A 144179-nucleotide genomic window follows, 5' to 3' on the forward strand; every position below is an offset into this window, starting at 1 on the left:
CAGCAAGGACTCCTCCGACCCTGTGTGATCACTCTCCTGGTCACACCAGGACTCTTTCATCCAAAAACCCAGGAAGGGCAGCAATCATGCCGATGGCATTTTTTTTGCACAGCAGAGGAACCTTTCCACAAGGGTCTGGTGCTTTGTCCCAGTAAAAGACAACTTACGCACCGAGCTGTGCTATTACCGTGCTCTGGTAAGCACAGCACAGACATCAGAAAGATAATATAGGAAAATTTATATACAGATGTAGAATACTGGCAAGTATACATCTCAGAACAGTCTTGTTTGTTTTGAGCACGTAGAGAACAATCAAAGTTTACTACAAATAATAAGAACTGGAACAAGACTGAGATAAGAAACAAATACAAAAACTGTTTGCTTACAACACCTTTAAGAAAATCCCTACTTTTCCAGCCATGCCAGCTGTGTGACAGAGTTCAGGGTGCCTTTACTGGTAGAAGTGTTTGTGAGGTCACACTGGAACGGGATCTCTGAGATAACCCAGTGTAAAAAAGTAATAACTTTTTTTCTTTTCAATTCAGGTCTCCTTATAGGTCTACAAATCTCTGCACTGGCAATATGTCAGAGACACACAAATGGAGGCCGGAACGGTGCGAAGAGATGAAGTAGGGAGAAGGAGGAGGACTGTAAATAAGCTCCGCCACTGAAGAAATATTTGCAAAACAGTCTCTGAAATAGGTAACCGGTCTCTTCCACCAACTGTGTATATATATATATAATTTTAAAGATGTCATTGCTTAACCAAAGCATTCTCTTCCTGCAGGCTCATCCTGAAGGGTTTATTTCAGGAAGACAAAGAGTAAATCCTACACTGCACCATCACTCCTGCCTTTGCTGGGATGTACCACCCTCTTTGCCATCTAAACAATCCGTCCTCATGTTCGGGAAAAGGTAAGACCTTTCTGAAAAGCCTAAGTTTTCTCTGAGATCATTTCTGGAGATTAAGTTTATATCTGTAATAAACTAGTATAATATTAAAAGTTTGTTATTCTTTGGGCACATTTTGGTTTTATGACACTTGACCATGGCCTAACTGTACTCTTCACTATATGTAATATAACTTGCAATTTAAGATTTTATTAAATGTATCAGGTTCACAATTCCCAGTAACAACTGCTTGCATTTCCCTGCCCCTACCCCCCTTTAAAGCATATCATAAAAGAAAATAGAATTGAAATTAAAACAATACAGAAGTTATAAAAACCTCTATAAATATAGTCTGTATTTCTATGGCTATTACCTCATTTTACACTTCAGACTTATCTTTGGTTGACAGGAAGCCGAAATCCTGAAATGGTTTAGTTAGGCTGAAAATCTTATTTAATAAAGTTCTACTGAAGAAATATAAGCAAACGTTATTAACTTCCAAAAGAATCAGATCTATGAAGTCAGTGGTGAATTTTACTTTGCAAATTACAACCATATGTAGGAATGTAAGTGACAGATGGAAGAATAACTATGACCATTTTTTGCATCATTTCTGAGATTGCCCTGAAAGTCCCTCCATCCCCAAAATGTACTTTTGCAAAATAAATCTATATATTCACCCGCTCCAGACTGAGTATAATGAACGACAGCCATTGCCTGGACCATGTGCACACCACCCAGACACGCTCTGGGAAAACAGACCCCACTGATGAAAGGCACAGAAAGCTCTAATTTGAAGAGTCTGCCAGCACCAGGGTTTGTGCATAGCATGTAAAAGGGGACAATGGTGGAGTTTAAAGGAATTCCTCACATGAGCATTACACAGCACTGGAGCAGAAGGGGATGGGGCTGCCAGCCTGAAGGAAAACAGGTTTTTTGCTCCTCCTGGGGTGGCCAAAGCTGTACATACCAGCGTGGTGCCAGAGAAGGACCAAAGACAATGGTAGGTAGACAGGGGAAACTTTTCTTTTGTTGTGGTAGTATAACCACATAGAGAATATATTGAAAATGATTTTGTAACTTACGAAACAGAAAGATATGATGATCTCTGCAGGAGCTCATTTGCCACCCTCTTTCCCTCACACTGGGCTTGGGGAGGTCCTTCTGGGGTTCCTTGCCATTGGTGCAGCATCCAAGTACCCCAAAAGAGCTCAGTCTCATCTGTAAACTCAGCAAAACCCAGATGAGGTGGCCTCAAAATAGAACAAAATGAAGACACCAGGAACAGAATCCCATCGGTCAGTGTAGCAAAGGTAAGGGAAGTTCAGATGCCATTAGAGTCAACCCCATGCCTGCAGCACAACAGGCTATGAAGAAGGTGCAAAATTTATGGGGACTGTTGAATTATGCAGAAACATTTGTCTCTTGTCTGCCAGTCCCCTAGAAACCATTCCTGGGCAGACGCAGAACACAGCAGCCTTTGGGCACTCCCAGCACAGATGTATGAGGACAAGCTGTCACTGGCCAACTTGAGGGCCTCCCGTGGTGAAAAGGCTCTGCGGGCGATGGGAGAGCAGCAGGTTGTCACTGCCTCCAAGGTTAGCAAGGCTTTGGGGACAATCTCATGGCAGGATTATAAGTGAATCTGGTGAGATATGGGCTGGAGGGGAGGGTGGGGATGGGTGAAACACCAGGGTCACGGGGCAGTGGTGTGAAGTCTTCAGAGCTGAACAAGGAGAAACGCAGTTTTACACCTGAGATGGAATAACCCCATGCAACAGGACAGGAGAAGAGAAGGAGAAGGAGTGATTTAATTCCTGTCTTCAGTTACCTGAAGGGTAGTTTTGGAGAAGACAGAGCCAGACCCTTGTCAGGTGTGCTCTGCACAGGCTAACAAGGCGGTGGACACAAGCTGCAAGAGGGGAAGCTTGGACTAGGTATAAGGAAACCAATGCTCTGCCGTGGGAGTAGTTAAGTTACCCAGACAGGGACCCTCAAGGGTGAGGATTTGTGTGCCACAATGGCATACAAACCAGGTAAGTTGGATTTAATTCAGAATAAAGATTTTCCTGGGTTTTTCAGGAAAAATCTTTCAGCAGTGCAGTCAGTTAGATGGAAGGTTAGGCAGGACATGCAGAAGACTGAAGTTTTCATGGGTTTGAAAGGAGATTGCACTGAAGGCTCCACAGCTTTTCATGGACCTTCCCAAATTGTCCGGGGGACAGAGCTGGATCTACTAATGCCTCTGTTTCTCTGTACTGTCCTCTGAAAACTCCATCATTTATTCATGATCTTGTCTATCCATGTGTATTAAAGTCATTATCTGCAATATCTGGTTAATGAACCACCACGTTTTTCTAAAGCATTCCTTCCGTCTTTTTTTTTTTTTTTCACACCTAAGTAAACGTCTTTGCTTGTTTAAGTCTGTCCTCTCAAGAAATCCCTCGTGCCTACCATGCTTGGGCCTGCCGTGCTCTCAACACTTTCATGGGAGCTGAGGCTTCTGTTATTTTCCATCGTTTCTGAGGCCAGCATTCAAGGTGAGATTGTCAGTCCCGGTGCTGGAGGAACAATGACAGCACAGAGCTGGAGCTGGAGATATGGGCTTCTCCTAAAACTATTTTTGGAATTTGATGACCTGTATCTTTTGTAGAGTAAACACATTCAGAAAGCTGGAGCGTGAAGGCCCTACGCATATTTTTTTAATCATAAAATGAGATAGAGATACCAGTGTCCGTCCCAGCTTTTGCTGCTGTCAATGTTGACTTGAGAGCTCTCTCATTTCCTCGGAGCAGGGAACCAGCTCCGCTCGGCAAACCTCCAGCCTCCGTGTGCAAATAGCACAGGGCTTAAGTTAATAACTCTGTTCACTTTTATTTGTAGATCTCCCTTCTAAGAGAATAAGTAGCCACATTTGCTTCATAAGGAGGGTGGAGAAAGAGCACCGAGCAAGCTAAAAGAACTGAAAATAGTGGTGGGTGGCTCAGCTTTAGCTGCAGTTCTTGTTAGTGATAAGTATGTCTTTGATTTAAAGAGCTGTTCCTCTGATCCCCAGGGATGAGATGAATGAAAGTGATGATAGAAAGGCAAAAAAAAAAATACCCTGCTGTGTATAATCACACTGGGGATCACCAGAGATGCTGACCTTAAGGGAAAACCATGCACAGGAGGTGAATAGTGCCCATGGGGGACTGCGGAGAGCCCTGCCAAGAGAAGGGCCCAGAGACAGCGAGGGTGAGTCATTCACATGTGTATGTATAGTTGCATACATATCTTTGCATATACATATATATTCACATGCCACACCGTAAAAACTATACAAAATACAACCCTAAAGGGCAGTTCTGGAGGTCTGATCTGGAGGATTGGGAACCTGCACAAGCTGCAGGGATGCGGCCGTAGGGTGTGTGGTATTGTGCAAGCAAAACATCTCTCCGAGAACAAACAGATGCAAACTGGCCAGGAAAAAGTACAGGCTGGGAATTAAAAGAGAACTTTAATCCTTGGAGTAGTGAGGATATGAGTTCACCTGAAACGGCTTCGGAAATTGCTCAGGGCATGATTTGACAACCGGACAGTTGCTGATGGCTCCTCACCGCTGCACCCTGTACCCGCACCCAGAAAAATCTGCAAATATTTGTGAGCCCCAAATGCAAATAATGCGAGCCCCAGTGTTCCTTCTGAAAAGATGTCCTGAAGTCTACAGGTCCGACAGCACCTTCGTCTGGTGAAACGTCCTGGGGACTGCTCCTCTGAACGTCCTCACTGCAGGGGCCACCTATGTGGGGCGGGGGTTGTGGGGGTCTCCATGAGTCAATTGGACCAAGAAGATCCGGAATGCGAGGCAAGAAAACTTCAAAGCCAAGAATGCAAATGCACCTGTTTTTCAGAATTAAAACATTTTGGAATTTGGGTGAAATGATAACCAGTTTTCTGATAACAAAATAAAAATTCCCCACTAAACCAGATGTTTAAAAAAATAAGTTTAGTCAAAAGGCAAGTTTTCTGTTTAAAGGCACTTTTGCTGGATCCCTCCTGGCGAAGCACACTCTGAAGGTGTTCATCCACCAACAAGGCAGTGAAAGACACTGGAGGCTTTGACTGGGGACTACCAGAGGAGAGAAATACTGAGGAGTTGGCTACCCCTCAGGGAATCGCAGCATTAGCTAGAAAAATCCTATAATTTTTGCAGTGTATTTTGAATACAAAGTAGTTCACTGGCTTTTGTGGATGATGCTTGTGCTTACAGATATATTTTCTTCCCACTCTATTATTTCTCCATTACAACCCAAAAACTACTGCTGAAAGTGGAGAATATATCTCAGGCAAAGTCAAGCCCCAAATATGAAAAAAAAAGAAACATCCCAAAAATACCTAGGCTAGAAATGAAGCAGAGAAGAGTTTTTCTTTTGCTTTTTTTTCTCAGGATGCATTAGGTGTGAATTGTGAATGGCATTTAATTGCAGTGCTGTGTATGAGTTTGGGAAATGCTGTGCAGAACATTATCAATTCCATGGGAAACAGATGGAAATAGGCTGTGAAAAAATATTGTGCAGAGCAGTCAAATGGCCTACAAAGTGTGAAAAAAAAATCCCCTTACAAATGTGCTATTTCTAAGTTCTTCGTATTGTTTGATTTATTTACTCCACAGTTTATACACTATAATGCTAGATATGGCTATAAGAGCTGTTGATGGCTCCTGACAACATTGAAATAATTGACTGATATCAGACTTAGTGCTGAAGGAAGCAGCAGTTTGGCCATACTGCATAGTTGATAGCAACTAGAATTACATAGCTACTCATTATGTTTTTTCACCTCTTTAATTTCAGTATTTTTTTTTTGTGGATGAAGTCCACAAAGTTCTTTTCCCCAGTAGTGTGTAGCTGTGCAGCTCATGTTAGCACAGAAGATCTTGTTCTGTTGATGCATACTCATCAGAAAAGGATATAGTCCCCATCCAAGGAACTAAAAATTAGACAAACCAAACCAAGTGGCATAGGGCAGCAGGAGAGAAGGACCAGCAAGCACTAAAAGAGTGATCTGAGCACAACAACAAATTGTCAAAATCTCTTGCAAAGCCAGAAATAAGGAAGACAGTTATATACAGAAGTTGGTGCCAGGAGCAGGACTGTTGTATCGATATTCTAAGCCTCTTTCCAATGAAGGCAGAGAGGAAAAATGACAGTGTAATTGCTCTCACATTTTAATTTTAGTGGTGTCTTATCTGTTTCATCGCAAACTCAAGGAGAATAAATCAGCTTTGTCTTTCCTCATGAATGCTCTGTGCCGGTTGAGCCATGGGCTCTGTCACTCCCGGTCCCTGACTGAGGGCACCCACCGCCACACGTGGTCCCTGGGGCCCGCCACAAGAAGTGACCCCTCTTCAGCCAGCCCCACCTTGGGGAGGAATGCCCAAAAACTGATAGCAATTAGAAATGCTTTTGGCTCACACTAAGCTACCAAGATGCTGGAAGCTGCCGTTTTATTTCTCCTTGGCTTTTATTAATGCAGAGTATTTATCCGTCCCTGCAGCAGTAGCAAAAGTTCAAAAACCTATATATATTTTATGAGCAATATTTTTAATGCTTTTTAATAAAACAAGAAAACAAGACTTCAGTCTAAAATTTCCTTCATTGAGAATCAATGTAAATGGGCAGAAGGTTTCACTGTAACGCAAAGAATTTCCCATTAGGACTGAAATAAACTAATAAGTTGCTTTTGGCTGGGTTGCTAAAACGCACCATTCTCTGAAATAAATACAGCAATACAATGTCAGCAGAGAAAAAGATTGATTGATTTCCCAGGTAATAAACAGAAATGTGCCACTAGATGCCTAATTGCACTAATCCACTGGTCACCACCAGCACAAATGCCTACATGGGTGAAAAGCACAACCAGACCAGGCACAGGTTTGGCTGCACCCTGGCCACAGACCAGCAGCTAAAGTTACCCCTTGCTGGGTCAGAAAACATCACCCCAGCTGAGGAGCAGCTGCTTTCCAGTAGTCTCCTCGTCGCAGGCACTGGTCATACTGGTGGGCTGAGGAGCACTGCCTCCAACCAGCAGAGCGTGGAAAAGCCTTCAGGTGGCTCATACTCACGCAGAAGCCTATGCCAGATTGCGAGGGCTCCAGGCACTGCGAGACCATAAAGAAAGCATATGGCCAGCTTTTTATCTGTTTCACAGTCCTGCTCTTGATATAGCTCAGCACATGTGCACAAGATTAAAAAAAAAAAAAAAAAAAAAGAATTTTGCATGAAAAACACTCTTTCTTTACAGGAAAACGCCTGTGAGCTGAGAAAGTACATAAAAAAACATTCCTTCAGCACTGTTATTGATAGTGCTAAGCATGATAGATCATTATGGATTGCAAATGCTGACAAAAATAAGCTCCAAATAACTCTTCAATGCAGTAATACTGACAGTAGAGTCAATAGCATCAACCATCTCCCAGTAGTGCCCTTCTGCAGCTGAGACAAAGCCCTGACCCATGTGTTTCCTCTTCCAACCCATCTGATGCCCCTGCCAGGCTGGACCACAGGGTCAGCTGAGCTCCAGGCTGGGGCCACGTTTGGCCAAGGAAAGACACTTGTTCCTCCTCAGCCAAGAAGGAAAAAGAAAAGGTAGCGCACAGAATTGCTGTGACTGAGGCACAAGTCTAACACTGGGGTGCAAAAAGAAATATGTCCCTTCAGCCTGAAGAAGAGAAAGCAAAGGGAGACCTTAGAGAAGGTGGAGACAGACTCTTTTTGAAGAATCATGGTGGCAGGACAAGAGGCAATAGGCATGAGTTGGAACATGGGAAGCTCCATTAGATGTAAGGAAAGACTTTTTAAAAACAGAAGGGGTCAAATGTTAACAAGACTTGAGAAAAAACAGAAAAGTTGTGGAAACTCTGTCCTTGGAGACATTAAAAAACTGACTGGACAAGGCTCTGAGCAACCTGCTCTGAGGGCTCCTGCTTTGAGCAGTAGGTTGGAACAGACACTCCAACAGACACTTTCCACTTGAATTATTTTGTGACTCTGATTTTGCTGGGGTCTCAGAACCAGAGAAAAAACTAGGGGTGGAAGATACCTCTGGATATCTCTGATCCACACCCTGACATCTCCAAGGACAGAGATCTTAAGGATGTGTTTTTCAGCCCCAATCTGTTCCCTTTTCTTCTCCCTTCTCCTGCTGCTGGGTCCATCTTTCTCCTTTTCCTGCACCTTCCTCTCCTGGATGATAAGGTTCACCAGAAGAAAAACCTCCCTTGTCCTGAACTGGCCAGGCACTGCTTAATTTTTCAATAATTGCAAAAAGATGACTCGCATAACACTAAACCAATGTCGTTGTTCACTACTGAGTTAATGAGGACAGTGAAGCAAGCAGCTGCTGGGGTCTGCTCTAAAGCTGAAGGGATTTAATTATTTTCTCCAGTCAATGCAATTAAAATGGTTCCAAATACTGGACTCTATTATTCCAGGGCAAGTCTGGGGAGTGAGCTCTCTGCTGCTTTATCCAAAGTGTTTTCAAATTGTCTCCTGGAGCACTTCAGCCACCCTCTCCCCTGTCTCCACGAGCATCCTTCACTGGGGGTGTCCACGCTCCTCTCACCTGGGGAGAACAGGGCTGCCGGGAGGGGGACCGGGCGCATCAGAGGCATGAGAAGGTGCCCACCCCATGCCAAACCCCACTCCTGTCAAGCCCCTGGAAGAGACCACAGCTCATGGCCCCAGCAAGCGATGAGGGGGTTCGACACTTCTCCAGCATCCACGCTGCCACAAAGGAATTCCTTTAATCTGCATTCAGAACCAATCTCTGGAAACAAGAAGTCAGTTGTTTTACTTTGATTCTGTTGCCTTAGTAGCAATTTTGACATTAAAACTACAGGATGATTAGTGTTTTCTATACAGTGTACAGGTGGTGTGATGTGATCTCTTGGTGCAGCACCATGCAACAAGAAATAAGCTGGAAGAAAGGAGAGAGGAAGCAAAAGTATGAAAATATCTCAAATGGATGAGTGGGAGGGATGAATCCTTCTACTTAGAACCAAGTTGTTTTCTTAGTTTTATTATTATAAATACAAAGTAGCTGTTCACTCCATAAAACACTGCCTGTTAAGTAACTTTGGGGAAAAAAACCATAGTCCATGTACGCTGAGGAGGGATTTTAGTTCCTACAAAATAATGCTGTTTTTCTGCTAGAAGGAGTGAGCAACAAAGTGAATATTTTAATGGAGAAGAATGAATTAATAGAAGACTATTTATTACCAGTCTCATTAATGAAGTTAATTAAAACAGTTATTCACTCAAAAACAGCGATCACCTTTAGTGCGGTATTTCATATACCCAGGGGCACTGTCAGGTATCTGCGGGCACTCAATAAACCTTGCAAGTCTCTCAGTGCTCAACTGACCTGTTGGACTTTGACTGTCTCCACGGTTGGAGACCCCGAAACTTCTCTGGGCAACCTGCTGCAATGTTTGGCCACCCTCACAGTGAAAGAGTCTATCATGTGTGACTGGAATTTCCTGCATTTCAGTTTGTGCCCATCGCCTCTTACCCTGTCCATGGGCACTACTGGGAAGAGCCTGGCCCTATCTTCTTCACATCCTCCCACCAGGTATTTCTAGATGGATGAGATCCCCCTGAGCCTGCTTTTCTCCAGGCTGAGCAGTCCCAGCTCTCTCAGCCTCTCCTCATGCGAGAGATCCTCCTGTCCCTTCATCTTTGTGGCCCCTCATTGGGCTCTCTCCAGTAAGCCCATGTCCTGGGAAGCCCAGCACTGGACTCAGCACCCCAGCTGGATTCCCACATCAACCTGCTGGCCACAGTCAGCCTAGTGCAGCCCAGAAGGCTGGTGGTTGTCCTTACTATCACAGCATTTTAAATGCTTCGGTCTTATTGTCTATACAACGTTCACCACACTCTCCCAGGTCACCGCTCTTCATCATCATGATATTTCATAGGTAATCTCACCATACTGTTATTCTTTATGGAGAGGACTTTTATGTTTGGCATCCAAATGCCTTCTATGTGCGTGTTCCTGCCTGCAAGTTCTGGAAATTAATGTTGTATATAATATACTGCGCAATAGGCTTGTGACCTTTGCTATGAAAGTGCACTTTGATTACTTGGCTTTTCCAACTGTCCTGTGTTTACACACCACATCCCACTAACCTTTGGGGACTGGACAAAGTGGCTGCTCAAACAAAATGCAGAATATTGAAAAGGTCACAAGTGCAGCATGGTCTACCCTCGTCTGAATATATAAAATAACCACTCTTAGTTAGAAAGAGTACATTCTCACGGCAGAGTGAAACAGTGAGGAATTGCAGACACACTCACACGGCAAAGCCTGTGTGTGAGGAGAGAGCATGAGGAAATTCCCTTCCGTTCATCTCATCTTTAGGAATGGAGTCCCATCAAACTCCCTAAGATCAATGCAGGGCAACGGGCACCCAGTGACAGCGGAGAGAGGAATGAATATCACAGTCATAAAGCCCAGATCCGTGCAGCGAGCTGTGTGCCATCACATTTCACGGGAAAGCTCTTTGCACTGAATCTTCCCCTGAATAGCAGCCACATGGAGGATGCATCTTTTAACTACCTGAATGCGAGCTGAATAGAGGGTAATTTGAGCTGTTCAGAAGTCCTCTGTCAAACTGCAGGTGACAAGATGTGCTCACAAATTACATTCCCATATGAGGAGGCTGCTCCCCAACATACCAGAAAATACAGCCAAGAGCCAGAGACACAGCACGGTGTGGTTTACAGCTACTGAAGCTTTTACAGCCGCAGCTTTGTGGTATTACATTACTCACATGTCCCTTTTCTTTATGCCTTGTATTTTATAAAGGAGCCTCAAACAACCAAACGATTCCTCTTACAACTTGTCTTTTAGAAGTATTTAATGTTCTAAAATGGTTGGGTCTATTCCAGGTGTCCCTAGGCTGGGTTGCTGGGCACATCTGAGCATGGCATCACAAAGCAGCCGACCTTGGAGACAGTCAAAGCCACCTGGAGATGATCCTGGGCAACTGGACCTGGGTGGTCCAGTTTGAGCAGGGAGGTTGTTGCAGATGGCCTCCAGAGGTCCCTTCCCACCTCAACATTTGGCCATTGCCTATTTTTCACTCATATGCGATGTCCACATGGGCAAAGTCCGGCAGCTGCCAGTGTGTCCTCAGGGTGGCAAATAGGAAGGGAACTGAAGACACTGAGCACCTGACACGTTCTTCCACCCCATTGTGCCAGTCTTATGGAAGGAAGAAAGTACAACAACAAATGCATGCCATGAGAAAAACCAAGAAACTCTAGCATGCAATATTCTGAAAAAAATTAATGACGATACCTGGTATTTACTAGAGGCAGAAAGTCTCCTCAGAGAGCAGGGCGGGTTTGTCAGCCTAATGTTACTGGCACTTTGCACAGGAAGAAGCTTTTAGGTTCAGAGCCCTGGTTTCTCTCTGCAGGCTGCCGTGGGAAACAGCAACGTGGCTGAAAGCGTGTAATTAATGCAATTAATCTGTGTGTCTGAAAACTCTGTTTGAATGGAACTAGTTGAGAAATGGGATTTTTTCCCCTATAGCCAAGTTCTCTCCTACAGGAACGATATGATGTATTATTATTTTCCTTGACAAAAAAAGTCAGCACACATTATACAATCAGAAATGGCAATAGCTCCCACTTTCTCTTTCACCCTTCTTACTGAAGCTTTCTTCCAGTTTTAACAGTAATTAAAAATTACAGGCTTGTTTTCTCATATTTAAAAAAAAACATACTATATAAACAATGTCCACTTTTCTCCATCCTTTTCAATTCAAAATAATACAAATGGGAAAAAACAGTGTTCTCCCACCAAATTTTGCCTTATATTTTTCAAAAAAATGAGGAAAAAGTAATGAAAAACAAAAACTCATAAATCACAACTTTTCCATTAAAAACATTTTGACAGATCTACTCATCACCTCCGAGTTCTTCAGAACTGGAGGTAAAGGTGGATATTCAGGCTACATTTTATTACTTCAGCCTCTATTGGCCTTTTTCAATATATCTTGTTCTTTTTTCATCTTTTTCGCACAAAAGGATGGTTTGCTGTTGTACCTTTAATGTAGTTTCTCTCAGTGCCCACACTGCTTTCCCTCCTGGCGCTTGTTCCCAAGGTTTTACACCCTCATGCTCCCCAAGCATGCTGAAAACAGAGGGTTTTTGCTTTCTTTTAGCTTATAATCTCTTTTCTGGCACTCTCATTACATCCCTTCATTAGAACATTAAACTCCACCACCTGATACACGTGTGTCACTCCCTTGTCTGTGATAGTCTGAAGGGTGGAAGGTATCTCCTCACCCTCCTGTAAGACCCAGGCACGAAGCTACAGCTGCCTCTGCTCCTGTTAAACCTCCCTCCTCCTGAATGAAAACCATCATCCTCGGCATTTCTCAAGGACACGATGAACTGAAGTCCTATCGTCTTCTGTTTAGAGGTGCAGCTTGGCATTACCCACAGGTTACGTGAATGTTCCTATTCATTGCTTAGCAAATGAAAAAGCAACTCCTGTCCCAGTACCAGAGCCTCTATATAAACACACTTGTCTTCTTTCCTCTTTTCTTTATCCACAAACATTCATCAATTTGCCACACCACCACTTTCCAGACTATCAGAACAAAGAGACATTCGTCCTCCTCTTTTTTCTTCCATGTCTATATAAGGACAGGTAATAACCTTTCACATCCAAAATTATCTCTAGTGGCTCCATCTCAGGTGGTATGAGGCTTCCCAAGCCCTCTCTGACTGGGTAATGAGACCCTCTGCATCCTCCCTGCCTGCTCCCAGCGGATGCTCCTCACAGCTGGTACTCTGTGCTCCTCCTTTTCATCTTTCCTACAAATATAACAATTTCCCTTTCTCAGTCTAGACTGAAATTTAGCAGAAGAGTTAGTGTGTGAAAAGAGCCAAACCCATCACCCTCAGTGATTTTTCAATGATGATTATCTGTGCAAACAGGATCAGCAGCAAGAGCCACCACTTCACGTTTATCGTGCTTTCAACTTTTTCACTCCTCTTACCATGATGTGCTCAGATGCCTGACGGCAAATAGGCCATTCTGCCTCTCCTCATCAGGCTTATTAGTGTTATTGTTCCATAGTCTTGCAATTTCTAGTTTCTTGAAGACTGAGACCAGTTCTGCATTAAACCCCGTTTCCCAGACCACATCTTTCAGGTGCCACAACAGAGTACTCTGATGGCAGTGTTTCTGCTGGTGTACCTCCCTCACACTTCTCTGGGTATGGAATCATAGATTCGGTTTGGTTGGAAGGGACCTTGAAGACCACTGAGTCCAGCCATCAACCCAGCACTACCAAGTTACCACTGACCCATGTCCCTCAGCACTCGGCTTTTAAATACCTCCAGGGATGGTGACTCCACCACTGCCCTGGACAGCCTGTTCCGATGCTTGATAACCCTTTTGGTGAAGAAATTGTTCCCAATATCCACCCTAAACATCCCCCGGAGCAACCTGAGGCCATTTCCTAATGTCCCATCACCTGTTCCTTGGGAGAAGGGACCGACCCCCCCCGGCTACACCCTCCTTTCAGGGAGTTGTAGAGAGCGAGAAGGTCTCCCCTCAGCCTCCTTTTCTCCAGGCTGATCACCCCCAGCTCCCTCAGCCGCTCCTCACAAGACTTGTGCTCCAGACCCCTCACCAGCTCCATTGCCCTTCTCTGGACCCACTCCAGCACCTCAATGTCTTTCCTGTTGGAAAGTAGACCCAGCACTCAAGGTGGGGCCTCACCAGTGCCCAGTACAGGGGGACCATCACTGCCCTAGTCCTGCTGAGGCAGGACTGTTCCTGACACAGGCCAGGGTGCTGTTGGCATCATCGCTGCCATCAGATTTACCCTCAGAGGTACCCAACACAACAACGCACAGTTCATTAACGGAGTTTGATACTCCCTTCCCATCTCAAGAACGGCTATGGATTAAGGGGGCTATTTGTGTGGATTTAGAGCTTTTTTCAATCAGAAGTTTTTACATTCAGCATATCAGACATATATTTTCTCTCATTTCAGACCAGTTGTACCTCTCTAAAGTTTGCTTTCTTTACAGACATGTTCAAATTTACCTAGGTGGAATATAAACACACATACATTACATTCATATACACATGGGCACAGATTTATTTTCTGTATAATGGATGCACACATATGGATATTTTGTGTATAATATGTACTCTTGATTAAAATATTTGGGCACCATAATTCTGTAAAATTATTTTTTAAATGACATCTGACACAGAAGCATAGATAAATGATCCTCTCAAACATCTTTTTATCTTGGCTTAGTTGCAGAAAGGTAACCCCAGAGCAAAATCCCTTTAAAGCCCCTCTCAACAGTGCAAAATGAGATTAACTTGTTGCATGCAGTTCCAGTACATCAACCTATACACACTGAGCATGGAATACACAAGAAGCAAACATAAGTAGTAGAACAGGATAAAGGAGGAATTAGGCTGCTGTATATTGATTTCTTCTTTTAGGGAGATTTTTTAGATGTTAAAACTCTGATTTTTTTTTACATAGTTATTCTGACTTTTGTGTCAAATCAGAGTATGACACTTTTTGCCTAAGGTTGTCTGCGCTTTTAGTTTAACAGAGAGTCCAAGCATTGTAATAAATATCCAGTGTAATCTTTCTTAGGTACCACAGCCTGATGCTTTCACTGTTAAATTCCAAAGAAACCTCAGGTAACAGCTCAAAGAAATACCCAACACTCCTTAATGTAAAAACCAACAGTCCTATGCTCTATTAGGAAATCTTTCTCAGTTCGATGACAGAAAACAGTGCCCTGGCCTCATAATAAAGTGTTATTCTGCCAGAATATGGATTCATTTAAGCCGGAAAAGGTACAGCATCATCCTGCATAACTCAGTGGCACCTCTCGGCACCCAGGCAGATCTCTCTGTCAAGGGGACTTGTGTCCTGCTCCCACTGTGATTTCCTGCACAGGAGATAAATCAAGCTGGCACAATGAGTCTTTTACTGTGCTTCAGAAATGCAGGCAGAAGCTGGGAAATTTACTTTTTTAGCTTGAAGCACATCAGCTCTTTTCTCCTTTTCTAACCTGACTAGAGACTGTTGCTTCTGAAAATTGTGTGATCTGAAAATGACAGACTACTGACGTTTGTTAATTCTGTTAAACTATGATGGAAGCTCTATTTCTGACAATACTAATCAGCTTACACCATCTAGACTTGCTTGCAAATGAACTAAGTCCATTAAAATGAGGTTCAACAGATACATTGATAAAAATAAATCAGATACAAAGCTGTCAAGGGGCAATCACTACCCCAAAGCTGAAGAAATTTAGTAGAAGACAGGAAAGGTACATTTCTCTTAGACTTCGCAGACTAAGGAAACCACATGAAAATCAGAGAATCAAATAACTCATAGGAGAAAATACTGGTAACAAAGGTAACGAGAAATACAGCATCAAGCAAGATGACCCCCAGTAGCGCTGGTTCAGTATCCAATGGAAGAAGGAAGCTCCCAGCAGAAAGTAACTGGTAAATGAATCATTAACAACAGCAAAAGCCACCGATTGGGTGGCTAGTACAATTAATAGAACAAAGAAATGGTCACATCTCCGCCCCTTTTTAAAATAGAGGGAATAATGGACAGCAACTAAAAAACTGGAGAAATCTGAGAATTATTATTAGTGATTATAATTAATAATCACTAATTTCTGCTTCGCACCAGTGGGGTGCAAAGTACTATAAGACAAGGAAAGGGTCAATGTTATACAGACCCTCAGCAAAAGAAACAACCAGGAGGTAAAGAGCCATGAAGTTAGTTTTACTTCACAGAAAAACCATGAAGGAAGTCAGCATGATAAACTAGAAACAGCTTGGTTTTAATGAATCACATCAAATCAGTCTAGGTTTTTCTCCATAGGACAGTAACGATCTCATGATTTCTAATGAAGAGCCAGCTGATACAGATTCAAAAGCTTTACAACAGTCAAAATAGCTCAGACAGTATTCTCCTAGGGAAATGAGAGAATCATGCTCTAAAATAAATCATTACAATTTTTAGAGGTATACAGTATACTTTAGTTTGTAAAACAATAGTAATATATGAGAGTGCAAGCCTGCTTGGAAACTATCCTTGTAGAAAGATTATTAACATTTATTGCCAAGAAGAAGGGATACATCTGCACAGGTTGGCCAAACCAAGTATTTCAACAGTCTGGATGACACCTCCTAAAGATCACTGCGCCAACACGAGATGGATAGCAGATGTACTGGAGAACAGTCCAAGTCAGGAATAGCTTTGCCATACTGGGTGGACTGGAAGTGCAGGAAGCTCTCAGCTGATAAGTGCTGCAGGTGGGATATGTGGGCAGGAGCAATCTACATTTATATACAGTGCAGAAGAGAACACGGGGCTTGACGGAAACAGACCAAATCAACAACGTGCAGCTGTGAAAAATGGTCTCCAAGAGGAGCATTACCTGTGAGATGCATGAAGTAAATCCTCCAGCTCCAGTCAGCGTTGGGAAGGTATCAGCTTGGCACATTGTGACCAGGTTTTGGTGCTGCACTTCAAGGAAAAGGTGGATAAAACACAGCCTGTGAGAGAACAAAAAGCCTTCTCAAAAAAATTGAAAAAACTGGAAAAATCTTACCTTCAAGGAGAGATTTGGAATGATGAGCACAAAGAAGTTTCAAGGGATGTGGTTAATGATCTTCAACTGCATGAAAGGCTGGCAAGAAACATTAAATAACCAGTTTTCTATGTTCATCACAGATATGGCAAGCATAACGAAGGTAAACTCAGGCAAGAAATGTTCAGAGAAAGTTTCCGATGCTGGGATGAAGCAGGGATGGAGCAGGTTGCCTCGGGAGGTCTGCAGAGCTGTCTTCACTGCAGCCAAGAACAAGCTCTGCCCCAGGAACATACAACTGGAGCTGATCCTGGCCCGGGGCAAGGGGTGTCCTACACACTTCTCCGTCTTTAGTGGTGCATATCAAAGTGCCAAATAGATTGAAATTCCTGCTGACAGCTCAGGATTAGAGAGAACAATGGGTTTGCTTTCTCGGTATAACTGCTTGCAGCAGTCAAAGCGGCCACCACAGAAGGCTTCCTTAGCCAAGTTAACATTCAAACTTACCATTTTCAGTTTTCCACCAGTGAAGTATAGAAAACTCTTCAAAGACTGACACGCTATTATCTCATAGGGTGAAGCAGCCATGGACAGCTTTCAAACCTGATCCCTACTGACAGCACCTTGTCTGTGCTGACCAGGGGCAGCTGCTCCCAAACGGCAATGTGCCAGTGGCCCAGGGCAGGGAGTCCCTCACCAACCCACACACGTCCTCACAGAGCCCAACCACAGCTGGTGAGAGGGTCCATCAACAGCCCCAAGCACGACAAGGCAGGAAACGTGTCCAGGGTCCAGCCAGAAGCAAAAGAAGATGGAGGTGGAGAGAGGACTAGAGACAAGGCTGTGATACGGATCCAAAGACTACTCTTGAGACAGGACCACACCCAGCACAGCCCAGGAGAGGTCTGAATGCCCAGACCCAGCCTTAAATAGAGCTCCCAGCCCAGGGGCAGAGGGTGTGGGTGACCAGGTGAGGCTCATGAGGGCAATCAAGGTCAATGAGTGCCCTCAAAGCCCTGGCACAGAGGAGCAGTTCTGAACCCTGAGCTGCTGGGAGCAGGGATTTTCTGTGACATGCACTTGGAGGACTTGGGTCCTCTAGACACCACTGCAATAGCATGTAGCTACCCTCCTGTTTATTTCCTGAGAAATTCCAACAGCTGTGGCTTTGGTGATGACAGCTACAGCAAAAATGGATTTGCTGTGGTGATCTGAAGGGTTTCTAATGCTCAGCTCACAGCGGTGGACTCACAACTGCCCTGTGGTGCCACAGTTTCTGTGATCCTGTTGCTGCGCAGGAGTTTATTAAAATCCTTGATCTTTAGAGCACATTTCTGTTGTGGGATTAACAAGACCTCTGGTATCCATAGGAAAACATAATTGATAATTCCTGAAGTCCGGAAACTTCTCCAGCATCTCTTCAATCTGCTGAGCCCTTTGCTACGGTGTTCACACGCTGGCTCTGAGGAGTTGGAAACACAAGGCAGGTCAAACGTGTCCAAGCCACTGACTCACGGAGAGATAGCCAAGGTGAAGCCACAAAGTTGGTTAGACCACTAGCCCTATCCATGCAGCAGTGTACCGACACCCTGAAATCTGCAGTTTATTTAATGTTTGGCATTTAAAAAAACATCTATGAATAGCTCATTAGTCTCTTATGTTCAGCAGACATAAGATGGATGTCTGTCGGTATGCATAAAGGAAAGCAGTGAAATAAAATATGCTCTCTCTGATGGGCAAATAATCTTGCAGATACAGGAAGGAACTGATTTATTTCGCTATGGTATCTGTACCAGATAACACACAAAGAATAAGTTCGCATGTCTATTTGTCTGTATTTGTGGAAGCAGATGGAGATACCTGCCTTGGTCCTAGGAGCTACCAAACTGAGACTGGACTTTGGCGATGGGACACTGTCCCTGTTGAGACTGTGATTAAAGACTAAATCTGGAAGCAGAAAATTCCTTTTTTCTTTGACTTTGCCAACACCTTTGTCTTCCTCGATTAAAAGTATAAAAGCTGCCTCCATGGTTGTGCTTAATTTAGACGGTGATGCAGTCCGTGGGGTCAAGATTTTTTTACCTTAAAGTACTATGGATATATTAAGTAATTAAGTCATGACATGACAAGGGGAGGTGAAAACACAAATCAAGGGGTTTTTTTCTGAGTTGTCTCTTTGAGAAACTGAATGCGAGTAAATCTTTGTGAGACCACAAACCACGCAACACAGCCCAGCTGCAAGGTTGAAGGAGCTGGAATTGCCCAATCCACTGAATTGCTGGAGAAGGATCACTCAAATCTATTGATGTGAGTTACATTATTCTCTCAAGGGGAAGTCCATTTATTATCTATAACTGAAGAAAACCACTGTAGGATGTGGCATCTGGCCATATTTTCACATTTCATGGAATAAACTGGGATGTCACTGGAGAGAAGCAAAATTCTGAGTCCAGTGGTTGTTGCTGCACCAGGTTGACTGTGCTGGGCTGGCCATATTAAAGGGATGTGAAAGAATACATTCTGACAGGATTTATCACGGTATTTGGGGATTTTTTTACTTATTTTAAGTAAAGTGAAAATTTGTTTAGCGATATTTCCTTCCATCAGCATCTGAATCTTTTAAACTTTAGTGCCTCAGATTAGGGACCTGAGTGAAGCAACTTCCCTACAAGCACTGGATGAATCACACCTTTGTAAAGGAAGGAACTCAAATTTAAAGACGTTTAACATGAGATTTCTTCCTTATGAGTGGAAGCACCACCCCTGGGAGGAACCTCTATGTCTGGTCCTTCATGGGAAACAGTAACTTCAGTTTGCATCTTAATACAGATGCAAAAGGACTACCAGCCTAGTGGGTGCCACCCTACAGCTGATGGTATTTCCATAACGACACACTGTGGTTGGGGCACCTTCTACAGGACAGACAGTTGTGACTCCATCAGGGCAGTTTGCAATGACAGAGAATTTATCCTGTTGCAGATCAGGCAGTTCCTAGTGTTAATTGTCCTCATCACTGGAAATGCCCTGGATGGACTTGTGCCTTGAGACAGATCCTTTCCTGCTTGAAGCCTCCACACCCTGCATCGTCCTACCCATTTAAATACTCCTTTGCAAAATTGCCTCCTACTGCTAATCTTCCTCAGATTATATGTGCCTAGACTTAGATCTGAGTTCCTTCCCTTCCTCCTCTGTGTTAGGTTAATAAACTTGTAGAGTTTTCTAAAATGGTGTCATAGTTTTGGTTGTCTTTCCAAAACCTTTTCCGTTTTCCGCCATTCTTACTGGAGACAGGACACAACATTTTCCACAGTACTTCAGTAACCGTCTCAGACAGTCCCCATGAATTGGTCTTGGCTTTTACTTAATATATTTTTTCTCCAACATCCTTTTTTCTCTGTGCACTTTGGGACACTGTTTTCCAAAAGACAGGGTGGAAAAATGAAGCTGTTCCCTCCATGCAAGGCTCTCAGATTTGTGGCTTTCCACTCAGCTGAATTAAAAAGAACACTTCCAAACACTTCTGTATAATTCTGTATAATTTTTAATTGGAGAGTGCCCTATGTAAAGATTATTTTCAGAAAAAAAAAAGTTAGGAATGCAATTAAACATATTCAAATAAAAATTCTGTGCCAGGCCCTGAGGTCCTTTACTTTAATTTATTAATGTAACTCTGCTCCACCACTGAATATGGTTGAACAGCACTTTGTTGAAACAATTACTGTTTAATAATGAGCAACTTCTGGCCTTGCATGAGCTTCCCCTTCATTGGGAATTGCCTGCGCGCTCCTCCCAAGGCTGAACTTGGCCCCGAGTATATGGGACACAAACAAAATCGAATATGCCTTCCTAAGCATGAGAAAAGTTCTCTAAAGAAATAACAGTCTTCTTCCTTCAGCAGTATTGCTTTAGTGAAGGGCTTTTTACTAGCAAGATGAATCTGCCTTTTTTTTTTCTCCTCTTCTTTTAAAACAAGTACTTGGAAGAATTTCTGAAACCCATTGTCACACTGTTTAATTTCTTCACTTTCTTAAATTAAAGTGTGTAACTGAAACAAATCAGGTGACATGTACAGCTGCCAAAATGCTATTGTTAAAAATAAGAAAGCTTTCCAGGTATGGGAAATGGCTATTATTGTCTGTAGAGACAATAACACAGTCCATAAGGCAGCTTTTTTCCTTTTGCCAACCATTGTGGTAAACATTTTCTAATCAGTGAACAAGTCTGTATGAATATTTCCACTGCCATATTAATGATCCTTGGTGGGTGATTCTGTGGAAGGTTTATTATCAAGTTCCTGCCTACGTTAAAGTTGATGACAGTTATTGAGTTTTCTGTAAGTATCTCCTGTGTCCTGGGATATATTCTCCTGTGCACAATTTCCACACGGATTTTTCCTCATATCAAATTGAGAAAGAAAATGCACGAAATGAGAGCTTACATTAATTGGGTGAAGAGTTTACTCAAATCACTCGGTGGTATCTTTTATCTTTCAGGCACTGAAAATGGGTGAATGGAAGGTTATTACTTTTTTTTTTTTTATTTATTAAATCAATGCACATTTAAAAACTTTGCTTGTCATTGGAATACTTGTATGGAAGTAGCAGACAGTGCTATAGCACAATGTGCAAATGCCGCATTGACTCTATTTACAATGCCAGTGTTCGTGCCCATTAAGAAAACTCATCATGTGTCCTTATGGGATATGTATATCATAAAAGCCAGGCCTGTGAGTGTTTCTGTGCACAGTGTGCAGAAGCAGCAGGCACTGTGTGCGACACATGCCATAGGCGATGAAAACCCACCCAAACTTTGGCCAGCAGCTTTCCCTGCCACCAGTCACGGCCAGCTCTGAGGAGACATGGACATCTCTTAGAATCACAGAATGGTTTGGGTTGGAAGGTTGGAAAGTTCCAACCCCCCTGCCCTGGGCAGGGACACCTCCCACCAACACCAGGTTGCTCAAAGTCCCATCCAACCTGGCCTTGAACCCCTCCAGGGATGGGGCAGCCACAGCTGCTCTGAGATATGTGGACCAGGGTCTCACCACCCTCACAGCAAAGAAGTTCTTCCCCAGATCTCATCCCAATCTGGGGTAAAAATCCTTCCCCCTCATCCTATGGCTCCCCTCCCTGATCAAGGGTCCCTCCCCAGCTTTCCTGGAGCCTCTTGAGGGACTGGAAGGGGCTCTAAGGTCTCCCCGGAGCCTTCTCTTCTCCAGGCTGAACCCCCCCCCAACTCTCTCAGCTTGTCCTCACAGCAGAGGGGCTCCAGCCCTCCCAGCATCTCCGTGGCCTCCTCTGGCCCTACTCCAACAGGTCCATGTCCTTCTTGTGCTGAGGTCTCACCATGGGTTTGGTGCACACCATGGCATTTGCACTCACAGGTCAGTGGTTTGTTCAAGCACATGATGCTTAAGCCAATGCAGAAGGGCAGGTCTGAAGCGTGGAGGTGCAGCGCAATGGGCAAAGGTGGGGGTGGAATCTGAAGACGATGACCTCCACAGAGCCAAGTGCCAGCATCTCGTCTGTCTTCCCCTTCTCTTGCAATCCTCTGACAGCTCCTTCTTGCTGCTCAGGGCTCCTTTGGGACCACAGCTGAGCACTTCTGCAGGGGGTCTGGGGACATTTTCCCCTGTTTCAGATGCCACTGGACTATGCCATGGTTGACCCTTGGCTGCAATGGTGTGTTTGCTAATTCAGATAAATGCTGTATATTACACAGGGGTGCCAGGAGGACCTGGGCTTGTCTGTGCGTACACTGCACCACAGCATTAATAATCTCAGCCACAGCAACACTGAAATGAGTTAAATTCTCTTCTGATCTGGCACCTCTGACCTGCTAAAATAACTGTTGAAAGCTCTGCATCCCAATGAGGACACTGCTGCTGTCGTTGCCTCTGGCCATTATTGGCACAAAGAAAAAGTGGCATTTCATGCTCTTCAACTGAGGCTCTGGTTTTGGGAATGGCAAGCCTGTTCTCTCACCCAAAAACTGAAAAAGGATCTGCCAGCCTGTCCGCTGTCCTATGTGCCCACACAGTCCGAGGGGCACTCTCCCAGGACCACTGATAGCCCGGAGCTCAGCAACTTGTTGCCCCCCTGCCTCCAGATGCTGTGGTCCATGGTCCCAGAACTCTGCCCAGTTTGTCATCTGACCCAGTAGAAAATGTGAGCCATGAAATCCATTCTTCAGCTCCCTTCAAACATGCGGAAGCTGCTGAGTTTCACGGGGACATTCTGAACCAGCGCTCTGACCAGGGTGGTTTCTTAGCTCTGACAGAGAAGGAAATTTCCAAACACAGAGCCAAGAGCAGATGCAATGTGTTGACATCCACGTCAAATGCACTGCAGAAGATTATGGTGATGGTGACAAGTAACAGCATCACCCTAGAATTGCCATTTCACTAAGGACTTCCAGCGAGTGAAGCTGCAGGAGCAAGAGGCAGGGCTGGTTCAGCCATTGGAAAGCTGAACAGAAGATCGCTGTTCCCATGCGAGGCTGGAAAAAGGAAAAGAGAAAATGTGGTTTGCATTTGAAAATCCAAATAGAAATAGTCTGAAGCTGAGTTGCTGGCAGAGTTACAAATTCTACCGCTTGAGGGGTTAAAAGCATTTGAAGCAGATCTCTAATGGAAAAGCACAAAAACCTTGGAAAGGAATCTGTAACTCATGGCACAATGAAGAGAGAAAGCAAAAAGGAAAGTAAAAAAGCATCAGGACTTCAGTGAACAAAAGAAGAGAAGAACACTAACGAATAAACTCATCTCACTGCTAAATGCATGCTCTCTTCTAATTTCTTAAAGCTAAACATTTTATAAAGCCCTTCAATATTTCCATAGTCTTTACAGTGCCAAACTCTTCTTAGATAATTTACCTCAAGAGACATGGACAAGCTGTTGTACTGATTTCCCTCTAACTTGCTATCAATAGCTGAAGTTTTTGCAATTAACTAATTATATAGAAAATTAACCTGCTCACCTGAAAAGAACAGAAGACTTCAGATTTGACTCATTAAGATCATCGTGTTTTCTGAAGGAAATTGTGCTGTGAAGATTAAATGAAATTCATAAGGGAAGAACCAGTTCCATTGAATAATTAACTTAATAAGTATCAAGCTCCTATCACTTGTAGTCCCACTGCAAGCTAATCTTTCATAAGCCTTATGCATCTTCTCTGCAGTGTACAGCAAACATTGGCAGCAGATGTTGAAGAACAGGTACAGCGCTTGAGCGTGGTAATGCAATAAAAGTAGTTTAAAAGTACTTGAAAAAACTAAGATGAGTATTTGTGAAGACATACTTTGTTCATCCCCTGGGTGCTGTAATCAGAAGTCAGAGAAAAATAGGGCTACGGCAAAACAAATTGCTGGCGGTGACCTTTTTTTTTGCAGGAATGAATCCAAAGGTCTATTTTTAGCTTGAAACGAGCAGCTGCTCTTGCGTGGCTGCACTGTGTGTCTACCGCCGCTGCTGCCAGAGAAGGCCTGGACGGTTGTCACGGCTGTTGTTCCTGAACCAAGAGAAAAATCCACCACGGTCCCATGTTCAGGGATGCTTCAGCTCTGTAGGTGGGTGCCGTGACACTTTTGCAGGGGAGAAGACGCAATGGGAGAGCAGCCACCAATCCCCCTCTCTGCTGGAGGGGCGTCTTCCAGCTCAGGCTGCTGCAGCATCTCCCCGACCTCCCCGTGCCAGCATCCCAGCTTCCCGCTGCTCCTGACAGCAGAATGCCTTTGCAAAATAGAACCCAGCCATGCAATTCACATGCGTTAATAGCAGCTGTCCTGCACTTCCTGAAGTGACACATGCAAAGTCCTTGAAAACCGTCTATTACTGGTTTTATCCCTTATTTACCTCTGGCATTTGAGCAAGACTCCAGGAGGCGTTGCTCAGAAGGCAGGTGGGTTCTCCAGCCATTCCCTGACTGCTCTGTAGGGACTTCCAGATGACCTGCAGAACTATTACCGTCCCAGCCCTTGAGGAGACCCATCAGCCCACCACCAACAACATTCCTGCGCTTCGTCAGGCTCAAACCAATGCTAAATTTCAAAAAAGCTCTCCAACCAAATCAAAGTAAAGAGTATCTAAACCTCAGGAGCTCCTGCCCTTCTGCATGGCTCCTTTCCTGCTCACTGGGCTTCCTCTGATGTGTAACGAATATGATTTTTAAACAATTCAAAAACCTAAAATATTAAGATAATGATGGAGTAACAAAAAACAGAGATTCACTTTTAACAGAGCGAATGAGTGAAAGGAAGGGATGTTTCCAACCACTGAAGTTGGTTGCTGCATGAAGGACACATAAGAGAGAACTTGGGTGTCCACAGTGCAGATTTCATTTTATTTTCTCCCATGTTATATTCATGCAATACAATATCGGGATTTGAGAATTAATTTAAAAAAAACCAAGCGGTTGACGCTCCAAACCTGACAGGGTTCTAAGAAAGATTAAAATAGAAATACTCTACTTGAGAATTTAACTGCAGTCTAGGGCACAATTAGTGAGCAAATACACCATTAATTGAAAGGATCAAGGGCATAGCAGGGCTATTATAAAAGGACTGACTGGAGTAATATCACTGAGTGACTATTTGCCTGCACTTGAATAGAGAGCAGAACTAGTAATTAATTACTTGTATTTCCATTTTCCTCTGGAGCTATGCCATTTCCCAACTGCACTGATCGCCATATAAAATACAGTATTTCTTGTATCTGGACTGCTGGAAATGGTGTCTCAGCAGTAGAATTTCTGATTCATTGTCGCCAGTATTACATCCCCTTCTCTGAAAGACAGTCTGGCGGATAGAATGAGAACCTGTGGAGAGAAACAGGAAGAATATTCATCTCCAGGATGTCTCTGAGTAAGAGGTAGATTCGAGAAGCTTCTTTGGTATATACGAAGAAATGTTTTGCTTCCTTTCTAGCAGATTTAGGGAGCTATGTTGTATCTCATTACTGCTAAATACATTTCAGTGCACATCCTCCACATCCCCTGACATTGATACGTCACGTATCCCCCACTCCAGCCACCCCTTCCACTCACTTCAGTCCAAGGGGGAAAAAAAAAAAAAGAAAAAAGCTGCTTCCTTCTGGGTTCTACCAAAACAGTTCAGTATTTTCAAGGTCCTTTCAAGTAATGTTTGTTTTATAAACAAGATGTCTCTGCATATAGTAGTTTTCTTTCTTGCTTGGAGAAATTCTATGAGGAAAATGTTTTAGTAAGTGATGAGCTTGACACTGTGGTGCTGGGGATCTCCAAGGCAGTTTTGAGGAGCTGCTCAAGCAAAGAACAGGAAGATATATTCATTTTAACCTCCAAGAACAAATGGTTTCCAAAAAGGTCACATTGCTGCAAGTCCTGACATTATGAGCCTGATCTCATGAAGCTGGTACAAACTGGCCTGCGGTCACATTTGTTCCTCTCTTAAATCAAGATGGAATTTCCTTCGCAGCCACAGCTTTATGGAGTAGTGTCTGGGTGAGGCTCCCGTGCCCTGTGTTATGTCCAAAAGGAGACATGGTGATCACCAGCACCTCTTCCAGTAAGAAAAAGAATAAGAACTTAAATGGATGGCAGTCAACTGCTTATCTCTCTCCTGGTCTGTTCTCCTTACGGCTCCCGTTGTCGCTGTCTCTCAGCTTCTACAGCTCCATCCTCCCTGCATTGGGGCCTGTAAACACGTAGCTCCCCGACGAGCAGCCCTGGTGACTTCCACCATTTCATTATCCATCTTCAGGGAAGTACCTCCTTCCAATTTTTCTTGAGCCTCCCACCTGCTGTACTGGGGACTGCATTCAAAACCCACCTCCCGCACTGCTCAGCGCAGAGAATGAGCACCAATACCTTGTTTAAAAAGGAGGAGGCGGGAGAGATGTTGGTGGACACATCTCAGCCAAGTACACAGTACCTTTGACAGAAGAGCAAACAGCAGACTTCTAGACATCTGAGTAAGTTTTGGGGAAAAACCCTTCCACGTCAATAAACTTTTGGCATGTGTTCAGTTAGAAGAGCTTTTGTTGGCTTTTTTGAGAGTAGGCGTCTGTGTCTCAGGTTCTGCTTGCATCTTCTGCAAGAAAGCACTGCACAATTCACTAATCCAGTGTTTCTGTTACCGGTGCTTTTCCTTTTTAGAAATAAAACTTCTACTCTATTTCCTTTATGCATTCCAAGCATTTTTTTTACCTCTGGCAGCCAATTAAGAGCCAATGCTGAGCCAGTTGTGACTTGGCACTCTGACCTTTCCAGCATCCGTGCCATATTCCATCTGTTCATCAGGCCTGTACGGTGGCTACATGCTCGTCTCTATTAACATATCATTTGTTTGCCATCAGTTCCACCTGACAATCCATACAATCTAATTTTAACTTCTGTCAGTGTTTGTCATATTCATACTTTTTGGGGAATATCTATATATTCACTGTCAAAGCAGAGAATAGTGTCTGTCCCTATAATTTTTCCTAAGTAATCCTATTAAAACACCTTCCTTTGGTGATCTCCTCTTAGTAAAAACCCTGAGATAAAGTCCAATAGCTTATGAGTATGGCACAGTTACCTCTATCTGGCAAATCTGTAGTCTCTGCTAAGAGTAAAACCAGACCAGGTCACTTTGACACCTGCTTTCTACAGTCCGTGCTGGCTGGACTTGGACTGGCCCGACCTCGTTGCTCTCTCTTTAGCCTGCATCAACTCCTCTTTTAATTAAAGAGGGATGACCTCATGTCACCTGGCATGTGGCTCCTTGGTTCCTCCTCTCTGCCTAATGAAATGTTGCTGGCTATGGAATTTCCCTGATATGCCCAACATAAATAAAGGTCAGTGCCCGAGGGACAGAGCTCTCCCGGCCCAGCCCATTCAGGGGTCCGGTGGACTTCAAAATTTTGGGAGAATTCTTTTTAAAGTGTACTCCTTGAGAAGACAGGATTGGAGAACACTTCACCATCCTGTTTAGCATAGAGTTTTCTTCCTGATTTTTTTCAGGTGTGGAAAATAAATATTTATAGCTCCTGCCGGTCTGAGCCGTGGCTAACAGAGTCCTATTTCAGTGCAGTAATTTGTCCACGGTGCTTCCAGGATTTTATCACTAATGTGGTGCACGAAATCATAGTGACTTAAATATTTCCTTCTCATGGTTTGTAGCTCTGCTAGCCCTGCATCGTTTGCAAGGTCTTCACCTTCCTCTGCTAATTTCCCCTGTGAGGCGGTTGCTCACTCATCGCTGGCATTTCTTCCCCTTCCCCAGATGCCAAACCATGCTGCAGGTCCCGGCTCAGCGCTCCCAAACTGTGGGGCTTGGGGCAGGTCACTCTGCCAGCTCTTGTCTGTAAAACAAAAATAGACCCATGTTGCATGGACATCTCACAGATCCATTGCAGGTTACAAAATGCTCTGAGTCTGAAGTGGCAAGAAGAGTTAGGAAAGTGAGGAAGCAGTGATTTTATCGGTACAGCAAAGAACCTCTGCTTTAATGGCACATCCTGCCCGCTTTCTTCCCAAATCATCTCTGTGCAGTGCAGGAGATGTGGATGGGAACCGTGTCTTGGTTTCTTTTAGTACTAGAAGAAAAACTAGAATGAACTAGCAAGAAGCTGAGTGGGTAAGGAAAGGAGTGGGAGGAGGGGATTGTGAAAGACAGAGAGGGAGGGAGGGAGAGGGGATAAACTAGTAGCTATTAATCTATGAAAACTTCTTTTTTAACTACACAGCTTCCCTCTGCTGCTGGCTGCAATTTCTACTAACAGATTATTAATTTCCCAGGCACGTTCTGTATTTCCCCAGGTTGCATTTTGCCTGCTAAGAGAAGATATTCATATTTTGACACTGTATAAACCAATTCAGATTTGCTTGAGATTATGATTCCTTATTAAGGTCAGAAGTCTTTTTTGCATAATTAAATTAGAATTGTTTTGTGCATGCTAGGATTTGTGATATTGGTTTTGGATACAAAATATTCTTTTATTTCCTTTCTTGCCTGGGTATGCCGATCTGTTTTAATGCTGTGGACATGGAGAAAATATGGCATGAAAATATTGGGACAGTAAGAGACTAGATTATTTCTGGTCTGGCATGAATATATTTATTTATCACGTGGTCATTCTTTGCACTAAGCTTGAACCCATACTAATACCTAGGAAAGGGAGATTAAAAAAAAACAGGTTAAATTAACAAAATACAAAAATCCACGTGGCTATTTGGACACGTAACAACATTGTGTTTTCTTTCTTTTGCAATGGAAACCAGAAAATATTTAAAATGTACACAGTCAGACTGGAATTACATCATCCAATCAACTGTAAGGGAGGGTTGCATATTAGAGTTCTCTTCACGTCTTTATAAGAAAGAATTTCCAAAATATTCTGTGTCTTTCAAATTTCTTTTCTAAGCCCCCCTGAGTTTATTGCACAAAATAATGCCTGCTCTGCTCTTCTCTCCTCACAGGCGTTTTTCAGCCCATGGAGCCTGAGCCAGTGCTGTTGGTCAGTACCAAACTAGTTTCCAAGATTAATGAAAATTATTAGCAAGAGCTTGATTAATTTTTTGGCAGTAATGTGAAAATCCAAGCGGATGGTAGATGTTCCACGCAGTGCTCGTTTGCAGGGAGGCGCAGCGGTAGAACTGAAGGAGCCAGAAGATCAACACAGCTCTTGTCACACAGATTGAGCTGAAGTTGGATTTTTTTAATTGTCATTTCTGTTATCTTAAATATGCCCTTTGGAAAGCAACCTGGATATTCTCCTCTTAATAACACTTTCATTTTTACAGCCTGATTGTTATAAAAGGACTCTCGTGGTTTTCAGGAAATGGAAAACTCCTGGGGGAGTTTTCCTGAACGATTAGACCAGTTTGGCAAAGCTGTTGTGGTGTTGAGTGGCTGCTGGCACCAGGGGATGAAAGCAGTATGCTTAGAGAGTGCTACGGACTTAATTTATCACAAATAAGAATGCCCTCTGGTTACACAGGATATGCCCTCTAGACTGCATTTATTTTTCCGCACTTCATTCCTAACATTCCCAGAATCTCTTGGTTTTTACGGTACTAAAATCATTGGTACAACCATTTCTGCATGATTTTGCAGATAGCTGTAGGCTTTCATCACTGTTAGTATCAGCTGCTGAAGGGAGCTAAGCAAGCGCACTGCAGCAGGATTTTCACATCCTGCATGCATATGTATGAGCAAAGACTAAATAGATTAGAATTTCTCAGCCTCAGAAAGGAAAAAAAATCAGGCCCTGAGAATGTGACAGCAGCTTGTAAAGCCAAAAATGACACAGAAATAGTGAGTGGGGGGTCATTGCCTTCATAAAAAAAAAAAAAAAGGAAAGACCCCAATCAACTTACCAGGTAACTTGTTAAAAACAAACAGAGAGCATTTTTTCATCCAAATGTTAGGCAAACATCTGTCAGAAATGACATTAAGTAGTTGTTCTTGCCTTGGGGCAAGTGATGGGCCAGATGTCCTCTTGATGTTCCCTTTCAGTCCTGTTTCCTGTGAGTCTATTGCAGGATAATCTAATTAGATTGCAGAACTCATTGGTATAAGCTTTAGCAGTTGCCAAAGTTATAAACACATTTAAAAAAAAAAAAAAAAGACTGCATAGAATAAAAATTCACAAAGAACTGTTAATCACAACAGCCTGGGTGCAATTTCTCACTCAGGTGGTCTCTGATCAGGTCTTTGCTGGGGAAAGTATTGGTCTGCATTTACCCTTTTTTTGCCTTTTCCCCCAAAGCTCGCTCTTCCAGCGAGCAGCCATCATCCCTCTGCTCGGGAAAGTGTCCGGAAGGATCATAGAATCATAGAATTGTCTAGGTTGGAAGGGACCTTTCAGATCATCAAGTCCAAGCCTGGGCTCTGGCCATGGGTGGGGAGCAGCAGGGGGGGTTACTGGTGGGATGCAATTACAGCCCAGTGTGATGGAATCAATATCCAACCACCCTAGAAGCCTAGGTGACTAATCTTTGTAGGAAAACATCCACGGGGTGAAGAATATCATGAACGTATTGATGCATTCACGAGACAGCCATGCAGCAAAGCAGGCTGGGGCTAGAAGTGGGACGTGTCTGGAATAAGAACTGCACTCAGCCTCACCAGCCACCTTGCATTTTCACCCATAAAATGGCAGGTGTTTTTGTGGGGCCGTATTTCACAGCTAAGGTACTTCTTGCAACAGGAAAAACCAGTCAAGCAAAGTTAATGTTAGATTTAGATGCCGTCCCCTAACAGAACCATCCAGGGTATCTTCAGTGCACAAGCACTATACTGTCACATACATGTAGGAGTCACAAAATGTTGTAATTCTGAGTAATTTCTCTGGTTGTCTACTTTCTTTGTAGTGTTCCAAACTGCCGTACCTCTATTAACCTAACAGTGAATTTGTGAAAGTGTCAGAAAATTTTTTTAAGGATGTGACACTACAAATTTGGTTTAGCTAATTAAAAAGCTAGATGAAATTGTCTTTGTTACCCGTCTTTTCCAAATTTGCTTTAAGAAAAAAAGCCAGACGATGTCTTCAGGCACTTGAACGTGGCAGGGAACTGGGAGTTAAGCCAGTATGAGATTGGTGCTGTCAGGTAAAGACGAGCTCCAGCTCAAGAATAGGTATTGCCCGAAAGATGAGTCCCTCGATCTACATTTCCACAACGGCTTTGACCTTCAGCGTAGGACCTGATAGTCCGGTGCAGCAGTCGGGTTTCTTCAATCCAGAAACAAGGTCTGAGCCCTGATTAATTGGTCCTGAGGACCTTCCTTACACCCTGAGGACCCTCCTTACACCCTGGCCCAGTGTCAGTCGGGGCTGCTGGTCTCTCACAGGAACTGGTACCCACCTCTGCTGAAGCTGAAATTGCTGCCTTCCCCTTTGCTGAGAAAAATATAACCTATAGACCAGCAGTCCGAAGGAAATGGAACACTATATTGCAGTCCATGGGCAAAGATTTTTAATAAATCTAACAAATCTGAGGTGATGTTATGCAAAGCCAATCCTGCTCTCTGGTACAGCACTTGCTGGAGTGAGGCGAGGAAATAATTCCGGCAACGTTAAGCCCATTAGCATGGATGGCTTTGGTACACATCTTGGAGAAGGTCTTAAGACATGAGAGTGTAAAAAGAGACCATGGTGAAATGCAGCTTGGGCTTTACTGAAGAGACATCCTTCCAGATTAACATAGTATTATCAAGGAAAGCCTTGATAATGGAGCTGGTTTTTTTCTAGGCAAGGAAAATTCACAGGATTAATCTGTCTGAATTTTTATAAAATGTTTAATAAAGCGCCACACAGGAAATAATCTATTAAAGAGGAAAAATGTAAGAAGTTGTAAATTGAATAAGAAACCCACTGAAAGGGAATCAGCAAGACGTGCGCCGAGGGGGACGGCTGGGCGAGCGGTGGGGTGAGCTGCTCTCCTCGGGCCAGGAGAAACGGTTCATTAATACCTTTGTCCCCAAAATGAGAGTGCACAAAGTGAGGTGGTGTCATCCAGAGGAAAGCACAGTGTGGGCAGAGCACAGCCCCCGCTTGGTGCCGGTCCTACCACTGGGCGAGGGCTGGGCTGGGTCTCAGCCTTATCCATCGCGAAACCTCCTGGTTTTCCCCAGAGACCTCACAAGAACTGATTTTCCCCTGAAATGCCCAGGCTTTTCAATGGGTAGAAATAGCACTGGCTCACGTTCAGGGTTGAAAAGCAAAATAAACCGAAAACCTGCAGAATCTCAGCCAGCAGCTGGCTGATGAAGGAAGGATGTGAGATGTGCTGCTGCCAGACCCGGCTCATCCATCCCCGCCTCACACTTCACCACCGCGGAGCAGGAGACTTCCAGAGTGAGAGCTGCTCTCTCTCTCTTTATCTCTTATTTTAGAAACTCTGCAATAAGAAGGAAAGGCATCTTAAGGGACTTACTCTAATGCATTTACCTGCCATTTTCTCTGAGACAAGCTGTGCTACTCTGCATTTTAAATTAACTTCTCTCCTTCCTTTATAAAGCAAAATGACAGACTGCTCTGTTGATTTAAAGTGAAATGTTGACTCATTACTCACTATACTTACAGGTACCCACATTTTCAGATAATGTTGATTTTCAGTATTTCATACAACTCCGGGCAGGCTGTGTTATCAAGTACTGTAGACTACAATATGGGATTTCCTTTTGACAGACTATTCCAGTGTTCAGAAATATATTTTGATCCTTATTCTGAAATGTATTACATTTAATCCCCAACTATGTGGATACAAAAAACTCCAGTTTCCTGTGGGATCAATATTCTAGTACTTTGACATATGGCATATGTCAAAACAATATAATAAAATGTAATAGTAAATAACATCAAATTAATATGACAAGCCTCTGAGAAATTATGTACTTGAAGTAAAGGGAACAAAACATCTTTATTTCAATGGGACAGAATACTGTTGAAAAGTTAACAAAATCAGCACATTACAAGGAATCTATTTTATTTTAGTGAAGCTGGTTTATTCAATGAAAATGTTTTAGTTAGCGTGTTACTGAAGAAAGCACTGAAGTTCCTCCCTCAATGCCTGCAGAAATTAGTGTGGCCTTTGATATAAACCTAATTAATTTGGACCTCCTTCATGAATTTAATTGAAATTTTTCACACGCATATATATATTTATTGATCTGGAACATATGAAAGGCAATATACCAAATCTCTTGCTCCATACATTGCAATTACTGACAGAAAGAATGCAGCAGCACATACTTTGGCATGTTTGGCCTATTAGCTTATTGCATTCAAGTTGAAGCAAGTCACCAGGAAGAGTAACAGGAAACTGAAGTTCTCTGTTTCATAGAATCACAGAATGGTTTGGGTTGGAAGGGACCTTAAAGCCCATCCAGTGCCACCCCCTGCCCTGGGCAGGGACACCTCCCACCAGACCAGGTTGCTCCAAGCCCCCTCCAACCTGGCCTTGAACCCCTCCAGGGATGGGGCAGCCACAGCTTCTCTGGGCAACCTGGGCCAGGCTCTCACCACCCTCACACCAAAGAATTTTTTCCTGTTTAACTTCAAGCGTGTCACAGTAAAAAAAGGGAGTACCTTTGACAAAATTTTACCTTGCTATGAGGAAAACCTTTAAAATTACCAGTAGAGATGGCTGCTTTTACAAATATATATGTTTTTGTCTTCTGCATACAAATGACTCACTAGACATCGTGGAAAGGGACAGGTTGGCATCGGCGAGGCCCACCCCTGCTTTGTGCACCTCGTAGCACATGCCCGAAGTCACACGTATATATCATGTCAAGCTAACAAGTTCATTGCAGGTTTAAGTGCCGTTGAATTAGCAGAGTTCTTCCTGAACCTGGTCTACGAAGCATTTTCCTCCCCTACTGTCCTCTAAGAATGACTCCAAATGGGCAGATGATGTTTACTGTCCCTACACACAACACACCATGTCTCCAGGTGGCTGGAAGAAGGTGTGGAGGGTGGTGACTCTGGCCTGAAGGAATGAGTTGCTTCAGTTATTTTGTTTGGCTGCACTCAATTTGTATCACTCTTAAGCATGTGGAGCCAAGTGTTGAGCAAATAGTTAATGATGGAGAATAAGTTAAGGTTTTCATTGGGTCAAGAAAATAGGTGTTGAAAGTGGACAGGAGCTGGTGTTGATGAGGTGATGGTAAAGCTTGGTTAAAGCCGTTCTTCCCTCTGCATGCAGACCTCCTTCCACAGGCCCTCCAGCAGGCAGGGACCCTTCTGAGAACGATGGATAACAGGAGCGATGAGGGGAGCCCCCCAAGCTGTCCCCTCAGTCGTGCTCTCACTGGAGAGGGGAACATCACTGACCACCCCCTCACTCAGCACCAGTGCTGTCACCGGGGCTTGGTGGAGAAGTCCTCCTTGACCTTGAGAGCTTGAGCAGTGTTGAGGTTATGTGCTGTTCCTCTTCCCATCATCATGACCAAAAATAATACCTTCTAGCTACTGAGTGGATTAATATTTCTGAGTGACTTTTTTTTTTTGCTTTTTATACATATGCCTAACACTAAACATTTTTAACCGAGGCGTAGGAGCACCCGAGGAGTCCCCAGGCTGGGCTCTCACTGTATTTCAGCATTTCCTTGGCAGCACTGGGTGATCTGCTCGAGGAGGAGCCGTCACAGCCCAATGGTCTCCTCTCACAACGCGTTCAGCATCACGGGGAGCAGCGCAGCCTTGGCGGCCGAGACAGGTCCACGTTCTCCCTGGGCGCTGGGTGGGCATGAATTTTTCAATTCATACATCATTTACGATTTGCTGCAGCAGTTTCACAAAATCAGTAAGCTTTAAAAAGTTAATGAAAGACAATATATTTTTCTGACTGTTGTTGAAAGATAAGTAATTTGTTGCATTGCTCTGGGAGCCTGGAAATTTGTTATAAAGTGGAGATAAGAGGTGAGGAAAAAAAACATTCAAAACATTACTTTTTACTTTGAAAGTTTCATGGTTCTTAAAGCTTGGTATACTGAGAAATTAGCCACATCTCTCCACTGCCTGATCTCAATGCCAGATAGGCGTGAAGATCACTACTGTCAAAACTGGACTATTAAATATCATCAAATCATAATATTTAAATATTTTCATAACTTAACATCTTTATCAAAAGTCTAGACAATGGGACACCATGCACCTTCAGCAAGTTCAGATGTGACCCCGATGTGGTGGGGCAGGAGGACACGGACCAGGACAGGCTGCAGAAAAGGTCTGAGAGAAGCCCATGTGCCAAGCCCCCACAAGTGCCCAAGTCTCCCTGAGCTGCCATAACCCCACGCAACGGGACAGGCTGGGCTGCCTGGAGAGGGGGCAGCTCTGCAGAACCAGGGCTGGTGGTCCTGGTGGCCAGCAAGTCAAACAGCAGACAACAGCGTGTCTTTGCAGCAGTGGAGGCCAACTGACTCTTGGGCTGCATCAGCCAGCGTGCAGCCAGCAAGGCAAGGGAAGAAATTGCTCTCAAGAAATTGTTCAACACTGCCTCTGGTGGCATCTGGAGCACTGTGTCCAGCCTTGGGCCCTCTGGGGACCAAAGAGCTGTTAGCAAACTGGAGAGAGCCCAGTAGAGGCCATGGTGATGGTCAGGGGTTGGAGCACACAAAACGACTTAAGCGGTGAGCACGAGAAAGCTGGGCTTGTAGAGCCTGGGGAAGAGCAGGAGAAGAGGGGACCTTCTACTAGTGGGTATTATAAGAGGAAACATGGCCAGGTTCTCCTCAGAGGAGCAGAAGCACAGCAAAAGGATGACAGGCAGCAAATACAAATTGCTGCAAAAAATCCCCCAAGCTGGATATTAGGAAAAATATGCAGAGCAGTTGCTCAGAGAGGCTCTGGGATCTCCATTTTTGGAGATTCTTCAAACTGGACTTGAGAAGGCCTCCGACTTTGCCTGAGGTTGGAGTTGGCTTTGCTTGGAGCAGGGGATGGGATAGCATGCTTCTGAGGCCACTTCCAACCTATGTTTTTCTAGGATTCAGCCAGCACCCAAATATACGTCCACAAAACTGTGGTTAACAGAGTCCCCTGAACATCACATTAATGAATAGAAATACAGGGCAACACATTTATCTGGATTTTAGCATATGTAAAGGTGCCACATAAACTGTCTCATTAGAGCCAGGATGGCACTACACATTGGTTCCTAAGGGTCCTTTATCTTTCTTGCAGTTTCTGGTAACTCTCAGTAGTCAAAAATTGATTAAAGTAACAAAAGAAACCAAAGTCTGGATATGAATAATAGGATATGAATAATAGCATTGAGGATAAAAGACAACATTTTAAAATTATTCCTCTTATATAGCATAATATAGTAGAGATGGTGATATTATTAAATCTGCCACAAACATTAACTAAAATTTAATGAGGGAAAATATATTTCAAAGAAAATATTTATGAAAATAAAAAGACCAAAATGAGAGAAATCACCTGATTGGTACTGACCAACAAGCCCATGAGTATTGGCTTAAACTATAGAACAAAATGAAGACATCCAACAGAAATCGAAGCTATTTTTGTTTGTACAACTGAAGGATAAATCCTCAATTGTTTAAAACTCCAAGTTGCTGAATGTAACACGAAGCGATGAGCACTGTTACTGCGGCAGGCAGGCTCTTACTTTATTAAAAGAAAATAGTCCCTTGGTTACAGAGGGCCAAAAACCTTGTCTGAAACTTCTTATCGCTCCCACATAAGCCAATCTATACAATTCTGAAGGTGAATTTCCCACACTTTTCAATAACCTTCGAAAGGAGAGAAGATGAGAAATAGGATGTCAATTAACAGTAATATCCCCTGGCAAATCTCTTTCCTAAAATAGGAGCTCTGGTCCCGTATCAGATCCTCCAGACACCAGCCATCAGCAGTAGCTACAGGAAGATGCCTGCAAGGAATAAAAGTGGGCCAAGGAAATGAAACAGCATTTCATCTCAGAGAGGGCCGGCTCTCAAGGTGAGGAGCGCTTGCCTAAAGCAAATGTTATTTACATTCTGGGTGGCATTCAGCCAAACAGAAGAGAATTATTATTTGAAGAATTAGGTCTAAAATAGCTGGATGTGGCAAGAACTGCAGTGTATCCCTCTCTATGACAAAGCGTACCGAGGCATCTTTTTTTCAGCTTTCTGTTCCTCTCTCTTTCTGAGCTTCTGCGCTTCTTTTTAAAGGAACCACCAGTGGCAGTTGTCAGACAAAAGATATCGAGATCTTTCTGCATTTATACCCATGACGACACTGTTTGTGTTCTCAAAAAACATCTCGTGGGGAAGCAGCACTTTGCTAAGTCCGACTGCGCTATTATGGATGAATCTAGTTGGGTATCTGCGGATCCAGCGGCAGCAGTCACAGAGCATCCCACCTTGCTGCCCCTTCCCCTTCCCTCTCCTCGCAGCTGCGCCCTGGTGCCTCCCCATTCATGCTCCAGCCCCATTTCACAGGGAGATGGTGTGGGCTTGGAGGCTGGCAGGGAATGTCAGTGTCCTCCAGACACCTCAGGGGCTGCCCCAGCCCAGAACCACTGCAGGGCACAGCAATGTCTTGGGGAAGCACTGCTGTCCTGCTCCTGTGCTCCTCCCTGGGCTTCTGCTGCAGAGGCCACCAAGCCCCAGCCCTCGAGCCCTTCAGGGTCCATGCTGCAGGACATGCTTCAGGACACAAGACACGTTCTCTGAATGCGTGTCCTTGGGCAGTATGACGCATGAACCTCTTCCAGGGAGAGGAAAATGTGTGTTTTAGAATCACAGAATCATAGAATTTTCCAGGTTGGAAGGGACCTTTCAGATCATCAAGTCCAACCAATATCCCAACACTGCCAAGTCACCACCACTAACCCATGTCCCTCAGCACCACGCCTGCCTGGATTTTAAATACCTTCAGGGATGGTGACTCCACTGCTTCCCCAGGCAGCCTCTTCCAAGGCTTGACAACCCTTTTGGGGAAGAATTTTTTCCTAATATCCATCCTAAACCTCCCCTGGTGCAACTTGAGGCCATTTCTTCTTGTCCTTTTGCCTGTTCCTTGGGAGAAGAGACCAGCTTTTAACACGACTCCTCCTGACAGCCACCACAGCTTGCTGGTGTGGGGAGGGAAAGCTGCTGAGAAAGTGTCTCTGAGACATCTGTGTTTACTTACCTTCTTCCCCAGTGTCTGAGAGGAAAAGCACTAGATCTCTCCCATGGTTACCAGTGATGGTGAATGCAAATCACACTGACAACAGCTTTATTTATACAACGATAGTTTGAGTAAAGGTGAGGGTTCACCTATATTTGAAAGTAGACAGGAAATAGAGTAGAGAATGAATCTGAAGTTGTTCTTGAAATGTGACATCTCTGGATATCTTGAAAAAGAAAATAAAAGCAGAGGGAGAGAAAGGAGAAAGTGAAAATGGAACAAATGCCTTGTTCGTAGCTCACATAATTCATTCTGAAAGTGGGTAGAGCAGAGTTAGGGATTTCTAGCTTTTATCTCCAGCATCTCCAGCATCTCCAGCAATATAAACTCCAGTTCTGGTCTTCAGAGTCAACTAATTCATACTTGTTTCGTTCAAGGAGTCAGGGTAATTCTACATTTAACACAAAGTTCGTGTCTGTGATATGTCAGAGATAGAAATAGCTGACTGTTTAACAGCAAGAGGCTCCTTCTGTAAGAGCAGTTGTGATTTCTTCTCATAAGAACACCCAAAATGTTGAGTTTGGAATATATTTCACTAATGAGGGGAAAAAATAGTCTCTAGAAGTCTTTGCTCATCAAAGCACCCCTGCTCAAGGTGACCAGTATAGGAGTGAAACCCAGCCCCTGTACCTAGGTTATTAGATTTACTTTCTTATAGTAGGGCAAACAGGAAAAAAAACCCGACAGGAACCTGCATCTGGATGATGGAGCAGCAAATGAAAGACTTAAAAATGGAAACAGACAGATTCACAGCAGATTAAGCATGCCATTGCCACAATCATTGCAGCTCTCAGAGTGGCTCTTGAGTTCCCTCAAAAGGAAATTGCACACAAGGCTTTGCGCATTTGTCCATCTAAAGGTTCTCTGGAGGAGACAAGTCCTTATCCCCTCTCCAGACAGTTTGCTGCCCCAGAACCCAGGAGACACTGGAGTGAGCGACCCAGCGAGGGAGAGCTCAGCTCCTTTTCCAAAAGTCAGAGCTCAAAGAGCTGAGGCCCAACTGGTGCTCCAGAGTGGGTGGTGAGGGGAGGTCTCACCTGACCTTTCGGAGCAAGAACCTGCCCCAGAGAAACAGTCAAAATTGCTGAGGAGCATGGTGCTGGTTTTTTTGCTAGTGTTGCTGAAAAGGAAATAGGTCTTGCAAAGTCTGGATTGCAATAGTACATATACACATATAGGTATTGTGTGCATATGTACCTATATTTTTTTTAAATGGTATACATGCATATATTGTGTATATGTGTGCAAATATGTGCATATAGTTGATGAGACTGTTCAGAAGGCCACTTTCAAGTGGTAAAGGAGGCCACTTTGCAGCTTCAAAACCAAGCTTTACAAGACAGACATTCACTAACAACAAACATTATCAGTGGTTTGGTTCTCCTCATTACCAACATCTGCTGAAGCAGTTAATCCTTAACAACCCGAGACTAAGACCCTGAACGCTGTGTGTACAGCACCAGGTAGCCAATGCTGGGGAATGAGTGCTGATGGCTGTGGTCCTTCATGGTCCTGGTCCCCAGGGATGAGGTCTGAGAACTGAAAAGCAACTGAAATGGGCAATTACTTTCTCCCCGTTTTTACCTGCTTATCTTTCTTGTTTCATGCTCTCCTCTCTCTCCCCTAAAAGAAAGGCAGGAATTTATCTGCTCCTAGAATAGTTTATCTCTTTTTTAGGACCAGGACTTGTTCTGGATTTGCCAAACATCTTTCCTCCTTGGTCTGCACCATTATTCTGGTACTACTCGGAGTCTTTCCTGCCTGGTCTCCGTCCTTTGTTCTTATCTTGCAGGTTTTATTACTTGCACACAACCATTCTCCTGCACCCCATTTGTGCTAATACACCACAAATGTGTTTGTCCCCTTGCATTTACACACTTTTAATACACTTGTGCTTAGCTGTGTTACAAAATGCCTGTACATTGTTGTTGGTTATGCTGTTTTAGTGTGCTTATGTCTGTATTTAAGGCAAGAAAATAGCCTGCTTAAAATATTTCTAGTTTATGGGTGCAACAGGACTCTGCTTCAGCTACACCTGCCTTTGCGCTCTTAGTTTTAATGTGCAGTCTAAAAGCCTGTATCAGAAATTGCATTTCTGAAATAGAAAAATTATATTATGTATGCAGTACCAAATCCAGCTGAGTGCTGAATGCCATCAACCCTCATTTCATCAGGAGCTGAGGGCACTTAACACCTCGCAGGGCTGAGATTAGAAACCTGGCAAGAAATAACCGATTGTAATTCAACTTGTTCCACTCTGTTAGTAATTTCCTGGCCTGAGACCATCTGCTGTTCAGAAGGAGCTTTTCTAACATAGTAGGGCAAGTCAAGAAAATATATCAGAACTGCTACAAAACTTTCTTAGCATATTAACGCTCTCCTCCTTTACCAGTTCTTAATTATTTATATAGTGTCATAGAATCTTAAAGTTCTTGGTTTTTTGCACTGACTAAAAATACAGATTTCCATAAGCCATAAACAAAAAATACTGCAGAACAGCGGGGAAAGCACTGTATTTTACTCAGACACAAGCCTTCAGGGCTTTAGCAATCTAAACAGCTATTCACAAACCTAAGTGCACCATTATGTCACCTCCCGGGGAACTCCAGTACGGAATGATGAGGTACCTGGGCACCTGGGAACAACTCCTGTGGCCAAACAGGCGAGATTAGAAAAAGAAATTCAAAGGAATAGACTTATAAGTAGATTGTCTTAAAAAGAAAGTAAAAGCCTGGAAAAAAGACTCAGTCAGACCTGAGAGATCAGAAACCCCAGAGGAAGGGACTGAGCAAAACAGGGAGGTTTATAGATTCAGACTGGTCCATCGGGCACCAGGCAAATCCCTTCCAGCAGAGTGTTTTCTGCCTTAGGCAGCAGAAATCCTGTCCTGCTCCTCATGGAGATTTTCCCCGTGGTAGCAGAGGTGCTTCGTATTCATCCCTGGATTCCTTCTTGCTATTGTCTCCTGCCCAAATGCAAGCCAGGGTCAGATCAGATTATCCTAATTGTCCTCTCTCCTCTTAAAATGTATCTCCTTAGAAATGAGCTTCGTGCAGTTGGAAGGTCAGTGCTGATCCCTCTATAGCCATCCCTCTGAAGCCAGTCCCTCCTTACAATAATAAAATGTTTTGGTTTTTTTTTTCCTTCTGATACTTTTCTCCCATTTTCCTTCCCTGCTAATGCTGCCAGAGCCAGGACACAGCATTCCTTTTCCTAAGGCAGCCGCGTGCTCCAAAGGGAGGAGGCTCGGGAACATGAAAGTATAAGGCTGTTAAAACATAATAAGGCGAGGTCAGTTGGCAATGCATCACTCTCATAGAAGAAATCTGTTTTGAGCTAAATTGTCTTATCATTCCACAGTTAGTACTATAACGATGAAAAGACATGGCTGTGTTCTGACTTTCAACCACGGTTGCTTTAGTAACTAAACCATATTCATCTACAGCGTGCTTGCAGGAAACTGCTAAGGTCTCTCTCATCAGAGAAAATGAAGGAAAAGGGAAAAAATAAGTAGTATCTTGAGGAGAGAAAGAAACTGCATTGCTGAAGGAGAAGGCTCTTGGGGAGGATGCCTGGAACCCACCAGACCTGATTTCCAGTGCTACAAAGGTGATAATGCCTGAAAAGATGCCCAACTTGTGTAAGCAGAATTTGCCCTTGTTGTTCTCACTGTGGTCATATAAATTCACCTGATGCAAAACTGCAGCGAGCTGCTGGAACCAGTTCCAGCGAATTAGCAAACTTTACCTCCCTTTTTCAGGTTTCCATGGTGACGGGAAAAGTGTGAATGAGTAGTTAGTTCTCAGGCACAGAAAGGTATGTAATAATGCAAAAACAAATACTGGCAGAGATAAGCGGCCACATCATTACATGAATGGAGCAGAACAGCAGAGAGAACTCCATTGCTGTAAAAAGAAGTTATAGGGTACGTGCAGAAAGAAAGAGATGCGCTACAGCTTCCAGTGCAACTGGGGAAGGTAAGTTACTTAGACATTCTAAATGTTTTAGGGAACAAATCCTACCTTTTAACATCCAGAAGCCAAAAATAAATGAAAAAAAAAAAGGGGATTAATATGGGGGAAAAAAGATAAAAGCTCGAGCGTCCATTATATCCTGGCTTATATTAGAAATGGGGAAGAAATCCTTTAAAAGATAAAATCATATATGCCAACTAGACATTTGTCTGAATGTTTCCTGTGAACCGCAAGGTCATCCCAGGACATGCACAATCTATCTGTAATCATTTTATTCCCTACCTTTTTTATCCCTTCCTGGTGTGAGAATAGAGCTAAAATACCAGCATGCTGTTAGGTGATTTTTAAACCTTGGTCATTTTTTCTCTCCTGATGCCTCTGCCTTCAGGCAAATACAGATCGAGTAGTACAAATAAAAATTGCCGTCTAAATAAAAGAACATGGAGAATAACATCTTTTCTCACTCTTTTCTGCTACAAGTCAGTGGTTTTAGAAATGGACATTGGTCTTGGTTATAATGAGCTAGAAACATCATTTCTACTCCACCCTACCCCTCATCTGCAGGAGCCTTTTGCTGCGCTGGCTGGAAGCCCTTCCCCTGTAATGACTTATTCTAAGTTTGTAGGGGCTCGGTAGCCATAAAGATGAAAAATGGGCTTTTCAGATACATCCAAAGTAAGTAAAAATAGGAGTGGGGAAATCTATACTAAGTTAAAACAAAGTTTTCTAAAATGTACTGATGAAAGAAAAATTCTGAAATTGTGATTTCACTTCATTTTCATTCAGATTGGTACTATTTAACCATAAAAGCCTCCTCCGTTTGTAAGTGTACATTAATTTCAATATGGAAAGTGTCACTTCTACATAAAAAGTGATTTATTAAAGGTCGAGATGAAGCACTTTAAAATATCAAAGCCTGACACATTTCATTCTGATAACGTTAAAATCCAATGTTTTGGAATTATATGCATCCTTTTTAATTATTTTTTTTTTTAACTAATCTCGTTGCCTATTTCAACCTACTTCAGCAGATTTTCCATTCCTATGAAACTTCATAGTTCAATCAATCATTTAATTGTACCCAACAGAGAGTTCCATTCACTGCAGAGCCATGGCAATGACCAAAACAGGAATAAATTTCACACAACCCAGGTACACTGAGGCCAGTGCTGGCCTCGGGCTTTGCTACTGGTTTCTCCTGGCAAAAAAAAACTTCCTCTTTGGATTCCTCCCTCCCTCCCCCCCCCATTCCTTTTTTTCTTCCTTTCTCTTTGCTCCTTAGAGGACTAATTCAAATGTTGATTCTCTTTGACAGAAACTTCTCTTGTGGGCTTTCAGGCCAACTTGTACTTCCCCAGCACAGAGCGAGCAGCACAGAAGACATGGAGCCTCCAAAACGATCCCCGGGGCCTTTGAGACCTTCCAGGGAAACCTGGAAGCCTTTGGGAAAGCTGGTTATCACCAGATTTATCTTCTTTTCTCTGCACTTGCAGATCCTTCAATGCAGATGAGAAGAGAGCTACATCAAATGATTTGTTCCACACAGTCTCAGATCTGAGGAACCGACCTACCACAGGTGTCCTGCTGACATGGACACACACACACAAAATCTGTTTTTATACCTGGTTTTATGCCCTTTTATAGGGCACTAGTGTTTGCACTCTGACCCTCATTATTCATATTTTCATTTTGCATCTCATTTCTAATCAAATAATGGTAATGGTGAAAGCTGACACGTGTAGCTCACGTAAAAAGTTGACCGTGAATTTGCAGAGAAAGTAGAAAATCCCTCTGATTCGGAGGCTACAGTTCTCTTACCCTCGTCCCTGGCCGAGAGCAGAGGCAGCAGAAAGGTGTGGGGTGGGGAGAACGTTACAAAAGCAGAGAGCAGCAGTTTGTGTATGGAATAAACTGCAACATCTGTGGGGAAAAAATTAATGTGACAAAAGGGAGACATTACTGTGTGGAGACACAGACAGGAAAAGTTGAGACTTGGACCTATCTGTCCATGCACAGCAAGAAGAGCTGTGAAAGGCCTCCAGAAAATGAACTTTCTGAGCTTTTCTGTGGTTTTAGTTCTACTGCAGACCTGGGCAGAAGAGATTGGAACACAGTAGGGAGTTTTCAAGAAGGAATGTGGGTGGGTGAAAGCAGATGTGTTAGAGATGTCAGGTGAAGAGAGGGAAGTGCTCTCCAACATGGAGGCTCCCCTCCAGCGGAGGCTACGAAGATGATGAGGGGCTGGAGCATCTCTCTGCTGAGGAAAGGCTGAGAGCACTGGAGCTGTTCAGCCTGGAGAAGAGAAGACTGAGAGGGGATAACATCAATGGTCATCAATATCTAAAGGGCGGGTGGCAAGAGGATGGGGCCAGGCTTTTCTCAGCGGTGCCCAGTGACAGGACACAAAGGGGCACAAGCTGAAACATGGGAAATTCCATCTCAACATGAGGAAAAACTTCTTTCCTGTGAGGGTGACAGAACCCTTCTCTGCCAGGCTGCCCAGAGAGGTGGTGGAGTCTCCTTCTCTGGAGATATTCATACCCGCCTGGATGCATCCCTGTCCAATGTTCTCTGGGTGACCCTGCTTTGGCAGGGGGTTGGACTAGATGATCTCCAGAGGCCCCTTCCAACCCCCGCCAGTCTGTGATTCTATGGGAGAAGAGACAGCTGTGTGTGTGGGAAGCAAGTGCCTCCATGGCGTAGACGGGATTTGGAGCAAGGTCACTTGCAAGACCTCGTTTTGCCCTGCCTATGTCCCTCTGTAGGTACACACACCAGCTGCACACCATTGCAGTGATCCCAAGGTCCCTGCCCAAGGTGTGGGAGAGTGATGGCATCTCCCAGTTCTGCTCCTGGCCAGCTGGGCCACGGCAACCACTCCAGCTGCTTTTGTGCCCAGTCACTGTTCCCTCCACCCTGGTATTTGTCCCCTCTGGCCGGTTAGTGGCTCACAGCTGCTTTCTTACTGTAGTAAAATGCAGTGGTGCCAGAGAAACTAACAGTCGATCTCATGCTCAGGAACGTGTTTTGGAATAAATCAAAGCCCAGGGACCATCACGGGGAGCCCTGTGCGCTGACTCACAGGTATCACTGCTGTGTATTCACAGCTCAGCACACTTACCAGAAGATGGTGTTTCTTTTCATGGGAAGGAAAACAGCCCCGTGGAGGATTTCCAGCTCTCCTGGAAATCTCTTCCAGCTCTTATGTTCACACCCAGGGCTATAGTTAAACAGCTGAAGAATATCTTGGCTGAGAAGTGTCCGTTATCAACATTTTCCACTTATTTTACTTACACCTGCCACTCATAAACTCCCAGTGCTCTGGAGTTCAAGCTATTACTGTCAGTCCTGTAATTAACTTTCTCTGAGGTCGATATAAATCACACTGAACTCAAAGTCTTTCATTCTACGAGATTTCTGTCACTTCATATGTTCAGCTTAATACCGTCATGTATGCTCTCAGGACCTGCTCTTAGATTTAGATTATTAAATTCCAGCTTTGCCACAATCCCCTGTGAATTTAAACCGCTCGCCTAGTTTGGGGTTTATCTCAATTAGCTTTAGACAAGCAACGGTGAGATGACTGGGGACACAGGCTGCACAGACAGCAGCGTTTTGGTTCAGAAATGTCACGCAGCTTTTAAGGAAATCTCCTGATCACATCCATTTTTGATGCAGAGCAAGGTTGTTTTGCATGAACTTGAGGACACTTCCCCCAGAACTGAACTCTAGGTGAATGCCAATTGTATTCTGGCCCCTAATGGGGCAAAAAGGACTGAAAAAATTACTCATTCTTCAGACAGTCCAAACCCACGTTCTCAGTGAGGGACACCACACTAGGTTTAGTCTAAGATAAATCTTCTGAAGCTTGTATAGTATGGACACATGGGCTTCATCAACAGCTGCTCCAAACTACTGATCTGCACCGATTTTGCCGAAATACTTATTAATGCAGACAAAAACACTGGCTGCCTTCACAGTGAGAGGACAGAAGCTGGCACTCCAGAGCAATTCACTGGACCTGCCATACAGATAACCTGCCCTGCTTCTTGCCTGAGCAGTGAGATGGTTAGATCAGACTCAAGCCTACTTTTTGAAGGGGATTCTGAAGTTAGGAAAGGCAAATCACAGCTTTAACCTCCCCATACCATAGCTCCTCATCCTATATGGAGAGGGAAAATCTCCCTGTCTGGAGGAGCGATGGAACAGGCATTCTGGTGACTCCTTTCAGCTGTGATCTCCAGGTGTTCCCCAAATACACATACAAATGCAAGTGTTTTTTCAACAGTCATCTTTATGGAGTTTGTCTTTACTTGGCAAAGCTCCCACGGTAGTCACCAGGACTTTAAATTAGGACATGAGCCAAACCTAACTAGGGATTATTCATTGAACTCCATCAGTAAGAAATTCAATAAAGCCAGAAACGCAGAGATGCAACTCCGTGAGAAACTGCTTACAAAGGGCTTAGACATCTATCAGTCCCCGAGGGAACAGGAGGGTCATTATGCATAACAGAGTAATTCGAGCTTGACTCATAATGGGTTATTATTTTATTCTTGCAACCTATGATCACATATTGTGAGGAATAATGCTCTGTTATAATGAAATATAATATGTCATATCTCACATTTTCTGTGCCATACGATTCAGTAGTATGAGACTATATGATACTCTTATGTCAGAGAGCAGGTTTGCAACATCGTTATGAAAAGGCGTTATTTAATGAACTGATTTCTGTATTCACAAACACAAAATAGAATTATTTTTCACAGTGGGTTCTCTTTGCCCATTTATTGTTAAAAAGTAGATTAGATGCCAACTAGAGAATACCCAGTCTGAATTTATAGTAGGCAATTACAAGACCATTTTCCAAATACCTCTGATTAATTTGCTGGGTCTTTCAGTAGCCAAGCTTTAAGCTAGCTAAGGATATCACAACTGATACAATTTTGAGTCTGATGTATGCAAACATCAATCTTATCCCAGTATTTCATGGAAAAAATGTGAGCACAAGTTTTGTCCGGGGTTTTAAAATTTCCTCTCTTCCTTCAAGATATCACAGCTCAGTATCCATCCTTCTAAGGCAGAAGTTGAATGGATAAATATAAATCATTTTTATGCATGACTCAGAGGGCTTCAAATTATGGATTCTCAAGGACTGTCTCTGCGAAGGTCTATACATTCAACTTATGACCATAAATCTTTCACTTTCTTCCATGGTGGGTGTCCAGTGCCAATTCTTTTTGGTGAAAGAATAAATGAGAGTAAATTCTAACAGTCAGCACTATTTCTTGCATTGTGTAATCTCAGAGTTATTGCTGTTATTCAAATTGCAGCCTTATTACCTCAGTTTCACTTTTGAGCAAGGGATAATGTAAAAAAGGAAGCTTCTCACTCAACCTACTCATTTTGAGAACTCTTTTTCCCCCTCTAATAACAACTAACTTTTGGATTGTTTTATTTCTGCAGATGGCATAAGAGGTTTTGAACAAGGTTATGTTTCTCCCTGGACTTCAAACGCTCAATCAGTTTTATATTTTTGAATACACTGTGGCCAGTTTTAATCTAGACCCTCAGCTGGTCTGAACAAACACTATTAGCGGAATGAAGATAATTCACAGCAATTGAGATTGACCTACTTTATGTCAGTGAGGGCTCAATGTGAGCTAACAAATAGCTTAATTTAACTTGTAAAACTTTTTATTGTGTTAATATTTTTAAGAAATCATTGAGAGTCCTCTGGTAGACAAAAAACCCAACTAAAAACTGTTGACTCAGAAAATGTCTTTGATCTGGTATCACGTAAAATGTCATGAACATGGAGCCCTACGCTGCCATTTTATAGTCAAAAGTGAGAAAAAGAATAACGTGTTAAGTAGAAAAACAATTAGACGGAGCTCTTGGCTTCTCCCATACCAATTCCAGTGTGGTGTTGGTTCCACCAGCTTCAGCAGCCATGGTGGGGGCTTGTGCCCTTGTGGGGAGAGGAGCAGGGCTGGTTGCCCTTGGCGGATTCTGAAACCTTCTTTAAGATTAAATCTATTCCAGGTGTGTGAATCTTGTGGACACTTGCTGAATAAAGCTATTTACCTGCTGAATTTAACTTTCAGCATTAACGGCTGATGCTAAAAGTAGGACAGCTAAGGCATCCTAGGACACCGATTTATGTGTGCTCCAGAAAGTGACCACCACGCTGTGGGGAAGGAGTCTGGTCTCGCTTACTCCTTAGTCTATTTTTGAAGTCTTATTCCCATATGTTATGCAAATCGAGCACCCATAAGTTTTCTAATGGTGAAAAAAATTTCCACAGATTCACAAATTTTACAGCTGGAAGGAGCCTCATGGTCATCTGACCTCATTTTGTATGGACCCACCACAGAACTTCCCTGCGTCAATTCTTGCGTCAAGCGCAATAGCAGATTTGATGCTGTCGACACGGTTGTTGACAGAGACAACTCTGCTGGTGTGACATCGGCAATTCTGAAGTTAATATTTCTGCAGTATAATTGTACCTGTGTATTTCACTTGCAATATTTAAAAGGCTCTGCATTTTATACAGAACTGTGGATTCTCAGACTCGATTTCCCCTGATGAACAAGGCGTGTGACTGCTTAACAAGCTGATCTACTCAGGAAGCTGTCAAGAGACTAGTGATCGTTCTAAAAAGCAGCTGGGTGAAAAATGAATATTTTCTAATATTTATGCTTCAAAAATTTACTCCAACAAAGAGTAAATCAAAGGAGACAAATTTTAAAACATATATATCTTGGAACTTTAATGCTTATGTTAATGTGCTCTTTGCTGCTTTTTGCTTAATACTGGACAGTGCTATTAAGTCTCTTCAAAAAATACAAAGGAGACAAATGAGAGTGTGGCCCAACAGGAGGAGTCTCTTTCATCATTGTATCAGCATTTAAATCCCAAAGGACCAGTTCTCTTGCTGTGCCTTCATGTCTCTGCAAGTGTGTTCCATCAGAGCCTGCAGCCTTTCCCAAGGAGAATTAGTGGCTCTTCCTGTGTCCTTGTTACTGAACCAGATATATCACAGCAGAATATAGAGCAAGGAATGGCATTTCATCAGGGTCCTTCAAAAATTAGATGTTTTGACTTAGCCCGTGTCTTTGCTTCTATAACACAACAATAAACCCAAGGCAAACGCTGTCCACTGTAACTCCAAAGGGATTGCTGTCCTTGCTTCAGCAGAGGGCTCTGCCCAGGCCCCTTCCGCCAGGTCAGACCATGGTTTTGGCCACAGATCACATCCCTCCCATGCACAGATCAGTGAATGGTTCAAGGCCACCAACTGTGCTGCTGACCTGAACCTCTGATTGTGTTTGCCAATTGTAAACCATTGGCAGATATCTGAACGTCCACAGCGTGCCAGTCCTTGGGCTCACACCTTCTCAGTGTGTCCGTCACGACAGAGGGGACCTGAGCTGGGCTGCAAGTGCGCAGTTAGAGCAGTTGGATCCATTCCTTCATCTTTGGAAACACCGCAGCCTGCTGTGTCCTCCCTGTTTGGGAATGAAACGTGGCAGTTTGGGGGCCTTGCAATGCAACCGCTGAAATTCATGCCCAGTGGGACTCGCCCAGAGGAAGCTTCACCTGGTGGTGGGGTCTGTGCAGGGATCTGTAATGAGCAAGGAGCAGAGCGACCGAAGCCCAGAGAGCAGCCAGATAAGAGATGACAGGGCCGGCCCCACACAGGATGCTGCTGGATGAGCCCCGCATCCCACCCTGACCCCCATTCTCTGACCGGCACCTTCTCTCGGTGCGGGTTCAAGGGGCTGCTGCTCCATCCACACCAAGTGGAACAGCACATCTGTTGAAACAATCAATAAAACAACACCTTTTCCTACAATTTGAGCAAGAAGCATGAAGACAGTTGTGAAGAATTCTTAAGGGAATCACCAAATTCTTCTTTATAACTCTGCTGCAGCCAGCTAGAGTTAACCCACGAGCCTAATTCTGAGGTCAGTACAAAAAGGGTGGCACAAGAGGAACTAAAAGTGATACCTCCACATTTCCTTCAAATATAGGAGGAAAAATCCCTGATAATCCATCTATGCGAATGCTGCCAAGATGGCCTCATCCATATTACTTATCAGGAGCGGTGTTTTATGCATAATTTGCCTCGAAACAGAGCCAGGTTCTACCCCAGAAGCAGCTCATTCAGGCCAGCCGGGGGCTGGGAGCACAGTGCCGTGCAGGAGTGTGGGCTGAAGAGCACTAGACTCCAGGAGAAATGCCGGGAGCCGCATTATTTGCCATTGTATAATGCCACCTGCCTTCAACCACTTGGACCAGCCAGTTTATCTCAGCGAGCTCTCTGCTTTCTGCTTTTCCCACTATAAGCAATTAATGATATTCTGAGAAAACAGGTTTTTTTCTAAGCAGGACAATTTTGCAACTTCCCAGCTCACCGGGGGACACACGGCAAAGGGGTGGTGGATGCAGGATGACCGCAGTAGCGGCTGATGTACACCACCATAACATCTGGATATCACCATCCCCCGTTTAGCCTGAGCACCAGCTGTTAAGATGTTGGTGGAGATCCCGAGGTGTCTGTCAGAGTCCGGGTTGGATGAGAGGGAGGCTGGATGCCTGGGAAGAGCTGCCAGAAGGAGATCAGTTGCACCCAAACCTCATTTAAATGGCTGCTGCTCTTACCAGGAAGGTATTTTGACACACTTTGCTCTGACCCACCTCTGGAAGCCAGTTTGCCATTCGAACCCGAGAAGAAAAAGGCATCAGAAACTCCTTCTCTTGTGTCCTCTGCACAACAGATTTCCGCATCCTTTAGGAAAAATCAACCTACTTTCAGATGTGCCAGCTCAGATGCCGGATGTACGCTAGCTGCAGAAGCAGGCTCTTTGTAGGCGATTTTATCTTACATTCTAGCAAAAAATGAGCTTCTGCTAGACCCCATGCTGCCTTAGCTGAACTGCTTCTAGTTTTAATTGCTTGCTTAAAGTTAGTTTACATATTTCTACAGTGCACTACGGTCTACAGGACAGACAAATCCTTTATCTCTCTCTCTCTCTGACAATAAGCTGGATTCTTTCCCACATTCCCTGGGATAATTTGCTATAAGAACATATGGAATTGTTGCAGGAGAATCTTGATGTAAATGACACAACTTGCCAGAATGCTCAATTTAATAACCCTTATAATGGCTACTCACTAAAAGCACAACCAATCCTGAGAAAGCATGTTTTCTAAAGATTTCTGCCACAAACAGTTCATCATTCATCAAGACCCAGGAAAAACTGCACCCGCTGAAGTTTCTGCCAGTGCAGCTCCTGAACGTGTAACAGCAGCAGAAAGGCACAACTGTCGCTGGAGACACATTTCTAAGAGAAACCCGGAGAGAAAACTTCTCTCTGAAAACAAGGCACGTTACCAGGCCCATAGGTATTTTCCTAATGCTAAGAAAATAAAAACATTTGGAGTAGACACAAAAAGTGACACCTTCCCCCTCAGTGTACGTGGCTGCCACATTCACATTATGGCCCCGAGGGAGGCACCTGCACTGCCCAAAGCTCCGTGGGGCTGGTGTGTTAAATGAGCATCGCATCTGCCGCAACGGGGATTGCAATCACTGCAAGCTCAGTAAATCCCTTCTAGATCTATGATGACTCCTTTCAGTAACTAGGAGTCTATAGAAGATTTTATTCCTTTTTCGGGACTATATCCATGGGTAAAATGTCTCTGGTAATCAGCAGTGTTGGCAGACACCCTTTGGTGGGCTCCTGGAGGAGCTCTCTAATGAGTCAAGGGTTTACTCCGCTGCGACCGTGGCCTTTTTAGTAGCCATTTTAATGGGTTTTTGGAAACGGTAACTACTGCAGTTAATGTTGTGATAATGATTTAGTTTTAATTCTGTGTTTTTAAACCTTTAGAACAATGCTGTTAAACCAGGCTGCACCTCATTAGTCAAGGTTTCAAACCAGGAGTCATTATTTTAAAAGTCTGTTTGCTACTTGACTGTCACAGGAATTCAAAATGAAAAGGGGAAGAAAAAAAAAGAAAAGGCATCTTTTTCACTTGTATTATGTGCAAATGATCTAAAAAATTCTAGATGAAAAAATGAGGTCTGCTTATTAAAAAAAAATAAATGATCTTATCTTTTAATCTTTTAATGCCATGATTCCCTTTTGCCATCACAATATTCAAGTTTAAAAAGCTAATAAGAGAACAATTTCAGCCTATAATACAAAGCAAGTAATAATCATCCAGGAAAGATAGGATGTCTTAGTTAAACCAAAAATTTAAGTTTGAGGTTGATTGCAATCTTTTGCAAATTAAATTCAGTTTGGTGAATAGTTTCAGCCAAAAAACTTCAGATTTTTTAACCCGAATTTATGTTATGCCTTTATTATATTTCAACACGTCATCTCATTTCAAAATGCAGCAATATATATCTTCAAAGATTGAAAAAAAATACCTCATGACCTAACAAAAGGGTTTTAGAAGCAAATTTTTTTTGATGACTCAAAATTATATACTTCTGTATGTCTTCCCCATTTGTTTCCCTGTTGTGTTTACCCAGGACTGAGTTTGTTACTGGTTTTGTGCTGGTGGCTAGTTTAGGTAGATCATCCTCCTCCTCGACTTCTGTCTAGGCTATTCCCCCCACCCCCATCACACCTCCCCTGATAGCCCTTCACAAACCCCCAAGTTCTTGCAGTTCCAGGTGAAGAGAGACGATTTTCAAGCTGACTGGCCTGGTCACAAACTACCTGCATGGACAGCACAGGCCTGTTGAGCAGCTCATGTGTCTTTATAAGCTGTGTCCTTTCCTCCCTTGGGTAAGCTACACACCTCTACGGCGTCCTCCAGCCCGTCTGAGAGATTAACTTCTTAGCAGTGCTCCTGGGAAACGGACTTCAAAATGCTCATAAACCCCCAGCAGCTTACACAATGCAAAGATTTTATGGCAAAACTCTCTGAAAGGAGAGTTTATTCTGATTCTTCTCCCCAGAGTGTGGCCAGCACTCCCCCATTCCAGGGGGAAGCGCAAATCCTCCACGTCCAGGAGCTGCCGTGACGCCTCATCCTGCAGCCCAAGTGACAACTGCCATTACTTGAGCTTATGTAAATGACAAATGTGGTGGGAAAAGAACCCAACAGTCTTTCTCCATGGCCCCAATGAACCTGGCTGGCACAATCCTCACAGTGGACATTTTCTATTGAAGTCCAGGCAGAGGAGACACCAGGCTCCTGCTCTTGCTCAGCAAGCTCTCTCCACAGGATCAGGTTGTGTTCCACTTCTTTATAACAGTTTTCGCAGCAATATTGCTCAGTTGTGCCACAGTCATCCCTATGAAATAAAAAGAAATGTCACAAATATGAATTCTATATCTTAAAAACCAAAACAAACTGAAACTAATGATGGCTTTTCCAGCACTAAGTGTTCATGTCATACTGTTCTCCATCCTTACAATTTATTCCCTTAACTTTTAAACTGTGCTTTCACTTTTCTATTATTTTATACAGCCTAGGTTCTTTAAGCAGGGGTGGGAGCACTGTAACAGTTTCTCTCAAGAGCATGACTACCTGACGTGGACTGTTTATGAGGAACCCAGCAAGGAGTAGCTCACAAGATCTGTGACACTTGTTCTCGGACCTTTGCTAGGAAAATACTTTGACATGAAAGGGAATGTTTCATCATTATCCAGAGTGCTAGTAATGAGGTTATCATGCACAGAGTGGGTGGCAGAGACCATCTGAGTGCAGCGGCTGAGCTGGCTTTGTTCTGTGAGGTGTAATTACCGTGCATATAAATACACATTAATGGGTGTACAGGGACAAAGCTCTCCGTTACCCCACCATACGGGTTGCTGGGAGCAGAGCCCTGGGAAGCATTTTCAGTGGCAAGCGGAGACCATTAGGACTGGGTGTGTTTAGGCTGAGGCAGCCAAGAGCTGAGCTCTTAAATCAGGGCAAGTCACCCTGGGTTCTGTTCAAACTAATGAAGAGAAATGAGAACATCAGAAGGGCAGTTGTTATGCAGGTAAATTGGATGAATGGGAACGGATTGCCCATTCCTCCCTACGGACTCTAAAGGGAGCCCGGGAAACTGGCTCAGATTTAGATGTCTAATATTTATATGAGGAAAGGATTTCATTCTAACTGCATGTGAGCTCCCACGGAGGCACTGGGGCTAAGGAGGATTAATGTATCCTTGGCTACGTAGAGGTGGAAGAAACGAAAATTCTTCTGGCTGCCAAAGACGGGGTCCCGCTCCTCCTGCTTTGTGCTGCTTCAACAGCAGCGGTGGGGCTGAGGACGAGCCCTCAGAACCCCCGCGGGGGGGGTGACAGCAGGGTGGTGCCTCTCGCTTCTCACCCACCCTGCTGAGGGAGCAGAAAAGGCAAGGAGAGGAACTTTCTGCTGTAAATTCCCCTTTCCCTCATAAGAGACATGGTGTCAGGAGTCAAAGATCACAATGAACTTCTTGTAGAAAACCTTCTATTCATTAAGCTGTTGTTATTAGCAACAATAGCTTGATGCCGTTAACAGCGGGTGATGAATGTTCACACACACATTCACAATTTCTCTCAGCTGCCTCACACTTCCACTCCTAATTGCCCAGTCGGGAGCGCAAGGCCAGCTCCGTGTTGAGGAGCGGAGGCTGGCACGGTGACTCCCACATGGCTACCCATAAAGTCCCTCAGGACTACTAGTCTCTAAAACTCACTGGTCCCTGGGAAACGTTCACACGCTGCCTTCTCAGCATGTATTCTTCTCTTTGTCCTGATGTTTTCTGGAAGCTCTTTCTCCACCCAAGCCTATGTATACCCTAGAATCCATTCCTACAAACACACAGTGGAGGCTCCTTTATAACCACGCGGAGAGCGACAGCGGCAGCGGTGAGTGCTGCGGCTTTACATTTGACGTAGATCGAGACGCAGAGGGGGCCCCCCGGAGACGGAGAAGCCGAAGGAGAGCGGAGAGACCCGAAGCGAGTCGGGAATCTCGCGAGGGAGGCGCGAGGCTGACGGCGCTGGGGGCGGGCCGGGCGAGCCGCGGCAGATTTAAAAGCGGCTGCAGCCGCGGCAGGGGCAGCGCGCGTGTCGGGTGCGCGTGAGCGCAAGGGCGGGTGCATTAGCGCGCAGGCCCGCGTGCGCAGGCCAAAGAGGGAGAGTCTGAGGGGGAACGGTCCGTTCGGATTCAGGAGAGGAAATGGCGACGAAACGCCCCAAAGCCCCTGGGAAGAAGAATGTGGGAACTCAGAGCGAGTTCCCGCGCCAGGGAGGCACTCTTAAAAGCCCAGGAAAGAGCCATACCCAAATCCCAAAAAACAAGCAGGAAGGGAAGAAGACCAGCCTGGCTAAATAGAGAGCTTTGGCTGGAGCTCAGGAACAAAAAGAAGGTTTATGATCTTTGGAAAAGGGGCCTGGCAGGCAAGGAGAAATACCAGGAAGCGGTGAAGATACGCAGGGGGAAAATTAGAAGGGCCAAGGCTCAAGCCGAGCTCATCTTGGCCACTACAGTTAAGAATAACATAAAGGGTTTTTTTTGGTATGTAAACAGTAAAAGGAAGATTAGGGATAATGTGGGCCCACTGAGGAATGAGATGGGCACCCTAGTGGTGGAAGACACAGAGAAAGCAGAGTTGCTGAATGCCTTCTTTTCTTCGGTCTTCACTGCTAAGGCTGCCCCTCATGAGTCTCTGGCCTTGGAGGCAAGGGGGAGGGTATGGAGAGAGGAAGTTTTTCCTCCAGTAGAGGAGGACCAGGTTCGGGACCACTTGGCCAAACTGGACATTCATAAGTCCGTGAGCCCTGATGGGATGCACCCACGAGTGCTGAGAGAGCTGGCAGATGTTATCGCTGGGCCACTCTCTATCATCTTTGAAAGGTCATGGAGAACAGGAGAGGTGCCTGAAGACTGGAGGAAGGCCAACATCACTCTAGTCTTCAAACAGGGCAAGAAGGAGGACCCTGGGAACTACAGACCAGTTAGTCTCACCTCCATCCCTGGGAAGGTAATGGAGAGACTCATTCTAGATGTCATCTCCAAACAAGTTGAAGAGCGGGGGGTTATTGGAAGTGGGCAACATGGGTTTACCAAGGGTAAATCATGTTTGACCAATCTGATAGGTTTCTACGATGCTGTAACTGGTTGGCTGGATGAGGGGAGGGCAGCAGATGTCATCTACCTTGACTTCAGCAAGGCTTTTGACACAGTCTCCCATAACATCCTCATTGGGAAACTAAGGAAGCGTGGGCTGGATGAGGGGACAGTGAGGTGGATTGAGAACTGGCTGTGTGACAGGACCCAAAGGGTAATGATTAATGGAGCAGGTTCAAGCTGGAGGCCTGTAACCAGTGTTGTCCTCCAGGGGTCAATACCTGGTCCAGTCCTGTTCAACATATTCATCAGCGACCTGGACGAGGGGACCGAGTGTATCCTCAGCAAGTTTGCTGATGATAGCAAACTGGGAGGGGTGGCTGACACCCTGGAGGGCCGTGCTGCCATCCAGTGAGACCTGGACAGGCTGGAGAGCTGGGCAAGGAAGAACCTCATGAGGTTCAACAGGGAAAGGTGTAGGGTCCTGCACCTGGGGAAGAAGAATGTCAGGCACCAATACAGGTTAGGAGTGGACCTGCTGGAGACAAGTTCTGAAGAGAAAGATCTGTGGGTCCTGGTAGACAGCAAAATGACAATGAGTAAGCGGTGTGCTCTTGTGGCCAGGAAGGCCAATGGAATCCTGGGCTGTATAGGGAAGAGTGTGGCTAGCAGGTCAAGGGAAGTCATTCTCCCCCTCTACTCTGCACTGGTGAGGCCACAACTGGAGTATTGCATCCAGTTCTGGGCTCCCCAATTCAAGAGGGATAGGGAACTACTGGAAAGAGTCCAGCGAAGGGCAATGAGGATGATTCAAGGATTGGAGCATCTCCCTTATGAAGAAAGGCTGAGAGAGCTGGGACTCTTTAGCCTGGAGAAGAGAAGGCTGAGGGGAGACCTTATCAATGCTTATAAGTATCTGAAGGGTGGGTTGAAGGAGGAGGGAGCCAGACTTTTCAGTGGTTCCCAGTGAGAGGACAAGGGGCAACGGGCACAAGCTGGAACATAGGAGGTTCCACTCAAATATGAGAAGAAACTTCTTCACGGTGAGGGTGCCAGAGCCCTGGAACAGGCTGCCCAGGGAGGGTGTGGAGTCCCCTTCTCTGGAGATTTTCAAGACCCGCCTGGATGCAGCCCTGAGTAACATGCTCTGACATGCTCTGGGCAATCCTGCTTCGGCAGGGGAGTTGGACTAGATGATCTTTATGGTCCCTTCAAACTCTAAAAATTCAGTGAAATAATATCGCCACCTCCCCCTGTTTAGGTGAGAACTAGAAAGCACTGACAACAACCACCAAAATAAGAATGAAATGAATTGTGGAAAAACCTGCCTGAAAAAGAAAAATATTGAATACAGAACCCCCCCTTCAGTCTAAATATTTTATCTCAGAAGAAGCCAGGAGTTGACTTGATCGTGGTGCGCATGTATTTATCCATGTTCCTGCTAAGAAGAGGTTCTTTAATATATCAGGCAAGGAAATTCTGAGATCTGCTTGGTGGAAGTTCAGACTAGAAATTCTGGACACTGGGAAGCAATCTCACAAGAAATAGGGTTTTAACTTGATACAAGAGATGTAATTCCATGTTGCAGACACTCCATGGCTTGAGCTCCCTAAATTATGAGTAGCTGCTTTTCTAAAAAATTGTCCTCTCCTAAGTCATAGGAGTGGATGGAAAGGGACAAAATCTGCATCTTGTGTCCTACAGCAACCCTGGTTAGAAGCTGAGAATATTGTTGCAAGAGTCTGAACTCTTCACATCAAAATCAAAACCAATTTTCCTCGGCATCCTCCGGAACAGGAATATTACCATGGAGACTTAATACAAAAATAGTAATAGTAGTACTAATTAACAGGCATTAAGTCTTTCCATCACAAGACATTCAGAATCTGCCACATTAACTGTTAAAACCAGTTCAAAATGCATTTTTAAAGAAAATGTTATTTTTAAAGCTAAAGCTTCCGTTTAGATTCAGAGATTTAGTCAGACTGCAATGAAGTGTGTTGCCCAACTACAAATAAAGACAAGAGCGTATCTCCACAAAGTTGAGGTGTTTGGGGAGTTGTTTTTGACAGATTTCTATGAAGGTATCCATGCTCATCCCATTAAATGGCCCTGTGCCACCAAATTATCCAGTAATCAGCGACTCTGCGCGCCCCACTGCCTCGGCACACTCTGATCCAGAAGTGACGTGACCTGCACAGGCAGTGCTGGTACCAGACAGGGATGGTGGAGATGTGTGCTTCCTTTTGCCTAATGGGGCTTTTTTGGTACATGGTTTTCAATTCAATCTGTGATCCTGAAGTTGTGGCTGAATCTCTCTCTGCTACTGGATAATTCCTGCCGTAGATGTGTGGATGCGGGATGCCCCTTTCCCATCAGTTTGGTGTCATTCTGGTGTCAAACTGCCTGAAGCACAGAGGCTGGAGAAGGAGGCACCTCATACGGCATTTTTTTCATCAACTGGGGTTCTGCTCACCTCTCGGTTGCCAGTCCCTGCTCTCAGCCACACGTACAGGCTTCTGTGACTGCCAGCGAAGGAGGGCTGACACCTCCAAACATGGTTATGTCCTACCCTAAAGCAGAGAACTAGAGGGATGAATTGTCCTCTGGACTTGGCTCACGCCGACTGGTTGCAGATGGAATCTGTTGGATGGATACTTTTACCCAGTATCTTCGATTTTGTTATTATAAGCATATTATGTTACTCATTGATTATCTCTAAGCTAAACTCCATGTCCCCATCCTATAGCTGCCTGGGGCAGGGGGCAGCGGGAGAGCTGCGCTGGGGTGGTGCAGGGGGCCGTGTCTGGGCGGAACAGGATTTGTATCACCTGCTCAAACAGAAAAAGATCTCTCCTGCTCTTTGAAATCTGAGAAGAGCTGTTTGATCATGAGGTATACAGAATAAATTACGAGTGCATGGGAATGAAATCCAGTTTGCTAATGATGATAATTCAGATAATTAATCCAGTTGAGTCTTATAAATTAATATTGTGGTTTTGTGGGGATTACAACAGACCAGATATTTTTTACACTGAAGATGTTCATTCGTGTTTTCAAACTAAACTACAGCTTTATGGTTTTCTACTTTTTTGCTTAGATGTGAATTTTTTTAATATGCTCAAGAACACTGAGCAAGAGTCCTCCCGAAGAAGATACTACCGTGGGATAGGACTAATAAGGTGCAGCTACATTATACAAAGGTTAATTCCTTTTGCATAAAATGTAGCAGACCAAATATAGTCCTTCGGGACTATTCCTTAGTTTGCATTTTTCCAGAGCAGCGTAGGGCACTCAAAGGGGCCAACCCCTCGAAGAGATATTTTGCCTTTGGCCCCTACAGGAACATTCCTATAGATGTTTCCCATGGACTTGCTGAGGAAACCCAGGATGGCAGAGTATGAGCAAGAATTTGGGTGATTCACCAGTGCAAGGCTCCCTCCACTGACAGTAAAGGAGGGATGGTCCTTCTTGGGCAGTCATGCTCATGAGTGGTTTATTCACCTGTGTTAAAATTTGGTTTCAGGACTTCAAACACTATAAAGTGGGCCCCAAAAAGATTTTTCTTTCCTTAACAAGTGCTCGTGTGACTGCTCACTGCACAGCCAAAATTCCTCCATGGGTCTAACAAGGTGGGTAAAGTCTCTGATTGAGCCAGGTCTGATCAGACGGAGCAACAACGCTGTGGTAAATTGACTTTCCTTTGAAAAGACTTCAGAAGTATCATGTTTATGGACCCATGATCATATTAAGATCAAACTTACTCCAGTTATGAATGAAATAAGATTCTTTATTTACCAACCTTACAATTGTCGTGGATCCGACAATTTGGTCGGGTTAATTCTGGCTCATGGGCCACAGACCTTCTGGAAGAGAGTCCATCCCTCTGCAATAGCCTCTGCAGCAGCTCTGGGAGGTGTCTCTGGGCGGAGGCGGACGACTCTGCTTTCTGCTGTGTGCTAAGCAGAATACATAAAGGCTTTTGATACAAAAAGACCACAGCAATAGAATAGAAAAGTCATTTTTCAAAGTACACAATGGCAGTCCGAGACAGAGAGTTTCTGAGATCTGAACAGTTCAGTGACAAAATTACATGAGATATAAAATAGCTAAGCTCAGATATTGATAAAGCTTTGAAACAGAAGTAGTTACAAGTAATTTATTCTTTATACCCTGACATAATACAAGAATTGTTCAATTAGAAAAAAAAAAATCCCTGATTTGCAGAAAGCTACATTTATGGCAAGTTTAAATCAATAGGTTTCGTTAGTGTGCAAAAATATAAATCTGGATGGAGTTTAATTAAGTCCAGGTTCTATCAGCAGTTATGGGATTACACTTTGGTGTAAGCACGTCACATTCACAGTAGCTCCCTGTGTCATTTTCATGGAGAGCTCATCTTTTAAATTAATTTCTTTGTACAATTTTCATGCTCTCCTTTAAAAACACTCTTCCACTTCATTGTATTTAATGGAAACAGACGGCAAGGCCTATTTCTCATCATACACCCCTGTGTGCATGTGTATATAATGAAGATAATTCATTATGAAAGAGCAGCTGGAGCAGGTAGGACAGCTGTGGAGCCCTCAGAAGTGTGTGGTACCAAACTCGGGTGATGAAATGGGGTAACTGCCTGCTATAGGGCACCTTGTACCTTATAGGATTCTATATGGCACTGTGCCTGTCTGTTGCTGTGCTGTACACTTCACAAATACTCATTCCCAAGGGCAGTTGTAGGTCTGGAAGGGAGAAATGGGAGCCCTTATCCCCCTCTCACCTGTCCCTTCCCGTGCACAAGCAGGAATAAACCAAAATAAACCTCAGCCATCGGCCATATAGACTTAAAAAATGTCCTGTGGCAAACTTTCTTCATACTTTTTTTGCCCTGATGCATTTTTGTCTCTGCTGATTCTGCACAGCTGCTTTTTGAACCCGTGAAAATTGTGAGCATCAGAACACCCAACGTTGAGGAGTTCCCCAGGGAGGACTCTTTGTACATCCCATTTCGCTGGCTCTGATACAGCTTCCGGCTGCCTGCGTTTGATGTCTCCTCCTCCTGGCTTTAGAACAACATGTAAACATTCTTTCCTACTCCAAATCCTTTTTCCATTTTGTGCTGTGCACAGAAGATTCTGGTATCTGTCTGTTGAAAAAGGCAGAAATGGTCATAGCGAACTAAAGATATTTCTTCCATTTCATTGAACATGAAAGGAGGGTGTAGAGAGGTGGGTGTTGGCCTCTTCTCCCAAGCGAATAATGACAGGACCAGAGGAAATGGTCTGAAGTTGCGGCAGGGGAGGTTTAGATTAGATATTGGGAAGAATGACTTTACTGAGAGAGTGGTCAGGCACTGGCACAGCCTGCCCAGGGAGGTGGTGGAGTCGCCATCCCTGGAGGTATTTAAGAAATGTGTAGACGTGGCACTTCAGGGCGTGCTCTAGTGCCCGAGATTGTTGTTTTGCATCTGTTTGTGGGTGGGTGTGGGTGGGTGTTTGTTTTGGTTTGGTTTTGGTTTTGGTGTCAGGGTTTTTTTGGGTTTTTTTGTTTTTTGGGGGTTTTTTTGTTGGCTGGACTCGATGATCTCAAAGGTCCCTTCCAACCAAGAAGATTCTGTGAGATTCTAATACCAGATCAAAAGATCCATATTTAACTCAGGTCACTTAAAAGTCAAAGAAAAAATGAATTTGTTGATAGAAAGAAAAATAGATTTGCTTTCGTTGTTCCACACAACATGCAATATTTTCTCAGATTTTCTCTATATTTAGATGAGATCACACAAGAACTTTGCCACAGTTGACAAGGTTGGTTAAAATTTTGCAATATTGTACAATGGTAATCTAATATCCAATAAGCTCCTCTCTATCTGTGATTACTAAAATTATTCAGTGCAACTAATGCATTTGTCATTTTCACGAGATCTTGTTTTGAGTCTTAGAATGTTGGGACACCGGGACAACATTTTTTACACATACAAAGTTTACGAGCAATTGGATAAGGTTTGGTTTGGTTTTGTTTTCCTTTTCACAGGTTATCAGCTGTAATCCATAAATGCTTTATGGCAATAAATGTATTACTGCTGAAAGAGGTTGGAGGAGATTTGATTTTTTTTTTTTTTTAAAAAAGCTCAGTATACACAAATGAAAAATATGATATATCTGTCTGTAATATAAACTTCACCAGGTGTGAAAAGTCACTTTTGCTCAGGCAAGCTAGAAATGTAGTTTCTTTTCATAAGTGTGCATTCCTTGCTGAGGGAAGTTTGCTGCAAAACTTAAAAAACACCCCAAAAACCAATAGACAGACTTCTGGAAGAAAATCCTGTGGGTCTTACACATATCTTTAATTTCACAGGGAATTTTTGCCTGAATGATAACTATGTGCTTCTTCTGATTCCTTTTAATCGATAGAAATAGAAATATGGATTCATTTAGAGTCAGATCAGACTAGAGGTTACAGAATTTATCCTTAATACTTTAGAAACTGAGTGTTTCTAAGAATAGGAATAATTTTCTGTTTGCTCCAGAGGCTATGGGAAGGACGGAGAGGAACACGTTTCCTATTTTATTGCAATACTTTTTCAGTTCAGGGAGGGCTGGTGTGTTACTGATCTGTTGGATAATATCACTTCCTTCATGGCGACTGACAGAAAAGTAAGGGCAACTTTTATTTATTCAACTCATTCACATTCTGTCTCACAACAGAGATATATCTGAACGTAGGCAGGAAGAAGGAATCATTCTCCTGAATGCCAAGTTCTTGAATGGGGAGAAAAGCCATTGACTTGTTTTAATTAACACTAATGCTCAATTAAATCAAGTAAACGTTAAGTTGCACGAATTATAACCTTCAATTATCAAGTTATTTTTAAGGCAGTTTGTCAGGCTGCAGATGCTTGCAGATACACGCCTGTGGGAGAGAAGATCCCACCATGGAGGCAAAGGGAGCCATTCGGGCGGTTTCTCTCGTTGACAGCCCGGCCGCAGCGACGCGTTGCAGCGTCCAGAAGGGATGAGAACAGCCCCGCCATGCGTCCTGCCCTGCCGTTATCTGCAAGATAAAGTGCTACATGGTTTTATGCTTGTTGATTTAATTTACTTCCAATTTAGGTGTCATGATAAAAGATGACAGATTTGCCCTGTCAATCAGATTAAGAAGAGAATAGCAAAACTAATTTGGCTTATCATCAAGAGAATAAATCTTGTTGGAAGGGTGTTGCAGTGTTTTCTTATTTGTAACAGCTTCGTCTTCCAGGAGGATCTCAGCCACGACATCACAAAGGCAGCTCTGGGCTTGTATTGAGACTGTCTGTTCTGTCAGGAGCAAAGTCTTACTCCACTCTCTTTTTCTTTGTGTGTTTCTTTGAGTGAGCAGATAGAGGAGGTGCTGCCCCTGTTACTGCAATAAATACCCGTTGCCTCAAGTCATTAATTCCTGAACAAAACAGTTCCTCACATCTGTGGATTCTCTCTAAACAGCTACGACAAAGTTGTTAGGATGGCGCTGTGTGTCCATTTATTGGTTGCCCAGAGAAGCTGTGGCTGCCCCATCCCTGGAGGGGTTCAAGGCCAGGTTGGATGGGGCTTGGAGCAACCTGGTCTGGTGGGAGGTGTCCCTGCCCAGGGCAGGGGGTTGGAATGAGATGGTCTTTAAGGTCCATTCCAACCCAAACCATTCTGTGATTCTATGATGATTCAACTTTTGAGAAATCATTTGGGCAACTTGCACCGGAGTCTGTGTTTCAGAGCCGCAGCTGAGGTGGCTTTCCTTGCGCTGTGAGGAGGAACAGAGCCAGCAGCGATGGGCACAGGCAGGTCAGTGACTCTCAAAACCCCATTCCTACTTCCCATGGGAGACTTTTTTCTGCCTAGCAAAGTGTGATGTAAAAAGCTGATATTAAGCATGACTTCAAGAAGCTAAAGTGTTTTCTCACAATTGCTGTACCTTTCCTTCTGTAACTCATTTTTAGTTGATGTAAATCCATTTGCTCAGCCACAGTCAGTGCCCACTGGCTGCAGAGCAGTTACCAACCTTCAGCCATGGTGGCTTTTGGGGAACGTCTCCTGAATGGAAGCAGCCCCAGAAGAGAAAGGCAGCAGTTGATACCAACAGATTTTCATTCCCATTTCTGTTTTTTAGGGCTTTTCTCTAGCTCTTTTTCTTCCTTTTCTGTTTCTTTTCCAGCCGGATCCCCTCCTCCCTTCCATCTAGAAGTAAAATTAGATTTGTTTTACTCATCTTCAGAAGCTATATACGAATGCTGGTTTTACTTAAGAACCAGTAGGTCCCAAGTAGTGAAAGCAAGAGCAGAAAAAAATTCTCCCCTGCTGTTCATAAGCCATCCCTGCACGTCTCATTGTTCCTGCAATTCACTCCTACCCAGCACCCGCTGCTGCTGCTGTCATCAGGTTTAGTTATGACCCGACGTATGACATTTGGCGTGTCAGCACATCAGTAAGGATTAGCTGACCTTGGAGACAGCCAAGTGACTGTCAGGCTGTCAGATCTGACACGGGTATCACCGGAAGGTGGTCTATCATTACCAAAACCCAGCAGGGCTAATGGTGGGTAACAGTTCGCTGCTTCTCAGATTGTACCTCGGCGGCTCTCCTTTCCCCTGCAAGGAAGGCATCATTTCCATGCCAGGAAAGATGCTCTGGAGCCAAGGAAGCTGCTTCAGAGGGCGAGGCTTGGCCCAAGTGATGGAGATCCCACCTGGAGATCTCCCGTATGGCATTGAGAGGGACATGAGGTGCCTGGAGCTACCGCTCTTCAGGGTGAGAGTCTTTCTCAGGCGCGGGCACAGAGATGTCCTTTCAGTGATAAACTCTGCAAATAATTGAAATTTTCATTTAGAAGATGAATCAAAACTCAGAGGTAGGACAAAAAGATGGTTAACAAGGAGCAGGAAATAAACATAGTTCGGTTATTAATGAAAATAAAAGCCAAAACCACTTCATGGCATGTTCTGAACAAGAGATTCAAAATTTCAATCTAAGATAAAAATTTTCCATAAAAATATTTGTAAAAAATAATGATTACACTAAAGATTTTGAAACTTCAAGAAAATAATGCCTGTCTTAGTAATAACAAAAAAAAAAAGCCCACCCAGAATTCAGCCCAAATTAAAAAACTTCATCTTTTTAGGCAAGTAAACTAGTTATCTGAAAAAAATATACTGTGTGGGAGGTGTCCCTGCCCATGGCAGGTGGTGGAACTAGATAAGCTTTAAAAGTCCCTTCCAACCCAAACCATTCTATGATTCTATGAATTCAGAACCTTTTTTGGGGGAAGGAGGCTAAGCTTGTTTTTTTAAAAGATCACTGTCTTGCAGAAATTTTCCAGTTGAATACCAAATATAAATACAGCATCTTTGCTGGCTCTTTTGGTGCTTATGAGAGAGGACAGATCCAGGCTGTATGACAGCACTGTGCTGGAGCACTCTCTTTTTAGCAGGCCACCTCGGGTGCTTTGGGGTAGAACCTTCAATTTTTGGCCTTAGTTTCCCTTTGTTTCACTTCTTGGGACTATCTGATGCACCACGACCACCGTCTTCCCATGGCAACATGCCACCCTGCACAAGCCACAGTGTTCGCCGGGCACTTGAGGAGACGGGTTCGTCGTGAGCTTGGAGTATGGACTTAGGCAAGTGTGTAGCAGAATAAAGTCCAGATCCCGGTGACACCTTTGGGCTCTGTAGCACAAATGATATAATGCAACATAAAAGCAAATACATCAACCAAATGAATTGTCCAATTCTCACACTACACGTTGTCAGATGAGGATTTATGTTATTTTTTTTCCCTGCTGAAGGGTTATCAATCATGCAGCTTTACTGCTGTGTCTGGCTTGTGGGATTACTCGGGATCTATTTATCTTGTCCTTGTCCAGAGGACAGGAGGTACCTGCAGAGGTGATGCACGCTCAGTCCTGATCCAGCAAGATGCCCTGCTTTATTTCATGCCAGGCTGTGGAAGCCCTCCTTTCCATCAAAAACAAAAGCCTCCAGAAATGACAGGTTGTGATAAAGGTGTGTTGCTGCCAGCACAGCTTTTCAGGGAAGCACAGAAATCAGGGAAAAATAAATCGGTGCCTCTTGCCACTCGGGGCCATCCCCGGGCAGGATCCCTGCTCCCACACCAGAGCCGTGCTCCATCCCGGGGCTGGAGATTCTCCCGCAGCTGGGATCTGCGAGCTCTTGTCACAAAGCACAGCCCATTTGGATGCTGTTGTCAAAATAATGACCCTGCCTCGGCCAGGTGAGTGTCAGCGCCGTTCCCCCGTCCACCAGCACCGAGAGATACCAGGGTTTGGGTAATTTCTAAATAGGTCACGGGTTTCTTGCAGACAAAAGCAGAGTCAGCTCTTGTTATCTGGTCTGTTTTTAGGTAAATCTGACCGGCTGATGATGAGAAATTCCCATTCCTGGAGTGCCCCTCGTGCCGCGGTTGTGAGTGCGTGTCAGAGCCGTCACTGCCAGCCTCTTCAGGGCTTTAGGGTGGTGAAAATACAGAAGACCTTGCTCCTGGCCGAGTACTGACCTTCAGCACAGAGTTTTCACCTGGGGAAAACCCCGCTCCTCCCTTCTCTCCTCCTCCCACCAGGTCTTTACAAACACCGTTAGAACGGAAAGACTTCCCAGGCTGTTATCACAGGGAAAGGTCTGGCAGCCTTGGTGTGGCTTGTTCTCCCTGCACAGCTGCTCCTCGGGGAGCTCTGCCCGAGTCATCTGCTGTCAGAAAGCACGCTTGCACTGAAACACAAGTGCAGGTTTTAATGACTTTTAATTTCCCCAAAATTTCAGTTGGGGTTGGAAGGGAGAACGTGAGGCTCTCCCCTCTCCTGGGGCTGCCCAGTTCATCCCAGTGGTACCCGGGGAGCTGGGCACCACCCAGCCACAGCATCCCAAAGGCAGGTCTCTCAGGATAAAGTGCTGAGACCTCTGATGAACTGAATCTGCAGGACTTGGAACAAAGATATCTTGTGAAGTAATTGCAGTTCTACAGGGAAAACCACTTCTTGTTTACCAATAAGAACAAACAAACGTGATAAAATTGCACAGAACCGGTGCTCAGGGCCAGACCCCTATCACAGAATCACAGGATGATATGGGGTTGGAAGGGACCTCTTCAGATCAGTCCAACCCAGTCCAACCCCCCTGCCAGAGCAGGTCCACCCAGAGCAGGTTGCACAGGAACGTCTCCAGGTGGGTTTGAATGTCTCCAGGGAAGGAGACTCCGCCACCTCTCTGGGCAGCCTCTTCCAGGCACCCTGTGCTAGAGCCACCACCAGACTACAGAATATATATTTTTGAGTCTTTTCAGCAAAACAATTATAGACAAAAATTCAAGGAGTCTCACGCTTTAACGTGCTATGTATTTGGATATGTATGTGTATAAATATTTGTACGCACACAAGTATCATCGCCTGCTTTGCTGGAGAAAGATAAAACTTCAGTGAAACTAATAAGAGTAATGGACGTGCCAGCCCCGCTTCGACAGGCTGTGTAGATGTGTGTCTGCCCAAAAGAGGATGAAATGAAACAGAAGTAACTGACAGATAAAGGTGGAATACATTTAATATCCATCTTGCTTTACCATTTCCAAGTCTGTTGGTGTACTTGTTGTAAATGGTTTACATTATGAAAATTTATTCTGGTTATACTTGTAGTTCTAGCCTTTCTCACCTCCCAAATTGCATCTTCACCACCGAGGAAGCAGCGCTGTGATCAGGATAAACATACCGCTACTTGATGAACCATTTTAGTCTGTTGAGAAACGGATCATGAAAACACGAGTTCGAATCAGTTTTATGACTCTCTTGCTCCATTTTTTTTCTCCTTTGGGTGAAGGAAAGGTTATGAATCCTCAAGACTTTTACTAAATAAATGGTATTCTCAGGATGTCAGAAAGTACCCAGAGCTGTTGTTTAAGTTGGTGGCTTTATGACCTTTGCATCAATGGCAGTGTAATCTAATTCATATAATTTTCACTAAATACTTCATTACTCTGTAAAAAAAGATTCATATCAAACTGATTAATTTTAATATTATCTAAATCTTGAAAACCAACTCTGAAATAACTACTAACTAATTATTTTTGTTTTTTAAATAAAGCTTATTTAGTGGACAATTAAAAAAAATCAGCCCAGTATCTATAGAACATAGAAAATGCTAAAGTAATTTATTTTATGAACTTATCAAGCACATTTGGTCTCAGTACACAGTGCTAGTCCTCTTACTAAAATTCAGATAGTGCCTCTTTTGCAGCTGAGTAACAGTGCAAATAGGTTTGAGATTCAGTGCAAATAGGTTTTATAATGGAAATCAGGCAATCTTAAATATAATAATCTATTATAAAATTAAGAAAATTCTATTAGGGCTCATTTCCACTAGTTTCCATTGGTTTCCATTTGTAGGAACTGGCTTATAAGAATAAATGCATTTTTCCTGTTTTGTGGAGCAAAGATATGCTAAACAAGGCAAGCCAGTTGGAAAGAGGGGACCCAGGATGAGCTATAGGAAAATTCCTTCAATGCCTTGAGTCGGTCTTCTCAGCACTTGAGTGTCTCTGTAATCCCACCGGTCTGTGCAAAAAAAAAGAAACTTTTGTATGCAAAGGAATGGCCAACTCTCCCAGTGAACAACTGGAGATCTGAACCTGGAGACTGCCAACAGGGAATGGTTATACCAAAGTCAGATTTGTTGAGCTGGCTGCTGTGTAACAGGCTCCAAGGTGGTATTTCTCTGTTTTATTAACATTTCTACAGCATGTGTTCACAATTTCAGTGGAACAGCCCGGAGGTACACCCAGACCCTGCCCGTGGTGGGGAGGTGGTCAATGCCTGTGGCCCCTTTCGCGAGCGCTCACTAGTGCTGAACCGATGTTCTCCATGGCTGGGGGACCTTTTCCAGCTCAGTCCTCCCAGGCAAAGCCAGACAGAGGCAAGACACGGTCTAATGTTGGCAACAACCCCACTTGGAGCAGGGGGTGGACAAGAAGATGGCTGAAGGTCCCTCCCCACCAACATCTGTTGGAGCGGGGCCAGAGGAGGCCATGGAGATGATCAAAGGGCTGGAGCCCCTCTGCTGTGAGGATAGGCTGAGAGAGTTGGGGGGGTTCAGCCTGGAGAAGAGAAGGCTCCGGGGAGACCTTAGAGCCCCTTCCAGTCCCTCAAGGGGCTCCAGGAAATCTGGGGAGGGACTCTTGATCAGGGAGGGGAGCCATAGGATGAGGGGGAAGGGTTTGACACTGAAAGAGGGGAGATTGAGATGAGATGTGGGGAAGAACTTCTTGGCTGTGAGGGTGGTGAGACCCTGGCCCAGGTTACCCAGAGAAGCTGTGGCTGCCCCATCCCTGGAGGGGTTCAAGGCCAGGTTGGAGGGGGCTTGGAGCAACCTGGTCTGGTGGGAGTTGTTCCTGTCCAGGTCAGGAGGTGGGACTGGATGGTCCTTAAAGTCCCTTTTAACCTGAACCATTCTATGATTCTATGATCTCTATAACTGTGTGATACCACAACAAAACCATGTGTCAGAAGACACAGGCTGCCGTAACACCCATCCACAGTGACTGTGCTCTCCCTGGGCAGGCTCGGAGCACAAAGCTTTTCCTATTAAAATTCTGCTCAGCCTTCACCCGGAGCTGAGCACGGCTGAAGTGAAGCATCTGAAAAGCTGTTGCAGTCGGATCCGCAAAGGTGTGAGCTTCCCCCACGCTCCACAGGCGCTCGGCACTTATTTATAGATGATCCTGTAACAAGGGGGTGTGTGGGGACACATTCATGAAAAAAAAAACCAAAAAACAAAAAACAAAAAGTCTGTGGAAATTTGATTGCCCTAAGAGAGGATTTATTTGTCACAAGAATTGATAATGCTTGATTTTTCTGTTCAAGCATCAAGAGCTGCAGTATCTATGCAGCATTATTATTAATGAAAAAAGACTTCCAAAGAAAATGAGAATTTTCTGTGGATATTTTGGACTAGATATAGAAATGATTAGTTTTATTTACTTTAATAGAGATATCTAATTTCACTGCTACCTAACATTTAATATTGTTTCTCCCTGCCTTGGTTCTTTTTTCAGCCTTCCATAGTCCCGAAAAAGAAATAAATAAAGGAAAAGAGACAAAGAAACGCAAAGTAAAACAAAAATGAGGCTGTTCAATCAGGCAAGGAAAAAGCTATCTAAAAATCCCCTGAATAAGGTCAAGCAAAATGAATCATATCGTTTTCATTCAAGAAATGAATTTTGCTTCAGGCATTAAAATCTAGAGCTATCTTCAAATGTTTAAGACATACTTACTATTCTTCATGCTAAATCTGTCCTATTTTTGAGTGGTCTGATTGCAATTCCAGAGTACACGTATTATTAACAGAGGTTTTCTTTGTAATCCAACCTGTTCTTTAATTTACTTCAGAGCAGAGAGACTGGGTAGCTGCTATCTGATGCCTGCAGGTAACGATACACGATGAGCTCCAGAAAGGGCTCATGCGAACGGCTAAAAAGTCTCTGATATTGGAGTTTTTTGAGACCAAACTGGGCAAATTCCTGAGCAGCCTGGTATAAATCCAGCATCGATCTTCCTCTGAGCAGGAGCTTGGGCTATGGGCATCCTGGAATCCTTTCCAGACTGAATGAGCTGGAGTGGGTGATTCTACAACTACATAAAAGTCCTTTAACTGCTATAGTATTTTGGTTGGATGTGTGATTTTCCTTACCAGAAAGAAACCTCAAAACCTTTGGATTAATTACAGCCTACTAGTAAAAAAAAAAATAATATATATATATATATATAATTAACCCTTCACCCACTTCTCAGTAGCCTCTCAAATATGTGCCTTGGTATTGTTTGATTTTTTGCTGAAAATTAAACAAAACTCCTCTTTGTTCAGGTGCTGTTTGCTGGTTTAACTGAGCCCATCCAGGCAGGCTGGCCACACACGGGGGGTCCCTGACACCCCTCCCTCTGATGCTGAGGGCCATCAGGCTCAGAAACGAGGGGAGAGGGCTGGGCGTCTGCTGGGTGCCCCCACATTGTGGTGATGCCCAGGAGGGGGAGAGCAAGTTGCCTCCTCTGGGGGTTATATTTGTCATTATGGATCCCCCCCCTACGCTCCTCGAGGAGGGGTTGGGGCTGTCCATCCAACGCTCCCCCACTGCAGCAGATCCGTTACTCCAGGGAACACAGCTCTGCTTTTTCACCCTTCCATCCCAAGGAAACCACATCTTATTTCCGAGATGAATTTGTGCAATATCGGCTCCCAGCCGCTGGGCTTTGTGAAGCCTTTTTATGCAAGACTGCCAGATCTCTTCTCTACGCCCTTCTCCCGGCTGTCTGTTCAGATTATGGTGGACGTGTGTTAAAGGAGCTCCTGGAGTGTCATGTCATAGTTCAGGTTTTGCCCCAGGTTTCTTTCTGGAGTTTCTCTGAGGTTTCAGACACCTGGAAGTGCATCTCTTTCTGCATTAAAAAAAACAAGGATTATTTCCGTTTTCCCCACTGGGTGCCACAATCACCGAGCACTGTGGTAGCTCCATGTGATGGGTCTGTGAGCTTTTTTTCCATGAGACTCTCCACAAGGCTCATTCCTAGTGCTCTGTTCCTACTTCTCTGCATCAACTGTCTCAGAATCACAGAACGGCAGGAGCTGGAAGGGACCTCTGGAGATCATTGGTCCAACCCCCTGTCACAGCAGATGGCAGACACTCTCCAGTGGCATCTCCTCCGCTCGGCTCCGAGCCACAGCGCTGCATCCCACGGTCCACTCCACGCTGAAGGGAGCAGCTTCGAGTGCTGACCCTGAAAATTAGAGCTCTCCTCCCGGTTCAGTGCTGTCGAAGTGAAGAGAAGTGCAATACATCGCCTCAGCTTTCATCGTGTTTGTCATACTTTTGACAGCCTTCCTCGCTTAAGTGCTGGTTCAAAGCAACAGATATTGGTAATACCACAGAAATATTATCTCAGTGGTTATCTCCCCTTGCTTCTTCATCGAGCCATCACGGGGAGTCAGGCGAGGCTGGGAGAGTGGCTTTTGCCTCCCTGGCCCCAGCCACATGAGGACTCACTATTCAGGGAGAGCTGCCCAAATCTGCTGGATCCATCCTGTGTCCTCAGGACAAACCAAGCTGAGCCTGAGGTCAGCTGGGGTGAGATGGACCAGTGCAGGGTACGGGAATAGCAGCCCCTGGGCACCTGAAATGGCCAAGAAGCTTTTGTGACTGGTCACTCAAGAGCAGCTTCAGCAAAGAATCGGTAGTGCATCTCTATAGCTCCAATTAGCCCCGATCAGCGTGCTGGCCATATTGCCTCCTCTCTGCTCCCCGACTGCTTTTTTCTCTCAGGCCCACTCTGCAGACACTCTCTATCAGCCTGCTACTTCTTCAGCAGGTTCAGAAGTGCTCCACCTGCCCCATCCCAAAACAAATAAAAGGAAAAACCCCCAAAACCCAGAAAACACATACAAAGCAAGCTAAGGTATCCACGTGTGTCCACAGAAGGTCCCTACCACAGACCCGTGACCCTCGGAGCAGGGAGGGGGTGGAAGGCTGGCATCACCATCCATCCATGGATGACTCCAGGTGGAGCTGGAGCTTCAAACCTTTCAGTGCTGGGGCTGGCTTCCCCACCGCCTCGGCAGCGCAGTAGGAAGAAGGTGGATGGGGGAATTCCTGGGAGTCTGACAACTCTCCATCCTCGCTGCTCATCCCCAGTGCCGTGCCAGCCCGGAGTGCCTGAGCCTGGCTGGGTCCCGCACTGTCGGCTCTCCTGGGTGGCAGGAAAGCCCATGGCTCCTCGGGGGACACCAACACTCAGCATCCATTCCCAGCTTCAACCTTTCTCGTCCCTGTCTGAACTGCTTGTGTGGGTGGATTTATCACTCCGGGAAGGTTGATGCTCTTTTTCTTTCTTACGCAATCCTTTCCGTAATAACATATCCCTGGGCAGCACCAGAGCAGCTAATGAGTTCTTTACCAACCCTGTACTGCGTTTTATTTGCAAACAAACAAAGATAAGTAGGGCAGTGAGCGGCAGGAGCAGAAGGGAAGGGAGAAGGGGGAAGAACATTGTGATGGGAAGGTGGGTGTCTGTCTCGCAAAGCCGAGGAGCCGGGACTCACCCACTCATCTTGTGGGCTGCTGGTTGTCTACCCAAGGAGTTCCCCACCACCCTCCACGTGTTCTTCTTGCTCTGGATGGCAATGGCTGAGCTGAGGGTGTGTTTGCACAGGCAGCTGCCATAGCAGAGAGGTGACCCCAGGAGGGAGGATGAGGTTCTGGAGATGTTGGTTCTCCTCAGCGTGGCTCAATGAGCGTGAAGAGCAACGGTAGCATCAGCCAGGGCACTGCACCGCCAGAGGGGTCTCCAGGGCTCTAGATGTCCACCTTTGCAGCGAGAAGGTCCTCAGTTATATTGACGATCCCTAGGTCCCAGCAGGGAGTGTGCAGGGGCAGAGGGCAGCAGGGCTCGACCAGTTCTGGAAAGAAAAGGGAAGAGGGGAAAAAACCCAAAGATAATGTTGAAGAAAACCCAATATTCTCAAGACAGTCCTTGCAAGCAAAGGAAATATTTTGGAAAGTTGACTTTCTGTGGAGGTATGTGTGAGCTGGCGGTGAAGAAAGAAAGAGCTGTAAGAGAAGTAAGAAGTCCCCAGACTTTAGGGCAGCCGTTTGAAGGGATGGTTACAGGTTAATTCATTTAAGCCCCCACAGCACTTTTGTTCTTCCTCTTCTGTCTCATAAACCATTATAAAGGCTTGCTTTAATGGCCTCTTTTCTTCAGCAGTCACAAACAAATATCGAGTCAAAGGATGACTTATTTTTTTAAAATCCCCTATCTCATCCTACCTCAGCATAATGCAATATATCTTAATCAAAACCACTTCTCACTTTTTACTTTGGGATTTATTTTTTTCTCAGTGTGGTTGCTTTTGCTCTTTTTGGTGGGTTGAGATGGAAACTTTATTGCATGTGAGTACAGCTTCCCGTAATTTTCTTCATTTCCAATGGAAAATCACCCCTGCAATTGAAAATCTTTAAGGAAGAAGCTTTCCCAAGGAGTTCTGAGCCCTCTTTTAACAAGGTGCTTTTCTTGGGATGACTTTCCAGCTTTCACAGGTAGTTCTTGCACTGGGGTTTTGCTGTAAGAAGTCCACACAAGAAATATTTCAGGCATAACTCTGGGACTTTTTGTAGGTGCCTTTGATGTATGTCATGAACAGTACACTTTTTTAACCATTTAATAGGAATTTGAAATGCAAATTCTGCATTTCCAGTTCCTAATCAAACACTTGTTCTTTCTGTCAATTTGATGTAGATGTTTGTTCTGACAGATTTCGTTTCCGTTCCAGCACACGCTTGATGTGGATTTTTTTTCTAGTGATATGTTTAAAATAAAATCATCCACATGAACCAGACCAAACACCCTTAATGCCATGGAGATGAATTGCCAGTGTCATTCTCATGACTTATGTCTGTTAATGTATTTTGAGAATATACTTAACAGGATCATTTTCCTTGGAGTTAAGTGATCTTGGGAGAAAAACGCAGAAGTGGAGGGGGAGAAATATTCTCCTTTGGTTTGCCGCCCACCCCTTCCCCCACCGCGAGACAGGCTGCCCGTCTTTCTGCTCGGAGGGATAAGGCTCAAATGAGCTGGAAAACAGCTCAATCTGGCCAAGTGAGGCTCCACCGACACGACTCAGCTCTCAGTGGGTACCGAGCTGGTATCACCCGTCCCTCCAGCATCTCCCCTTCTGCAGAGGGGACTGCAGAGGGTCAAGTCAGGAGGGAGGTCAGGTCCAGCAGCGAGCTCAGCCCCAGCCATGCTCTGCCGGCACCGGGCTGTGTCTGGACCTGCCATCGCAGCTGGGGACAGTGGGGACTGGGGGCCACTGGAGTCAGACCGGGAGGTGATGTCTGGGTCAGAGCCATTGCCTGGTGCTTGGCACGCCTGGCACCTGCAGGTGGCTGGTGTGTTAATCGTACCCCATCGCTTTAATACTTAATGGGCTGCGTGGGCTGCACTAAAAATAGACCAGAAGAGCTTCTCTGGAGCAGCCAGCCTGGTTGCAGGGGAATTCAGATCTGGTGCAGAGATACTATGATGCCAGTTTTTTGGGGAAGAAAACAGCAAGAGCTCCATGTTTTGAATGTGGTGCCTTTCTCCACCCTCCACAGCCAGCCCTGCCACTGGGGAACATCAGGAAGGTGACCGGCTGAGGGAGGGCAGGCAGTCACCTCTACTGGATACGGGGACACTTCCCATCCCTTCCTTCAGCAGCAAAGAGGAGCTCTGCCTGCAGCTGTTCTCCTCCTGTGACCCAAAAGGGCAGCCATGAAACTCAAACAAACCAGGAGGGCAGGGAGCTCTGCAGGTCCAGGCACCAGCTGGGAGCAGGGTCAGCTCAGAGCAGGCTGGAGATGCTTTGTGGGGTTAGAGCAGTATTTAGCACTTAGATATTTCTTTATCTCTCTTTATATGATGCCCACATGGGCACGTTTTCATTCAGGCATCGTTTCAGGCAATGAGAGGAGGAATGTCCTTCTCCTCTGGCCCTGGAAAGCCCTGTTCCCTTCCACGCCGACTCCTCAGGGACAAGGCAGAGTTCCTGTTTCTGTGGCTGCGGCCGGGGCCATAATTCATCCCTGTAACTGCCAAGCCCAGGAGGTTTCTGCACGGCAGTGAGGCCACGCCAGGCACTGTGGGGATGCAGATGGATGGCCTCAGCCTCAAATAGCTTTCAGGCAGCAAATAGGCTGTTTCCATCTCTCCTGACAAGAAGGTCAGCAAGAGGCCAAGGCACAGCCCACGAGAGAGAGCAGCCAGGGGTGCACAGGGGGTGCCTGCCCAGCCCAGCTCGCTGTCCCCAAACAGCGATGTCCACCATTCGCTTCCCAAGGGATTGCAATCCCAAAAGTTTCTAAGAATTTTTACAAGAAAGTTTTGGATTTATTGTAATAAATAATGTACACGTACTCCCCCTGATTAGTGCTATACGCCTTGGCTTATCCAACACAGCTTGCTGTAGAACGTGTGATAAAATGCAGCTACACACTGTGCTGGGCTCAGGGCTTTGGCCATCAGGATTGCTTGGGCTAGCTCCTTGTTGCCTGCCTCATCTCTGCTGCCTTCCACCCACCTCTGCTTGGGTTCCCCAGCAGCTGCTGCCAACCAGTCCTGCCCAGCAAGAGATACTTCCAGCAGCTTCTGCTTCGGTCAGCACATCCTTGTCTGAAGCATCTAAGGCTATGGTCCAGACTTACAGGAATAATTATATAAAGAAAGATGGAATGTGTACGAAATTGATGTTTACTTGTAAGCAGAGCACAATGGCACCTGCCCGTCCCGTCCTGGTGCTCTGCTGCACCTCCCGTTGGGTTTGGTAGACAGACCTGGTTTACGTGCAGAAGTCCACAGGGATTCGTTTCAAGATGGTTTTACTCACAGCCTCACTGATGCTGTGTCCCCAGGACCCCTCTCTGCTCTGTGCTCTGCTCCACTTTGTTACTGGGCTGGAGCTAGATGATCTTTAACGTCCCTTCCAACCCAAACCATTCTATGTTAAGGACTCTTTTCTCCGGGAAGGGCTCCCACACCATGTGTGGTGCCACTCCAGGTGGGTTCACGCAGAGCCGGCAGCGGCATGGGAGCTCCCAGCACAGTGGCTGTCACCGGCGACACACTGCGCTGCCACGCCGGGGGCCAAGATCTTCAGGAAGATTATTGCAGCACTTCACAGTCCCTGCCACAGGGAAATCTGATGGATATTTCTGGGTGGGCTCCTCCTGTTGCCTTTGACAGCAGACAGGCTGTGAATTAGCAGCTCTGACATGGGAGAGGAGCGTTTGAGCCTCACCATGAGGCTCCAGGGCACAAGCGATAAATCAGATAATGAGGCTGAGGAGAAAACCAGCTCAGAACGAGGGAGGATGGGAGGATGGTGCCTGTGATCCTGCCAGATCGAGGGTCTGGGGCTAGAGCATGGAGGCACAGGCATTGTCTGTTCTTCTTCTGGGGAGCTGGGTATGTCCATTGTAGCTGGGATGGGAGAAGCTGCTCTCATGGTTTCTCTCCTTGAGGCTTTTCAGTGAATGTGGAACAATTTCTTATTGGGCACGAGCTGGGTTTCATCCTCCAGCCTCACCAGAGAGGTTCAGGAGGGTAAGTGGAGGCAGCTCCCAGCAGCACCCATGGTGGGTCCTTCCATAGACCTTCTCTGAGCTCTCCCCTGCCGGTACCCCGGGGAAGGGGCACAGAGAAGGACAGAAGGGGTGTGAGAGTGACTCAGCTTCAGGAGTGCCACAATGTGTACCCTGGGCAGAAATCAGTGCAATGCCTATTCATTTTTGAAACAAATATTACATGGCAAGTAAGACATATTATGGATTTAAAACTACTGGGAGACTGCAGCGCACAGCCACCTCGGTTTCCTCCATTTTAGAGCATTATGGTGGTGCCATGTCCATCGAGTCTGCAGAGGAATTACAATTTATACATAGAAGTGAAAAAAAGTTGCTCTTCTTCATCCAGGGATTCCCAGCATTTTGGTATTACATCAGTTTTTCTGCACTAGAGGTCCACACCAATGATAAAATGGTAAAAATAAAACAAAGCTCCCAGCGAATAATTAGCATTCTCAGAGCACTCATATCTGCAAGGTGTGTAAATACACTGATTAAGATAGAGCGTAGATAATGTGTTACGTTGGAGTGTGTGAGTTGAGCACACAAGGAAAGCAATGAGACTTCCTGGGTTTTGGGGACCAGAGGAGCTGCTCAGCCAATGAGCCCCTCTCAGCTGGAGACCTTTTGGGGTCCAGCCTTTCCCCCCGGCCAGGGTCCAGCCCAGGAACTGAGCCTGGGGGTGCTTCATGCTGCTCCGCTCAGTTTCAGTGTGGGATTTGGAAGGGATCTGAACCTCTCTCTGACATACTGGCTCTGAGCATGTCACTGCTGCATTGCACTGAAGACACCTTTTGTGCGAGCGTAGCTCTAGGTATATTTATTATTTCAGTTCCTCAGCCTTCAGCTTTGCTCCTCGCAGTGCTCTCCAATCATTTACTGCTCTCCCAGAAATCAGCACCTGAGAAGTCTAGCAGATTAAAGAAATGTCTCCTCATTATAAGTAAAATCCGTGGAGAAGGCGTCAAAGAAGCAGGCAGAGGAAAGCGCTTTTGTTCACCGCTCGGGATGGCTCATTCCCGATATACTGTAAAGCCGCTACAGCGGAGCCCTGTCACAAAATACAAGGGGCTTTCAGATACCTGTTGATGGGCTAAGTTTTGAAAAAGTTCAACCACAGAAGATGTAGATGTAGCCAGAGTAAAGATTCAGAGGGAAAAGAAACTACATTTCATCACAAGGAGCTTTACTTGTCCCCTGTCCAGCACCGTGGTCCCAGCGAATCCCTCTTCTAATATCTCTGAGCATCTGCAGGATGTCCTTGGAGAGGTTGGGGCCTGGCAGGGTCTGGGTACTGTGGTGGGAGCCAGGTCTGGTGTGGGAAGTCCTGAACCTCCTAAACAGGCAGCACACACCGGGAAGCCTCCTGACATGGGTGAAATTACCTGAATTACCCAATCTTACTTTTTAAACTATATATTTAAATATATATATATATTTTGTTTTGTTTTGTTTTTTCCAGAAAAATTCTTCAAAGGGCAAAATGCTGTGTACACTGGTGGAGGTCAGTGGCACAGCATGGCCAGTGACAGCAGACAGAGAGGAGCTCCCTCCCAGGCACCATGCTGGCAGCCCCCGCCACTCTGCAGGTAGCCATGCCAGCAGGTAGCCACGCTGGCAGGGCACAGTGCCAGTGCTTCAGGAGGGGAAAAAGCCAAGCTCACTGCAAGAAACCTTGATTTTGGAATGCCTAGTTTTCCCTTAGAATGCTGGCACATGGCCAGCAGTGCCACGTGCACGGTGAGCTACAATTAGATAAGAAAGACTCTGCGTTTGAGCTGAAGGGGTTTGTGGCTGCCTGCAGTTCAGTGATTTTAAATAGCTCTGGGGTCCATCAAGCCAGTGTCTCTTTTTTCCACTTGTAGCATATTGCTCTGGCAGGTTATCTAAAATCACAGAATCATAGAATGGTTTGGGTTGGAAAGGACCTTAAGGATCACTGAGTTCCACCCCCACTGCCCTGAGCAGGGACACCTCCCACCAGACCAGGTTGCTCCAAGCCCCCTCCAACCTGGCCTTGAACCCCTCCAGGGATGGGGCAGCCACAGCTTCTCTGGGCAACCTGGGCCAGGCTCTCACCACCCTCACAGCCAAGAAGTTCTTCCCCAGATCTCATCTCAATCTCCCCTCTTTCAGTGTCAAACCCTTCCCCCTCCTCTTATGGCTCCCCTCCCTGATCCAGAGTCCCTCCCCAGCTTTCCTGGAGCCCCTTTATGGACTGGAAGGGGCTCTAAGGTCTCCCCGGAGCCTTCTCTTCTCCAGGCTGAACCCCCCAACTCTCTCAGCCTGTCCTCCCAGCAGAGGGTCTCCAGCCCTCCCAGCATCTCTGTGGCCTCCTCTGGCCCCGCTCCAACAGGTCCATGTCCTTCTGATGTTGGTGGCCCCAGCGCTGGAAGCAGCGCTGAAGGGGGGTTCTCACGAGAAAAAAAAAATATCTTTTTTCTTGTCATAGGATTCCACTTCAGGCAAGACTTGTGTAACCAGGCAAAGGATCAATGTATTCCAAATCTCTAATGCTGCCCATGGCCATGCTTCAAACAGCCGTTGCCACTGGACAGCCTCTGCTGTCCTCTCTGCCAAGGTCCTGCCGGCAGGACCGGGTCAGGCTGGGGATCAGACACTGCTTCGTGCCTTTTGCATCGCATCCCAGCTCACCCACCGCCTGCACCTGAATGCCAACCACATAGTGGTGCATCAAAAAAGAGTGAATTGGGAGCAAACAGTTTCAAAAAGTTCATTCAAGGTCTTTGTTTGACTTGCAGGAAGGGCAGGAGCCATGGCGTGTGTGTGCAAAGCAGGGGCTTCACTGAGTTCTGTTCCTCAGGAACAGGGAATTACCAGCAGCTCTTGTGTTCCTTGCACCCTTCTCCCTGCGCCACTCTTACCCTCTTAGCTCCATTCCTCTGAAAGGAGGAATTCACCTCGGAAAATCTAAATGAGAACAATAATGTTCTGAATTACTGCTGATAGCTTCGTCCAGGATCCCCAGGCGCGGTGGGGATTACTGCAAGGTTGCTCCTCTCTACAGAACACTTATTCAAAGAGTTTGATTAATAATTCAGAGCACATTTCTCAACTACATATCATTTTCTCAACCATTTCTTGGCGGAATATATTCCAGCACTTATGGATCATTTTGTTTCCTTTTAAGTCTAATATATTTGTAAATGAATGCTCACCGGTTCTCCTGCAGTCTGTTACACACACAGATTACAGGACTTCAGGAAACAGGAGGAAACAAGAATGAATACTCTGAGAAAAAATAGATTTGAGATTACTTCTTGTGAACGACGTTTTTGTTTTTTTTTTTAATGGTTTGGTTTAAACTCTGAAAATGGAAATGTAAAGTTGGAGAAAATCTATGGAGTTTTATGGATGAGAGTGGAGTTGAGACCTCATGTGAACAGGCATCTCTCCTCACACCTTTCTTGGCCTCCATCATATTACACAGTCTGGCTTTACTGAACAGCCAAAGGTTTGTCCAGGTGTAAAATTTCATTGAAAACCTGTTATGATTGAGTCTATAGTCTTTGTGAGATGAACAAGTTTGATGTGGTTTATGGAGTCTTTTTTGTTCTCATTTGCTGTTTTGTGATTTCATTTTGATTGTGGGTTGGTTTTTTTTGGTTTGTTTTTTTTTTTTTAGGTATCAGCTAAAGATATGACAAAACTATTAAAGAGAAAAAAATAATATAGTGGTTTGTTTTAATGAAGCTGCCTCTTTTGAGTAGTCCTTTGAAAACTATTCTTAAAATAGTTGCAAAACTTAGGGTTCTTAGATTTTAAATCCACTTCTTCCCCACCTCTCCCAAAGGCAGGAATATTAAATATTCTGTGCTGTTACTGTAGTAAACAAATATACATAGTTTTTGCATCTAATATATATTAAATTTTAATGCTTTACAAAATACATTCAGGAAAGGATTAAGATTTTTCATTTATTAGACCTTTTCAGCCAATCAAATAATTTTTTGTTCAGTCAACACCTTTGTGTACTTTCCTTGCACAGATGCAATAATTTAAACAATTTTAGAGACAGTAAATTATTATTCTGAACTCTTGACAAGCCTAGCGCCAAAAGAGGCAGAGATTTGTAAATCCCTTTTCTGTGTGTGGCCCTTACTTGCACAAACTGCTAATGGATGGTTTTTTTCAGCAATGAAAACACAATATTCCCTATTGGCTTGCATGACTGAAGACAAATTTAACTTCTTTTCTGTTATTGCTGAACTCTCATATTCTGTGGAAACTTTCTGTTCTCTGTTGTCTTTTACCATTTCAGTTTTAATGGTGACGCAGGCTCCAGGCAAGGTGACTCCCTGCCTCTGGGGAAGGGGTGGGTGCAAAGGAGCTGGTGCTAGGGAAACAAAGCTGGTGAGGGGTCTGGAGCACAAGTCTTGTGAGGAGAGGCTGAAGAAGCTGGGGGTGTTCAGCCTGGAGAAAAGGAGGCTGAGGGGAGACCTTCTCGCTCTCTGCAACTCCCTGAAAGGAGGGTGTAGCCAGGGGGGGTCGGTCTCTTCTTCCAAGGAACAGGCGATGGGACAAGAGGAAATGGCCTCAAGTTGCACCAGGGGAGGTTTAGGATGGAGATTAGGAATAATTTTCATACTGAAAGTGTTATTAAGCCTTGGAATGGGCTGCCCAGGGAAGTGGTTGAGGCACCATCCCTGGAGGTATTTAAAAGATGGGTTGACATGGTGCTTAGTGCCGTGGTTTAGTGATGGTTTTTATCAGTTAGGTTGATGGTTGGACTCAATGATCTTAAAGGTCCCTTCCAACCTAGACAATTCTATGATTCTATGATTCTACCTAGGGAGAGGTCCCAGAGTGTTCGCCTCCTCAGCTGAGGCTCCTTGGTTTTCCCTCTTTCCTGGGAGCACAAGGAGACAGCAACACTGCAGAGCCATGCTCTTGAGTGAAGATGCTCTTCAACAAGCAGGACATCTGCTTTTGGAGGCAAAGGCTGTGGGCAAATGATTGTTTTTCCCGCAGGGGCAAAGGGCAATGTCTGGAGACATCAGAGCATCATCAGAACATCAGAAGCCTCCCGTGCGGCAAGGCTGCCAACCACATGGCTCCTCGGGATGCCCCGTCCTGGCTGCAGCGCAACTGCCAGCTGGCAGAGATGGGCTCTGCCCTGTGGCCAGAAGGCTGGAGCTTGTCTGTGCAGGGCTGCACCTTCTGGAACTGCAGCTGAGCTCTCCGTCATGTCATCTCATTTGGTGCTTATTAAATTAACATAATTTAAATGTCAAACCCTTTCGTTAGCAGCAGGAGATTTTTACATGTGCAGGAAGAAAGGCATGCAGGGCTGGAAAGGACTGTTGGGCTACCGACTCCTCTGCCGGGGGATGGCAGCAATTTGGTCCTTTTTATGAACTCATAGAGCTTAAAAGCAGAGATGTCATCTGCACCCACTGCTCCACTTGGAAGACTGTTCATCAATCTGCAAGTTTTCATGTTTAGGAACTTTTTTTTCTAATGACAACACCATACTTTTCAAGAATATATTTATTCATGGCCATTTTATCACCATTTGTTCTTATGCCAAAATTATTTTTAGAATAAATGGCTTTTTATCCCTCCCTGATATTTTCCCCTTGATGTGTTTGTAGAGAGCAATCATGTCCTTTCTTAGCCCTCGCTTGTTTAGGCTAAAGAAGCCAGCCTCATCAGGCTGCTCTTGTGAAGGCATTCCCCGCTCGCCGAGGAGTGTCTCTCCGTGCCTGCTCCAGCCTGAAACATCTTTGTTCCCATCATTTCATGAGGCAGGCTCACCATCACCGTGAACACCTTCTGCCCTTCTCTGCCTGATCATTCTACATAACCAGGTTTTCTACCTGCTTTCACTGTTATTTTTGTTCCCAGTTGCCTTTCTCCTTTTCTTTCCCACACGATGTATTACCCCTTTCTCTTCCACTTTGATTAGTGTCCGTGTTTTCCACCCTTGGTCTTTCCAAGCATGTCCTCCCTTCCCAGCTCTGGGCCTTCCAGCCTGATGTCCCGCACCCACTGCCCCTTCTCCATCCACTTCTCTGGCTCCCACTGGAGCTCAGCCATCACCTCTGGCACAAGGTCTGTGGTGTTTGTATCTTCTTCTGTACACTTTACAAGGCATCGTTATATACATAGCAACTTCCACCTCTGCTTGAGGGTGATGTCCACTCTTCAGCTTTTGTCAATATTTCCTCTCAACATCGATTTAGAGCCAGTAAATATTAAAATTATTTTCATTGGACTGAGTATGTGGCCTGGGTACAAAAAAACCAACCCTCAGGTAAATAACAAGTCTGCCCACTCCTTCTTGTGCAGAAGCTCTTCTATTCCTGCAAGAATCCTGTTATTCCGTGCTCTAGTTTTCCTTGTTCTGCTTTCTGTATTTTTAGTCAAATTCACATTTGACACATAACGAAATCTGAAGTCTCTAAATGCTTTGTGAACTTGGAGATCCTATTTCCCCACCTGCGAGAGCGATCCTGCTCCTGGATGCCCAGGGCCAGGCAGAAGCCCCTGGTTTCACTCCATGTCCCACACGGCATCTCACTTGTCACCTACCAATGCACTGGACGGTGGTCAGCAGGGACAGAGCTCCTGCATCTCCATCTGCTCTGCCAGCGTCTCTACTCAGCTCAGTCTGTTACAGGAGGTGCTGGTTTTTAATATATAAAAGCACACTGGTTTTAATAAAGCATCTCCTTCGCCCTTACTGCCGTGTTATTATCCACGATTACTGAAACTCGGGTTGTTTGTCTGCCTCTGAAGTGAGAAGGAGCTAGGGAGTCAGCTTTGAACCGTTTGCTGTGAAAAACAAACGTTGAGATGTCTGCTCGCCAAGCTGAGGACTTCTGAGAGGGGTGATGTCAACCTCGGAGGAGCACTCTCTGTCTCCTTTTTAATAGACAGGCTTTGTACTGTGGTACAGTGACCCTGAGCGTAACCAACGGGAATTTAAAAGTGCTCCATATTTTTCATCTGAGAGCTTAGCAGTCACTTTTTTGACCTACAATAACACTGACCACAATGGTCTTCTTTCCCTTGAAGAAGGAAAAAAAAAAAAAAGGCACTGGAGAATTCTTTGATCTCAAAAGGAAAATAATATTATTAATATTTTCCTGCCAACTGACATCTTTCAATTATCTTCAACCTTTACTGAACAATATTCTCTCCACCTCTCTTGGTGTTTCCTATCATTGCAGTGTTGTGGTTGGGAGAAATTCCTCTATTGCCCACAGGCACAAGCTCAGTTTATTGATCAAGATGGACATATTTGTTTAGAAGCTAAGTGCATGGAAAAAGACCCAATATTGAGAAAAGATGAGTCCCATTGCTCTTGTGCCTCTTCTTAAAGGTGCCAATAACTGAATGTGAGACCCAGGGACCCCTTGGGGAGCTGGGAAAGTGGCACCCAACAAGGGCGCAGCCCTGTGGTACCCGAGCAGGGACAGGGACTGGCTCTATCTCCACCCAGCCTAAGGAGATATCTGGGGAGTCTGGTGGTGGGAACCTTCAAGTGGAACTGGCTTCCCTTTCTCAATACAGCAGTGCTTTTCAGATGCTTTGGATCACGATAAGCACAACATAAAACCAGTTGCAATTATAAAAGCAAAATAGAATCATATTTGTTTAAGTGACACGTGTGGTTTAACATGAAATAAAACCACACATTTTCAAGGAAAACAAATGCTGAATAATATCTGTGAACAGAACATGAGAAGATTTTGCTAACATTAGATGACAAGAGAAGATTATTTTTAGTTGTAAATGTTTTTATATTCCTTTAGTCACCATTCTGTATGTGTAATTGCAACATGAGTACCAATGGATGCCTTGTACAGTTTGTACTCACAAAAAACAACAGAGCGGGTTGGTTTTGTTACAAGGACCCATAAAGACTTTATTTCAGCCAGTTTACCCAGCTCCATCTGTGCTTTCATTAGCCACATTGACTTCTGCCCTGTCCTTTTATGAACCTCAGTACTGTCTGTGATGATCAGTTAGACATTACAGGCACATTTTCAGGCCTTTTGAGTTTCTCTGCCAGTGGGAGCCTGGTAGTGGCTGCACGTTACACTGACTGACCTCATCCATCTGGTTGTGTATGGTCATGGTCTGTATTTCAAGGGCCAATTATGTTCTCATTGACTTCAACAGGCTTTGACTTTTCTCTTCAGCAGAGCTGGAGAAGGCCTTAGTTCCCATAAAATCTTGGTTCCATTGAAGTGCCTGAGAGCCAACATCAGTGGAGCCAGAACTTCCTGCTCTGCCTCTGTTAGCAAGGTCAAGATTTCATCTACCCATCCCAGTGGGGGTGAGAAGGTCAGGGTGTTTACAGGCACTTCTCTCTGGACAGGCTGCTGCATATGGTTTCATGCATCTTCCCAGCTTAAAGATCTTCTCAAAACTTCCAGAAACCCATGAACAAGCAATGTGGGAAACTGGAGCAACGCTGAGAGGCATCAGGGAACTACCCTGGGAGTGTGCATGGGTGAGTGGTCTCTGCCCCTGGGGACAGTGAGAGATGTGGCTGAGGTTATGCTTTTCCCTTTCAGGCTGATATCAGTAACTCGTGTGAATTGATAAGTCTGCGTTTACCCTGAGGCTGAACCTATTAAGAACAACGCAATGCATCACTTTATCCAACATGACTTGACCTGACATGAACCAATAGAGTATTTTGTGCATTTTATTTTGGACATCGTGTTCTAAAAATATCGCTCGTTAGATGTAAGCAGGACTTTACCTAGGGTTAATGGGAGATTGTAGATGCAATGAGGTGGAGTGAAAACTGCCTGAACAACTGGACCCAGAGGGTTGTGATCAGCAGTACGAAGTCTAATTGGGAGTGAATTGCTAGTGGTGTACCCCAGAGGTGGATACTGGGGCCGATATTGTTTAACATCTTTGCTAATGACTTGGAGGATGGGGCGGATTCACCCTCAGCAAGTTTGCAGTCAATACAAACCTGGGAAGAGTGGCTGATGCACCAGAGGAGTGTGCTGCCATCCAGAGAGACCACAAGAGGCTGAAGAAATGGGCTGAGAGGAACCTCATGAGGTCCAACAAGGGGAAGTGCAAAGTCCTGCATTTAGGGTAGAAGAGCCCCAGGCACCAGTACAAACTGGGGGCTGCCCAGCTGGAAAGCAGCTGTGCAGAGAAGGACTTGGGGGTCCTGGTGGACAAAAAATTGTGCACAAGCCAGCAATGTGTTCTCACAGCAAGGACAGCCTCCACCCTTCTGGGATGCACCAGGCAGAGCATGGCGAGCAGGACAAGGGAGGGGATCCTGCCCCTCTGCTCAGCACTGCAGAGACATAACTGGGTCCAGTGCTGGGGTTCCCAGTACAGGAGAGACATGGGCTTACTGGAGTGACTCCAGCAAAAGCCTACAAAGATGATGAAGGGACTGGAGCATCTCTCATATGGAGAGAGGCTGAGAGAGCTGGGACTGTTCATCCCGGAGAAGAGAAAGCTCGGGGTAATTTTATCCATATGTATAAATATCTGTTGGGAGGGTGTGAAGAAGATGGAGCCAGACTCTGCAGGGGTGACACCTTTCAGGACAAGAGACAATGGGCAAAAATTCAAACAAATGAAATTCCATCTGGAGACTGGAAACACTTTTTTACTGTGAGGGTGGTCAAACATGGCGGCGAGTAGCCCAGAAAGTCGTGGAGTCTCCATCCATGGGATATTCAAAACCCGACTGCACCCAGTCCTGGGCAACCTGCTCCAGGTGACCCAGTTTGAGCAAGGCATTGGCCAAGAAAACCTCCAGAGATCCCTCCAACCTCAGCCATTCTGTGATTCCAGGAACGAAGACTCAGTTTTGTGTTATTCTGTTGACTGAGATACTGACCAAAATCTTTGAAGCTGACAGGAGTCCTTCTTTCAAAGGCCCACAATGAGACACTAGTCTTTAACTTTTTATAGTTTGAGAACTATTCTGGCAGCCATAATCAGTCACAGACTAATGTTCTCTAAATGCACTCTGGAAGAAATTATAAGTGGTCAGGTGAATCCAATAGTGGAGATAAAATCAACTGCAAAGCAAGCCCATGAGTGGAGAGATTACCTTAACCTGGTCCCTGGAAAGAACATGATTTTTTTTTTCTACTTGGTTTACAGCTCTATATAGGTTTAGGGAGATCCAGGCTGTCATCTTGCGTTTACTCATAGACATCCAAAATACACCAGGTTTCACTCCCTAGTGTCTGTTATACTAAATTTGTGAAAAGCAAGAGTCTTATACGTTTCTCTTTGAATGCACCTTGTCACTGCTAAAAAAGAACCGAACAAAACACAACACATCAAAATTATGTGAATTTGTCTGTCTGCTGTATAAGCTGACCTGGGGAAACCTGATACAGAAATGCAGTAACGAGAGCAGAGCAGGCAATGTCAAAATGTCACTGAATTACTAGAGCATTGCTAACTACCACGCACTGCACAGAGCCTCTGTTGTTCAAAGGTGAAGAGATATCTTTATCTTTGGTTCCTGCATGCCATTAATATTTGAAATTCACCCTGAAGCCATCAGAGTTTAGCATGCTCACTCTCAGCTTAAAAATGGATTAGATGATGCTTTTGGTAATACAAATTGTGAAGGGGACACCCTTGTCCCTAGTTAGAAAGTTCATCTTCTTTTGTCACTTCATATGTTAAATAAGGGCACGGGCAATAACTCATTTTCATAGCTCACTGGATTCAGTATTTCAGAAACTAAAATAAAATAGTCTTTGTTCTACTGACCCCAAGGTTGTCAATTCCATATTTAACTGTCAATACCCCACAGAGCATGGCAACAATGTTTGAAAAATTAACTGATGTTCAATCTTTGTATTTATCTCCTGCAGTAAAAAATCTGAAATAATGACTTTCCTGGATGGGCAGAAAAGACAGATATTTTTTGTTTGGCTTGAATTTGTCTGCACCTGAACAGTGGTTGCACTGGTCTTTGGGAAATGGGTCACACGGGACAGAGTTCACCCCCGTGAGACAAGAGCTGCAAAGACTTGGGGGTTTAGCACGTGTCTGAAGGAACGCGTTGCGCTTGCTCCAGCACACCCCAGCTCCTGCAGAAAAGGGTTTGCGGTGCTATGGACGATTAATCGTGTGAATTTCATTCACCACAACTGCATGGCCATCAGCATAATTTGAGCAGATAAGTGAACAAGTGTTTAACGTCATTGACACAGAAATAGAGCCATTACTGGGATGAACTCTGTCTGCCGCAGATCACTGCGTGGCACACGGCAGGCGCTTACGCTGGGACTTCCAGCCTGACACAAAAGGAATTTGGCCACGACACCAGATTTAATGAGCCTCATTGATGAAGAGTGCCAAGACAGCTTTAGTGGTCTCAGTTAATTAAGAGTATTAACTACTGAAGGCAAATAAGGTCATCCTTCAAACTTTAAAGCTTCTACATGCATATTGTCCATTTTATTTTTTAGAATATTGTTTAATAATCTAAATATTTTATTTAGAATATTGTCATTTTCTGTTCTTCTGGAGAAAATGCGCTGCCAGGTGAATTATCAGAACAGTTTATTAACAGCCATCCATATTTTAATTGTTTTCAGTTGTTTTCAGGATATGTTCTTTTTCCTTCTTTTTTTCCTCAACTGGCAGCTTTAGCAAGAGGAACAGAGAATGTTTGGCTTGGCCTGACCCCACAGAAGAGGAGACACAGGGTCTGAGATCCCTCGGGTAAAAGCAGCACCTGGGTGTCCCAGGCACGTGTCCAACACCTGCATCCTCTGAAAGGACAGCAGAGCTTCCCTCTTCGCTTCTGTTTCAAAAGGACTGGTGGCTACCATTGCATTTATTTTATGAGCCTGATACACCAGACACAGAGATAGCCTTTCAATGAGCTCCCCCAGGGCAGCAGTGCCTGGCAGGGCTGGGATATTGGGGATGGCTTTGCCATGGGGAGTCCACCCGAGGCAGCTCGGGATGGTCCAAGCTGAGCAAGACCGTGGTCCTCCCCTGACACACATCGCCCCGTGCTGGGAGACCACAGGTACCATCAGACCAGGCTGCAGGGGCTGGTGGCTCAGGAAAAGGCGTGAGCGTGCTGCAGCGAGCGATCAGATAGGCTCATGTCCCAGGTAAATCCCGCCTCCTTGGAATTTGTGCTTCAAAAGTAAGTGAAATTTAGACAGGGAGTAATTGATGGATATCCCTTTCTATCCAACAACAGCACCAACAAAATTGCTGTCTGCTGTTTACAGAGAAGTGTGAGACACGCGGTTTGCCCATGATTCTGAAATGAAGTCTCAAAACAAACTATTAAAAGAGTCATCAGTAGGACATAAAGATTTTCAGAGTGAAGAGGAAAGCTATTCCTCTTAGGAACTGGGTGGATTTAAGAAATATATGCATATCTTATATTCAGGAGGAATATAAATTCTATAACCAGCTTTTTTGGATTTATATCTGAATCCAAAAATCAATGACTTAATACAGAAAATGCATGGGCTCAGCCCTGTATAGTCACCTTGAAAGACACGCTGTCTCCTCGTTAGGGAATGAAGACATTATGGAAAAGAGACACCAGAGTCCCTAATGAAAAGGGGGAATTAGAAAAAGATCTTTTCCTACAATTACTTCAAACCCTTGAGGAGAGGTTTTGCTGCCACGCACAATGCAGGATGGACCATGGGCATTGGCTGCTCATTCACGTGTGCGCTGGCAAAGCTTTCTACAGCCACCCTGTCTTAGGGTGCAATAACTTGATTTAACCAAATCACTGTCAAATAACCCAGTGCACTTCTCTGGCAGATGTCACTGCCAAATTATTAAACATCTCACTGTTCAGAAGCCTAATGGTTGGACTCGATGATCTTAAAGGTCCCTTCCAAGCCAGAGAATTTTATTATTCTGTGATTCCGAGTGTGTTCGGTGTTGAAATTGTTACACGCTGGCAGAGTTCAGGCATGAAGGGCTGAGGCACACACTGGCACTGTCAGCTTGTACCTTCTGTCTGAGAGGGACCGGTGTGTCCCGTGTGTAGGGTAGATGTACAGCATCCTCAGCCTGGCTGCACAGGAGGTTCTCGCGTGAGCAATCAGTACGGGGGCCAGCCTTCTCAAAATTCACATTTAGCTTATTGAAGAGGTAAAGATATCAGTGAAGAATAGAAAAAGGAAAGTAAATAATTAAAGGAGATCTACCACTCAAGAAATACGACTGCTAAATAAATTGGAAAGCAGCCTGTGTTGGGAAGAAATGCTGATGGTCCAAGGCTTGCTTTTGTTCCAAAGGGAAGAGAAAGCCAATAGAAAAAAATAATGTAATAAACACAATTTAAGAAATCAATTTAAAATGGCAAAACTGAAGATGCTAATTAAAAAAGAAACATTTCAACATCTCAAATGAAATGTTCAAATAAATGTCATTGTGAATGGAAATGTTTATGTTTGATCTGTCACTTTGAAATCAATATTGTCCTACACAAAAAAATCTCATTCGAATTAACTCACACTTTCCACTGTGGAGGAAACTTTGTCTTTATTCTGTTTCACTGTTTCCATGACTTTGCCGTGCATCCTCGCAGAGAGCAGTGGGGCACCCCCATGCTTGGCTGTTGCATGGAGCACCCAGCGTGATCCTGGCATCCCTGGTCCAGACAACAGCAGGGGGGACATCCCTGGCTCTTTGTATCCAGTTTGGCACCTCCTTCAAGGCACAGATGAGACTTTCTGGTGTCTGGAGGGCTCCCAGTCTGCAAACTGGACTTGTCCCACCTGGACAGCTGCGAGGAAAATCAGGTTTTTCTGCCCTCACCTGTAGGTTACTTTGGGGTAAACTTGACAGTAGTAGAAAGTCAGGCATGACATAACCCCAACCTCTCTGAGCTTCCCCATTTATATAAGATTTTCAACATTTTTGATCTGCATCTCTGAAGAGAAGGTTTCGGGTCTTTCTTCCCTTTCAATGGCTTTTATAGGAGAAGGTGGATTCCACAGTACAGTGGGATAAAACTTCCTTTTTTCTTTCTCAAATGTCCAAAACAAAAACTATGTGAAACAGTGAAATTTGGGGAAAAATGTTCCATTTAGCTGAATTATGGAGAAAGCATCCCGTTGAGATAACCAGGGTGGAGTTGGGAAGACCAGCTGGATGGGAGCTCCTGGGCACTGAGGTCCAGTCCAGTCCCCTTGGATGATGACAACTGGTGTTCACCCATCCCCAGGGCACCCGGGCTCCATCACTGTAACGGTGACTTGAGAAGACAAACACCATCACTCTGAATGTTCCCTCATTCCTGCTTTTTCCCCCAGCTCTATATGCTGAGCATGATGTCATATGGTATGGAATATTCCCTTCATCACTGGGGTCACTGTCCTGGCAGTGTCCCCCCCGGCTCCTTGTGCATCCCCAGCCCACCACTGGTGGGGTGGGGTGAGGCGCTGATGTTCCCAGCACAAACCCAAAGCACAGCCCTGTACAAGCTGCTATGGAGAAAATTAACTCTATCCCAGCTCAAACCAGCACACCCTGGCTCTGCTCCCCCCACTTCCCTCTTTCCCCCATGATTCAGCCTTTGGAAATGGAAATGCCATGGGATTTCAACTCTGCTTTTTTTTGGGCGGGGGTGACTTTTCATTCAGATGCCAAAAACTTGTAAAAGTGTGTAAATGTGTGTGTGTGTGTTCGTGCTGGAGTGTGTGCATGTGTTGTGTTTGTGCAGTCAGGGGTGAGTCAGCAGGCATCCCATCAGGAGTGCCATGGGTTCTTGCTCCGAACCATTTAAGCTGTTAACTGCTGCACAGCCTCATATGGAGATATATTAATTTTTTTTCTCAGGACTGTGGTTGAAAAAGAGGAGCTGGAAATTTTCAGGGAATGCGTTTTGATGGACCTGTTTGCTGGGGAGAGTTTCGTGACGAACTGAACCTCACCTGCTGGGGAGATGGGTCCGAGCCACCCAATTTCCAGCGCTGCCAGGGTGGTGGCAGGTGTCCTGCCGTTGCAGCAGCTCGGCTGCAGCCTGACCCCTTCAACAGCTGGTTGTTTAGGAAGACAAACATGCAAGGGGTTACCGCACAAACGGTTTCCACCTGACAAGAGCTGTTGCCATGGATTAAGAGAAAAGAAAAATCACTTCCTTTTGTTTTGCTAGGGAATTCAAATGCTTTAAGATTTAGTGTAACACAGGATCTGTTTAAGTGGTAATTGTTCTTTGTTTCAGACTACATCAATTTACAACTGGAACACTATGGCTGTCACTGAAAATGCTTTGTAAATTTATTTACAGGCTGCAGGAAAGTGAAGAAGCACACAGACTGCATGTTAAATACAAATTGCTTCAAGGTACAATTTGCTCAAATTGCTGTAATGTGCATTATGAATTTAATTTTAGTACATTTCTGCTATATAATAACCTGATTTGAAAGTATAAATGCAAATTAAATTTAAATAACCTATAATTTTTATGTGATATGATGTTTCATAAATATTTACTTTGGGTGTCTTATTATTGAATCAACTAGTCCTTAAACTGTACAGATAGTAATAAAGGCAAGGTCATCTCTTCCTTGTATTTATTAAACTCGTAATCGGCAGTATCTGTTTGTTCTTCGGCTCATCTGTCTAAGAGGAGATAATCACGGTGGCATCTGAGCGCCTCGCAGTCTGTAACGCATTTATCTTTCTGCTTCTTTCTGAGATGGGGAAGTACTTTTATCACCATTGCACTTACTGGGGAGGGCAGCACAGGCAGACAGCATTTAAGATCATTTAGGTGCCCAGCGATCGCTGGAATTGACACTATTAGCACTAAAATACATGTGAGGAGCTAAAATACATGTGAGTGCTAATTGACGCAATTAGCACTAAAATACATGTGAGGAGCCGTGTCCGGGTACCTGTACTTGGGTAACCAAGGGGAGGGATGCGTCAAAATATCCCAACAGCAGCTGGAGGTGTGGATGGGCTCGGGTGAGACACGTTGGCTGCACAGGGACCCTCACAAACACCTCTCCAGTGTGGGGGGAAAGCACAGTGAGGGGGGGATCGTTCTCTTCTCCCAAGGAATAGGCGATGGGACAAGAGGAAATGGTCTCAACTTGCTCCAGGGGAGGTTTAGGATGGATATTAGGAAAAATTCCTTCACTGAAAAGTTTATCAAGCCTTGGCAGAGGCTGCCCAGGGCAGCGGTGGAGTCACCATCCCTGGAGGGATTTCAAAGCCAGGCAGACGTGGTGCTGAGGGACGTGGGTCAGTGGTGGGTTTGTCAGTGCTGGGTTGATGGTTGGACTCAATGATCTGAAAGGTCCCTTCCATCCAAAACGATTCTATGATTCTACAAATCCTAACCTCAAGGGTAAGGTGGGATAATAGTGACTAACCTGGGGTTTCATATAGGCTCCTCTCCTTTAAGAATACCTTTAAGAACTTACTATCCGCTTCTCTCCTTTAGCATTACAGCGCTGTTTCTACTGCAAAGAAGTTATCGGCCACCGTGGGTTGCCTTCTGTCAGGGATGGTTCTATATAGGCTAAGTTATGCTTTTCACTAATCTTAATATAAAGGCGCTTCAAAGAATCTTAAATGGAAGGTCAACTTTGATGTAGTGCCTTTTGAATGAATGAGACAACGTTGACTGGCTGAATATTTAACCTGTGATTGAACAACAAAATGGAAGAATACAATGATAAATCACTTACTATAAACAAACAAAATAACAAATATTTCCATAACAGCTGATTTAGCAGACAGACCGGTGTTCTCCTCCTCTGCAGAGGGAAGGCATGCTTTCTCCTGACCTCCCATCGTTTCCAGCAATGCAACCATGCAGCAGTTAAATAAGATTTATCTTACAGATGTTGTTCGCAAAAAAAAAAGGGCACAATTTGTAAGAAATTGTGGGTGTTTTTCTAAACTTAGTGCTGACTTTTCTGGGATTTGTGACGGGAATTTTTCTGTCTCTCACTGTAGAATGTGATCATACCCGGCCACGTGTTCTCCGTGGGAAATCTAATATTTTAAAACAAGTCTTTTTTCTTTTTTTTTCCTTGTGCTGTATTCCCACTGCAAATCTGGGGGTAAAATTAAACCTCTCTAAGGAGCGAATAACAAAGTCCACTGACCAGATTAAAAACATGAACACAAATCCCCATTAACTCCCCCCGACTTCTGCTAATTCTTCATCAGCCTTTGTCTTTCCGGTTGAGAAACCAAACGGTCTCTGCTGCAGGTACCTGCAGACCAGAGGCCAAAAAGGGGATAATTTCTAAATCCGTGGATCCACCTGGGAGAGGGCAGCAGGGGCCAGGGCAGATCCCGTCCCCTCTGTTATCTCCTGGAGCAGCAGCGTCCCCAGGTGTGCTCACCGCCTTGTGCTGCAGCTGCGAGGAGAGCTTAATCAGCATTAATTGCAATAGAAACAATGGGGTGACAAATGGCATCTGGCACTGGCGGGGGCTGCCCTGAGAAGCTCAGGGACCAGCAACTGGGTCTCGCTTGCTCAGATAAGGGCTGTGTTTGTGTCACCAAGCAGCCTGATGCACACCAATGCCCTTCCCTGATGCAGAAATTGTCCAAGAGGGTCCAGGTGTGAATCACCAAAAACAAACCATGGTGAGGAGAAAAGCCGAGGGAAGACCAGCTGGGGCTCTGTCTGACCAGCCTGCACCCGGCAGCAGGAGCTCACTGCACCCCCAGCTCACTGGAGATACAGCATTTTCTTTGGCAGGGATTATTTCAAAGAGGCCACCTACAGAATTGTGACGTCCATTCAATCCAATTACTACAGCAGGTGTTAAGTGCTACCTGGAACATTTTGGGAGTGTTTCTGCTGAGAAAAAAAAAAAATTGAGAAAAATATCAAAGGCCATAAGGCTCTGTTCTGTGTCATCAAAATATGTCTTTAAATAATTCAGAGCCATGTAAGAATAGTTAATGATATAAATATTCAGGATTTTGGTTAAAAGGGCCATGTTTTTCCTCGCCATACCTGAGTAACACAAAAGTTGGAGGCTGAGCTTTACTGCCCCGGATATCCTCTCTGCAGAAAGGTGAGGAGAATGAAACGTGAGAATGTGAGTTTAAACGAAGGCCGGGTGATGGTCCCCCGTTGAGCAGAGGCGATGACCCCTGCAGAGGATGGCACAGGACGGACGATTTCCACCGTCCCCAGTGGAAGCTCCAGGCACTGCCCATTGCAGCTGCAGCAGCGACAGTTCAAACGCTGATGGCTCTTGCTTGTTTTGGGTTTATCATCTACAGATTCAGGAAACTCCGGAGGGTAAGAGTTATTTCATTCTGGGATCGGGCCGGTTCAGGAGAACCACTGTATTGCTGTATTTCGCTTAATATCTCACTGCAGTTGCCTTTGCCCTCCAGCAAGGGGTCCTCTCTCCTATTCCATTTTTTTTCCCTTTTTTCAGATGTATGCCTGGGAAATTTAGTTAAGTATTCACACTTGTGAGTTCTGTAACCTTGATCTCTGCCAGCTGTAATTTCCTGCCCGTCCTTCTAGCCATCCCTCAAGAACTGGAGGCTCCTTTTTATTTTTTTTCCTCCTATAAAGTCCACTGTAATATATGACTTTTCCTACTATTTCTCCTTTTATTCCTAATATTATTTGATGTGGAATTTTCTCATGTATTATTAGAATTCCTACTTCTATACTTTCATTTCTTTGGGGAAATTTTCTTCCAACACAGTTCACTCTTTTTTACCCCAGCACCTTCCGCCGTACACGGTGCTGTTGCAACTGTGCTGGGTCATTGCACTTTTTTGTTGAAATAGTGCTCTCTTGCCCGCCCCTTCTGCATGTTAATGAAGACGGTGCAGTGCCCCCCCACGCAGATAGCTGTTCTCACTTTTGGCCTCTTCTTTCTCAGAGAAAAAAGATCTTTTTTTTATAGCTGTCACCTGTACTGTTGGGATGAGCTTTAAATTGGCAGGTGAGGAGAGAAAATTGCCAAATGCTGCAAAGGTAGGAAGAGCGAGGCAGAAAAGTCTGGAGGATCCTGGTAAAACTCTAGATGCATAGGCAGGAGCTCAGGCCTTTCACAAGGAGGACAAGGGATGTGGAGGCAGAGAAAAAAATCTTAATTTTCTTTGACATTGTGCCTTCACCTGAGGGGTCATGAGAGAGCTGCAGAAGCTCCGGGGTGATTCACTGGAGTCAGGTTTGGCTCTGAGGAACATAAAACTAACATGGTTGATGGAAACCAAGCCAGAAGAAGTTTTCACCACTAAATGACGCTGCTCAGTTATCACGCGATGGATGCAGGCAATTCTCACTGCTAATTCCTATGCGCTGCCAATAAGCACACCATTTCACAGAATCACAGGATGCTATGGGATTGGAAGGGACATCTGGAGATCATCTAGTCCAAGCCCCCTGCCAGAGCAGGTCCACCCAGAGCAGGTCCCACAGGAACGTGTCCAGGGGGGGTTTGAATGTCTCCAGAGAAGGAGACTCCACCACCTCTCTGGGCAGCCTCTTCCAGGGCTCTGCCACCCTCACAGGAAAGAAGTTCCTCCTCATGTTTAGATCGTACTTCCCATGTTCAAGTTTTTGCCCGTTACCCCTTGTCCTATCCCTGGGCACCACTGAAAAAAGACTGGCCCCATCCTCCTGACACCCACCCTTTAAGTATTTATAGGCGTTGATCAGATCCCCCCTCAGTCTTCTCTTTTTCAGAGAGCAGTCCCAGCCTGGTTGTAAAGACTCCCGGTATCAGAGACTCTACTAGTCCCTGAGTGGAAACAGCCAAATGCTTACACTCCTCCACAGTGGAAGCCTCTCACCGTGTTGTTAGTCATGCTGTGTCCACCCTACAACTTATAAATCATGCCCAAGTCTCAAGAAAACTGCTTCTCTCCTTGAAAGGCAGGTTTTCCAAACCTAGTCATGGTGGCAGCCCTTTCCTTAGCTGCTTCTTGTTTGTTGACATTTTTCACAGTTTAATATTAGAATTGACCTTATTAATACTGCTTCTGATAATAAAATTCCCCTCTACTCCTCTTTTCTGTTTATTATTCTAACAACAGGGGAGGCCGTGTGTCACACTGGGTGCAGTAAATGATGTCAGGCACGCCGTGACCACCAGGCTCTCTGCCTTGTTTTCTCTGCCTGACTTGCCCTTGTCCTTTTGCCAGAAATAATTTTGCTTTTCCCCATCTCACAGGTAAAACACTGAAGAAAACTGGTCCAACATCAAGCTTCTGCAATAAAGATAAAGCTTATGTTGCACAGTGATTTTGCACAGACTTGCCAGATGGATATTTTTAAATGCATTTAGTATATGATGCAATGATTTGAATATAGTAAATACAATTTAAGATAATAGAATATAATTTGTAATAAAATATAATAACATCAATAATAAAATATTATAAAATTTAAACATTGGTAAAATTTTGGTGACTCTAACATAGTACTCCCCCTTCCATGGTGCTGCATGGACACAGCAGTCCCAGGGCACAGGCAGAGCATGGCCACCATGCTGCTCGCTGCAGTGACACCCGCAGTTTATTTAGCTCAGACACCTGAGACACCAGTGTCCTTTGCTCTCTGGAGCTTTCTCTGGAGCTGAGGGTTTTGGCTGGAGCCTGCGTGCAGGCTGGCAGGAGGAAGGTCTCCCTTTGGACCAGGGCTGGTGGGATCCTGGGCTCCTTCCAGCCCACCTTGTGCTGGAAATATTGTTGGGTAAAAAGATGGTGAGCTCAGATTTATTATAGAATCATAGATTGTTTTGTGTTGGAAGGGACCTTAAAGCCCATCCAGTGCCACCTCCTGCCCTGGGCAGGGACACGTCCCACCAGACCAGGTTGCTCAAAGCCCCATCCAACCTGGCCTTGAAGCCCTTCAGGGATGGGGCCTCCACAAATCCTTTGGGCAACCGGGGCCAGTGCCTCGAGGCTGAGGACACCCTTGCTCCCACAGACAGCCTTGGGGTGGGGTGGACCCACTCCTGGGTACTTGGGTGGGCTTGCAGCTGTGAAACTGCCATAGGGTCAAGGGACTGCTCTGTGGGCATCGACTTCACAGGGACCTGGAGTCTTTTTATTGAAAAGGCCAAAAAAAGAATGAACCAGATGGATATTTTCCTATTTTCAGTCTGAAAGCCTATTCCCTGCAGCAGTTAATTAGGTGCCCTGACACAGGGTTTGCACAGGGATACGTGCAAGGAAGTCACCGCTGGTTCATCCTCGCCGTGTCCAGGCAGGCAGGTTTCAGACACGGCTAAGAGCAGAAGTGCCTGCTGGTAACAAGCTCCCTAACAAGCTTCTGACGTCAATCCTGTGGGAGCATCTCCTATTTTGCTTCCTGACTGCCTGCAGCCTGGGGTCCAGGCGCCTTCCAGAGGTGTTGGGGGTGGCCATGGAGGAAATGGCTTCATTAGGCTTAATGGACTACCAGCGGTGGCTTGAAATGTGTGGTGCCTGGGTGACCAGGTATGGTCCTTTCGGATGCCAAGGGACACTGTGACATCTCACAGCCAGGCATGTCCCCACCAGATGCCCCGCGTGGCACTACAGCCAGTTCCCAGCAAGACAGCGGGTGTTGGGGAGGGCAGACATCGGTCTTCAGCCTCAGATCCTCTGCCTCAACCTGCATCTGGGGCAGGATTAAAACCAAAAATCACCCACAGGTTTGGAAACCTGGGCTGGAATATCTTCTTTCTAGGCTCTCGGCGCCCCGACAGCTGGGTGCTCCAGGGAGGAGCGGCTGGTAATTAGATGTTAGGTAACATTTGGGGGAGTTTGTTTTTCAGATTTTTTTTTTAAGCTACTGCAGTTAAAAATAAATAAATACTGAAGGGCAATTTTAGCAGCATGATTCTAATTTGTTTAATCAGATTATGTTGTTTTCTTCTCTGCTGCCTTCTAATTTGGATATATGAAAATGAAATTAATATTAAATTCTCATATTTATTCAGACTTAATGAGATGAATGGAATGGTTTGCCAGCACTTACTTGTCTTTTTAATGTGGCTAAACATTTCTTCCTGAAAGTTTTCTTCCATAATGGCTTTGTTACCATCTGAAGTTCAGGAGAATGACCCAAAAGATCACTTTTGTTCCTAATTATTTCAGAATCGTGACATCAGCAGTTAATACAAAACAAGTATTAAACACGATTTAACAGGATTAAAGAGCAGTATAAGGAGCAGAGTTAAAAAAAAAATAAAAAAGATGTTGGCACATAACACAACAAGGAAGGAAAAACCTTTGTTTTATCCAGCGCTTGGCTGCAGATGCCTTGGAAGCAGTTCAGCCTGTCCATGGACCAATTCCCTGTCCTCTCCCGGAGCATCCTTGCCCCAGGCTGCAACATCTCTCCTTTCAGATCAAGTCCAACCATCAACCCAGCACTGCCCAAACCACCACTAGCCCATGTCCCTCAGCACCACGTCTGCCCAACTTTTAAATACCTCCAGGGATGGGGACTCCACCACTGCCCTGGGCAGCCTCTGCCAAGGCTTGACAGCCCTTTTGGGGGAGATATTTTTCCTAATATCCATCACAAACCTCCCCTGGTGCAACTTGAGGCCAATTCCTCTTGTCCCATCACCTGTGACCTGGGAGAAGAGACTGATGCCCCTGGCTACACCCTCCTTTCAGGGAGTCGTAGAGAGTGAGAAGGTCTCCCCTCAGCCTCCTTTTCTCCAGGCTGATCACCCCCAGCTCCCTCAGCTGCTCCTCACAAGACTTGTGCTCCAGACCCCTCACCAGCTCCGTTGCCCTTCTCTGGACCTGCTCCAGCACCTCAGTGTCTCTCATGGAGCAGCCCTGGGGCTGGAGAGCAGATGGCAGAAGTCCTCCCTCCCCACCGAGCTGCTGCCTCACTCCCCATTCCTCACATCGATGCTTTTCCCAGGTGAGTTCCTGAGTGCCTGAGGCACCAGGACCCGATCCTGAGCAGCATATGGTCCTTGTCTCCATCAGCCCCTTTGGCTGCCTGGCATGGGTCCGGAGCACTCGGAGAGAACATTTGAATTCTCTAAAGATGTAATTATCTTGAAAGTGCCTTTTGTGTTGGACACAAGAGTTTTCTATTTTCTTTCTCCAGATTGAAACCCGAGTACCTGGCAAGGCAAAGCTACCCAGGCAGCGGAAATTCTTGTTCCTGGAAGGTGGACAAAACAGAGAGAAGGGGAAAGTCATTAAAGCAGTTTGCGCATTGCAAAATTAAAGTGTACCTGCTGGTAACAACTGTGTTTGAATTTGGCCAACTGCTTTAGACTAAGTGATAACCAAATTATACCTGCTTCAGGCTGTTGCAAATGCTGCTGGTAGGGGGTAGGCTGTAATGGATGAGCTTACACCCCATCCTGTGTGCATCGTTAGAAGATCCAGGTTCTCCAGCGCTGATTTCATCTCTCTGCAATGCAGCCTTGAAATCAGGAGAGAAAGGTGCTGGGTTTTCTTCAAATGATTCACTCTGCTGTCACATTTCCTTATCTCTTGTTCTTACGTGTTTAACGCTGGCAGCGTGCAGCCATAAACAGCAGGTTTATAGCTGCAATCAAACACATTCTTCCCGCTGGAAAAAAATATTCCAAAAATTTCAAGGGTTGAGCTCTGTCCTCCCAGGCATGTCCTTGGCTCGATGATTTCATTGCGAATGGGCACATGGAGCCAGAGCCCGGGCTGGTACATCCAGATTTACGTGAAACTCTCCACATCTCTCTCCAATGGCAGCCCGAGAGCTGCAGCTCTTGGCACGGAGCAGCCTCAGCAGAAGGTGGTGGTGAGTGACAGCTTGACGCATTCCCGTCATGGGCTGCTCTTGCGCATGGGCTCGATTTGGAGGAAGATTTGTTGGTTGACTCTGGGTATATTGTACCACTCTGAAGACACACTCTGGTAATTATTTTGGGTATTCAACAGAATTTTTCTTTCTAAAATCACTGAGTAGTGCTTTACCTGATTATCTTCTTTGTGAATCCAGCCTTGTCTATATTATAAGATTTCCCACTCAATCAACACACGCCTCTAACTTGTAATTATCTTTGGAAATGTTTTCATAATGTGCAACCCTTAACCTTTTTTATATGTTGATTTATTGCCTCTGAGTTAAACCTTGATGTTCAATTTCCTGGTGTTGTTATTAACATCTCCTGCTAGAGAAAATAATTTAACTAAAATTTCATGGGAAAATGAATCAAAACATGATGATATTTATATGCAGCCTTTTAATCATTTCAAACATAAAGAAGTTTTTGATTTAAATTTACAGTAATTTTATTTCAATTGTTCTTGGTATTATCCTCAGCCATAATTAGGAATATTCACATAATTAACCGACTGGCAGCTCCTTCCATGAACAGTAAATACCTAAGATATGAAAAAATACCAAAAGTCATTTCAGATAAAAGATTTTTGCAACATTTTAGTAAGAAGGAATTTGGATCAGTATTCTTTGCCCTTTATTTGGAGTCACGAGCAGCAGCAAAGGAGTGGGGTACCCAGGTGCCGCTCGGCCATCAGTAGTGTGCAAGATGCCAGCACACGTCCCGACCCTCAGGCTGGAGACTCTCTACTTCTTGTCAGGTTGCTCCTCGGCATGAAGAAAGATTTATAACACATTGAACCCCAACAGGGGAACGTGGTTCTGTAGGTTAACATCCACATATCTAAAATATGCAACAGGAATGAGGTGTCGGGGGCTGAAGGCAACAAAGGGCATTGCTGCCCCTGACCCTGGTCCCCTGGGATCTCCACCCCTGCCCCACTGCCCAAGAAAAGGGTATTTTCCTCATCTTATCGAAAAGACCCTTCTTGCAAATAGGTAACTGCCCTACCAGGGATATTGAAATCTGATTTTTTTCCATGCAATTGCCTTCTCAATTGGCATTCTTCGCCCACCAGTGTTGCTCCCTGATGAGGTCTATCAGGTAAGGATCAATCCATCCATTTATCCGTCTCCCAGGTCCACTGTGCATTTAGAGTTTGAGCGCTGCTCTGTGTGCAGTCAATGTAAACTCAGCTGGTAGGGCTTCATAAACAGCGAAACATGCTCAGCTCATCCAAATCTCAATCAGCTTTCATCATCGCCACACCAGAATGCTAAAACGGAGCCGGCGTAAGGCCCAGTATCTATCAAAGCAGATTTGGATGGATGACCCTCATTTTACCATCTATGAATCTAATAAAAAAAAATGTTGCTACACTTTAACGCATTATCTGTCATGATAATGAAGTTTTATTTACCATTTCCAAGAACATTTTCACTTTCAGAGATATTATCGGAGCAAGCATATCGGCTGAATCACTGGCGCTCAATGGAAGCTGCCAAGCAGCAAAGAAAAGTCTTCTGTTGTGTGGACATCCATGGGTTGGGATACACCATTCCTCCAGATCCATTTTGCTATGGATTTGTTGGTTTATTTATTTGCTATTATGCAGCGGACCCTGCTGCAGGTTCAGAGAGGTGGCCAAAAGTTTTCCTTGTGCACCTCCTGCATGTCCCCATCTACGACCCATGGCTCCTGGACGCCTCAGGACGTGTCTCAATCCTGGCACCCCGGGCCAGGGTCCCCACTGCGCTGCTTTTGGGTGCCCCCACAGCATTTCCCTGCCCAAACCCATCTTCTGGGGAAGCACCAGCAGGACCATGCTTGGCAGCCCAGGTAACTGGGGCTGCTGCTTTCCAGTGAGACTTCTTGCTGGGGTTTGTACACCTCCCAGTCGGTCAACTGCCTCTCGCTCCTTCCCATGCCTTTGCTTTCCTTCCATCCTCTGGCTTCTCCTCTCATCCACCACCAGTTCCTGCTCTTTCTCAGCTTAAAACATCTAGTTGTGCATATGACAAGTTTGCCTTAACTCTGCCCTGTGCCCTTCAGGATGCGCTTTTTCTGTTGCAGCTCCCTTCCTGCCCCGGTATTTCTCTACCCTTTTCTCAGCTCCAGCCTCCTACTTCCTTTACTCCACCTCATTCTAAAATAACCTACCCACGTCCATGTTCATACAGCACCTACCATAATGCACCATCCCCTGGACAACCTCCAGATGGTACTGTGACGCAAGTATATGGTCACAACGGTTATACACCTAATGGTTACAGCAGAGTCCACAATTTATCCTAAGACACAATTCAATCCTCTTCTTCCTAGTAATCTGCTGACACACTGATCCATAAAACTTACAAGAAATATTTATAAAGGTGACAGCCTTGACATAGAGAATTAAATCACAATACAAGAATGTGCCAATTTAGTAGCTTATGAAGTTCAAGTAAAAAAAACGCACAAAAACAGATGAAGAACTGTCACAGCTGAGAAAAACAAGCATATGAGAAAAAATTAGAGCTACAGATTTCCTATATATGATAAAGACGGAAAGAGGATAAGTTTATGTCAGGTGACAGGTAGGCAAGAAGCGAGTGGTAAGCGCTATGTTATAATGTCCTATACATGAGCAATCCTTACTGCAACAGCTGTTGTTTGGGAAGGGAGAAGTGCTTCTGCTGTAGCACAGAAAATAAATGATGAAGCAGCAAAAACAACGCACCAGAGGCACATCTTTTTTTTTTTTCTTTTTTTTTTTTTTCATAAGATAATATAAGGATTTGTTCAGTGGGAGAAGAGATGCACAGCAAAGCTCCCGTCTTGCGTTTGCGATGAGTCTGTGTTCTCCTACCATCCTTAACTGCACGGACCTTCTGCTGTGGTGAACAAGCTCCATTCCGGGAGTGCTGCAGCAGAACAGCTTTTACAGAGAGATTTTAGCAAAGCAGACATGAGTAGGACAGACTTGAAACCAGCAGTGTAATATCTCCTGACAGCAGCGGGAGATTCACGGTGGCCTTCAGCACATTTTTTATCCTGACTCCTCTGCTTTCTTCTGTAGCTGAGATACTCTCTTAGGTTTCCATGATTTTAAACTGATTTTATTCAGAGTTGTGTATACAACAGACCAGAGAGTCCAAAGCGCGCTCTAACTCCTGTGAGAATAAAGACTAAGGACTGACAACATATTCGAGAGTGTGTGTTTGCCCTGAGAGGTTTCCCATCAATTACCCCCACTGTGAGGTACCAGGGGACACATCTCTGGTTTAATTTCTATTTTCTTGTTATGATGCAGATAAAAGGGCTCTGAGTACTTCAAAGGTGGAAAAATGGATATCACAATGTCAAGGGGGTGTATAACGTGGGGGTATTTCCACAGAACATTATGTTTTCCTTTTTAAGAAAGACATGTAATTAAGTGATTGCACCATGCCAGCGCTCGCAGTGCTTCCCACGCGCTTTAGAACCAGCCTCCCATCCTCCTCCCACCGGTACAGGTTTGTAACGCAGGGATGAAGTTATTGCTGCTGGTGACAACCTGATTGAGTATCCCATGGACAGGGTGCTCCAAGCAAATAACTATGGTGGCAGCCTCTGCTTTCCCATGGATGGTGTAGCACGGGACAAATTCCTGCTGGCGGCTGCCCCATGTCCTGCGAGGCAGGGCAGGAGCTCAGCCCTCAGTGCCATGCTCCTGGGTCCAGATGATTATTGCCTTTAACTCGCTTTTTTGTTTTGTTTTGTTAAATAAAACCACTCTCAGTTCATAGTTGTTTTTTAACCCCGTGAACGATTTTAGCTTGGGTATGCATCTCCCAGGCTGCTCTGTCCCCTGTAAAAGAACTGATGTGGTTGGGCCTTAAATGCAACCAAGGTTATGTGTGTGACCAGCTCGGTCTTTGGTCAAAAATGAGACATTTGACAATTTCAAGAGAAAATTTCTTATCCAGTGGCTGGTAGTCTAAAAGACGGAGAAAAGATTTTTAGCTAGTTTACCAGTTAGAAATATCATCTTTGTGGTCTTTATGTGTATATGGAAAAATAATGTAATGAAATAATTGAAACTGAGAAAACTAATAAACCTATTTTTCACTGGATTGCAGCCTATGGAAAAGGGTGTGCCATCACCTGCTGTGGAAGAAAGGTCGGGAGGGCACAAGGATCTACTTGTGCAAACACCTCTCCACAGGGCAGTGGAAAAGGTGGTGAAGAATAAAGTAAATCTACAGCAACAAACTATCAGTGGTGACCGTGTCTGGCGCTGAGGAATAAGGAAATGTCAGATCTGTGGTTCTCTGTTAATGCCCTCTCTTTTTTACTGTTTTAGTGGGTCTGATCCAAAATTTGTCAGACTTTAACCAATTTCGATTTTAATGATTACTTAGTCATCCTTGATTTTCTCCGTATAACTCCATTTCAGGTGCAGAAATACACCTCTGACTCTGGGATTCCAAAACGTTAATTCATATTCTGAAATTCTGAAGCATTAAAACTATTAAAATGTGCAGGGTAAGGGGGGCAAACAGAAACAGTGAAAGTTGCAGGGCAGAGGAACAGAGTTTGTTGGGTTTTTATCAGCCAAAGAGGTGTTGTTAACAGTAAACATGGGGCAACCTTAACGAGAGAGCCCATTTCAGTGCCCAGAGTGAGTCGTACCAACAAGTAGTGTCTTCTTTGGTTTTTCACCATCCTTTCCCCCCAACATTTGCCAATCTACTGGTGGTGATTGCAGAAAAGGCTTTCCCCGCATGCCACGGTATAAGCCTGGGGGCAGACAGCCAAGTGTGTGGACGGCTTAAGGGAACAGGGCAGAGAAATCAGCGTCAGGAGGAGCTGGGCTGGTTTAAAGCTCTTTCTTTCTCACCCAGCTCGTCCCCAGCAGCCTAGTCTCTGGCTGCAGCTGCGCCGTGTTGGGGCTGGCCTCCAGTGTGGGAAGCCAAACCCAGCACGCTCGAGGTCCTGACAGCTCTTTGTTCAGGCCCATAAAGCCAACGGATCCCAGCCCTTATATCTTCTTTGCTCATTTTCTGCTCCTCGCTCTTGCTGTGTCTCACAGCTACAGGAGCAGTGTAGTCCCTATTCCTTGTTTTGCTGAATTATATTCCAGGGATGACACCTGGATCTATCAGAGGGCTTACAATGAAGAAGTTCAGACTCAAAGTCCTCTGGTTTCGGTCCAGAATTTAGAGTTTTTCCAAAATTACAGGGAGTTTTCATCAGGCACCAGGCTATGTCTACCAGAATGAAGTTCCTTTGACCCAAGGTAGGTGCCCACTTCACACACAAATTCCCACAGGCTTACAGGGAACAAGCTTGCTACCCTACAAGCAACTGATTCTCACTTTTAATACCCTTTTCCCTTTCTAAATATCAAGGACATTCCCCCCTTGCAGTTCTGAGACAGTGTCTGGAGTAGTTCTGAGAGGAAATAATGGGGAATTGTGCAATCCTAAGAGTGGCCGCGTGAGGGGAGGTGTGAGATCCCTACGTTCCAAAAAGCGAGATGATCAGCCGGGCACGGCTGTGCAATGGCCATTCCACCCAAAAGCCCAACCAAAAAAGGGATGATGCATTTCTGGGACCCTCAGGAAGGAACTTCTGCTGGGAAGCAGCGGGATGGAGCATCCCTGTGGCATCGGTCTGTGTGAGAGCAGTGGGGACAGATGAGCAGTTTTCTGACTCCTTTTCCCATGCTGATGGGGATGAATCGGCGCAGAGCAAAGGTACTGATGAGCACTTGCTTTTCTTCAGGCACTGGTTAGGGGCCAGCCATGCTCTGCAGTGTGTTTGCCCCGGTACTGAGCGTTCCGGACTGTAACTGTGGAGGCAGCAGTGTTCATTTAGGAAGCCTGGGAAAGCCCAATTAACATACTCACGGGGTTCCTATAAAATGCAGATGCATCTGCTGGAATTGTAAGGAAATAAGCAGTTTTGTTCTGTGACAGAGGGGCTGTCCCCACATTGGCTCTGCTTCTACCAGCTGGTACGGATGCAGTCGGTAACAAATTGTACAGAGGATTCGGGGAGACATTTGCAACATCCATCCAGGAATGAACTGTAAGGCTGGTACATGTTCGCTGCCAGACTCAGCTGCCTACTGTGTGTAAGCACAATTAACGGAAATAAAGGGCATCCTCCCAAACTCACTGATCCATTAACCACTGAATAACAGATAATGCAAAAAGTGAACAAACAAATGGAAAATCCGAATTCATTTGTGAGTAGGGGTTGTTAAAAGGTGGCAGTTGGTTCCTGCAGCAGGACATCGGTCCCACACACGTGTGCTGCATCACAGACACTGTGCTTCGTGTGCTGAAGAGACGCCGCACGGACTTCAGATGTGTTTTGTTGGCTTCCTGCTTCAACCCCTTGGAGAATTACAGATTAAATCATTAGATTGCTAACAAAAAGGGTGTGTTTTTAAAGAGAAACAAAAGTTCTGGATTATTCTGCAAGTTTTTATTTATATTCTTGATTCCCACAAAGGTACTGTTCTTCATGAGTTGCTAACTGGGGTCTTGTATTCCCAAACCTCCTGCACCGCCATTGTACCACATCACAGTCCAGGGAGGATGCCCATGGGAAGATTTTCTGTACCCTCGGTAGCCCCATAACCTCAACTGCTAGCTCAGCACCTCCGAAGCTGTGCAGGATGCAATTTGAACAGGAGAGAAAAACGGAGTCTAGGACTGAAATCTAATATTCTTGGCTTGTGGTTGGTGGTTTTTTTTTTAATAAATAATACAAATGTACAAAAAGTTGCTTGCCAATTTCATATGATAGAAACATGGTTGTTGAGGCTAATTTGGCAGTAGAAGAAAGAGTGTAAACTAACTGTGAACACATTTGATGGCTATACAGGAAGGTTTGCAACTACCAGAGTTTCCAATAGCTGGGTTTCTGGAAAAGCTTTTCGCTGGAAACTCATTTATGTATGAAATCTGATTATTTCTTGGAACCGACTCTCCGACAGAGTAAACTGAAATAAGTGACCTCAAAGATTCCTAAGTGTTGTGCTTGAGGAGATAATCTTTCCATTTTTCTCAGTGTTACCTGAGATGAAGTGGTGCCTACATTCAATCCTTTATTAGTGACCAAAAGAAAATAAGGAAGTGGAAAAGGACAGGAAATTTGGAATGGGAGGCTGGGCTGAAGCTGTCTCTCAGAAACACAACAAGAATTTACTCCACTCACTTGTTCACAGCACGGTTCAGGAAGAAGGGTTTGGCCCAGGAGGCTGCGCCAGGACGTGCTGTGGCTGAGACCCTCACCAGAAGCCAGCAGAAGGTGCACCCGCATATCATTGCCGAGCCACGGTCTGCTCCCCTCCCAGGGTGACAACCTTCATCCATGATGTGCAGCTCAACGAGGTTCTCCGGGGTCTCAGTGAGCCTCAGAGCCCGCTGCTGGAGCCTGCACATGTGGCGTGTGGGCTGTAGCCTCAGGGCGGGCAGATTCATCATCTGCAAGGACTCATCCATTAAATTAACAGCTGTGAATGGCAAACAGAAATGGGGGGAAGGGGAGACTTGCAATGATTTTATTTTCAGCTTCTGGCTGGGGTAGTCTCCGTGGCCTCGTGGACCAGCCTCTGCTGTCACTGCTCATCTATCCCTGCAGTGCAGGTGAATAAAGGCTTTTTTCCTGGTACCATCCAGCAGCGTCTCTGGTCTGTCCCTGTGACCCCAGACCTTACACACCCTGCCCAGGGGCTAAAATAACCCCTGCCTGCAGAAGTGCACAATCCACGGCCCCTGAACACCCCCAGAGCCATGCTGCTGGCCACCAAGGAAGAAGAAAGAGGAGGAGTTTTGGTGGCTTAATTCCCTATGGTGAGTGCGTTCCAATTCTAGCAATATAGTGCTGTCTTCGTATTTTGGACAAAAAAAAAAAGGAAAAGCAACACTTTATGTGGAAGGTGAAAGAACAGGTAATGCCAATGGAAGAAATAACTTTCCCACAAATTACTCTGAGAAGTGACTATGTTGGGAAAAAAGTAACAAAAAAAAGAGAAAGACTCCTGAAAAGAAGGAAGTTCAGTGTTTTCAGCTTTAAAGGACCCAAACAGATGTTGTAGGTAAAGAAAACTCAAAGGACATAGGGAAGTACGAGATGCAACATAGTCCTAGGGCGAAGGATGTGTATTAAAGAGCAGCAGATGTTTTGCTCCAGTGATAATGATGGAAAAATAATTAAAGAGAAAAACAAGACTCTGAACAAGAGAAAAATCAGTGACAACAAGAGAGGTAATTAAAAAGACATTGGAATTAGTAATGCCATCATTAAGTAGAGTAATTTGCCCTGCGAGGAGCAGAGAGGTGGACTCAATGATTCTTATGGGTCTCTTCCAACTTGAGATATTCCATGATTCTGTGACTATAATGCTTGGGAACCCCTGTGGCACTGGGAGAGCCTGTAGGTGTTCCCAATGCCTGTTGGCTGGTACAGACGTGGAGATGCAGCACCAGCAGCGCTGCCTGTAGCGTGTACACAAGCAGACAGACGCCGTGTGGTACAGAACATACATTTGCGAGCACATTCTCTTGCACCAGAAAAGAAACAGGAATGAATGAACTCAACTTCAGATGGCTTTGTAAAATATTCAGAGGTTTCCTATCGGAAACACTATAATGGCTGATGATGAACTGTTATTACCAAGACATACATTGAGCAAAGTAAAATCGTCTAATAAGCATCCTCATTAAACTCTCCAGTGAATTATGTCCAGTTTGATGCTTGAACTATGGTTGACCCAGACAAGAGCTCACCTCAAGGAGAGGAAGGAAGGAGATGCATTCTGGGCACTACTGCTTAGTGGCACAGTATTCCCAAAGAGTTAAATAAGCAAAAATGCCCAAGGACATAAATGTTCCTCCAGCTCCAAGAAAGGACACTCACACTGAGTGGTTTGCTCCAGAACAAGCACATTATTGGGTCAGATTTTATTGTTGGCCTCTCCTGCTCAGAGCAACGGGTGCTCTGGAGCCCCTGCCCGGTTCTGGGGTGCTCCAAGCTCAGCTTCACTGGTTGCAAAGCCTCGTAAGAATCTGTTAAATAAGGGCCGTGATTGAGACTTGGGGATCAGAGAAGTAATCGCAGCCTAGAGATGCAGCTTATGACACAGGGTGGGGAACACTGTTTGCTGAGCACACTGAGACACGGATCAGCCTTCTGTTATGCTCTACAGACATGAAATACATCACAGGTTCCATGGGATTTTCCACTGATGGATGCTTGACATGCTTTTTTAAACATTTTAATCCAATTTCTAGACAATTAGAATTAAAAATTTTGTAATTACTATAAATGTATATTATAGTCTAGTCATTTTGTCATTTGCCACTTTTGAAAGAAATGAAAAGAGAAAAAGCCCTTGTTGACTGCTTTGCTACCTATTCAATTTGCCTATTAAGAGACTAATAATCTTGATTTGTAGACACTTACCAGATGTAAAAATCTTATGATTCACAAATTAATGCAGGAATGTTAACAAAGAGCATCATGCTTTATCCAGGCACTTATTGTTTTAGGTTCTGCAGTTTACCTGATTTTTATGATAAAAAATCTTTCTAGTCAAAACAAGTGGGTAAAAGTAAATGAAGTTCAAAGCATTATTACATTTTCTATTCATCTTGTGTGATGAGTGTTCCAGGAAGAAAATTGAACTATCAGTTCTTTGCAATTTCAGGGAAAGTGGTGTATTGTGTGAGAATATGGTAAACTTGAATAGGAGTTAAATTGAGTGTTTACGCCAGCTTTGTGTTCCCACTGAATCGTGAACGCTCTGCTCCATCCCAGTGTGAACATAACTTCTCCCAACCACATTTAAAATTACATATGCATTCTATTTTACAAGTAATCCATATTGAAATTGTATTTCAGAAGAAAAATGGGAACATGAGATACAGTTTAACATTGATGCATAGTGAAATAAGACTCTACCACTTCCTTAATGGCTCCTGATTCACTGAGGGCAGATTTAGGAATTACATTGCGTTTGGTCTCAAAGCTACTTGGAAACTGCTTAAATCCAGAAAAGATTTGCCAAGTAACTAGGAAGAAATATGGACTTCTGCATTAAGATTATTCCTATTTGACTGTTACAATATAGCTGCAATTCACATGTTGAGCTCTGAGTAACTACTCAGTGAGCATATGTCTGAAAATTCATTTAACCTGAATCTATTTTAAAAGTTTTTAGGAAATGGATTCCAGGGAACAGGTTTTGCACTGGGAGGGAGATGTATTGCATGACCTAATACATCTTTCTACTTCTAATTCCTTTGTTTCTTTTATATGAAGTAACTTCTTGGAGTGATGCAGTCATTAAAAAGGAGTTGGAACTTGATGTGGGTTAAAAACTCATGAACTGGGCAGACTTATATGAAGATGTTCTAGGTCTGCCTGGGATAGAGTTATTTTTCTTCAGAGCAGCTCATATGGTGCTGTGCTTTAGATTTGTGACTAAACCAATGCTGACAACACACTGATCCGTGGGCAAAAAGGAGGAGCGGTCATTGGCATAAGTTCGCGAAGAGGACTGGTGGATGATGATTAATTGTCAAGTAATGAGCAATAAGCAAAGTGCAACATCTCAAAGTGTTCAGAGGGTAAGAGCATCATGATAAAATCATGAGTACTTTGGGACTCTTGGCAGGAAAACTTTCACTACGTGAACAGGAGTCCCACACAACTGCTACACCATGATGAAACTGTACTTATTGGTTAAAAACTCTGATTTGTATACACACTTTCACAATAAAGGTTCTTTCTCTGACTTCCAGAATGGAAGTACCAGAGCATCTCATAACCTTCAGATCCCAGCTGTCAGTGCCCAGCTGCCAGTGCCCAGCTGCATGTACAAGCCAGGAGCCACAGCCGTGACCACAGAGGCCATTTGGGACAGGGAGGACTTGATCCCAAGACCTCATGAGCTCTCTGGCCCAGTGAGGGTTTCGTCATTCTATGTGAGATTGAGTAAATTTAGCAGCAAGGCTTGAGACAGGTTCATGAAGCAGTATGTCCTCACGTCCAGGTCAGGGCCATTCCCTGGAGGTGGATGCTTTCATTCTGGGTCAAGCAGCGAGAAGACATGAGATGAGGATGTGATGCTTCTGGAGATACACTAATTTTTCAGAGATGCCTTAGCCCTTCTGAATCTGACACTGTGCTTTTATTAAATGGAAAATTAAATACATTTCTTACAAGTGGAACAAAACTTTGAGCTTGAATTCAGACAATAATGCTAAATATTTGAATCCTCAATTTTGAGGTCAAAACATAATTTTTATATAATTTATTAAAGTTACTTGTGGGTTGGTGACCAAAGTGGAAGATCATTACTAACATCTCATGCTCTGTGCCTCTTTTCTGACAGTGTGAGGACATGAAGGCTGTTTAACTGGCCGGTCGATCTGCTGGAGTGGAGCACATCAGCACCACCATCCTGCTTAATGGATCCTGCAACCGCGCTGACATGGAGGAGACCCCAAATCCTTTATTCATGAGAAGCTGTGATTGAATTTTGCCTGAGGGATGCGTGAGGACAGCAGCTGGTGGGCAGATAATGACACGTACACTCATGACTTATGAGCACAGTTCTGGTAAAATAAGCAGAAGAACATTTTTCTAACATGACCACAAATAATAATACCTTTTACAGCACATAGTGAGATGTGACCTCAGTCCCAGTGACTGGAAATGCTCCCACCATCTCATAAATGAGAAGAGGTAGCATCACTCTTAATGTTGTCAAAATTAATGTAAAGCTGTATTGGAGCTCACTGTTTCTTTTCTTCCCCTCCTCTGTGCCCGTCTGTCTCAGAGGAGCCATGGAAAGTCCTCTTGCCACCTCAGAGGCACTCCTTGCATGGTTTGATGCACTTCTGGAAAGCGCTCTGGCTCCGCGGTGATAAATGTGCTGTGAGAAACGATACGGTGCAGAGTAGAAAGCGCTATTATTGCTCTATTTTGTATGACACCCATACTGTGGTTGCACTCATAACCTTTGCAACTGAAAATTGAACACCACTATAGAAAGACAGATGAAAAAAGGAGGAGAAGAGAATTACAGTGGAGTTGTACAACTGTGACTGAGGTTCTAACCCAGTAACTAAGTCAATATTTTAAATAGTGCGTCAGAAGGCAAGACGTAAGATTGGCATGTGCAAAACTAAAAAGTATTTATGGCTCTGTCACCAAGAGAAAGAGGTTTCGGACATAAGTACAGAAAAGCTATTACAGGGATGAGGAGACAGTGGCAAAAAGCCGTGTATCAGTGCACCAAGTGCCACGCTCTTCCAGGCTGAGTGAGTACAATTAGTGCTGTCGGGGAGCCCCACCTGCCACTTCCCCGGCTGGTGACAGGAGCTGTGAGGGACACCCGGGTCCTCCTCTGCAGCAGAAGGGATGTTCATGGTCATGGAGCTCAAACCCTGCCACCAGGAGCTCAGCTGCAGCCAAGAGCCCAGGAAGAAGTGCTTCCCTTTCACCAGAACAGCAAGATACCGCTCGGGCCACAGGGGCATCAAAAACCTTTAATTTTAATGACCTGCCCAAACTATCTTTTTTCCAAAAGTTTAGGTGTTGCAAAAGTTCACAGAAGACCAGAAGCCTTTTTTTTTTTCCTGAACAGTGGCCACTTCACAATGTTTTCTTTTTTTTTTTTTTTTTCTGCATCTAGTTTTTGCTTAGACTCCCATGCTGTAACTTTTTAAAATGTCGTCTCTGGCATTGTATGTTTGAAAATGTTATTTAAATTTAAATATATTTCACATGCACATGGACATTTATCAGACGGGAAGGAAAACCTTTTCTTGGAAGCTTATACAACTTCACATTTGTATTTAATAGCTTTCTAGCATTGTGAGAAAACATTTTAAATATGAGAAATAAAAAATATTTCTGAAGGCATTGTATAACCTGCTGGATTTATCTTCCTCCACTTCTTTGCTCTGAGGGTCTATTAAGGTGGCAGCAATCTTGTCCTGAAGATAACATGCCATTTGTTAGGTCTGTATTCTGCTGCCGCCTTCCATTAAATGGGCTCAGAAGATCCACAAATGGGGAAAAAAACCAAACAAACCAAAACAAATCAAACCAGCAAAACAGCAACCCAGACACAGTGTTTAATCTCACAATGATTTTTTTCCCAGGTTTAACCCCCCCTCCTCAGGCCCCGGCTCTTCTCTTGGAGAAACCACGCTCTGTGGGCCCGCAGGGGGTTTGGTCTCGCACCTCTGGAATGCCAAAAGGAGAGGGTGGGAAGACCCTTTGAGCTTCATCCAGCAAAACTCCCCTCGACTCCCGTGTGAGGTGGGTACAAGCAGCCTCTCTGCACCTCATCTTTTTGCTTTCTCAGCAGTTTTCCAGCCTCCTCCACTTTCTGTCTTTGCACCTGAATCTTGAGTGGCTGAAGGACTCCTCCTGCACAGGTCAGCGATGCCAAAATCCTGAAAATGGAGACTTTGGCACTTAGAACTCTATTCTACCTTAATTGTACCCAACAAGCAGCTTGGAATGATCTTTAGACCACTGATGAGCTTCAATCATAATGATTTGTAACTGATTAATGATATTTTAGATTTGATGTAGCATAATATATCAAAGCTTTATGCAGATAAATTACAGATCCTGCAGTGTGCCTAGTTAAGGGACAGGAACATGTCCAGCTCCAGTTTATGCCCAGTGGCGTAACACAGATGTGGACCAGTATAACAGGAGCTCATCACTCTCCTGGCAGCAGCTACGATGCTCCCTAATTAATTATAAAGTGGGGGGGAGGGGGGGATGAGGGGGACAGATACAACACACATATCCTGGGCTGGGGATGAAGCTCTGCCAGCCTGGTCATTGCTGCAAGCACAATGGGTGTTTGCCATGTGTCTGAACTTCACATTAAGGATTGTTTCCTGTGAAAACATTTTAAGACAGGTCTTTCAGCAATTGGAAGAAGTTAAAAGGTAAATCAACAGGGTTTCTGGCAAGCCAGGAATGTGCAACCTGGATGGCACATCAGAATCAAGATGCGTTTTTCTTTGCGGTCCTAATTATTTTCTTCATCTTATGTGAAAATTTGATGTAAATTCTAGGGTAAATTCATCACTGTAAATCCGTCTCTGTCCACTGAAAGAGTAGCAAGAGTTGATTAGTCCATGTTTGCATGGTCCAGTAAAAAGAGGGACCAGATGCTCCTCCTCTGCTAGGATGTGTGGAAGGAGGGAGGAAATTGGGATTTCTTTGTGGGCAGAAAAGCAGCTGTGACTCCTGTAGGTCAGTGCTGTGCACAGCGGTGCCACCCAACTGGAATTTAGGGTCCATGGGTCCCCATGGGTCCCCCATGGTCCGTGTTGGCTGCATGGGGCGGCTCTATCTCCCCCCAGCAGCAGATGTGCCAGGGCATGGTGACACCCTAGGCATAGTGACACCTTGCCACCACCTGCACTGGCCACAGGTGCTCCACAGCACCAGGTGGACCTTTCGCCAGCACTCATTGCCCCTTTTTTCTTTTTATTCACTATCAAAAATAGTTGTGGCAGGGGAGGTTTAGGATGGATATGAGGAACAATTTCTTCACTGAAAGGGTTATCAAGACTTGGCAGAGGCTGCCCAGGGCACTGGTGGAGTCACCATTCCTGGAGGTATTTAAAAGCTGGGCAGACATGGTGCTGAGGGACATGGGTTAGTGGTAACTTGGCAGTGTTGGGTTGGGGGTTAGACTCGATGTGAAAGGTCCCTTCCAACCAAAATGATTCTATGAATCTAAGAAGTCCGTTTCAACAACAAGAGATGTCCATGTGCCTCTTCCTGCATGAGAACACACCATTCCCACCACTCTGCCCATAGTCCATCAGAAACAGGGGATGTGCTTCAGCTGGAGCATCATCTGGAGGAAAGGAGTCACTCGTAGGATGCCAGAGGCAGGTGGTGGTGCTGACAGGGATCCAGCCCTTGCCCTCACACAGCCGTTCCAGTACCAGGCATGGGTTACTATTAATTTCTCTTTCCTTAAATTGTGATTGATTTAGTAACAGAAGATACAGAACTTCCTCCTCTCCTTCCCATAAGTGACTGCTCCCGGGTACTTGCACTCTGATCCCAATCAGCTGCATCTTCGGGATCAATAATACAGGTCATGGCGTGTAAGCACAGAAAACTTCCCCCGCCACATCAAGACACAGCTACCCATCATCGTTATTTCTGTCAAACCAGGGCCCCAGTAGCCGGTGCGGCGCTTTCCCGTGGAGCCTCGGTGCCCGCCAGATTGCCTGTTTTTCCCATTACCTGCCCCATCATTTTTGTAGCATTTCTCAGAGTTACATTCAGTGTTTGATTTATTCTCTGTTCGTTTAATAACAAATGATTATGTGTCTTCTCCCTGTGATTTATAACAATGAATCACCTTCTCCCTGAAAATTCTTGCCTGGTGTGTGCAGCCCTCCACATTTATAAATCTGAAATGCTATTCTGCGCTTGGCAGGCCAGCTCCGGATTGTCAAGCCACAGCTGTGGATGTCAGAAAAGCTAGCAAGAGAACAGGGAAGCGATGTGGACTTTGCTAATCAGGGCGTCTGCCAGAGGTGACCTGGTGAATCAGCATCAGTGATGTGATAACTGATCCATACTTCTAGAAGATGCAGTTGGCATTCGGAAACCTTTGAATCTTCTCCCCTCTTAGCACCGGTGCATTCACAGTCCTCTGCTCTCCTTCAGTCCAGGCAGCATGGAGACCTTCTCCGCACACCTCATACAAGAAATACTGGTCCTGGAGGCCTTCCTGCACACCTCAGCCAAGGAACACTGGTCCTGGCTCCTTCAGAGCAGGGTCCCCAGGAAAGCTCACACAGGATGCATCGGCGACCAACCTCCTGCTGGTCTGGTGCTCCCCTCTGGTGAGAGCCATGGGTGGCAGCACCGTGGGAGATGCCGAGTCCCGAGGCTTTCTGCGTTCATACCTTCACTCCCATCACACGCCTGTAACCACAGAGCCCTGCTCCTGCCAGCCCCGCGGCTGCACGAGGCACAGCCATAAATCCAGCCTTGCCTTTCCTCAAGTAATGCCAACATTAATGCATCCCTGAAATGCATAATGCATAAGCTTTATTCCGACTGATAAATAAAGGCACAGTTGTTAGAGATTCAAGTCGCTTTTTTTTTTCTTCTCCTGGCTCAGAGCTTTAGAGGAGTATTTGAAAAGTGTGTTTAATCCATCCAGCACACGGTCTCCAGAGAATCAAGGCTTCGGCTTTAATTCAGCGCTGATGCTTGCCTGAGCCTGTAAAGCACCCAGATTTCTGATGCGGCCCAGAGACAGGAGCTTTGATATTTGAAAAGTGTTTGCAGCAGGAACCAGGGATGAGATGATTAATCAGTGCCACACACCCCGGGCAGGACAAGCCACGCCGTGTATCGGGGTGACCCTTGGCTGCCTCTTCCCCCGGCGACCCGTGTTGGGGCTGGCACAGGATCCCTGGCTCTCCCGGCCACGATCCCGCAGGACGCCTCCTCCCTGTGAACTCACACTCAGAACAGCCTCCGTTCCTTCATCCCGGGGAAATACAAACATCTGGGGAACAGTTAATTACTGGCGCTGGTAATTAATTAGCTCTACGTATTGCTTTTCATTTTGGGTGGAACTCAGATGATAAATGGTATGTTTGAACCTACAAATCCATTACAACTAATAGAATTGTAAAAGCTTTTTCTCTCCAGCCATTACTCTGTACCGAATGGTCTACTCACGAACAACACATAAACAGAATTTATTTTCACCACGGTGGCAACTTTTACTATTGCAAGAGTCACGAGTATCCAGGCTTCTTATTAAAGCATCCTTTTTTATTTACATTTACATTTATTTGTAAGATAGTATTATGCTCACTATGTTCTTTGGAAAAAAAAATGCCATCCTAAATCACATTTTATTTGAGGATTTTTAGCAGCTATTTCAATTAGGAGTTCTCAGTGCCGATATCAGTAGGCCAGTGGTCCTTGCACCAGCCTTTTTCTGGGTACTGTCACCAGGAGGAAGGGACAGGTTCTAATAAACTTGGACTACGCTCAAAATTAACAAGAACACCATGGGATGACAGAGAGGGTAACTCAAAGGAAGAGAAATGCAATTTGGATAGAAAAATACAGTGATGCTCTAGGGAGAAACCAGGATTATTACAAAGAGCCAACACAGAAGAGGAATAAATCTGAACCACTTAGACTGTGGGTCTCTGGGACGTGAGACCCTGTGACACTCTGGGGATCAGAAAAGGCTCTGGCAGACTGCAGCTTAAATCCATTTATTGTGGCATTAAACACTTCCTTTATACGGGCCAATTCCCCAGCCCGTTAAAAAAAAATCATCTTGTCATCAGCAATTTGCCCTGAATGTTATTACCGACAATTTTTCCTACAACTTCCTGGAAAAGAGCGTAGTAAAGTTCCACTCCCCCTTCCCCACAAACTGAGCTGTTGTGTTTATTACCCAAGTCACACTGGATTAATTTCTTGTCACATCTCATTAGAAATTCATCTTTAAACAAGGTTTGTTATTTCCCCTGACTCATTTTCAGTCAGTTCTGGATTTACACAATGCTGTTCCTGCTTTAGTTTTGTTTTCAGGCTAAAAAGAATCATATACTTAGATACGATTTGCTAATTCCACAAAATCATAAATATCTATGAAAAATTCCAAATATCCTTGCTTGGGTTGATTTTTGAACACTTTAACGCTGGCTAACATATGCTGAGCTACTGTGGCTCCCGCTTGTGGCTCTCTGAGAGGCTAAAAAGGATTCTCTTCAGTCTTTTACGGCTGACATCAGGGTCTGGCGACCGCTCCACCACCCGGCCCCTGCACAAATAAACATGCAAAAGCCTCAGGTAGAACAATGCCTGAAAAATGAGAAAGACAACGCACAGTGGACAAAAATACAGAAAAAAAAAATACAAGGGTTTGCAATGTAAGAGATTGCACTTCAGAGGGAAGTAGGAGGCTGAGGGGGGGATGAGATGAATGTTCCGGGGACACAAGGGAAACGCCGCGGCGCGGTGGCTGGAGCCATTGACATTCCCGGCAGCCACCGTGCTCTGCCCCAGCCGAGGTCACAGCCCAGACCCTCCAGCAGCTCAACATCCCCCTATTCACTCCCCCTCTCTTCTAAGGAAATGCCACTTGCCATTGAAATTCAGAGGCAAGATAACATATCACCTGCTATTCCTTAGTGTCCTGGAAATGCGTTTGTGTCAAAGAGCAAGCATTCCACGGTAAAATTATTTTTTTAAATATATTGTTTCCTTGAGGAATATTTAGACCAGAGGTTTTTGATAGAAATATATTTATAATAACAAAAAAGACGCCTGCCAGATTTTACATTGTAGCGGAGGGGGGCAAAAAGACAAAAAAAGGTTGAAACACTAAAAGAAAGACATGGACGTTGATTTCTTGGTCTAGAAGATAACTGCAGTCACAGGAACTAGAAGGAAGAATAGGTCGGAGAGACAGCCCATGGCATAGCAGCTCTGCTGCCTGTGCCTGCTGGCTCCGGCCACCCCTGGGACCCCCGGGGTGACACAGACCCTGCCGTGGTGTTGTGTGATGTCCTGACCCTGGGGGCTGGAGCAAAGCCCTCCATGGTCCTCCCCAGCTCTGGGGGATGTGTGGCCACTGCAGCCCTGGGAAACCATGGTCTGTGCGATGCTCCCACTGAACCAGCAGCTTCTGGAGGGACAATCACGCAAAACCGTGTCCAGAAATCACCTCCCTCCCCCCGTTTGACCACCATTAGCATTGCGTTTAACCCCATGGGGAAGGAACTCATTAAAGAGTAATTAGCTGGGTCAGAGGAGCATGCCCCATGCTGTAGAGCAAGGTAAGCACTAACAGGCCAGGCATCGCCTTTCTGATCGCAAAATACAGCTGAGCAAAACCTGAGCCAGCTAAATATCTAAAGAATGAAAACACATTTAGGTTAATCATAGCTTTTGTGGAATTGTAATGAATGTGTGTGTGAATTGTAATGAATGTGTTAGATGCTTTTGACTGGGAAAAAAGAAAAAAGAAGAGCAAATAAATAATAATTGAAGCGCTTTATTTTTACAGTGGTATCTGTTTCAATTTAAAAATGTTTGGGGTTTGTTTTTCTTTCTTCTTAATGCAATTTAAGTTTATCACATTTAAGTGGGGAAGGAAGTGTTTTCTTTAGGAAAAAATTAAACCTTGAATATTTGATTAATCAATTTTGTGTTTCCTTTTTTATTGAGGTCAATGAGAAAGAAAAGTTGTCCTTGATTTAATCGGGCCAGAGAACTGAACAGTCGGTTGCTCATACAGCTACACACCGGAGAGCAGGTTCATGACCAAACCAGGAAATCACCAAGTTCCTCAGAGTTCTCTGCCGAGTGATGGGACTGCTCAGCCTATAAGTGAAACACAGTAAGCAAGATAAAACTGTTTGTGATTTTATACACTTCAAAATAAATGAGTAATAGCACAAGATGATGCTGAAGCATGCAAGAATATATAAAATTAATTAAGTTTGAATGTAGCATTTTTAAGTACCCATCATGACTGAAGCTATAGATGCCTTTTTTAATATATTCATTTAGAACAAGCTATATGGATTTATTAGACATTTAGAGGTAAAATCCATAACACAAAATAATACAAAAACCAAAAGACAACACAATACAAAATATGCCACAAAAAAACCCACAAACTTTTGTCTTTAAGTCTTCTTTCCAGTTCTTTCCTTTGTCATATACACGTGCTTTCCAGTTTACCCATTCTGCCGGCAATTAGTTTCTGTAACAACAGTAAATTGTCTCAGATGCCATTGTAAAATGCAAACTTTCCTTTCCTGTGCAAAAGCTAAAGCGAAGGCCTTGGAGGAGAGGTCCATGAAGAGCAGAGCAAGTGGAGAGCAGGCTCAGCCCACGGCTTGGTCTGTCCCGGCTCAGGGCGTGAGCTGTGACCTGTTAATCACTGGGGCTTCCGAAAAAAGATGCTGCCGAACCCAAAAGATGAAATGTGGTTGCCCTTGCCCTGTCCCACTGCTGATGAGAGATTCTGTCAGCTGGTTTGAGGCAAACTGCCCTAATCTCAGGGTTTGTTTCTGAGGTCTGTGCTTCTCCTGGCCTCCTGTACCCGTTTGATGGAGACAGGAGGTATTGGTGCCCTCATTGGGAGTGAGAGACCACTGAATTGTGAGCGCCTGGTGGGGAATCTTAACACTGCTAATACACTTAATATCACTACAATTTACCATATGCACAGTGATGGAAAGACCTGAGAAACTGCCAGCAAAGCGATGTCCCTGGGTGAGGGGGGCTGGATGCCCCGAGGTGCAGCTCTCCCATCCCTGGCTCTGCTCGGATGCTCCTCACTTGTTATCGGGCTCTTCCTTCCCTTCACATTTGTCTCAGCCTTGCAGATATCCCCAAACCAGCATGAGTTTAAGTTCACAGTGCATGCACGCTTGGCTCTGTTTATCTGCAAAGATAATTTTGCCCCCGTGGCTACTTTTCCTTCCTTTCAGAACATAACGGGCTGCTCTGCAGTGCCAAGCTGCCCATTAACGCTGTATTTCATCGCTATCCATCTTCGGGTAATGGCTACTGAAATCCCTGCTCGTGGGTGGGAATTTGGCAGTTTGGGGATGATTCACCCACCAAGTCATCGTTACCCTGGTGCTTTATGGCAAGATGTCCCCCCTGAGAAGCTGCCTATTTGGTGCTGTGCCCTGGGCTGGTGGCCGTTCCTGTCCTGTCCCTCGCCTTGCTCTGCTGCATGGGTCCCCCCAGGCACAGGGCTGGCACGGCACTCACCTCCAATGGTTTCTATCTCCTTCCTTTGGGACTCCTTTTCAAACTCTTCCTTCAGTGCCACAACATCAAGGGAAGTGATGGAGAGAGTGTGGAGCTTCCTTCCCACACCAGGAACGCTGCTGGAGGGCTATGGTTGTCCAACACCGGCTCTGCTCTCGCCAGCCCATGGCCGTGTAAGGAAGCACAAATGATCTCATTAGCACCAAACCCATGTGGGTTTGAAAGAGGTTTGTCTGTGCACAAGTTACATGTCGAAGAATTGGGCCAGGGCTGCTCTACCATGTTCTCCAACATAGTGAGAGAGAGAAAGGAATGAACTGTTTGCTGTTTTAGTTCAACTGAGTCCTGCAAAATTTAATTTATTTTTATAAACAACTTCTAGAGGCAAATAATAAAAATACCTCTCTGCTGCATGTGGTTGTTAGAAATTACTGAAAAGAAAACTGGTTCTGTTTTACCTCAACCAGGACATTGGTTATTTTTATTAAGTAGATGGTTCTTAAAACCAAGAATTCAATAATAAAAAGTCTCTCCAAAGAACTTCTTCAGTCATCTCATCTGGTGGGAGGTGTCCCTGCCCAGGGCAGCAGGGCTGGAACTAGATGGTCTTTAGGGTCCCTTCCAACCCAAACCATTCTATGATTCTATGATTCTACGATCTTATCCCTGATGTCTACCCCCAGTGTCCCGTTTCCCAGGTCCATGCTCCCACCATGGGGAGGAGCAGTGGGACAGAGCTGTGCCCTGCGTGGTGTTTGTCCCCAAGCAGGGGAGAGTAGTCTGGGCCCAGCCACGTGTCTCAAGGCGTGCCTGGGGTCTCTGGAGCAGTGCGAGCTGGTACATGCCAAACCCAGACTGGGGACCCATGCTGGGGAGCCAGCACTTTCTCACACCGTTAAATAGAGGAGGATTAGCCTCCTAATCTGTGGATTAATTTCCAAGAAGTAAATGGGTTTTTAAGATGATATCATTATCACTTAACTGGTGCTTTGATTTAGCAAGTGAGGAGATGATAAACAGCAGCGCACCATCTTCCCGTGCGTGTGAGGGCTCACCAAAGGCTCCGGCTGCACTTACCCCCTGTTGTCCCAGCATCACTCGAGAGACTCTGCCCAGCTTGGGCCAAAATCAGCCCACAAAGGTAATGCTGCTTCAGCAGGGGATGTGCAGTGCCTCCATTGCTGAAAAAGCAGCTGAAATGTCCTTCTTCATGCCAGAGCTGCCCTTCCAGGTGCAGTGTTGTGTGGAAAAGTGGGGTTGGGCTCTGTGTCTCAGGGCACGGGGGACAGGGCTTGGCACAGGGAATGACACTGCGGAGTTGGGATGGTGCCCAGCCGTGGGGGCAGCCGGAATCCCGGGGGAAAGCCGAGCTGCTCTCTTCCCTGGCAGCAATATCCCAGGCTCCTTTATTCAGGTGACATTTTGTAAGTCTGGAACAATAAATTGTTTTTGCAGCAAACGATGTTTTCACTTAGGAGTTTTCCAGGTGTTTTGTTTGATGGAGCAGGTGGGGTGCGGATCGGTTCAAGACATAACATTTGGACAAAATAACATCACACCCATAAACAGGGCAGTATTCAATACATTATATGCAAGGGTCAGCTGTATAATTTAACGTCTATTTTGCTTGTACTGAACAAGTGGTGATGGTTTGAAGAAAGCATATAAAATATTTGAAATTACTGCTGTCGGGAAATTAATGACACGTTTTCCTACGCCATTTCAGCAGCTCTAAGAGTTCTGTTCTACATTTCATTGACAAAGGTTGTTGGATTTAATAGTCAAAAAGAAGGTAGAACAGGTAATGAATGGATGAAAGTGATCGTATTCATATGATTTAGGATAATCATTTAAGAGAAAGGGAATAAATTGTGGGACATAGAGCCTGTAACTCTGCAGCATAATTTTATTATTGCCTACTGAAATTGGCTTCATCTCAGTTACTTTAGCCCTTAGAAAGTTTGAACAGATGGCATATCTTGCTCTAACTGTATATCTAATTTAGTTTGCATGACTTTTTGATTATGTATATTTGAATTAATGGGTTTCTCTGTGTTTGTTACATCATCAGGTTAATGACGTTTAAAAGATGGTCGTATGTATCAATTCTCCTTTGGTCAAGAGTCAAAAGTAAATGAAACTTACTATAAAAAAATGGTGCTGAACAGTGAAATAACTCTACTAGGGATAAATAGATTTATTCTTTCTAAATTAGGCACAGCTCTTCACTGCCTAACCTACGTAAGAAGGGAAGTGAATGGTGACTAGAGGAGTGATTAATCACTGTATCGTATATGTCATTGCTGCATCAATATGACAGGAAATCAACATTCTTTGAATCTTTAGAAAAAAATATCTGAAGTCAGATATTGCTTTTCAGATGTTACAGAAATAAAGAGTCAACCATCTTGGCTTCCTTTTGAAAAGAAGATTCTTAGATAAGAAGTCCTTTATCAATCATGTGCAAGGACTTCAGCTGGGGCTGCAAGTGTTATTTTCTGCCTGAGACGGCGTTGAGAGGAGGAAGGCATGAAATACTGAGATGCAGCGTGGGAATACTTGAAGTTTTCTCTGTCTTCTCAGGGTCCAAACGCTCTGTTTCATTGTTAGTGTTGGTCAAACTGCAAAATGGTGCTCCTGGACATCTCTGCCAGCCTGACCAGCTCTTTCCCGATGCAGTAGTCACAAACACCCATAAAACTGGGTCTGTCTTCCCAGAAATGTCTAAGGACTGGATTATTTGTGTGCAAATGCCTGTCTGTATCTGCATGCAAACAAGGGGTTTTGTGGCTAATGAGTATTCTTTTATGTTATTTTTGCTGCAACTTCGAAGTAGGGTTGAAGAAGCACGTTCATGCATCTAAGCATATATCAACAGCAGTGAGCGCTGAGTGCGGCACCAAACAGCTGTCAGGAGAAAAATTCATTCAACCCCTTTATTTTCGTTGTTTTCCCCGATGTTTTTAAGGCTGTTTTATCTCTTTTCATTTCTACATATGTTATAGAGAATTTCAATCAGTCATCTCACAGTGGTTATTCAGCAACACATTAAACTGATCCAAAAATTCTTCATTCACAAGGTCCACAGGCTCAAATCTTTCACAGTCTGAGATATCTGAGGGGGCAGGTTATGTTATGTTATTTTATGTGGCAAAAAAATAGAAAGATAGAGTTTTTCTCCATTTTGGCCAATCAGCCATAATTTCCAGCTGTACCTTCTCTGACTCTTACCCCTTTAGAGAAGCAGAGACCTGTAGTTCAGCAGCACCATAGCCCAGAAGAAGCATTTAAAGGTTAAAAGATTTAAGCAGCCTTTCAATTATTGAAGCTTTCTCGCTCTTCGGTAGAAAACCAAGTGCTGCATCTGATCGCAGCCGGCTGCCTGGGAGCGCTCCTCGCTGGGGACAGCAGCCTCTGCAGCTCACCATCCTCTCACCAGTTACAATTTGGTCATAAAAACCTAATCCAACGTTCCCCAAATGCTTCCTGTGCCATGGTACAAACAGCACCACCCTCACCGTATTTTGCCACCCTTCTTTTGTGCCTTTGGCAATTTTATCACCAAAGGCCTCGTGTCCTCTGCGATAGTAATCAGAGGTGATGCTTTGGTCCTGCTTTGGGTAATTCCTACCTGCTGGCAGTGAGAACTCTGTGCTGCCCCTCCTGTGCTGCAGCTCTCTGGGCTCTTACCAGCCCAGACGGGGGTGGGAAGAGAGAAAAACTCAGGTACGTAGAACAAATTTCCCACTGATTTCCCACATTTACCCTGGAAAGTTCAAAAAAAAGCTACTAGCTTTTTATTATTATTATTACTATTATTTCCCCAATAAAAAGCTGTTAATTTTGTTTCAAAAGGTTAAACTCTAAATGGGGAAAAAAGGTTTGAAATGTTTCCAGATGCTGGGTCTGTTTTGTAACCCTGTAGCTTGGAGAAACATGGTAGATTAGAAATGTTTTTTTCAGTTCATTTTAAAGCAAAGCCGAATGGCAGCACTCCCCGGCACAGAGCTCTTCTGCCTAATTTTACCTGCAATATGCTATAGGCTTTCTGAGACAGCGTTTTCACATATGCTGTAGAAATTTAGGATTTGTACATTATTGCTATCAAAGTTTTACAGGTATTGCCAAACAAATAAGAGTAACAAGATAACATAATAAAAATAAACTGTAACAGTAAGTAATTAATGTTTCCATAAGACTCACCTTTTTAATGTGAATTATCTAAAGGTTTAATTTTATAACAGCGTCTGTTATAAATAAAACTAAAATAGGGATCACAGTAAGCAGTGACTCTGCACTATGCTTCTTCCTTATTTTGAGTTTAATTTTTTTTAAAGTCTGTGTTTTTTAGGATTTAAATGGCAGTATGTCTTATGGACAGAGTGACTGCAGGTGGATCTACGATCCTTTAGGACAAAGGATGTGTTGTCATTTCATCAATCTTGACGGTTGAGAGCCCAGTGGGGGAACGGGCAGGGAGGGGTGACCATCCGTGAGCAGGGGATAGGCAGCTGTACAGGCTTTGGGGCAATAAACAGCTTTTATTGAACAATTTATAATCCCTCCCACATAAACTGGAACTTGTGCTACTGCTGCCACCACAGAGACACTTGCAACCGCAAAGTGTTTCTTCAGTCTTTACAGTTCTTCCCTGCCTTTTTTCTGACTGCTCCATGGACATTGATAATTGTAATTCCTCCTTGAAAGCTGTATCAACATGCTTTTCTAATGATACTGCATAAAACAGGCCAAAAAAGGTAGTCCTTGTGCACATTGCGTTTGACATTGCTTGTCACAGGTTTGATAGGACTCATTCAAACTTTTCTCTCCCATTTACAACTCCGAATTGGTAGGATTTCTCTCACCCAGGCAAATCTCCCAACGAAGCTCCACGTTTATCTTCTCATTATGCAGGAGATTTCCATCAGCTCAGCAAAAGCGCTACAGAGTTGGAAATTTTGCTCCTGCTGTGTGTCCCGCAGCTGCAGTGTGGAGCAGCCTGGCCATGCAGCAGGAGCATCCCTCCAGGTGGGACCCACAGGGAGGGGACCTCAGTCTGCTCCATATGGGTTGTTTCCTGTCTCTCCTGCAGACCTTGATGGCAGCTTTACCTGTAAGGGTCTGTGGGATGGTCCCACAGCCAGCAGAGACCCTGGGGGAGCAACACGGCCAACAGCCTGGAGGAACCCCACCTCCAGCTTTGGCACCGAGAGCTGTCACCCATCAGATGTGGGTAAGTGGGAGAAGCACCTTCAGGATGGAGTTTAAAGCTGGTCTTGGAGTCACACTGCACCAGCCACAGCTGATATAAATCAGCAGAGCCTCTATAATTGGTAGCAGATCCCTATCAGCTGATTTCCACCCATGGTGCTGCCAGCACATGCCCTGGTGGCTCTGGCCATGAAGATTAACCCATGCTGCTGCTTTGGCCCTGCCTGCTCAGGGAAGCCATCAGGGTTTCTGTTACAGGGAGAGGGAATTTCTCAACATTTTTCAAATTTCTCCCTTGGATCTTCCATGTGATACATCTCTTTGTAAGTCTCCTGTGCATAAAATAGACAGATGGGTAAGTATATAGATGGATGGATAGATGATAAACCAGCTGAGTTATACAGTTCTACTCTACTCTACAAGGAACCCATATACATAAATTGATGCATCGCAACTTGATGAGTTTAATAATTTTCCTTGTTATTTCCACCAAAATATAACAAAATAAATACTTTTTTTTTTTTTAGACAATATATGAAAAAGACTCTGTAACTGTTTGTCCCAGGAAGTCATTGAGCACAGGAATTTTGTAAAGTTTTTTCCTGTCTTGTACATAGTGGCAGTTAAACTACTCCTCATTAAAGTCAGTGAATTTTGGGAGCAGTATTTAGCACCCTTTCTCTTTCAGGAAGCATAAAGTAATACACGTGTACATATGCACACAGCTCCCAGGGAGAGGGTGGGCAGGTTACCCTTTTACTTGATCTCCTGTGCTGACAGGACCTTACCCTTTAGCTGAGGCAGTGAGTCCTGATGCTGTGGCTGGCAGGGTGTTTCCTTCAGCAGATGTCTGTCCCCACAACTCCTGTGTGTCATTTGTTTCTTTGTGAGCTTTTGTGGTGAACTTTCTATCCTCGCGCTAGCTTGCATGCCCAAAATAAAAATAAGCAAAGTAGCCTGAGTCTTTCCTCCACGGCCAAACACTGTCGGAATAAGGTTAATGGTGTGTTTCTGTTGTTCTGTCTCAGCATCGAGCAGATTGGGCAGTGGTGGGCATCTAGCTCACCATCGAGGAGACGGGCTGCGGTGCCGCTGCACAATGATTTTATTGGCTGGAGCCTGCACCCCATTGAGAAGATGTCCACAAGATACAGCAGTCCTATCAATAATTCAGCACAGTGTGTGCTGTACGCAGGAAAGGAGCTACGGCGAGGGATGGGCACAGGCAGGAGCCCATCTTTGGGCAGGATATGCCTGTCCTGTGGCCAGAGCCAGGCTGATCCCTGTGCTCCCGGCCGCCAGCATCCCCGGTCACGGGTGCCTGCACCCACACCTCCAAAACACCACTTAAAAAAGTGGGATTGGAAGAGCATAAACCCACTGTCTCCTCTGCCTCTGCTGCTGCTGGGCGAGCTGGCTGGCACCTGGAACTGCGGGGCTACTCTGGCCAATTTATCTTGCTTTAAAGTGTTGTTGCTTTTTGATGCTAATGAATTATGAAACCTGTAATTAGTCTATATCATTCATCATTAAGTCTGTCATTTAGCCTTTAGATAGAAAGGTTCTATTTGTTGTATGTGCTATTTATGTAATGAGTATTTATCTTTATTTGATTATAATTATCTTATCTAGAAGGTGCCCCTCTGTTAAGGCACTTGGGAAACTACGTATGCAATTAAGAAGAGCAGGAACCTGTAGATGCAAATCCTTAAAGCATAACATGGAAGAAGCAGATAACAATAGAAGTGGGAAAATTGCTCCTGGTGAGTAGTTGCAGGACTGTTGTGTGGAGCTGCAGGATTCCGGCCACAGGCAGAATCTGAGACCCAGGACCCCACTTTGTGTGCTCCCCCTGTACACCTGAAACCCAGGCTGCATCGCTTCCCATTTCCTCCACTGCACTAACGCAGCTGAGAAAACATCTTTAAAAGTGTAAAAGAAAAGCCTGGTAGTGTGAGTTTGTTTTGGAGGGGGATGGAAGGAGGAGTTCCAGCCCAGAAAGGATTTTACCATGTCTTCTTAAGTCGGTGGTTCCAGCTCCCCGGGAGACGCCCGCAGGGTGCTGTTTTCCAGGTTCTCCAGTGTTTATTCTGCACTCAGGTGCTGAGCGAGGGGGGCCAGTGAGAGTGTGGGCTCTTCCCAGGTCTCACTCAGGGCACTTCAGGTGGAAAATCCCAGGAGCTCACCAGCAGGTCTCCTGAAGTCATTGTACCGGGTGGGTGCTGCCACCAGCTCCTGATTTTTACAGTATCATTCCTACATCTTTTTGCCAGCAGCTGGTCTGCTTGCAGTGAAGCTCTTCCTTGTGCTCATTCCCCCAAAATGTTTATGGGGAGAGGGGAAAAAAAAGTACAAAAAACAACCCCCAAACCAGAGAGTCTTTCTATTCCAGGTCTGGAGATGAGGCGGAGTGGTGTGACTTATAGCACTGGGAGCTTTGTCATGCGAGAGCAGCTGCAGGGACTGTCTTTTGCCTTGATGTCCTGCAGGAAGGAGCTGTTATCTCAGCTGATACGACCTTTGCTGTATGACAGGGTATTTGATTCCAGCACTTGCCCTGTATCACACTTGACAGGTTGTGTTTAGATCAAGCATGTCATCTTAAAGAACAATCTGTCCTGATTTAGTGATGCCAATGGGCAGATTCTGCGCCATTTCCATAGCAGTTTGTTCTCTGTTTGATCAGCCTTGTTGTTAAAGATGTGTTTCTAATTTTGAACATGAATTTTAAATTGGTTCTTGTGTCTTTTCCTGCTGGAATGAAGTCCTCCAAGTCTCCGGAAAGGTTTCTTTCTGAAAGTACTGAGGCATTGCCTTCAAGGGATGGTCAAAGCGGGTGTGAGGCCCAGTATTTAAGAGGAACCCTGCAACAGTGGAAGGTTCTTGATCTTCTGATGGCTATAACCAAAAAATATCGCTTTTTAGTGAGACTCACTTTAACGACGACCCAGTAAGCTCTCCCTCCTGTATAGCAGGAACATACTGTTGGCTTGAATTGAAACTTTTAATTGTTTGGTTTTTTAATGACAACAAGTCAGCAAGTAGAAGGAGAAAAGATGTGAATTCCACTCACATAATTGCCGTTTTCCAGGAGTCTCCTCACAGGTACGCTTGTGAGTGAGCTCGGGTGCCCTGTCAACCCAGACCAGCTCACACGCACGTTCCCCACACATTCCCAGCCACATCTCGAGCACTGATGGATGAGTCCTGGGTGGGGAGGAGACCCTGCAACCACCAGTCCAGTCCCTGGAGTGCAGGTCCACCACGTGTCAGAGGTTCTCAGCTGTTACTGGGGCTGCTCTCCTGCTGGCTGGCACAGCCAACCAAAACCTGCTCTACTCTTAATTCCTGCAGGTTTCAAAAGAAACTGCTGTCAGAACAGCTGGAAAAGAGCCAGTGTAGGGGAATGCAAAACATCTGTACTGAAGAAAGGGAAAGAACAGAAACCCCAACAAAAACTGGGAAAAAAATAGCCTATCCAATTTCCACTGAGAAAGCAGGCTTCTGGACAGTTGAATAGACAACTGCCATAGGTCACTGCCAGTAGAGGAGCTGAACCACACACAGAAATGAAAAACAAAAATTAATTAAAAAAAAAAAAATTATTGTCATATTGTTATGTTCCTTGAAATACCACAGGTAAACAGTGTTGGTAGTTTTATCTCTGTTATTAGCTACCTGTGTCTTGAAAAGGCAAGGTAGTAGCCCCCACTCGTACAACCTTGAGTACAAGGCAATAATTGCTCTGCTGGTTTTTTCACTTCAGCAGTGTCTGACGCTTCCATCCAGTAGCCCATGATGGTTCTTCCGAAAGGCATCTGTGATACAGGCAAACAATTTGCACATGAATGAGAGTCGGAAATGTCTCGACATCAGGGGCTTCTGCTGGACGTTGTGATGGGTCTGAAACAGTGTCTCCTGCCCCTTCATCTTCCTGGGCGTAACAGATCTCCTCAAATAGAGCAAGGTAAAGGACACCTCACATGAAAACAGCGTCTAGGTGACGTTACTAAGGAAAAGCAGAGATGTATTGCTACAGCTCGCTGAAATAAAACCTGGATGCTTCGGTACCCAGAACAATGCTGGAAGCACACCTATAGATGGGACCAAAGCTGTGGGTTCATGTCTCATGACGGTGGCTGGAGTTTCACAATGTCTCCCATGGCCTTCCCAGAACACTGTAAGGAAATATAGACCATTCTGCACATGACATTGGAAAAAAAAAGACTCCTCAGAAAGTGATTGTTTGTTACTTTTTAATCAGTATGGAGATGCTGGATATGATCACAGTTTTACAGAATCACAGAATGATATGGGGTTGGATGGACCCTGGCTGGGTTGAGGATAAATTTTAACATTCTTTACAGCCATATCTTTTATGACACAATGCAGCAAAAAGCAACTAGTCCAGAAAAATGAGCATTTAAATAAAAGCTGATGAACTCATGACAGGAATTATGAGACGTGACAGCCAAGAACGTGAGGGGGCTTCCATGGCTGCGAACACAGCTGTTCAAATAGAAAAATCAATGAGTAATTAGGGTCAATAAAAACAGAGATAATATTATGCAGAAAGTAACTTCTTGAGTTTATTTTCTCGTTAATCAAAATTTTGGGAACATAAAAAGCGTTTGTAATTAATACAACAAAAGTGATTATTGAAATTAGTTCAACTGTGATTCCTGGAAAGAGGTATGCTTAGAAAAAGAAATGTTAACAACAAAATCAGGGGAAATTTGGTGGGCGAAACCTTATTGCCACTATTTCCATTGAGCTTCCAGGGCAGATGAAAGCTTTGAAGCAATCACTCCCTGGGACGGCAGTCATCCGTGGCTGAGGAGGGAAGTCAATGTGATGTTCGGATTCTGACCCAGTTTGAGCGAAATTGGAAGGAACTAATGGATTAAGCATGAAATCTTACACAGCAACCTGCCCGCTCATGCAAGTCAGCTGCCTTCACTCGCCAGGCTCCACCAGAGGGCTTTCAGCTTCAAGGGAAAAAAAAAAAAAAAAAAAAAAGACATTAAATAGAAGTATATATATGTATATGTATATATATTTATATATGTTCATCTCCACATACCTATATGGCCAAGTAGGTTTTTTATATAAAAATTCTGAGAAATGGTCAGTGTTCTGCTAATGTATGTTTTCAATATTTTGCTACAGAAAGAGGTCTAATTACAAAACCTAATTCATTTTTATATTCCTGTTAGAAACTTTAAGACATGTAGTTAAAATTAACAACAAAAAGCACCCTTACCCAGGTCATATAGCATTACATTGCAAATGAAAGAACATCCAGATAGTATTTCAATAAAAGTAGGAATTAAATGAGAATAAATTTATCTACACTATTAAAAGATATTATTTTTCCATCAGAAAAAATATTTCAGGGATATATTCCCTAAATGGATATTAAAAATAATCATAAGATAGAAGATGACTGGAGAGAATGCAGGATGTCCCAAACCACATGCTAAAATGACTTTACAATTTTGTGTTTGTATTTTTTTTTACTGTTTTTCAGGGTTTTTTTTGCTTTCCCCAAATTTAAAAGAAAAAACATTCATGGAAGGCAAAGTATCAGACAGCTCAGACAGCTCAGACGAAACCCACTAAATTCCTTCTTACAATGAATTACATGATTATTGAAAAGTCACAAGTTCAGGTGCCTAAAAATAATTATATGGTCATCAAAGGATATACAGGATCAAGGCACCATCTTACTCACCATGGCCACCTGTGGAAACAGTAAGTGTGTCTGGAGCACAGGCAACGTTTCTTCTCTAAGTTTTTACCTATGTAGAAGACTTTTTAAAATTTTTGAGAGTGAAATTAGAGATGCAAATCCTTTTTTAAACTGTGACCCTCTGGGAATGACAGAGCCATCTTTGTGTTTGCAAAATATCTAACGTTGGAGGCTTTATACTAATCCAGACAACTAATTGCATCACAACTATTTTGCAGAAAGTCAAATACAATGTGCAGGACTAACTAAACAAACTCTTAGGAAGATATTTAAGCGCAGGAACATCCTTCTGTTTCCCTCCAGCTGAGTTCAACAGAAAACTCCACAGAATGGTTTCCATAACTGATCATTTTAAGTATCAGTTCAACTAAGAAATGGTCAGATTGATTTGACAGCTCTCAGAAATTTGACTCAGCTCGAGGAAGAGGAGCCACATGCTTCGTCTGTGGAAACTTCTCAGCACAAACTTGGTGATTTCCACTGCAGAACTGCAAACTGCCAACGTTTGTGCCCGCTCTTTGCTTCCCCTTGATGACTGTGGGGCATTAGGAGAGAAAACGTGTGAGACAGGGAGGGGAGACGTCAGACAACTGCAAAATCCCTTCTCTGACTTCTCCCACCCCCTGGGTTTGTCTTCCACCATCACCCTCACCTGCGTTCTTTGAGATGAAAAGGCAGTCCCTTCCTCTGTCAGCAGCAGATATTCAGCAGGCATCACTCTGCAAAACAATTTTATATAGCTTTTTATAGAACTATACATTCTGTAAAGGACTAGTGCTCAGCAGTGTCTTCTTGTGGGACAAATCCTTAGGATTTGGGGAAATCCTTACAAGTCTGGGAGAGAGGAAGGTGTGAGCGGTGGGGGCTGGCATGGGAGGGGTTGTGCTGTGTCCAGCCAACAGGCGCTGCTGGAAGAACCCAAATTCCAATACTTCTGTATTAAAGAATTGCTACTGTACTGTTGGTGCAGCACATTTGTCTAGACATCCTGAGGCGTAAGAAACCACAATCGATAGTTCACTTGCCTCTGCATTGGGATTCCTTTCATTTATTTTTAATATTAACTTGGCAGGACTGACCCAGTTTTTTTCCCCAGTTTTCAGAAGTTTTTGGCCCCCAGAACTCCACAGACAAAAGGTGACTTTAGAGGAGGAATCCTGACATGCAGGAGATACTGCCACTGCCACGCCATGTAACCTGCTGCTGGTGTCTCTAAGCAAAACCACAATGAAATAAAATAGCTGTCACCATCACAATTTCAAAATAAATGTTCCAACAGACAGATTTTTTAAGTCACATTCACAAAGCACACCTTTCAAATACACTACAGGAAACCAAAAAGAAATTCTCCCACCTCCGAGGAGAACAATTTAAACTCTGGAAAGGTGTTGACGTTAAAAGCTTGGTCCAAGGAGACAGGAGCAGGGTCTGGTGCAAAAGAAAAGCAACCTGAAAACAGAATGTGAACTTCCCAAACCTGTTATGTAGCTGCAAGAATGATGAAATGACAAAAACAAAGCTGGAGTCTTCCACCAGTCTTGGTATACATGCTAAGTATATACAGACATGTCTAAATGTGAGCGTTTCTAGGTGCCATGCTAGGGCTCAGAGCTGGCTTCCCATGGGAATCACCAGAAACTGAGCCACGAAACTACCACTCAGAAACATAAAAATGGATCCCCCTTCCGAAAATGTAGTCAATATTGGGTTCGTGGGGTGTTATTTTTCCAGCTAATCCCATTACAAAGTTGATCTTAGACTGTCAGCATTCATGGTATTTATTATCACATCTACATCCTCAGTCCTACATCTTTCACTTGACTACTACAACATTAGCTATTTTTTCCTCTAATTTTCATTGCATTTCCTTTTCATTCTTTTCATGAGAAGAACAAACTATTAGTTTCTTTTTGCTTTAGAACTTTATCATAGTAATGGGAAAAATGTCAGAAACATTGAAGAAAAAACTGTGGTGAAATGTCACACAAAAGAAAGAAGACTTTCATCCGGCGAGTTTGTCAAAAGATGCTATTTGACACGTAACTGCTTCATTTATGGACTGTCAGATTATAAAGCAGCACTTTCCTGCAGCAGAACGGCAGCAGGTAGTCTGGAGTGATGCCACATGCTCAAGTCACTCAGCAGAGGCTTTTGGGGAGCTGGAAATTAATACCTTGGCTGAAGAAACCTTGTCATTTAGGGAAAGGTTAGAGGCGAGAGTGATGGAAAATAATTACGGGTAAGGAGGAAGGTAGTTAACTCTCAGGGCTGTCTGTCCCAGCTGCTCTTGGGAGCGTGTCCTGCTGCAGCTCGGGGAGAGAGATGGGTCTGTAACCTGCTGCCAAAGGGAAACTGAGGTCAGTTCATTCCAGGTGGGATCCGAGGTGGGTTGTGTTGCCCCACAGCTGAAAGAGCTGGACCAAAGGGGTTGCCCTTGACAGCAGGGAGGATTTAAGTCACTTTGGGTGACATTCAGCTCTCTGGTTTACTCCAGGAACAGCACTGACTTCTCTACCTGAGAAGTAAAGCACTTCTTTGCCAATGTGAATATCAAAATGGTATCTCTGGGGAAAAAAAAAAAAAAAATCATAAATAAGCAATCTCTAGGAGCAGGGTGATGCTGCTTGTTGCGGTGGTGGGATGTGCAGGTTCCTATCCCTGCTGCCCCTGCAGATCGCTCAGTGCCTGCTTGTCAATCGGACAGAGCTCAGCAACACCCAAAGTAAAAAAAAAAAAAGATGCTTCCTACAAAACAGGCTTCATCTTTAAAGCACCCAAGCAAACAAAACTCTTACCAGCTCCTTGAGAGCCCATCAACATCAGCACCAGTTGTGGTGGTTGGACTTGCTGGAGCTGAGAGGGACCCTGACGTAGGTGGTTGGTGAACACACCGTGGGAGAAACACTCCTGCACCACGTTTTGAGGATTTTGAAGAAAAACGCTCAGTGATGGAGGTTTCAGGTGGGTGCCAGGAGAACATTACTGACTCTTTTTCCTCCGAAAAGGATAGGAATGTACGCAAAGCATTTTATAGAGACATTTATCTATGCTGGTTGGGATAATAAACCCAAAGATTAGTAGTTTCAGAGTGGGTGTTCACATTTGTCCTAGTGTTAGAAATGTGGGCTAGAAAGGCATATAATAACGGTAGCTAGAGGGCTGGAATGCTTTAGAAGAAAATCAGATAAAACTCATGACACTCTGGAGCTGTTCCTTTTATTCCTTTTAAATCTGTAGTATTCATTTTATTCCTTTCTTTGTATTTCATTTGAACTTAATTGATAAGAGATGAAAATATTCTAGATACCCCTGAGGTAAAAAGAAACACTGGATATGCTCGCATAGAGAAACCTGCAATTTCACCCGATCCCGGGTCAAGCCAGGATCCTGGGTTTTGTATTTGAAATTTAACCTCTGCAGCTGAGAAAGTCTGCCTTCCCTTTACAGAAAATAGTTGCTGCTGTGTTTAGCTACAAAGCAGATGTCACCTCCTGTTTGGATTTTTGTTGTTTGTCTTGGTAAAGCGAGGAGTCAAATACTGTAGCTCAGAATTCACAGTCTTAGTGCTGAACGCTAGGGAATTCATAGACATCGCTGAGGTCCCCATTGTCCACATATAAAATACCTTCTAAACCACCCGAAAGCTGGGTGATTTACAGTAGATTGAAAACCCTGACTTGTCACTTCTCAGCATCCTTCCCTTCAGGAACAGCACCCCATAAATATTTGTAAGCTAACTGAAGCAAATTAGAAGAAGAAACAGGTAAAATATTGAAGTGCTTTTCAGCAGTTTTTTAAAGATGCAGTATCAGAGGCTAGAAAGTGATGCCAACTTTTCCCCAAAGAGAATCTGGAAGTGCCACAGAAGAAGAGTAAGCCCAAGTGGTTGCTCCTGAAAGTCAAGAAGAGTGTGGCAGACACCAACAATAGAGATCTCTGTCAAAAAGGGAAGTTTTGCCCAAATAATAAAAAGAAAAAAATACTATAAATTTTCACAAGATAAGCAAAATTATAATAGCACCACAAAAAATTGTTTTAGGAACTACAGCACGTACTGAGAACAAGGCTCTAATAGACGGCAGGTGGGAGGTTCCCGGAGAGCTGGTGGGATTGATGAGAGCCAGGGAAGACGGGAGGAAAACTGAAGGGACTCTGGGAAGTGGCTCCTGCACTGCCAGGCTGCTCACTGCTGTGAGTAACCCCTCTCACACCAGGACCATCTCTCTTCATGGCAATCTGCCCCTCGCTTGGGTGATAAATAGAGGGAGAAACCTGTAGCAAAGGATGGGGGAGCACGTCTGTGCATGGGCAGAGCGGAGGAGGGTACTGGAGAGGCATGCAAATGTGGACTATCACCCAGATATCTGTTCTTCCACATCTCCCGATCGGTAACTGGAAGAACGTGATTGACTTGCATGCATTATTTAACTCCATCTATCGGATACTTTGCATTTTCAGCAAGAAAGCAACAGCTTGTGCGTTCCCAGACCGACAGACTCCCTCTGCTCTCCCCAGCCGTCCTGGAGGAAAGCTATCCAACGATCCGTCTCAGCAAACCTCAGCGCATTGCTGGCCTTCTACCTTATACATTAATTCCTGCTTCAGGAAATAGAAAGAGCAGTAGAAAGATATAAAGACAACTGAAGCAACTCATCGAAGGATAATAGAAGTTGAGCAGGAAATTGCCCACATGTAAAATTTGCCATCTATCTCAGAAGACTTTCTTTCTACTCGTCCGAAGGATTGAATTTGACAGTAAGCTTTGCACTTAAGCTATTAAGCTGCTGGCTTTCATTTTCTTGCTAAGAGTGTATGGAAATCTATGGCTAGGCAGAGCTCAAAACAGGGAAAGCATTTTCTAGCTTTTCCTCAGGTGAAGTATAACTGTCTCATACGTGATCTGTCTCCACAGGCCTTTTTTTTCCCATTTTTCCAGGTAGTAAGGGCATCCTGCAGCCTGGTCACCCCCACCCCAGCTGATCAGGGGCTGCGCTGCCCTGCGGAGGGCTCAGACTGCTCCTCTGCGCGTAGGGGAGAGCAGCAGTGATGCCCAGGGAAACACCTCTGGGATACTCGGGGATGGTGGGCTGGGTTGGCATGGCTTTATCATTTCTACCATTGATCGCTCGGAAGAAACAGCAAGAAATTTTCATGTGTCCAGACCTTGCTTCTCCTAGTTCATGGGGCTGGGACTCAAGAGTGTGCAGCACCTTTTGCCTACTGTGAGACCTGGTGCAGCCAAAGGCTAACAAATTGCTGCATTTTTATACCTGATCTATGTTCATTGGGGAATGGATGCTGCCTGAAAATCCCAGAGCAGGACGACGATCAAATGTGGTGTCACAGACATGACACTGGGCACCTGTCAGTCCCGTCACCAGCTGAGCACCAGCACCCACTGTGTTCTCGGTGACAAAGGCTGGGTTAAGGAGACATGCCAGAAATACGATGTTCTAAAAACTGGCTTTCATTTTTAAAGGAATAATCTCCAGTCCTGTCTTAGCATGTAAAAAGTATGGACATGATTACAAGGGGAAAAAGAAGAAACAGAAAAATAATCTCAGAAGCAGTTACTTTAGCTCATGAAAACGTGGACTTGTGCTTCACATTCCAGCTGACATTCTCCCAGCTGACAGCTCCAACCACAATTACAAACAATCAAGTTTCATCAAAAGTGAAGTCAATTTTTCTCCTACTCTTCATGTTCGGAGTTCTCTCTGACCCTCGTTGCTCTGATGCCTACACCTTTTAATTTCCACTTTCCAAATATATTCTCAGTCACATTACTTGATCTGCTTTTAGCACAACAGCGTCCCTTAACTTAATTAATTCTGCTCCCTCTTTAATGCTTACTCCACTGGTGTGTCTACAGAGAGGAAATACATCTTCTCCTTGCTTCTGCTCTCCTCTGCTAAACCCCTTCCCTGTCCCAATGTACCTTCAGGTGGCTCAAGAGGGACGAGCTGCCCAGCCCCGGGAGTCACCACGATCACTGGACTCTGGCACCATGAGCACATTCCTTATCACCGCTCGAAAGGGAGTCTCTGAAACACAGATTCCTTAGCGCAGTGGTTTGTAGGTTGTTCAGTTCTGGATGTTTCCCTGTGCCCATCAGCACCAGGTCTGGTGAGGCCGTGCCGCAGAGAGCCCTGTCTCTCAGAGAAGGGCAGCGGCAGAGGCAGAGCTTTGCAGCAGGGAGAGCTTCCGCTCCTCAGGACCAGTTTGTGCTTCCTTCTTATTAGCTCCCCTCTTCTGTCCTGTTTTCCTCCCCTGTTACACTTCCCTTTTCTTGGAAGGAAGCTAAAGTGGGGTTTTTTTAAACTCACAATAAAGATTTCCAGGAAGGTTAGCTCGTCGTGGTTGGCCCTGCACTTCGGGTCTGCCTGGGAAGCACAAAGCAAATCCCAGCCCCACCTCGGGTGTGAAAATAGAGAGGCCAGCGATGGCACTGCTCCGCGTCTCCAGGGGAGGCGGATGTGCCAGCTCACACAAAGCCGTGGGCAGAGAAGCTCCATATTGCTCACACCTTAGACTACACATTTTTAAACTGTCTTGTACTTTATTTTTAATATGCAAAGAGAAAGATCGGTCTTTTTAATGTGTGTGTAAGAATTGAAGTGCCGTAGGCTGTGCAGTGCGGTACTGGGGTAGGTGCTGAGATCCAGCCTACCCTTGCACTCATGTGTTGCCATCAGGTTAGGTCTGTAAACAGCTCGTGGTTGCTATGACTTCATTTTAATTACCGAGCACCTATAACACTGGTAAGTAATCATAAGACACCCTTAAAACAAACTATTTTTTGCCCAGTTTTTCTGAGAGCAGAAAACCCAAACAATCTGTCCAGTCACGCTTCAGTGAACTCACTGACTTCAGTAACAACCAGGAAGGAAAAAAAAAATCTGTGTAGAAAACAGATGAAAACAAGGCAAACTGTTCGGACTGAACAGGAACACAATCCTATAACACAGTAACAATACACAAAAATCAATACAATCTTCAGAAAAGTAATTGCCCCCTCCCAGGAACCGTCATTCTTAAGGATGAGCATCCGTCAACAATAGAAAAAATTAATTGAACATGGAGCAGACAAAAAAATGTTATTTAGGTGAATATACAGAAATGTTTACTGAAAATGAAGGAGATTTTTCCTGCATTATAGCATGCAAAGTAACAATTGCATGTGGGATTTTGGAAAACAGAGAATTAAGCAAACACAATTCATAAGACATTCACACGATCTATAGGTTAATCAGATAAATATCTCAAATTCAAACCACTCTTATTAACTTAGGATCTTTGATTAACTTTTTTCTAGCTTTTGGCTTCCTCCTTCTACCCCTCCCATTTTTAGGAAGAAAATGTGTGTCCAGAATTTTGGCTTTTTCCCAGTTCTACAACCCTATCTAGTTACAGCTTAGACCTCTCCTTTCCAACCCATCCTGGCAGGAGCTGAGGAGGCATGAACGCACTGACCCCTCCACGCCTGTCTGTGCTCTCAGCCTCTCCTGAGCATTTTTCCCCCTCTCTTTTCATCTTCCCTAAGGAACATTGATGTCCAGACATTTTCAGTCTCACACACTGCACACACGCACCCCCAAGGTGACTCCGGACCATGGTGACACCATGCTGCCTCTCCCCTCCACACCCTCCGGTGCTGGAGCACAGACAGGCACTGCTTCTGCTGACCAACCTCTGGCTCTGGTGTCTGCAAAGGTTGAAGAGATGGCAATAACCTGGGCGGGATCCATTCTGACATAGGGGGTAACTAAGAGCAAGTCTCCTAAAAGAGGACTTCTGAGCACCAGTTGTGCTCTCTGTGGAGGAAGCAGTGGGCAGTTCCCTACAGCAAAGCCTGGTGAGGCCGCACAACCGACTAGCATAACTCATAACGTGTTCTCCAAGTAACCAAACACCCTTGGAAGTGCTAAATATTGGCTTAGATGATATTGTTACTAGGAATAAACAAACAAACCACAACCAAAGCAAACAAACAAAAAAAAACAAACCCCGCAAAACAGAATCACAGAATCTTCACAGTTGGAAGGGACCTTTGAGATCATCAATTCCAACCGTACACAAAAACCAAACCAAATAAACAAACAAAAACCACCAAAACCAAAAACCAAACAAACAAAAAAACCAAACAAAAAACCACAATAACCAGTTAAACTGGGGAGCGCTGTAGTGCTGACCAGGGGATGGTCCTTCCCTGTAACAACAGCAGGAGATCGGCAGGACAAAACACCAAGTCAATGCAGGAGACCTTACACCCAAATTAAAAGACCCACATTAATCACCAGAGGAGCTGGCAGCAAGGCAGCCACTCTCAAGGAGTGATCTGTCACTGCTCGTCACCCCCCCCAAAATGAGATAACAAAAACCAGCATCATGCTTTGCGTTCCACTCTCATTTCACTTACAAACTACGCAGCCCCATGCTGTTCTTCTGTAAAATAAGGCAGGGCAGACTCTGCAGTCACCAGGTTCATCTCTGCTTTTTAAAACACATGAGCACTAAATATCATTTCGTGCCCTTTTCATTCCCCTGATCACTTTGAATGCCTGTAATGTCCCTCGGGTCCGGAGAGGGAGCCGCTCTGCTCCTCTCACGTCCGAGCCGTGGAGCTGACTGCTGGGTGAGCTATCACACCAGTTCCTCAGGTAAAAGCTGTGCTGCAAAGGCACCAGCGGAAGATCAGGCCTCTATTTTTCAGATTACTCTTAATCGTGTGTTTTCACCGCTTTATGTGGGAAAAAGAAAAAAAAAAAAGGGAAAAAGCACTAAATCTCCTTTCTTCCTTACAGCTCTCATGTGTCTGGCATTTCTATCAGTCACTTGCAAACTATCAGAGATGGGCACATGGTAACGCTCAGAGCTGAGCTGAGCCTAGAACCCCAAGGTTGAAACGCTGCTGAAACCCAGACCAGAGCCTCCAAACTGAACTTGAAACCTCGCAAGAACAAACTTTGGGCAAGATTTTCACCACATCTGCCACCTCCTGGGGCAAGCTGGGCATGAAAAACTGTCGTTTTGGAACAGCTGAACTCAACCCCAGGGCTCAAACCCAGAGCGGAGCTTCCAGGAGCCGTGGTTCATTGGGGCTGAAGCCCTCGCCCCAGCTGCAGGCAGGGACGTGCCACTGGGACACACCGGATGGGCAGAAAATGCTGGTCTGAGAGCTGGATCTGGGAAAGGCAGAGGAGTAACTCCTCTCTGCACTAATTAGCACCACTGACGCTCACTACAGGATGAAGAGATGACGCGCGGAAACAAACCCTACAACTCGAATAGAGTTATAAAGCAGGTATGTTTATTGCGGCGCGGGGTGCAAGGGGGATTTCTCCTCCTAACTTGCACACTGGCTCGTAAAACAAGCATCTATTTATGATAAAAAACATACATATTCATTAATGTGGGCTGGGTTATTATAATTAATTGTAAGAAAAGGCGTTACTATTCTAATTATTTCTAGGAACTCATTATCATAAGTCTCCTCCCCTTGCCGCATGCGTACTGTCGCCCAGTGGTGGTGGGCTGGGGTCTTCTGGAGGAAGGCTCATAGTCTTCTTCACTGTGTCCTTTTACCTTTGTCTTAGAATGCTGGGCTGGCTGGACCCCAAACCGCAAAACTGGTCCCGACCAGATGGACACTTTACCCAGACAATTGGGTTCCTCCTTAGCATGCAGGCTGTTCCTGCTATCTTATACACAAGGCCAGTTCCTTATCTTGGAATGCTGGGCTCCTGGGCTCTGAGCTCTGTTCTTTGCCAGGCTGTACTAAATCTACACTAACGACCTTTAACCATTCATTCTCCGAATCAGAGAAGTGCTTGAAGAGTCGCAGAAACACAAAGATGCTTCCTGGAACATATGTGTATGGTTGGACTCGATGATCTCAAAGGTCCCTTCCAACCATGAAGATTCTGTGAAAGCATGTGCTTTAATTCCGCTTCGGTGCCAGGGGTCTCTGTCTCTGAAGAAAGGGTTAATGGCTGTTGGCTTAATTAGTGCAACATGAATGAACAACACTTTTGTGAGCTTGAGGGTAAATTAAGACAATGTTTAGTTCTGCTTCTTATTAGCTCTGCATAAATTCTCCCAGGAGCCTAATTAGCTCTGTCACAGCAAACGTCTCCTCTATTTACACGAGGGAATGTATTTCCTTTTCTATAGATATCGCCCTTGTAATAAACCATATTAGCAAGTATTGCACTCTCATCCTTCCGCAGCAGCTACCGGGGGTGCAGGATGTGGTCCCGCTCCACCACACCACCCACCAGCCCCAGGGCGGCTGCCGAGGCTGCACTCACCGAGCCACATAGTTTTCCCCCCGGCAGTCTTAAAAGTAAAACCTCTATGAAAAGAACCCCAACTCAAGAGCACCTGAGAACACCATCTACGCTATAGATGTTAGAGGGTTCTTCATTTGGAAAGAAAGGAATTGACTGATTTCAAGTATTATTTTCAGATCTGAGCACTTTCCTCATGTAAAGCCATTGCAGCGTGTGCTTATCTCCCAGGCTTCTCTCAGGCCTGAAGTAGGTTAAATTACTTCTCGTATCAGCGTTTGCCACCCAGCGCAGGGAGAAACTGTGGTTTCTGTTAGACCTGGCAGGGGTGGCTGTGCTGGCTCAGCCCTTCTCAGGTGCAGGCTCAGCTGCCTCCGTTCAAAACCTGTGTGCATAAAGCAGGAACGGCCACATCAGTCCTTAAAAAGCAAGCATCTTTTTAATTTTTTTTCCCTTTTGTTTTTTCTTCTTCTCATTTTTAGGGAAAAAAGAAAGCATTGCTTGGTTGTTCTACCTTGCTCTATAAAAATATCATTAAGCAGAATTTGGGTATTCATGTATTCACCAGTCTGGGTGCCTCACCCAGTCCCTGGGTTTGCTTTGGACCTGATAGCAAGTACACCCAGACTGGTGCTGGGCAGCAGCAAAGTGGTGGGATGGGATGGACCCCTGGACTTGGGCTGAGGAAGCTGCATGGTGGACCAAGTGCTGCCTGTGAATAGAAAAACTTACAAATACATGAATACCCAAATTCTGCTTAATGATATTTTTTAGCCCTTTTTTCTTTAAGGACGTGAGCTTGGCCCTGCCTGGGCTTTGACCTTATCCATGAAGAACCACTACTCTTGAATTTCTCGCAGTGCACAGGAAGGTGGGAAGGGGGTGTGGGGAGTCAAGCACTGGCTTCACACGGCCTGGATGAGTATACGATCCGCTGG

This window comes from Numenius arquata, chromosome 6, assembly GCF_964106895.1.
Source record: "Numenius arquata chromosome 6, bNumArq3.hap1.1, whole genome shotgun sequence".
In the NCBI taxonomy this organism is placed as follows: Eukaryota; Metazoa; Chordata; class Aves; order Charadriiformes; family Scolopacidae; genus Numenius; species Numenius arquata.